The 116497-nt window shown below is 40.8% G+C and overlaps 2 protein-coding genes and 1 long non-coding RNA gene across 9 annotated transcripts; 1 reads left to right on the plus strand and 2 right to left on the minus strand.

Moving 5' to 3' along the window:
• Nucleotides 1-20434: 20434 nt before the first annotated feature.
• RNF146 (ring finger protein 146) lies at nucleotides 20435-31506 on the plus strand. 7 transcript variants are annotated; one of them, XM_066315354.1, is made up of 4 exons: nucleotides 20435-20588; nucleotides 26033-26189; nucleotides 29734-29872; nucleotides 29960-31506. In XM_066315354.1, exons 3-4 carry the CDS (start codon nucleotides 29735-29737, stop codon nucleotides 30791-30793), a joined length of 972 nt encoding a protein of 323 aa, XP_066171451.1. In that variant the 5' UTR covers nucleotides 20435-20588; nucleotides 26033-26189; nucleotide 29734; the 3' UTR covers nucleotides 30794-31506. The 7 variants fall into 7 exon arrangements, with proteins under 7 accessions (XP_066171451.1, XP_066171445.1, XP_066171450.1 ...); XM_066315348.1 differs by having other exon boundaries at nucleotides 29734-31506; XM_066315349.1 differs by lacking the exon at nucleotides 20435-20588 and adding an exon at nucleotides 20597-20795 and having other exon boundaries at nucleotides 29734-31506.
• A 4739-nt stretch (nucleotides 31507-36245) lies between these two features.
• On the minus strand, nucleotides 36246-76143 carry ECHDC1 (ethylmalonyl-CoA decarboxylase 1). The gene is made up of 6 exons (XM_066315355.1): nucleotides 76059-76143; nucleotides 68146-68367; nucleotides 63369-63511; nucleotides 58053-58105; nucleotides 56047-56127; nucleotides 36246-36724 (listed from the first exon to the last, which is right to left on the minus strand). The coding sequence occupies exons 2-6, from the start codon at nucleotides 68363-68365 to the stop codon at nucleotides 36319-36321; spliced, it is 903 nt and encodes a 300-aa protein (XP_066171452.1). The 5' UTR covers nucleotides 68366-68367; nucleotides 76059-76143; the 3' UTR covers nucleotides 36246-36318.
• Nucleotides 76144-107875: 31732 nt separating this feature from the next.
• Nucleotides 107876-109259, minus strand: LOC136358424 (uncharacterized). The gene is made up of 2 exons (XR_010743093.1): nucleotides 108084-109259; nucleotides 107876-108053 (listed from the first exon to the last, which is right to left on the minus strand). It is a non-coding gene; the product is annotated as an uncharacterized lncRNA (long non-coding RNA).
• Between the last annotated feature and the right edge of the window lie 7238 nt (nucleotides 109260-116497).

Here is a 116497-nt window from a genome sequence, read left to right on the forward strand (position 1 = left end):
AGAATTTACTGTTCAATTTACTTCTTCCAAGGATAGGTTTTTGGCCAGCTGAAGCTTCCCTACTTGGATTCAGCAAACTAGGTCAGCAGCTGGACCACATGAATAGTTGCACTCAGAGAAGATTTGTCTGCAACTCTTAAAACTAACCAGTAGGATTGTGTATTTTCCCTGCCTTGATTAAATATAGGAGCTAAATGGGAAGGGGGTTTGGTATGGAAGAATGGGCTTTGATAGAAGCACAAACAAAATCTATAAAAATGAACAAGAAGAATGGGTTTTGATAGAAGCACAAACAAAATCTATAAAAATGAACAAGAGTGTTCAGAGAGGAATTTAAAAAAAAAAAAAAAGGAAAAAGCAAAACTAGACACTATTCTCAGAATGTCCCTGATCTCAGTTATTCTTTACTACAACACTTGGAGGAGTCAAAGGAATGCCATTTATCTGGCAAAGATAAACAGAAGACTGGAAGAGCAGTATCAAGTAGTTCAAGAATTACAGACTGAGGAAAAAGAAAGAGGGAGAAAGGAAAAAAAGGTAATTTAGGATACAAATGTCATCTCTGTTATACACTGTGACAAAAACCTTTATTACAAATTCCCTGCTTATGCAAGAGGCAGTGACAAGTCTATCTTACCAAGAGCAGAACTTGGAATGCTGTTACCTTTCAGCAAGGAATAAAAATGTAAACAGATTTAGCCCATTGCAGTAATGATTTATAGCATTAGTACCTGAAAAAACATGCTACTTCTTTCCTGGAAATGAACAAGGAAGTTGCTGTCATATTGCTTCCTCCCACACAGAAAAATGTTCAATAATTTGCCAGTAGCCATGGTGAAGCACTAAGAAGTATATCCAAGTCACTTGGTAAATTAAAATTTTCTCAAGTCTTGGTACAGAATGTAGACCACCCTGCTGGTAGGTGAACTACCCAATTGGGACTCCCAAGAAACTGAAGGAGAATATGGGCCTTTGTAGGCCAAGTGTATTGCAATAACCATTTGCCCATGCAGTAATAAATGCATAAAATCAGGGGTCAATGATCTTACATGCTAGTGAGAGCTAGTGAGAACTCACAGGACCCTACCGGAGAAGATCTGATTAAGTAGTAGGAGTAGCTGTGACTCAATCTGTCCAAAACTTCTTCCCTGACAATTGCTTCCCATTTTAAAAATACCTCCACCAAATCTTAAGTCTATTTTAAGTGATTCCCAGAGAATTATGAACAGCTTTTCTTAAAGTGGGACCTAAATTGAATGGACATTAATTATAAGCCAAATACATAGTGTGATAATTAATAAAAAATATATCTGAACAAAAATTACTAAATATCAGTTAAGACCAGTAGACAAACACAAATCGAGTGCTATTTCTGACACTTAAGCTGCTCAAGGAATTGTCATCAGCAACACGGAGACAGAAAAAAGCAAACTGTTATGTTCCAGGCTCCAGATCTGTCTGACCAAGCTGTAGCTTGTTCTCTCACCTGAAGATCTGAATAAAGGAATCCAGTGTTAAAGTGCTGGACTGTTGAACCATTCATTGAATTTGTCCCAACAACTTTATTCTGAGCCACCATAGCAGAGTTGTCAGACTGAGCAATGCACTGAATAAATGACAGGTTTTTCTGTAGCAAAGTGGAAGAACTCATCAACAGAATGGGACCCTCATCATCGCCATCATCCCCCACAATGAAGGTCTTGTGTCTCCACCAACAGCCTCTGGGTACTCGTGGTTGATGTGCTGACGGGAAAGTAGCACATGAATATTGTTATTAATTCAGAAGAATTCCTCTATAGCCCTCATGAGTCACTATAATTATCTTTTGTTTCTGTGGTTTCAGGCTCTGAAACATTTTGAAGGCTGAACTTTCTGATGCAGCATGAATTTACCATGACACTTAATTGCTATGCATTGTTATTTGCAGAGACAGCACTGGCTTTAGTTGGCATGGTTCACATGAAGTTGCACAAATTCAAGCAAAAACCTCTGCACAGAATGACATAACAGCTGATCATGGGAGCCACTCTTCAAAGTGACATTCTGCAAGCATCAGCTACAGCTTCAGTCTTTCCTAAGTCCATCAGCAAGGGCTTGGTCACATTTTCAGGCTCAGATCTGCTACTTCACTGTTGTTATTTAGCACAAAGCTTACTCATTAAAGACTTTGCACTCTTACAAGCAATCACACTCTGTAGTTACACATCCGCAAATAATTTTCTTATGTGGCCTCCTGTTAATGGGGGGTTGGATTTTTCCCCAGTATTTTGCAATAATTTGGCACAACTTAAAGAGAAGTTAAATCAGCATGTTTGTTCACCATTTTAATGATGCATCTTCCCCTTACATCTTCCTCTCCTAACTTTGCTGTGATACTCTTAGTGGTTTTAGTCCTGTCCTTTCAGATCTGGAATGCTATTTGCATTTAAGAAGCAAGAGTACCTATTGATTGGTTTGACACATAAATTTCTGTGTTTTCATGTGCAAATTCTTGTTGATAGTGTTTTATGCAGTATTTCAGAGTGCTAACAATGTCCATATAAATAAAGTGAAACCAAATACTAGCAAACTCACCTGTAATCAAGGAATCTCAGCCTGGGGAAAGGAGGGTAGGGTAAGCAGTCTCTCTTGGATAAAATTGGCAGCATAACTTCTTCTGTAGTCACTGCTATGGAAGCAGAACAAATTCTGCAGGTACCACAAAAATACGAGGCAATATAGCAAGGACAGGAGAGAATAAAGTTGTCATCCTTTAAAAGGATGATGTGAACAAAATTAAACTAGTAACAGCAACGACATTTTCTTGTATAAAGGGAATAAAGCACAAGGATAAATGATCCCAGAATGAAACCAACGGGATTCAATAATTTAGTTCTTGATGTGCATATAGAAGGAAGCCAGAGATGAGACAAATTAATGCAGAGAAGGGAACAGAGTGCTGGCTGGCTGCAGATAAGCAAGAAGCTGAAAAACATGCTGTCACTATTATTTAATCTATGCATGAAGTAATCTCTACTCATTTATAGTCTACTCACGTACACCTGTGTCTAAACAGGTTATTAAAGTTCTACAGATGCTCACACAGCTGTTGTCCAGAGGGTGCCAGAACAGTAACTAATTCCTTGCTCTAGTAAAACTCCGGTGTTTTCCCAGAGCATGATATTAAGGAACTGCTTTTGTGATTTTGAGATAATTTTTGTGACTGAAAAATAGGAGGGCAGATCCCTTCCTACTTTAGGCTATAGCACAAAATACCTGGTTTTACAAATTATTCAATCCTTACTATATCATCCATGCACTGTTTAAATACATAGAAGTTTATAAAAGAAGGTCTACGGAAAAGGAAAATGTGGATAATATTTCTTACGGAAATCAACATAATCTACTCAGGGCTGTGTTCCTTTTTCATAAGAAATGATGTATTGGTTTAGTCTGCTGTCAAAATTGAACAATGGTAGAAAGTGAAAAACACCTCACAGCAAAAGCACAATTCCAAATTGTAAAGGAGGTTATTTTTCACAGTGATGCTTTGTTCATAAAAGAAACCTCGAGTGAGTAAATTACAACAGAATCTGTCTTATAGCTACTCTAATAATTATGTTCTCTAGAAACAGGGTTTACAGTTTCAGACAACAGGAGGGAACTAAAAATGATTAAGCTATGTCCACAAGACACTGATGGATAACTGCGTATTCCTGCTAGTTATTGGAAAAGTAATATTCAAAACAATAAACTAATGGTCATCCTTTTATCAGCCCTTTCCCCTCACTGTTACTCCTAAACAAGCTGATAAAAAAGCATCTGGTTTTGCAAGTCAGAGACCAAATAATGAGAAAGAATGCGTCAGTCTGGTTTTAACTAGGTTTCTTGAACAATGGCTGAAGAGCACAATTCTGTCATGTTTGGTGAGGTCTCCCACGTCAGAGCTTATGTCCTGCTGTCACTCTGTTCACTAATAATTCCTGAGATATTACTGCTCTTCTAATGTGTTACTTCCACTGAAGAGTGACTTTCACCATTCACAGTGTGATGAGCTTCTGTTTTTTCCTGATGCTAGTTACTTCTTTCTAAAACACTTTTCTACCCCACCAGCCCCTGCCTTCTGTTCCATAAATGTAGGAAAACTAACCCAGTTTTTCTGAGAACAAGACTGCTTGGTTTGGATGTCTCATGTGTTTGTGTGTGTGACTGGAGTCAGGGATGGAAGCACTGGTAGAGACTGCATTTTGGATCAAACACCTCTAAAAGAGGGAGGATATTAGATGAACCAAAATTATACTTTAAAACACCTTGAAAGCCTGTGTGAGATCATTCACACATTTTAGTATCTTGTTGTCATCTTTGAGATGAATCCCAAGGTAGAGCTTGACCATGTGGGCTACAGCCTTGGCCCATTTCGACACCTTTGGAACATATTGAGCTATTTCTGTATTATTCTCCTCACGTGGATGCTTAGCTCCCTTCCTAATGGGACTTGTAATAAATGAACAGTCTTCTCGAATGTTAATTAAGTTGTTTAGTTATAGTTAGTATCCATTATAGTTAATGAATAGTGAGGGCTGAGCCACCTGCTACTCTGCATCCTGACAAATCCTCTTTGGAGTACCTTTTGGTGATAGCTTCCCAGATAATCTTGAACAAGAGCACATATTTTACTCCTTATGAATCCTTTTACCTTGCTGGCATTATCTGAGCTCCAGTAGTGCATCAAACAATGTAATTAGCATCCCTCATCTGTGGTTTCTTTTCACAGCCTGTTTCCTACAACCTTACATTTGCTGTGCCAAAGGCATTACTGAAATCTATTGCACTTGCTGCTTAGAGGAAAAGAAAAAGAAAGCCAAGTATTCTCATGGCAGTAGAAATCTTGCTTGATATCAAATTCTTGTTTTGGTTTGTTTTCCTTTTTTATACAAAAGAGAAATGTCAACACAAGAAAAATTCTTAAGCACATGCACCAAGAGACTTACATTTTCAAAATTAATCCCAGGGGAAAGAAAAGAATGATAATTAAAAGTAAGTACTTGAAAGTCAGCTGGGCACCTTAAGCTGAAATTCTGGTGCACCATTAGGGGGCCATCTCAATGTAAGATCTTAAGAATGAAGGTTTTAGAAAGACTTAGAAGTTTTATTCAGCTGAGACAGACTTGCTCAGGGATAAGTAAGAATTCTTTGCAATTTTCTCATGGGTCCTACAGCATCCTAGGAGCAATTTCATACATTAGGAAATGCAGGTCCACTGCACTTTAGTGTCTGTCAGTGGGTGGTTAAGAAGCACAATGTGCACATTGTACCTAGGCTGTAATTAAAGAGGTATCAGCTATTTTTCAATATAGAAAGCTTTGTCTTCTGACTACAAGAGTAAATAATCCATCACTCAGGAATGCTGGATAGTCATAATTTCAGGCCTATAAATCATACTTAGTGTGTTTTGTAACCAACTTTACTGAAATGTTACTTTATAAAAAAATCACAGTAGCAGCACCATACATTGTATTATTTATTGCTACAAGGGCATTGTATTATTTATTGCTACAAGGGGGAGCAGCAGAAACATCCTCCTGTTCAGCCATCTGCCCCTGTGGGAGAGCAATAACTGCCATGACTTGAAGAACAGTTGACAGTATCAAAAGGAATTTCGACGTTAATTTGAAAAGTGGACATTTCATGCTTGCTATAAGGCAACAGGCAATGCAAATTGCTCAGAGGATTACTTAAAGGATGCATTTGAGAGCACTGTGTATTGTTTTAAACAGCTTTTAAACTTTTTAAAACTTTTTTACCTAGATTTTTAATACAGTGACATAGATCTGTAGTAAAGGTGTCTTTGCACGTGATTTGTACAAGCAGTAACAGTGACTTACAATTCTGTACAAAGCTTTTTGCATAAACACATGTTCCCTTGCACAAGCTCTGCTGAAGGTGGTCTAAAGCTCCCACAGTCTCGTTCCTCAGCTGAGCACAAGAACAAATCTCTCAGAAGGCTATCGCCAAAGGTTGAGAAGGTTCCTGTGGGATTCTGTAAAGCAGCAAGATGAAAATCAAAGGAGAGAATGCAGAGCACCACATGAAGGCAAGAGTAGACAAATTCAGAAAGTAGGAAGAAAAGGCCCCTTAGGCAGCAGTGGTAATTTACAGCTGAATGTAAACAGTGTCATATCACAAAGAAAGCAAACATCATACTGGGACACACATGCAGAAATATAACCTGTAATATATATGAAACCACACTTCTTTTCTATTCAGTATTGCAAGAAAGAAACATCAGCTTAAGTACAACGTTCCCTTAAGATACCACAGTTGAAGAAAGAAGTGGTATAACTAGAAATAGTTCAGGCAAAAGCACTGAGAATGATCAAAGCCTAAAAAAAATAAGCCTCAGAAAAGCTTCCCACATTTCCCTACCTACCTGTGAAGCAGATAATAGCCATACTGCAGCAATGCCAAGGATGAGAGGGATATGGCCACAAATGGGAATCAGCTGAGGGAAACAGAAATCAGCAATTATTTATCTGTACAAATTTTTCCCTTTCTGGATTAACTAAACAATATAACTCACTGAGGGCATTTAGCAAAAGACAAGACAAAACACAAGGCTCCCATCACTAAAACTAACATATCTCTTGCATCCCATCTGTAGCCAGTATCTAATTTTACCCTTTTTCAGGATGTGCATGTTTGCATTCCTACCTCCCTCATTCATTATTTTAGAAAAGAATAACGCCTTTCCTACTCTTTTCTAAATAAAATTTACTCTTCTTGTTTCCCAGTGATTCAAAGAAACACTGGAGCATCCTAATTTGGAAGAAAAATGCAAAACATAAATGCAATCATCTTTCTTAGAGGAACAAAACTTATGCTATCATGCTGGAAAACTGGTAGTGAGCTGTCCTAGTGAATTTCCACCTTGCTAGCCAGTTTCACCCTAATTTGGGGAGAAAAAAAAATTAAGTGTGTGCAAAGCAGACGTTCAACGGACAGATCCTGAGCTGCCAGTCGACAGACTTCCCAATATTGAAACAGTCCTCCCACTCCAAGTGTATCCTGAAAATGAGGATCCCATACAGGTATCCTCAGAATGCAGAGCAAAGAGCTACCTAATATAGTCAGAATTAAAAAGTGAATTCTTGGACTGAATCTCCAGTTGTGTGCATCAATGTCTATGTCTACGCAAGTGATTTATTATGCATATGCTGTGACCTGCAAGTAAAACAAACACATGCAATGGGACAGGGAGAGTCATATACTCCAAACACCAGGATCCAGCACAGTGACATTTCACTGGACTAGTAGACAGCAGGGGCTCACAGATGAGTGTCCCAATTTGGAGCAGACATCTGAGCAGAGCAGCATTCCTACTGTGTGACTGTTCCAATTCAGACCATGCACACTAAGGCAACTAGGATCACATGGCCAGGAAGCAAAAGAACATCTACTAAAAGAAAACCTGTTTTGAGATCTCTGACACTGGCCTCAGTGGCTGAGCAGTTACACCTGCTCACCAGCACAACTCAGGTGTTCAAGGGCAGAAAGTGATGTGGCTGCTGAGCTGATCTGAGCACAAGGAAGGTTTGAGGAAAGCAGTGGTTAAAGAAGTCTCTCCAAAGGCACTACAGGAGGCAGAAAAACAGAAGTGTAGAGAAGGAATGAAGATCCATGAACCACTGATGGGATAGAAAATTTTGCCATAATATTAAGTCAGTAAAACATATTTTACCTGGAACTTTTTCATTTCTACCTCTGGATCATGTTTTTTTTTCTTAAAGTTTTCATTACAAAAAGAAAAAACCTAATCATCTGGCCTTTGTTTTGACCCTACACATGCAGGGTATTCCAGACTGCACAGTTGGTTTCAGTCTTAAACCTGAAGAGAGGATGTGAGTGGGTGAGTCACATTAAAATTGTTCTCTTTCTTCTCTGACTCACTGCAGTTTTGTATTTTAAAATTTGAAGTCACTTTTGCACTGTCAGCCAGTTTAAGTAACATAGCAAATTCTTTAGCTGCAATCTTCTCACTCATTTTCTACAGAAGCTCAGGCAATACTGAAGATCTACCCATAGACTTTTTACTGACTTTTACTATTTGTCACTGTGTCCAGTGACAAATGTCTTCAATTTAAATTCAATTACACATTAACAACACATAGGAAACGTAAGGCTTATGAAGATCTTGGCCTTAACATTAGACAGCGATAAGGATGCGAACAAATACTTATATACACATACGTCAGTATATTCTCAGCTGTAATTTAGAGAGCTTGTTTTGTGGTAGAAATCTTGAAAAGCCATCTTTGTCTTTTTTTACTCTATTTTTCACAATTCCATTAAGACAGAATGATCAAGACCAATACTCCCAGCAATACCCAAAGGAAAGTGAAATGCAGCCCTGAAAAAGGGAGTGAGTTCAGCCAATTATTATTAGCTAAGAAAAAAAAAATTCTGTGACCACCGTTTACCAGTGAAAGTCCTCCTATATAATTTTCTGGTTTCCAGTAACTAACAGAGCCTAAGTTGCTTCCCAAGGTGTTTGAGGTACATCCTTATGAGACTTTGCCTTTCTTGGCAATGTCCTGCATAGCAGGTAGGTAATGAGAGAAGCATTTCAATGACTCAGACCATGGTGTGATGCCTCCATAACCAACAGAGAGCCAGGCATGAAGCAATCTTCATATGGGAAAAATCTGAACCACTGATTCAGGGGTTGCTAATTGGGGATCTGAGACTCAGAGGGGCCTAACACTATCATTTTCTTCATTCTTGTGTTGTGGACTCATAATAATAGGTTAATTATGGTTTTAATTTTGGAAATAGAGATCATTGTTCTTCAACACACACGCCAGACATATAATGATTTCTTTGTTACAAGTCTGGCAGAACACAATGCTTCTTGTTTGTAACAGCAACTGGACAATTTATTTGCATGCAGGAGGTAGTTTGTTCCACTGGATACCCTTTTGCCTTTACTTTTCCATTGTTCAGAAATAACACAGTATACTACAATTACAATTGTACTACAATAAGCCTTCAATTATTGGATAAACAAATTTAATCAAACAAGAGCATGGCTCATACATAGCTGCAATTACCTGTAAAGTTATGGATACTGGCAGACAACACTACTGTCTTTCACTGCCTTATGGGAAATGACATATCTTAATTTAAATATGCTCAACTCTCAGTGAGACTCCCATTGTTAAAGAATATTATGGTAATTATTCTATTGTGGCATTACTCCACCTTACTACTCACAGATGGATAGTGGAACGATGAAAACTTTGGTGTCCCTTGAATACGTTGTCTCTTTGCTGCCACCACACAGTGGGAATTTCTATGTATATCTAATATTTTAAAAAGAACACAATTGCAAGCTCTTGGGATCCAATTCTTCATCATCTGTCATCAGAACATAAAAGCCTTTGCAGCTTTGACCAGTGCAACAGCCTCTCTTTTGCTCACAGCTGCCCTTAAAAAACCTTTGACTTCTACCAACACATGGATGCTTGTGTACAGGCAAAAGTGACCCCCAGCAAGAAAGAGCAGCTTCTGGTGCTGGAGTCAGTGACCTACTGGAGCACAACTCATTGGCCAAACCAGCCTCTCTGCATGACCTCTCTGTTTCAGGGCTGAGGCAAAGGACAAGGTTCAAAATGAGATCACCATGCCCAATTTTCACTGTTTCAGTGGAGGTGTCCGCAAAGATTAGGTGTCTTAAATTCTGTTTTTGTCAACATTAAATTGGTGAATACAGCAGTGGAGGCTGGAGGGTAATGCAGCTGTCCAAAGGTAGGTACCCAGGGCCATTTTACATTCCTTGCCACGTCCTGACTTCCAAACAGAATGTCACAAAGGGCACGTCTCCTGTAAAGCTTCTGTCATATCCGAAGAGATGCATGGCTGTCACCTGCCTTCTAAGTCACTTAGGGGAAAACTGAGTTGATCCAGTGGCTCTTCTGACTGTACTGCCCAGGAGCTCAGTGCAGCTTCCTGAACATCTCATGGATTGCCATCTGAGATGCTCGGGGACAGCCTACCTGGAGTTCAGATACCACTGCAGACATGGGTATCCCAAAGGCTCTGCGTTAGATGTACCAGCCCCCAGTGGGCATCTCAGAAACCCTACAGGCCCAAGACACATGTACATGTACCTGTAGCCTACCTACACTTCCACAAATTTAAATGGGTGGTACATCTATAGACACTTAGAGAGGCTGAAGTGTATTTAATACTCATATAGAATCTCCCAGGGTGACCTAGATTTGACCCGCTCCTTTTGGTTTAAAAGTTTACACAAAGACAGTTACAGGCACTCGACTAAGAGCATCAGCTCTTAAGCTGTCATAACTGCACTGTTTGTCTACTCTAAACAAAGTCAACAGTTTTAAATGAGTTTAAAATATGAGTCCTCCCTTCTTTGCCCTTTTCAGTCTACCATCACCCTAGGCTCCTCTCCAATATGGGCTTTCATTTTTTCCTGAGAGATCTTGACTGCTACTGCATTTTTGCCGAGTGATCAGTCAAAGAATGTTCCTTTATAGGTTCTTGTTCTGTGTAAAGCTGTAGATTTTCTCCCAGTCTTATTTTAGTTACAAGAGCTTTCTATGCCATTGTTGGAGATAATGAAAAAACAATGCCATAGAATCTGGGCTCCTTAAGCAGGTCTTCAGCTAACCAAAAAAAGAACAATGATAGATACTATGCACCTCACTGAACAATGAAGCCTGATAATATCAGAGACTAGAACTATAGAATCAGTAATCATACCACTGCTAACCTTTTCAGCAGAAATATCCAGCTTCAGCACGTACCCAGCAATCCCTTACTGTCCACCACATCTGTCCAGATTACCCTGAGTCCTGAATATTCCTCTGCAAATCTTGCGAAGCCTTCTGCTTCTCCTGCAGAGTTCTGTAATTTATCCCTCCTGTTGTTATTTTACAGCACACTAGAAACTGAGGTGGGAGTAATGAGGTGTAGTAAGCTAGATGGTGCAAATAATTGCTCCATCAACATAATTAGTTGATATCACGTCAAGCTAAACCAAAACTACCAGCACTAATTCACCTGAACCTACAAGGAATATCTACTTTGCTGGGTGTAAGCATCACAGAAATTTGTCACACAACACAAAGCACAATGTACCATCAACTGTGTATGTGAGAATGTATACAACTGCAAACATTCATTAAAAGCACATAGATACCTTTCACACCATGGAAACTCAAATGGAAGTATAGATTCATTCATCATCTCCACTCAAACCAAGCATTATGCCTCCTGTAAAATGTACGGCTTCATCTTTGAAACCTATAGCTTTGCAGAGTCTTTAATATGAATCAGAATTAAGTTCATTCATTCAATCATTCATTCATACATATCTCATCACCTTTTCTAGCCTTACTGCCCCCTCTTTAAGCCATTACATTCTACTTCAATTTTGTTTCACTATCTGTGTTGGAATCTTGGATGAAATCATACAAATGAGTCTGTGGATGGTGTAAACCAGTGTCACTTCACTGGAACTGAAGGAGTTAGTTATATCCTTTTACGACAGCAGTGAATTTAATCCAGGATCAGTGGAATAACACAGTTCCTGCATTGCGGTCAAAATGAGTAATGGGGGCAGCCTTGAGGCCCCAGGTAAATAGATGCCATAAATTCAGCCCCCATATAAATCCAGGAATTTATACAATTGGAAGATACACCCTACTCATCTTGCTGATCACATACTTTTATACTTTAAAAGCTGCACATTACTCATTGCTGATGTGGATAGCTGAAAGTTTGCTAACTCCACAGAATGCCACTGAGCTCTGCTGGCTGTGACTGAGTCCCTGTGATATTATGCAACATGCACCTAAAGGCTGTGGTGCTCAGTTGTGCCACAAAACGGAGAAATGCAAAAATGAGATTTTTCAGAGCTCTTTTCAAAGTTACTGGAAATAGCATAGCCATTTCCTTTACCTGAAATTTAAAAAGCCTAACATCAATTCCCTGGAGAGAGAAGAAAGAAGTGATCATCATACAACTGAATGACTTAACTGAAATCAGTGAAAATAATCTAGAGCTACTCAGCACAACAAATAACAAGAACTGAACCTGAAGTGGCATCCTACCCCAAACCAGGAAGAGTGGTGAGTTGAGACTCCTCATCTTTTTCTAATATGAACCCCTCATGGGCTTCTAAGAGGACTGGAAGCCAAGAAGCAAGAACATCTTACTCCATTGCTTTTTTCCCCAGCTTTCAATGCTCTGCATAATTAGAACACTTCTAGAAAGGCAGCTCATATGAAAACTTCAAATGAAATAACAAAATGCCTGATCTATTTACCTCAGCCCTTTAACAGAATACATACTCTTGAAAATTAATGATGCATTAATACATCAGAAGCTTTTCAACCCTAAACCACAGACCTATAAAACAGGCCTAAACCACAAACAAACTTCAAGCTAACATTACAGCTGTACCACGAGACCTAATTCACACAACAAGAAGCCCTGGAATAGCATTTTTAAATTCCAGTGAGATCCGTAATAATGCACCGGTGCACACAAAGGCTCAGGTGAGTCATCCCCAGGGTATTAATTTCATCTTGAGATCCTACCAACCAAAAAGAAGAAAAAATGCATCAAAGAAAAGCCAAGCAGATAAAAACCATACATAATAGATACAATAATTTATTGCATGCAAAACAAATTATATGTAATTGCAGTTTTAAAAAAACTGCTTTACCCAGGGAGTCACCTACTGACACTTGGGAACCTGGAGAGGATTTTGAGGTCAGCAGTATACTACCACTTTGTAGTTTCTGTCTTCAAAGGACTGTATCTAATGAATCCTGATAAGATCCCCGTGAAATAGGTCAGTATTATAGTTCATTTCACAGGTAGTTAGAATGACCACTGATCTGGCAAATTTGGGATCCCAAAGGTACTGTGATCCTTTTGTGAACTTTCCTTTCCTGCCTTCCATTTTCCTTTTCCTGCTGTCTTCATTTGGGTTCAGAGAGAGAATATAATATTGCTGCAGTTAATTTTTGTCATCCTATGAAATCCACAGAACTGATATGAACTCAATCAGAACAACTAGGGCTATTAGAGCTAACTGAATGAGCAGGAAGTGGCTGAAGTTAAGGGATTAAGCATACAGAAGGAAAGGGCTTTGCACTCTAGGCTGCAGAAAAGGCACCCCTTCTCTTTTGAGATTGCAAGTCATTTATCTTCTCTTGGAGCACCTCTTCCTGATAAATTGTGCTATCAGGGCAGCCTGCTTATGCAATTTCTAAACCAGTCTGGCAGCAAATTAAACCAGGATGTAAATTTGTCACTCTCAGCCCCTCAGAGAAGATCTACAGAGGGGTTAATTGCACTGTCATGTTTTCAAACCATTCCCCTCTATAGGAGAAGGCATAAAACTCTCCAAGTGTGTCCTGGGCCAACCCAAGCAGGTTGCAGGTAGCAGGCAGTTAAACACACACTGATATTCACTTGGGCAGTCTATCCTGAGGGATCTAATGAAACTACTTCCAAAATGTAAGGTGTGTAAGGACTGGCCTGGAGGCCACGTAGGTTATTTGATTTATTAAATTTTGACTATTATTTATCTTGCAAGCTATGCTGAGTGTCCCTTTATCAGCTTATGGACACTATCTCCCCTTACTGAGTTTGTTAATTAAACTCCAAGATATAACAGGCAGTACAGCATTACTGATTAATGCATGCATCAAATCCTCAATGAACTCCTGTCATCTCAGAGTTTCATGCCACTAAGAAATTTCTGTGCAATGCTGTCATACTGTCTCAGAACACTTTATTAGATAGATGCAAGAGCAAGTCTTGCATCTATCTTTCTTCTATCTGCAACATCACCTTTGCATTATCTGTCTCACTCTGTATGGCTCCTAGAGGTGACAGTTGTCAAAATTGCTATCAGAATAATTATTTAAGCATTGATTGAAATTACTTTCCTTCCAAGATTTTACCATAAAAATTCATTCCTCTTTTTGCTCTTTATGGAGAAAAGTCTGGTGAAGCCATAGAAAGAGACTCTCTACCCATTTGCTGCCCTGGTGCAGTGCTGGGGGATCACACACCACACAATATGGCTTTGTCCCTCACTCCCTTCTGTCCTGAGGAACCTGCCACACACTGTAGAGAAGACCAAGGGGAGCAAAGGCCCAGGGTCAGGTTGCAAAGAACGGAACCCTGTACTGTGAGTTCTTCTCCACAGCATTTCCTGCTCTGGTGACACCATGGGAAGCAGTTATGAAAGCTTCAGAGGATACTGACCATCATAATGGGTCTTTCACCCAAAAAGCCACAGAGTCTAAGCAGCCAAGAGACCAAGGGAATGCAAAAAGCACAAGCCACCAAATACAAAGTAGCTGGACATCTTTTGTTCTGAAAACTGGACTTTTTTTTTCTAAAAAGCACTAAGAAATTTTTGGGTTCTATGGAACAGGAGAAATAAGATTTAACTGTGGAATTGTGTCTATAAATTTTGCTTATGACACTCTTTTCACACAAGTAAAGTCCAGAGGACAGAGTCATCCAGGAAAGTTTTAATTTTGAACTGATAATTTTCAAACTACAGTATCATGGATGACTACAGCAGCTACATGGAAATAGCTCCATTCAAGCTACTGGAATGGAACAGCATAAAATGTTCCTGGTTCTTTTATAAAATTATAGCAAACATTTTATACTAGCCTATTTTAAAATATATATAATTATTATAGGATATACTACTGATTCTGATAAGGTAGCATTCAAAAATATTACCTGAGAAAATAAAAATATGCCCTCTAGTGTAAAAGTAGGTCCTTGCATGGAAATTATATTGTTATAACTAAAATTACAAACCTAAACTTCCATTGGTTCTTTCTTCACAAGGACTTTTACACCTACTGAGCACTCACCAGCAGGTAGCTCAGAAGATCTGCTCCTCTGACTGAAAACTTTGCTAACTTTCCAATAAAGTGTGGATGTTCTCCAGCATCTTGTTAAAGAATTTCCCTTTTCTAAAATGTAACTCTGAGTTTGTGGCCTAAGTACTGTGCAGTTTCTCAGAAAATATGAGCACAGAATCACTCAGTTAAGTTTTGCCATGGCCTGAGAAAGAACCAGGCGTTTGGTACAACAAGGAGCAGTTTTAAGTGTCAGGAACAGATTTGCAGGCATTCCCTCTGTAAGCAAGGAGTCTGGTCAGTGCAACATCTGGATCAGGAGAGACAGCAGTACCTATAGCCTATAATTTTTTTTTTTAAAGAGCTCAGCTTCCCCACAGTTACCATATACCATCTAGTGATACAAAAGGAAATTGCAATTGCTCATTCACTATTTTTTAAAATGAAAGATGAAGATGACAACAACATATTTTTAATGGTTTGCTTTGCTTTCACTAAAATAAATTACAGTATGAGTGCACTACGTCCTCCTTGTAATTAACTGTTTTTCCATATCTCAAGAATCTTGTGACACCAGCTAGTTTCCAAGATTTCATTTCTGAAGATGTATGACTACGCAAGAATTTCAGCTTCAATAAAGTTAAAATAAAACCTGCCTTATAGCTACAGATGGACATTTTTTGTGCAGTTTTAAGATTCTTTTAAGTCCTACAGATGAAAAACTTGGGGCCAAATTTAAAAGAAACCCAAAACCTAAACTTGTAAATTTTGGAAATATCATTATTTTGAAGATCGCAAAATACATTTTTTTTTCCTGAGTTTAGTTGCTCCTATGGTTGATGGGGAAGATGTCAAAGAGAAAGAGATTCAAGTGATGATGAGACTATGGCAAAAGATTTGCTTTTGGGAAAAGAAGGCTTTAATCCTGCAAACTCTCTGCCTGGAGAACTAAAATATTTAAACACACTGTATTGTAATGCAATAACTGTTTTGTGGTGTGATTTTTCTGCTTGTCTGCATCACCATATGGATGACTTCAATTCCACAGCAACATATACTGTGATATGATTTTGACAGCTGGGATAATGGAAAAAGTCAATGTTTACTTACTGGCAGAAGAAAATGTTACCTTGCCTGCCAACTGGGGCAATAAAATAAATTTGTTTTGTATGCTGTGTGGAATTTTTTAATGCCACTAAATGAAAACAAAAGAATCAGGACCTCTCCTTGGGAGTTCACAGACAGAATGGGTACAGATTCAGCAAAAGTAACAGATTGAGAGAACTGAGAAAAAGAACTTGCCCTGAGCTCCTCTTCTCCCACTCCTCCTCCTCAGCATCATTCAGCTTCCTGTTTTTAAAGCAAAATGGGATTGTTCTCATGAGTAACCAGCACAATCCTTCCAAAGCTGTTAAATAACAGCATTTTTGGCAGAATTACTAAATATCTAGATTATGTAAGCAAAATACAGCTATTCCATGAGGTACAGTAGTTGCATTTCCATACACCAATTTGGCCTTTAACTGACACTTTGTTCTGAATCTACAAATAGCAACTGGAAATCAGTTTAGCTACAGTGCAGCAGGACTGTAAATGCAGATTGCTGAAACAGGCATAAACCATAGCAGTTTCTAGAGAGTCAAAATGAAAAAACACTTGCAAACCCAAAGAGGCTTTGGACTTGCATCAATCAACTTACATTTCATACATCACTGGCACAACTGCAATTGCATTTCAGGAGAGTTCAAGTGAACGTCATTTTGTCTCACTGACACCATCTTAAAACACTTGTAGCACAAGGGATAAGCTTATGTCTTGGACTGTGAAAAACTATAACTGTCATTTGTAAAAAGAAATAATCCTGGAAAATTTGTGTATCTTAGTTTTTCATGACTTTACAGAGTTTATTACTTCAATGAAAATGGCACTGTAACATGGGGATTTCGTGCTCTAGGACGGCTTAGAGGAAAAGGAATGCAGGGAGTGATAAGCAGCAGGGGGTTCATAAAGGAATGTGCCACTCAAGCAAAATCAAGATTTGTCCTTAGTACATTTACACATTGTAACTCGATTCTCAGCCCCTCTCTGGCTCCCTGCAAGGAAGAGACAAGTGGAGTGCACTGCCAACTTTACACCTCCTCCGTCTTTACAGAGGGTTTGCTGAAGGTGCAGGAGTGTGGAACTCGCATGATATCACACATCATCCACTCTATTGCCAATAGCGTTGACTTGCAGCAGTTTTGAGGTTCTCCACAACAATTTCCCAAACTGCCTTGATATAAACTAACTCAAAACCACAGCAAAAGAAACTGCTTTTCTTCCCTCTCATCTCAGCTGCACCAAGTGCAGCACGGATTGAGCCCTTGAGGAATAAGACATTGGCACATCTGCAAAGGTATCATATAGATTGCAAGGAGGAGGAAAAAAGCACTTTATAAATAGAAACACTCATATATGCATTAATAGTTCTCCACCATCACAACGTCAGCAAAATATTAATGGTGGGACTGCAGACACTTAGCAGAGGAAGTGGTGTTTTTTAAGAAAAGTCTGGTGAATCTACTTTTCAAACCACTGCATTAATTAATAATTTAGTGGCCAGCAAAAGATGTAAATTTCACAATGATGATACTGTAGACAACAATAAAAATACACAAGGAGAAACATAGCAGAACACAACAGAAATGTAAAGAAAGTAGATGTAGAAAAGATACAATAGAGGTAGCTTCAATTTTAACAGACAGGTACAAAGTAATAGGCATGAAGAAAGCCATCAGTGGAATGGATAGGTTGTGTCCATGCCAAAAACAGAAACACAAAACACTGTTATTCAAATAGTACCTGTTCTGAATGAAATAGGAGCAGTAAGGATTGATAACCATGTAGGGAACATTTTAGAACTGATCCCTTTATTGCAGTCTATTCAACTAGATACCCATTCATGCTCCTTATTCCCTTAGTCTAGTAAGGTGCAATGCATTTAATTCTTTGGTTACTGTCTTTGGCATGTCTGATATGTCTTTGATTGCCATGCTTGCTCCACAACTCATGGAGTGTAAAATAAAATCTTTCAGTCACAAGCACATTTTCTCAGTCTGCAGTGAAACTCACAAGCCTACCCATCCACAGCCACAGATTTCTTTTTCACTAAGTACAGTCTTCCCAAGGTGTTGCCTTTCTTACAAAGCTGCACACAGCCAGAGTAGCTTTGCCTGAACTCTTTAGACCCCTTAAGAGCACAAGCTTGCTTTCCTTTTTTAGGTCAGATTGTAACAGAAATCGACAGGAATTTGGCCTCAATAGCTTCCACAGGATCAAGGTCTGGTTCAGTAAAGGATTAATGCTATTGTTGCTGAGCACATACTGCCAGTGAGAGACCTTTCGTTTTCCCTAACCTCTATTCTTTGACTCAGCCTCACACAGAATATCTAAATAGAACACTGGTTACCACGTAAATGCTTATCCTTGGATGCAAATATGTCACATTTATTAAAACCAGTGCTAATTTTGGGTATACTTTTCCAGATTTTTAGAAAATAGTAAGTGATTTAACCAAATGCATTTCTTTTGGTATTACTGATTACACTTAGAATTATTTTTAGAGTTCTCATCTCTTATGTTTTCTGATGCTTGTGATTTCCATGGGTTTAAAAACCAAGAAAAAACCAGTCAAACAGTAGCTTTAGCTCTAACAAGCCCTTGGTTTGACAGTTTGCACTTGAAACATTTAGGTTTTCATTCAGGTACAATGAGTACCTGGTCACACAGCCCCTCTCTCACATCTAAATACCATTCCAGCCTAAATGATGTGAGGATTATTGTTTCCCATCCTGGTTTATTAAAATATTAATACAGCAGGCTTCTCAACTGACAACAGCAGGTGTCACAGCTCTCCTCCCTGCACCACATCTACAGGAGCAGCTCAGCTCTGGGATAGTCTGACCCCTTGTAGTTACATCTGGGTCTTGCCCAGCTCCATCTCCACCTATGGGTGACCACCAAAGCAGCCAAACCTCCGCAGCCACCCAAGCATGGCCAGGCAACCCACAGCAGCATGAGGCATATGCCTTACTGTGAAGCCACCTAAATTTTCAGGCAAAAAATGAGCTGCAGTTTCCCTGAGCTGCAGAATATGCTCCTGGAAAGACCAGCAATTGTTTGTGCCTTCTGCTGCATCCACTGTCTGGCTCATCTGGGACAACAAGGGCAACTGCAACCTGCCTTCACATTAACCAAGCATGACAGAGCTGCACAAGCTCATCTCCCCAGCACTGCCACCAGGCACTCGAACAATGAATCCCAAGGAAGGGACTTTTTCTGGTCAGAAAGCTCCAGGGAATACACAGCTGAGGCTCCCATCACTTCCAGACCTTTAACCTCTGGTGTATCTGGTTTGTGTGGCAAGGTTTCGATAGTGGCGGAGGCTTGGGGAGGGGCTCCCAGAAGGCTCCCATGTACCTGATAGAGCCAATGCCAGAGAGCTCCAAGATGGATCCACTGCTGTCCAAGGCTCGGCCTGTCAGTGTCAGGAGTAGTGCCTGTGGGAGAATAGATTTAAGAGAGGGGAAAAAAAATCTGTGCAACAACTTCAGTTGAAGAGTGGAATGAAAGTAGTGAGAGTATCAACCCTGCAGACCCCCAGACCAATGAAGGAGGAGGAGGAGGAGGTGCTCCAGGCACCGGAGCAGAGATTCCCCTGCAGCCTCTGGTGCAGACCATGGTGAGGTGCCCCTGCAGCCCAGGGAGGTCCATGGGGGAGCAGAGATCCACCCACAGCCCATGCAGGACCCCATGCCAGGGCAGGTGGGTGCCCACAGGAGGCTGTGACCCCTTGGGAAGCCTGTGCTGGAACAGGCTCCTGGCAGGATCTGTGCACCCATGGAGAGAGGAGCCCGCAGCAGAGCAGGTTTGCTGGCAGGACTTGTGGCCCTGAGGGGGCACCCGCTGGGGCAGGCTGTTCCTGAAGGGCTGCGCCCCAAAAATCAGCCTGGAAAGAAGGGAAGGCAAGGATGGCGGTTTTAGATTTGGGTTTGTCACGATCCTGCTCCGATTTGACTGGTACTAAATTAATTTCTGCAGGTCAGGATTCCTTTGCCCATGACGGCAATTGGTGAGTGATCTTGTCCTGTGCTGATCTCGATCCAAGGGCCTCTCCTTATATTTCCCCACCCCTGCCCAGCTGGGAGGGCAGTGCCAGGGCGGCTTTAGAGAGCACCTGGAGTTCAGCCAGCGTCAGCCCGCCACAAGGCGGCACGACCTGGGCAGGGGGTCCGGGAAGGGGACGCCCAGCTGTGAAGCGGGGCCTTCCCGAGGGCCTGGCAGGTTTCCCTGAGGGCACCCGCGGGGGCCGCTGCCGCCGGGCACGTCCCCTGCCCCTCAGAGCGGGCGCCGCCCGAGCCGCGCGGGGCCGCCACAGCACCGCCATGACACCACCGCGGGGCCGGGGCGGGGCCTCCCCGCGGCACCGCGCGCCCGGCCCCGCCCCCGCGGCGTCCTGGCCCCGCCCCCGGCCCCGCCCCCGGCGCGGTGCCGTCACAGTGGCGCGTTCGGCCGCCCCGGCCCGCGCGTGACGTCGGCGCGTCCCGCGGTCCCGGCGGCGGGGCCGGAGGGAGGGGCAGGGGGCGGCGGGCGGAGCGGAGCGGAGCTGAGCCGAGCTGAGCCGAGCGGCGCGGGCCGGCCCGGCGGGTGAGTCCCCGCGCCGCCGCGGGCGAGCCCCAGCTGGAGCGGTCGGAGGGAGGCGGTGGCAGCGACGGCTTCGGCCACCAAAGGCCGCTCCGACAGCGCCCCCTGCGCGGCCGCCCGGGGCCGGGCCGGCGCTGCCTCCCCTCGCCCCCTCCGCCGCCGGCGGGGTGCGGACCGAGCTGGAGCGGGCGCCGCGGCCTCCCCGCGCGGGTGAGTGCCCCGAACTAAAGGCCGGCCGGGCTGAGCCGAGCCGGGGGCAGCCGCCCGGCGGACAGAGCCCTGCCCGGTATTGTTTTGGCGGCGGGGAGGGTGGGGGGTGTCGCCCGCCGCCCCGCCCGCGGGGTCACGTGCCGGAGCCGCGGCGGCGCAGCCCTGCCGGGAGCCCTTCCCCAGGCCCCGCACGGAGAGGCCGGGAGGGAGAGCCGGGACCGCCGGCAGAGCCGCCCGGTCCCTCCTGCCGGGCCAGGCCCCCTTCCGCGGAGCCGTGTCCCTGCAGGAGGCGGCGCCCCGACGCCGGTGCGGAGCGAGGTGCGCGCAGAGTACCGGACCGGGCCCGGACTTAGGCTGGACTCGATGGTCCCGGAGGTGTTTTCCAACCGAATTGATTCTGTGGTTCTGTGAGTCGGGGGTTTCGTTGTGCTGGGCAGTAAAATAGGTCAGGAGCATTAGCCGTGGCGGCGTCACGCGTGGCGGAATGCCGTGGCCGAGGCGGCGCGGCGCTGTAAATCCCAGGGCGATGTGCAGCGCTTTAACGTGTGGCTGCGCCCGTGCCGATGGCAGCGCCGTGCCCGGGCGGCCGCGGGCACCCGGACAGAGGTGACTGAGTGTTCCTAATGGAAGCGCTTTTGTTTCTTTGTGCTTGACGGCCTGGGATCAAGTGTTTGCCTTGCATCCCTTCGAAACGTTGAAAGGAGACGTGAAATGTGAAAAGGGGTCCCGCTTCTAGCGCGGTACATGCTGCCGCCACTGAAAAATTGTAGAATATTAACTAAATGCGAGGGGTTTTGTTCGAACAAGACGATCGGAATGGTGAAATAGTTAAACTGAAACTGGGGGGGTTCATCTTAGTACAGCTTTTCAGTGATATATGCCTGAGAAACGCTGTAGATTTTGTTACTGATGTGTAATGTGCAGTTATATGTTAACAATCACAAAGAGGAATATGTAGCAAAGCTTTATAACCTTTTCCTTCTGTCAGGTTTATAATACTAAAAATCCAGTCCTTGCTTTGTTAGCTGCTGCCTCTGGACGTGGGCTACTTAAAAATAGATTCTGAAGCATCTCTGAAAATATGGTACCAAAATCTACAGTGTGTAATAGTATTGAAGACATGGTGAAATCTGCATCTTCCTTTGGTAATTTTGAATACATCTTAAATATTGAATGTTTTTGCATAGTGTTGTGTGGTTAACACTGTAGTTTCTTTCCAAGTCTATTGAAGTGCCAGTTGTTTAAATTGCCGTAATACAAAATATGTAGTGAGTGAAAGAAAAAGTTTATTCTTGTTTCCTTCAAAATATATTGCATCAATTTAGATGTAATTGAATTGTCATTTATTTAAAGAGCTGGAACTGCAGTATTTCTATAGTCTATTGAATAGTGAGCCTCTGGAAAAGTCCTCATATTGAAATTGATTTTTTTCTTCTCTTCTGTGCATGTTAATCAAATATATATATATATATATATATATACACAAAGAGATGTCCCTGTACTTATTTGAGGTTCTGAAGCGACTTAAGATGAACCAGTTTCTGCTTCGTTTTTTGCACACTTTCACTCTTGAGTGAGAAATGAACATTTTTCTTTGTTAAATAGATTGAAATAGGATATGTGCTCAAAATTCAAGACTAGTGCTCCACTTGTAGCATAGAGAACAGCCTCATTTTCAATACATGTAGCATTTTAATACTGAAATGGCTGACTGTTCTGCACTTGACTCTTCTTCTATGATTCAGTTCCAAGTGTACATATAAACGTTGTGGTTTATATATGCAATAGCCAGTGATAAGGAATGACAGACAACTTGAAGCCTCATCACAATCAGCAATTCCTGAGAATATTCTTAAGTTTAAGAAACAGGTACAAAAAAGTAAGCAAGCACAGGAAATAGTGAGGTTATTTATCAGTTGTGCTATTCAGTGCCAGGGACACTTTTAAACATATCTGATAAGACTCAGTACCTTGAGCTGGTCGTGTATTGACAGTAGCAGCCCAGTCAGACAGGAGAGTGATTTTTCCTGTTAAATAAAACGGCCACCTTCTTTCTTCCCACATTGTCTAGCTCATGGTTACTTGTGGGGAAGGGCAGAATTCAGGGTATCTTTTTCCCCTCCTACCCCCCGAGTTACAAATTAGGGAGCTTGATTTAAAAAAAAACAACCAAACAACCCAAGTATTTAACAACAGAAGAGCATTTACTCTTGTGAATTAATCCTGTAACTCTGCTGAGTTTTCAAGGGGGGAAATGATGAATTTGTGATAGCTATTTTAAAATAATCTGTATGGAGTTGCAGTATTCCTAGATTTCTGTCATTTGAAGTAGGACTCATATAATAGTCTTTGGCTGGTGTTTGTTGAATTCACCAGTGTTGCACTTGTGTGTTTTTCAAAAGCTATGATTTTATTTGCAGATTTTATTTGTAGGCAACTCTTCATCAGTACATAGGAGCTGGCTTCCTAAATATGTATGCTTCTGGTTTGGGTGGGTTGTTTGTTTGTTTGTTGTAATTGTTGCTGTTTTTCTGGTTTTTTTTTCCCCAAAGGAAGAAGGGTGGGAAAATTGCACTGGGCCTGATAATTTACTGGGTCTCATAATTTAACGAGCACACTTGACTGAACTGACAAGAAATGGTTTTGTTCCGTCTTGGCCTACTAAAAGCTTAATATTTTTCTTAAAGGAGAACCTGAAGTCATTTTGGGGGATAGGTCTGGTAGGAAGTGCACCACTTCCAGGTTTTAAAGCACAGAAGAGATGAACATGACTTCTCCCAAAAAGCATCCTGAGAGACTTTCAAGGGGACAAAAAGAACAGTTCCATGCTGGCTGAGCTTCAGTTTGAATGAGGATGGTCCTGGTCAATGACACTGTCCTTCTGTCTGTTGCATCTTGAAAGTTTCAGAATCAGTATGTGATAGGATGCAGGGGTGTAGGAAGGGGTACCTACAGGTTGCTGCAGATAGCATAACTCCTCATACTACAGGAAAAAGAAAATAAATTGCTGAGTATAGAGCACAGACCTTACCCAGGTGACTTCAAAGGAGGAGTCATCATCCAAGCCTGTGTTTGTCAGTCCATTCAGTAGAATTTTCAAGACTGGCTTATTAAATAAGCAGCAGTGCCATAAAACGTAGAGGTTATATGATGTCAGTGTGTGAACTAGTTCTTTTCAAGAGCTTTGCAGCAGTTGTACAGTTACCTTATCACAATCCTGTAATTATGCCTTCCTTACATTCTTCTTGATATAATTACATACCTTGAATATGTGTATGCACTTTTATTTCCTAAGAAATCTCCCAGAATTGACCCAGCCTTTTTCTGCCGTCTTCACATAGCATTTGGTTTTATGATGTGCTACTTCTAGTAGTGGATTATGAGAGGGAGTAGATAAAAGGCTTCCAGTGATACCTATTGAAGTAACAGAAAGCCAGCTCCCAAGATGACGGACTGAATACCACACCCAGAGCATCTAGCTTGTTGCGGCTGTCTCTTTGATCATAGAAAACATAGTATCTTGTCTCAGTGGATTAGTAGAGCCACAGTTCTTAACGCAGTTGCTGCTCTTGGTTCAGATTGATGTGTGAAGTAAGGAAAGCTGCTAGAACTATGAGGGGAGAAAAGGTGTGGATAGGCTTGTTAATTTTTGCATTTTTCCTTTGGAGCTCATTCTAAAAATAGCTGTACAGAATGTTACATGGAGCTCAGCTATAAAGAAAACAACATATTTGGGTAATGCTTCATGCACTGAAGTTATCTGAACACTGATATTATTAATGATAAATGTTCAATCGTTTGATGAAGGACTATAGCACAGAACACTATAAGGTTCCATGTTCTTTCAGGGACTTACCACTCTTTACTTTACTCGACTCTTACATGTCTGATCTGCACTATATTTATGATGAAATTATTCTTTCCTTGAACACATTGAAAACTAAGAGGTGACATTCTCAGGTCTGCCTCAGATCATTCCTATATATAATGTTTTGCAGCAACTGGAAAGTGTAGTTCAAGATGTTTGAGAATCATCCAGAAAGCTACAGACAAGAAGGAAGAGGCAATTCTGTGGCTACTCAGTCTTTTTACGGAGGATTCACTGGAAGTGGTTCTCTTCAGGTCAAGACCTTCCTGTTTAGGTTGTGACAGTGCAAGAGTGATGGTTTCCCTTCCCTTTCTGAGTTTGCAGATTCCTACTTCCCTGCTGTAGAAACTTTTAGGTATTTGTTAGGCACTTAGTGGTTATTACATATTTGTGAAATGACTTGGCTCAGATTCTGGTTGGTGGCATTTACCAAATACATTGCAACTGACATTATCTGTTAGCCTGAAGAGGGGTATATTACCTCTGAGGTGTGGAGGCTGAGTTGCGTCCTTGTCCTCTTTTTTAGAGATCATATACACTGTTTCCATTGTTGAACTTTGGAGCCCCTCAGGACATTTTAAAGAAATAGAAGAAGGTCCAAATTAATTTTTGCTGTTGTTTGTTCACCTCGGTAAATATCAAATGTAGGTCATACAGTTTGTTTATAAGCTGGTGTGAGGACATACAAATGTAGATTTATAAAGAAGAAAATGCTGAATGGTTCTGAGGTTCATTAAATGCATGCAATGATCTCTGTAAAAGAGGATGAGGGTTCAAGGCTCTGAGCCTTGAAATATGAAGAGGCAAATTTTTGCTTGGAATATGGAGGAAACCTGGGGGAAGTCACTTGTTCATGTGCACTGCTTTTTCCTCAAGCATCTGATCGTAGTCTGTCAGGACAAGACACATGGCTAGATGGTCCTTTGGAATGGTATGATATCGATAGTTTTATAAAAAGCTTTAGGAAGCCATTGTGACTTACTAAATTTAATAAATATTAGGGATCATTTATTAGAGGTTAAATTTGCATAATCATAACATGCTCCCAAATTTGGTCTTGTTTCTCCTTTTGTGAGGTAACTGTATGGAAATCATCAATTAACTTTCTATAGTCAAAAATACTTGCCTTATATAATGCTTAAAAAACCATGATTTGTTTAAGCCAGACATCAAAATAAAAACTTTGGATCAAAATTGATGGTTACAAAAAATGAAGCAGAAGTCCAGTGATAGTTTTATTGAAAGTAACATGCATCTAGTAAATAAAATCATAGTAATTTCCTTTCTGTAACAGAACCATGGCATTGTACTTTGCTTGCTTGTGCCTCTGGATGACATTGTAATAGTGGTATTGTTTGCTTTCTGTTAGTTTGCAGAGAAGCTGAAACGCTGTAGTGTACCACTGAGCAGGACAAGTCAGGAATGAGCCAGCCTTGGGAAGGAGGACCTGCCGTCCTAGCTGGAGACAACTGAAGAGAGGACATTTCAGTCTTGTGGCATGCTTCAGTAGAAATTACTCAGAAAAAGTAAGCTTTGTTTTGTTGATGAACTTAAACAAATTGGCTCCTTGACGGATTGCTTAGTTGCAGTTAGAATTTAACATGAAATTTGAAGTGGTTTTGTGTGAATTTACATTTTCTTCAGTTAAGAGTCCAAGAAGGCCTGAGGTCTTTCATGTAGTTGTTACACATCACTCTTCCATACTTCATGTATTGATGAAGGCCCCATAGCTTAGAAATTAACTGTATTATTTAATATTAAAAGTAAAAACCACAGTAAGTGGGGTCTTGCAAGATTTTGGACTAATTCCGTCTCAGTTGTTTTTGGGCTGTATTTATGTTAAAATGCAGAGCTCAAGTTCTTAGTGTTCCCTTATTTATACCTGAATTGAGGATCTACATACTTAAAATCAACTCAAGAAATAATTCTAAAAATAATTTTAGTTAATTTTTAGTCAAGTAGTCAGTAGTCAAGAGTACAATTTTCCATGATGCCAGGAATGCCTTAAAAGAAACCCAATCCTCTGAAAAATAGAGCTTTCCTATTTGATAACAGTTCTGATATAAAGCCTGTTTTGATTGAACCTTGTTATAAAATATTACTTTTAATTTCAGGAAAAATACTGTGTGGTCAGTTTTGTTAAATCCTTAATACCATGAAGTTGCAGTGAAAGTGCTTCCACAGCCATAATGTAGCAGAAGAGCAGTGCAAGATGTTCGTCCTAAGTTCTGTAGGATTACCTCTTCAATAAAAACCTGTGTACATCTTCCTACCAGATTATAAACAAACTCCTAGATTTGTTATTAAAAAGATAAATTAAAAACAAAAGATAAATTGCAATCGTGATTAAAAGCAAAAAAGTGAGACCACATCAGTGTAGTTGATATAAATCTTCAAGTGCATAATTGTCCTGCATTCTGAGCACATGCAACTGCAGTTGTGCTTATCGTTATCAGAGTTTTGGTAGCAATTTCAGAGATAAGGGTTTGCTCCTCCAGCTCTCTTCATTTTATACGTAACATTTTCCTTAGAGTCATTAAAAATCAAATAGGAATTTCAAGAAAAAGCATTTTCTCCTTTTTATATCCTTCATTATTATCTTGATCTAGTAAGGAATCAAAGATCCCTCAAATTAATGGATGACCTACTGAGCACAGTTCAAAAGTTAGCATTTTTTGCTTTCAGTGAACAGGTGAGAACTTTTAATTCTTCTTTTAGTTTACCTCAGGGTAAACTCTTTAGTTAAGCTCACGTTAGCACAATTTGGTTTGTCAAAGTGCTTTGCCTTTTTAATCCCTGCATTGCATTTTAATCGCCTTCAAAATCTTAATTATGACAGGTGACTTCTATAGAAGTTACTTAAGTACAGGTTGTTTTAATCTTTTCTTTGACTCTGAAAAGGATAAGTTTATAAAGGATATTCAGGGAGAAGCATCCTTTTGTAAAACAGTAACATGGAAGTAAAAATCTCTGCTGCTGTGCTTTTTTGCACTGTACTGTCTCATTGTGGAGGCACTTGAAAATTAAGATCCTTTACCTCAGCCATGGTTAGCCCAGATTGATTAATAAATAGATTTCTCTTTCAGCTCTTTTGTTGTGAAGTTATGGTTGGATTGTGTTTGTGGGTATTCTGAAATCTCAATAGACTTTCTTCTCGCCTTTTTCTAATAAGTTTCTTGGTGTAAACCCCTATGTTTGCTCTAAAAATCTGTTGCAAAATACAGGCTGAGAAGTGTGAGGCTTGAAAAAGCAACTTGTTCACAACATTGTTAGAATGGATCTCACAGATGTGTGCTGTGCAGTAAAATCACAGTTGCCAGCTGGTAGGTAATGCTGTGTCTATCTATATCTGGCATGCTGATTTAAGAACTGTTATGCAGATTGGTCATTAATCTCAGAAAAAGAAATTCAGATATGAAACAGAAACATAGGTGGATACAATTTTGTGCTACTTTTGGAAAAAGTATTTGAGCTGTAGAGCTTTTAAAAGAATTATTTGATTAAAAAAGGATTAAAGAGGCATTGGTCTTTCAAGAGGAAATTTTAGTGATAGAAGGGAACAGACAGCATAGAGAAAAATATTCTAAGTAAACAGCACATGATATATTGTAAAGATAAATACAGATGATGGAGCATAATTTCTTTTTTAATCCCAGCATATATTTATGAGATTTTTAAAACAGTGGAAGCTTTTACAGTAATAATAGGCATTTTCTCTTGAGGTAACACATTTTGTTAGAAATGTGTATAACATTAGAACTGTCCAGGGAGTCTGTGGTATTTCCATTCTTGCAGGTTTCAAAAAGACTCAGATAGACAAAGCCACCCGCATCTGGTCTAATCCAATATTGGTGTTGGTGCCATGTGGAGCAGGAGACTGGACTAAGTGACCTCTAAAGGCCCCTTTTGGCCCACATGCTTGTGGTAGTTTTACATGAACTATTCCTAGCTGCCAATACAACAAAGACTACTTTCAGTGAAAGGCTGTTTTGTTGGATATCGGTCTTGAAGTTTCTTGGGGATTTTAAACTAAAAAAGGCACCTTTTTAGGCTCCATTCTCCTCCCTCATTTGGTATCTGGTATTTGGTTTTGATTGTTAATAAGTAAAAGGAAAATTACCATGAAACAGACTGTGAAAGATTGCTATGGTAAAAGTGTAGTTGAGAAAGCATTTGCATATTTAGGCTAGAATTTTTCAACTACTTAAACCCTACACGATGCCACAGTGATGCAGTTTTGCATTCCCCATTCTCTTTACAGTTACAAAATCATCTTTAATAACAGAAACATGTTATGGCCAGAGAAAGTAAAGGCAATGACTTCACAAGCCAGTCAAGTCAGAGTTGTGTGTCTTCTGCAATACACAGCTGCTTCTGCTGCTGTGCAATGATTCCTTTCGAGAGGCACTCGCATATATCAGGGAGTTCACTTGATGCTTAAGAAAAAGAAATCCAAGGTATCTTTTCAAAAGGTCACCTCAGTTTTCAAATCTGGTTCTTTCTGCAGCCCTGTGGTTGTTCTGAGCTCAGTTTGAGGGTGGTGTACCATGGTGCATAGAAACTAAGAAATAGTGGGGGAATTCTTCAGCTGAGTGCTGCTGTCAGCATGTTTTCTATTGTGTAAACCTAGTCTGAGATACTGTTCAGGCAGTCCCTTAATTAAACAGATGATAGATAACCTATCTGAAGAACGATTAAGTTCAGTTTGCATCTACATCACTCCTTGAGGAAAGAACTATAATTTCTTTCCAGTTTCCTGAGAAGGCACCAAAGTAACTGTTGGCTGAAGGTTCACTAATCAACTGTACTTCAGGGAATGAACAGAAGAAATTCCAAAATTTGTTTTCTAACTTGGTATGTTAACATGCTGAAAATTAAACAGATAAAAGGTTGGTGATCAGCAAAAGAAATGTTCAGAGTACTCAATGTAGTCTGTCACCTCAGGAAACAGTAACTTACCTTGATTTGAAGTAAACATCTCATTGTGTGGATGTTGAGGTGAAATGTGATGTGAAGTGCTAGTTTAAGCTGACATAATAAACTGATTTAAATTTCTTTGATCCTCTGCAGGATGGCTGGCTGTGGTGAAATAGATCATTCGATCAACATGCTTCCCACAAATAGGAAGACAAATGAGTCATGTACCAATGCAGCACCTTCCCTGCAAGTCCCAGAATGTGCTATCTGTCTGCAAACGTGTGTCCATCCAGTAAGTCTGCCCTGTAAGCATGTGTTCTGCTATCTGTGTGTTAAGGGAGCTTCTTGGCTTGGGAAACGATGTGCACTCTGCCGGCAGGAGATTCCTGAGGATTTTCTTGACAAGCCAACCTTACTGTCACCTGAAGAACTCAAAGCAGCAAGCAGAGGCAATGGAGAATATGCTTGGTACTATGAAGGTAGAAATGGCTGGTGGCAGTATGATGAACGTACCAGCAGAGAGCTGGAAGATGCCTTTTCCAAGGGTAAAAAGAGCACTGAAATGCTAATTGCTGGTTTTTTATACGTAGCAGACCTTGAAAATATGGTTCAGTATAGAAGAAATGAGCATGGACGTCGCAGAAAAATAAAACGGGACATAATAGATATACCAAAGAAGGGAGTGGCCGGGCTGAGGCTGGACTGTGACACCAACACTGTCAACCTGGCACGAGAAAGCTCCGCGGACGGTGCGGACAGTACACTGACTCCAGGGGCTGCAGCTGTGCAGCCTCTCACAGCCATTTCCGTGCGGCCCCTACCAGCACTAGATGGTCAGCTTGTGAGCCCTTCAACACCATCACCTGATGCAAGCAATTCTCTAGAGAACTCTTTTGCCCACTTGCAAATAAATGGAGACAGTATGGCAGAAAGGAGTCACAGGGGAGAGGGAGAAGAAGACCACGAGTCATCATCTTCTGGTCGGGTGCCAGCCCCCGACACCTCTATTGAGGAGACAGAATCGGATGCCAGCAGCGACAGTGAGGATGTTTCTTCCCACCTTCAGCAACACTCGCCCTCTGGTCAGCAGAGACACTTAAATGCCAGTGCAATCCAGGCAGGAGCAGATAGACCAGGGGCAGGGGGTGGGGTGGCAAACACAAGTGTAAGATCTAGAAGGCCAGATGGACAGTGCACAGTCACTGAAGTTTAAATCTAGAGCCATGCGAAAAAAAAATACTCAGCTGTAATTTTCTGTAAATTTTCTGTCCACATTGGCATTGCACTCAAGCCTAGCAGCGTGTTTGGTGGGCGGGTGGGGTGAAGGGGAGAAAACAGATTTGGCCTGTTTTAACTTAAGTCTCTTAACATGTCTCAGCTGGAAGACTCTTTAACTCTAGGAAACTGGGTTGTCCTGTTAATGGTTTGAAAACTGTTTAGCAATGCCCAGTTTTCTTGAAAATGTCTTGTGTTTATTTTGTAGTATTTTCCCCTTGAAGATACTCTATCCCTTTTTGGCCAATGTATATCTACTGTACAACTTGAATTGTCTTCATTATCTGACTGTTGCATTAAGTGTCTTACTACTTTCTGCATGGATTGATGTACGAAAAAACACTAAAGCTATGTGGAATCAGGCAAGGTGTTGGGTGTGAGCAGGATGCTTAATTTAATGTGAGAAAATAGATGTGAGTTTGGAGTTAAAATGTGTTTTTACTAGACAAGAGCAATCATTTACCTTCTTTCAATGGAAATGTAAAAATGCTTTTAACTTGTGTTGCAAATCCTTACCTTTACACTCTCCATGGCTTTTTACTGGCTTTGCCATCTAGTCCTTGTAGTTTTGTTTTTTGAGATCTTTCTTGATCTGTCTTGTTTTTGTTACAGAATTTATAATTTAATAAAACTACATTTTATCAGTAACAATCTCAGATATGTTTCCAGTTTAATTGAACTTCACTGAAGGAATTTCAAAGAAAATTATCATAAAACACCTTCCCATGTTTAACAAAATGGAGGACTAGTTCTGAGTGGCACCCTGACATTCTTGCATCCCTGTCTGGCTGTCTCTCAAACACAATGCTGTTGTAGTATTGTCTTCTACTGAAAAATCATGAGTTGCAAGCTTAATACTCAACACAGACATCTGAAGACCTGATTAACTCACTTCACTGTTGATGGCAGGCAGAAGTGTCACATCCAGCCTTATTTTAACAGCAGAAATGTTGAAATAAAAGAGAGTAAGTTATCAAAGTTGACCCTATAACAAAGGACATGGATATTAAGGATAATGCTGTTCATCTGTTCATAGCAAAACTGGTGGCAGTACAGAAAGGGCAGTTACATGCTTGTATTAGCAGTATAGCTAATATAGCTGTGTTTCTACAGACTTCTAAATGCTAGAAGCCAGATCTTGAGAAACACAGCTTGTCTTTTCTCTCACTGGCAGTTCTTTTTTTTTACATTTTTCAGACTGAGAAACAGCTAATTCAACTCCAGTTCTTAGTTGAACAGAAAGGGACAGTAGCTGATACATAGGTATTACTGATCTTAAGACAAAGGTTGCTTTAAGCAAACAACCGTTTTGAAGGGAATTAAAAGGGCTGACTTTTAAAAATGGTAAACTATAGTGTTCTTAGTGTAATGATGGATGACATGTCTGATCTTAGACAAAGCTGCCCCCCACTCCTCTGCCTACAGGTGAGATCAGAAAAGTGCAGATGAGACTAGATGGAAGAAGGAAGACTTCCTTCATTCTCAGCTAGGAACAGATGCTTTTGATCACAGATTTTCACTAGGGAAATAAGCCAATTAGATGGACTTCAGGAAGGAAACTGGATGGAATGCCTTTTTTTCTCTTAGTTGGTAGCTGTCTTATTTCTCTGATTTGAGTTAGTATACAATGGCTCTAACCAAAGTATGCCTTTGTGCTGCAAAAGCCTTCACTAAGAACACTTCAGCTATGTGCATACACTTCATGTATGGGTTGAAAAAAGCAAGAAACAAAAAGGAACATGACTCACCATATACTTAATTTTAGGATTTTGAGCCCAGTCTACAAATAATTCTATCAGTGATTATCCTTGGGATTTTTGACCCAAGTAGAGAGTACAGCCCCTCACCCATGATGCTGCTTTTGGATCCTGCTAGCTGACTGCAGGTGTGAAACACCAAAATCAGTTAAAGTAAGACTGGTGAGAGCTTAATAGCCTGCCATCATAGTAAATACACTCCCCAGATCAAGTTAGGGAAATGTAGTAACTGACAATTCTCATTTTATATTTAAACCGTTACTTTCTGTAGGAAATGTGTTCTCTGCCCATTTTAGCAAAGCCACAGCTACGCTGCATTATGTGGTTGACTGTAATTCCATGCACTAAGTGATTTTCAAGTTGTACAGCATAGCCAGAGAAATGCACAGTAGAGGTGAAGGGAAAAATGAAAAGTTAAATTTAAATACTGTAAAATCTACAGCATCTCCTCATTTCCAGAACACATAACCACAGATACAGGAATCCTATTTCATGGCCAAAAAAAATATAAATCAGATAGGGAACCAAACATTCTGCAAGAACACCATGCAGATTGACCATCTGGTAAATATATTTCTATTAGCAGCAAATAAGATAGAAGTATCTGTATTGCTAAAAGTGATCTCCAAAATCCAACCTTTACAAGCTTGGTACAGAATTCCCACTCCCATTAAACCCTTGTGTTTTCTCAGTACACAAAGGAAAAACAAGACAGACATTTCACAATGTAATAGGAAACTTAGTTTGCTGAGGAGGAAGCTGGCAAACTAGCCCCTAGCAAGTACAAAAGCTGGCATGCTATTTAATTAGGAGAGTGGGACTATCAATTTTGATGTTCCTAATTGATTTTGCACATTTAGTGCTTGTTTTGTTTTTAAGCCATTTCAGAAGGGGAAAAAAAACCCGGAGCTGAAGTTTGACATCTTTAATAGTTGTAAAGAAAATACAAACATTTATCAAGTGCTGGTTAAAGGTATTTGTCACTTAAAGATTATAAGAAAGTATTCTGTGCAATAAAGCATTTAGCTTTCAAGTGGGTAAAATGGGATTCCATTTCATCTCGGTCTGGAACTCTTATCCTAGCACTCAGGGTAATTTAGCTGGGCTGGTTTTTGTATGAAGGATTCTACTTGTTTTTAGAAGAAAAGAAACCAGAGAAAATGGTATTAGACTACTCAAAAAACCTTGATCAAAACCTGTAATGATCTTCAGAATGTCCTATAACCTATACTTAGTATATTTATGATACCGACAAAATGGGTTTCCATAACCCTCTCTGAAGGTGTCCTGAATGTGTCTTGGTGTGTGCTAGTTAATTATTTGTCCTGTTCTCTTAAAAGCAAACACTGGCCTTTGATACAAATCAGAGAGGGTGGCTGGGAAAATACATTTCATGAAATGAGAATTAAGCTCATTGTCTATAAATCAAAATGTAAAGAGATTCCCCACAGATGTACTTACCATTCACTAACTGCCAGCACAGATCAGGTTCAAAATGTGAAAGAAACCAGATTCTGCCTTCATCTTACAAATTCTTCCCTCTCAAATTTCTATAACCCAGTACACAGAATATACTTAGGAGCCTAAATACACTAAATAAAAAAATATTCAAGGGTCTTACTCAGGTTCTAAGTAATTTTCACAGCAATTTTAAAAATAATAACAGTAATGGCACATTCATTCTTGCTAAAAGCAAAGACATAACCAGTTGCCCTTTAAAGCATAATTTTTTTGACTCACAACATTATGTGCTGTTGCTTCAAAAAGCTGGATGAGTATGGACTGGAATGTGCCTTGAAGGTTCAGTGATGCTGCAGTCTGGAAGCCCTCATGAGTCTTGAGAAACTTCATGAAAAGCAGAACAGCTTCACTACCAAACAGTCAAGTGCTGCCTGATTATACTAAAGCATTCACACTTGTGAAGTAATGGAGTAATGGGTTTTTAAGTTAGTAAGTTCTTAAGGGCATGGGAAAGAATCCAGAATAACAACTGGGCTACTGGATAAAAAGGAGCTGGAGGGAGAAAGGCACAAACCAAAACACTGCTCTGTTCCCCATGTTCTCACTCCTGTCTCTTCTCTAACCTGAAAAGAAAAACTGAACTTTATTTTTGGGGAACAGAGATTTGAAATCTTCTTCCATTACTGCTTCAGATATTAAGGCAAAGGTGCAGGATCAACAGGGTGGAGTTAAGTTCCTTCTCTGAGATGCCAACTCAAAATGCATCCCTTTCTTCAGCATTTCCCTTGGTTGCTTCAGGCCATATTCATTGCTGTGAAAACCATACAGTAAAACATCCCCAGCAGATGACAGAATCTGCTCGGAACCTGCAAAATCTTAACAGGCAATCCAAGCCAAATTCCCAACAGTGATTTGTCCCCAAGACCTCAAACATATGTAGTTACCTCGCTGTCTAAAACTCAGGGCTCTTGCAACACTGTAGAAATTGTAACATGAATCTCCATCCAAGATACTGCCTTCTTTTCTTAAGGGAGCTTGTTCCATGATCTCGAGCTAGTTATGCCTGGTCAGAGCAAGAATGCACGTCAGTGGCACACAGCCCAGAGCTTCCTTCTTTACATGCCCCCACAGAGTACTTACATCCTTGGCTCACATCTCAGTCCCTGCTGGAATTAGAGACAAGTGCATCCTAACCAACAGTACAGGAAACTCTCAGTCACAGATATGCCTGTATGGTTTTCCTCTTACAGATGTTTATTTTTAAAGCAGGCACTCTGTGTCAGTTTCTAATTTCTAAAGGGAAAACTTTCCCTGCTGAGTTATCCAATTACTTGCATAGTCACTAGCATGAAGTGACGACTGAGTTCCAAACCTTCTAGTCAGCCCAAATATATCCTACCAGTGAAAACGCATTGAAGAAAGATGTAGACATATCCACTCAAACCTTACCAGAATGCTGAAGTACTCACATCACTCAGTCACCTAAGGACAAGCCATTTCGGGGCATCATGGCCTTCCAAGATTTCAGCTAGATTCTGTATAAGGAACCAGGCCAGCAGCTTTGCACAGGTACAGGATATGGGAATGTGCAGATGCCATGTGTGGGCAGTTGATTTCTTGAGCAGTGAGAAGACACCAAAATACATTTAAAAACCTGAATCAGTGATAGTGAATGAGTGCTAGAAACTTCTCACTAACTCAAAGCTTCTCCTGTAAAAGCACCATTAAAATTGAAGGATACTTTCTCAGCAATTACATAAAGAACTAACTAGAATGAAAAAAAGCTATCCTCCCACTCGTAATCATCTTTTCTAAGCTGTTTAAAGATACTGGTCTCATGTTGGGGAACTCATATTTTCCAGCTTTAGATGCACCTGTTCCGCAAATGAATAAACCTTGTAACTTTCAAGTTATTAATTTCCATAGTAGTTAAAAAAACCCAAACAAAACACCAAATAACATAATCTTCAGCCTCATTCCAAATGAATTATAGTTCCATTTTCAGCACAGTATTTACCTTTACATACTAATTTCACTAATCTCGATTCAGTGGGTGATTAGGCCAGCAGAGAATCTGCCCGGGATTTCTCTGTGGATGTACACCAAATACGCCTGCCTGACCTAAATGGCAGGAATGTTAATGCCATTTTAAATGGACAAGTCCTCAAACGATTCCGTTTAATGGCTGCTTTACTGAAACCTTTGTTTGCAAAAAAGGGCAAGCCCATTTCTTATGCACAAACCATCATCTATGTTTTGGTCTTCTAACCAATGCCTGCAAATTGGCAGGCCCGCCCCATACAGTTCCAAAAATATCCTTCTCCGTCCTTAGGGCAGCTTCCAGCGGGAGCTCTCTTCCTGCCGTCACCACCTTTTTCACGGCCCGAATGACCGCGGCCGGACCGTCCGTGTACTGACTGAGCCAGGCCCGGGCCTCTCCCAGCGCCGCGCTCCCGTCCGCGGAGGGCAGCGTGTCCTCGGCCAGCCGCAGGCTCCGGGCTCGCTCGGGGCACACCCGGACAGCCCCGCCCAGCAGCTGCAGCGCGGCCCCGCTGCCCACGATGCGCACCAGCCGGGCCGCTCCTCCCCAGCCTGGCACCAGCCCCATGTGCTTGTGGACAAACCGAATTTCACTTCCAGGCGTCATCAACCTGTCAATGAAAAACACACTGAGATCAATCCATAACTGACTTTGGTTTTCAGCTCGATGAAAACTTTCAGCTTTTCTATTTTCTCCTCCCCTCTGCTTCCAAAGGCTGATACAACTTGACAGAGCGCTCAGTACAGCCAGAGATGGAGTATCTTAATTTTTACATCACACGGGTTCACTGCAGCTTTTGGCCCTTCTCAAAATTAGATACATGTGATGATACAAGTAAAGATTCTTATACTGATTCCTCTAGTCAGTTCTAAAAAGTGTAGAAAACAGAACTGCAGACAAATGACATGTTACGTTTATTCACAGTGCAGCACTGCCCTGCTAATTCAAGCCTAAACCAAGAGGGTATTGGGTAAAACCCGAGCAAACTAATGTACAAAATATTTCTCAAGCAGATGGATGCGGTCTTAGTACTGATCTGAACTGGGGATATTCTGTCAGCACCATGGTGATTACAGCACGGGTGGGGCTTTTTTGTTCCGTATTTTAGAGATTCATGTGAGTTTGATTTCTAATTCCTCACTACAGGGAGGGAAATCAGCATGGATGCTCAACTTACGCCTCACAATGCACAGTAGAATTGGTTTCTATTTATGCTTCCAATGTGTAATAGAATTGCTCCCCTCTACAAGATAAGTAACATTCCTCTTTCCTCATCTTTCTTTTCTATGCTTCTTTTCTACAGCTTCTCACCTCCTTTACCTAAGAACTCATCTTAGGGGCTCATTAAGCTATCTCCCTGGAGGAGCTCTGCTGCAGCAGATTGTTCTGTCTTCACACAGTGGTCACACTGACACGCTTTAGGTTAGTGGGAAAAAATCTCTAGAAATAGAAACACATAGCAAAGATGTACAGAAACAGACCAGACCAGTACTTGCTCTTTCTCAAAGTGATATTCAGCAGTCTGGTTGCTACTACAGTCTTGCTACTGATTGTAAGGCAAAGAATGGGAATTACACTTGTGAAGTAGATTAGCTTCTACTTCAAGCACTAATTGGCTTTTTGAAGGCAAATCTTATAATACTGAGGTCTATACACAAGGTCTGTTTCCTAGCCATGCAGTTTTCCATAGTGAAAATACCGAGGTGAGCAGCTTTGAAAGGGGAAATAAAAGGAAAATCTTTAAAAATGCAACTACTTCTAGGAACTCACTGTTCTCACATCTGATTAGTTATTGTTAATTGTAAGTTTGCTTGGTTGCCTTATTCTCAACCAGAGCACCATCAGCATTCATGCCACACTGTACAGCATCAGAATTGAAGAGCTTACGCTTTATCCCAGATCCAGCACAATGCACAAAAGCAACAGCTGACGGGCCAGATTGCATGAAAGCCTTTTTGTAGAGATAGCAGGGGAAGGTTGTGTGACAAAAGGAAGAAAGCAGAGTATTGCAGGGGAGGAAAGGCTTTAAGCTAACATTATCAAGTGCTTCCCAGACCCAGCAAATACCAGGGAACTCAGGTCTCTTCTCTCAAAAGAATGATTCTCCAATATTCTAGAACTCCTTTACCGGCTCAGCTTACTCTGCAATTTGCTCACACCCAGTGTCTCACTGGAAAAGCAATAATGAAAACATTAAAGGTTTAATTCTAGCTGTGCTGAGCGAGGCACTAGGAAAAAAAAGGGTCATAGGCAGCTGGGCATCCGATCCTAGACAATCTGCAGGCAGTCTCACAGTACAGCCACCACAGGTCAAGGGGCCCATGTTGCACTTGTATATTGGATCTGAGATTGTTTCAGACAATATTTAGCATGTGGCAAGGGCTCTGTTTCCCTGTAGTCTTCACTTCCCTCAGAGAAAATGGAACCAAAGACAATGAAAGCAAAGTAAACCACTGACAGCTTAACTCATAGAGACTGCGAGGCTGCAGCTTCCAGAACTTCACTGGGATTCACCTCTTCCCACAATGCTCCTTTGAAGAAGCTCCACAGAAAATACTGAGATAAGTGGTAGTCAGGTTTAACTGTAGTATTGGGCTGCCTTCAGGCTTAAGAAAGGTATCTTTGGTTTTTCAGACTTTTCAACTATGAATCCTCTCCTGAAGTCACACCATTTCTTACAGAAACCACACATCATATTCTGTTAGATTTATCACTCACTTGCAGTCCCTATGCCCCAGGAAGCAATGGAGACCTGAGCTCATGTCTGAAGAGGCAGAAGCAGCTGCCAAGCCAGCCTGGGATCAGCCTCTGAACACCACCAGCTGCAGCCTCGCATACATATCTCCCTTTTTATTGTACAAAAGAATTGAGTCTACCTTCTGAAAAATGACAGATGTGATCTCCCATTAAAAGAATTTATGTAAGAAAAGTACATCAAGCATTACTTAACATAAAGAGGCAGACAGGAAAAAGCTGGAAAGACCAAAGTATTATTGCTGAGCTGTTTATACCTTATTCATCTAGTACTGGCCTTGCCTGAGACAGAGTGGTAGATGAATACAAAATTAACCCTGACTTCAACAGTATGCCAGTTCTTGTCTTTCATGGGTAAGGAATTAAAATCTGGGTCCCCTGTATCACAGGGGAAGGTCATATTGCTAGACTCCTACACATATGCCTTCCCTGCCCTAATAAAGAAAATCTGTTGCATGACAGTACTGAAGAAATACTTATTCAATGTAATTAATGTGCAAAGTGACAGAAGACCTTACAGTAAGCAGGGGAACATCCTTCAGAAATGTGAAGGGTAGCAAAATCCTCACAATTTAGATAGGAAATAAGAGGTTAATGTAATATAAGCCCCCAAGTATAGCTGAAGCCTTCTTTGAGAACCTTTTATTTCTATGTTACGAACACTACAACCCCCCCATGAAGAAAGCACAGTCACCATGGGCCACATCCAATTTTGCGTTAGTCATCTAAAGGAAACGAGCTACAGCAAATGTTACTGCTGTACATTGTAAAATGTTCTCAGCTGCACTAAATGTTACAAATCCTCCCCCTTTGATCCGAGGATTCTTCTATTCCGTGACATCTCACTGCACCCACAAACAACTGACTGTCACATTGCATCTCATCACATCACTGGCAATGCACGTGAGAAGAAACTTCATTTGTTATTAACATTGCAGCCTAACAAATCCCACCCTTATAAAGGTACACTTGCTCCCCAAAGGCAGCACTTGCTGTGAGCTAACAGCTATGTTTTACTTTGCTAAAGTATTTCCCAGCTACCTGAAGCCAGAGCATACATAATAAAAGCTGAGAATGCAAACAAAAATATACTTTCTCAGTTTTTCATATCAGCTTATTATGAATACTAATGTTACAGAGCTGTTCCAATGGGCATATTCAGTTCCTTGGTGGAACTAAGATTACACTAAGATTTGTGCAGGCCTTTACCTCATAATTTCCTGGACTTCAAGGTTTGAGTTATATTCAGCATTTTGACAAGGCAAAGGTACTAATCAAATTTACTAGGGAGGGAGAGATACCACCCTCTATTTTATGCTTTTTAAAAGCTCCTACAATTATGGCTTTGAAAGCCATTTTAGGAAATACAAAACATTATATGTGCTGTCAGCAACCTGAATTTCGTTCCTGTTCCCTATTTGACTACCAGTGTCACATAAGGACACAGCTTCTGATTTCCAATCCTCCCCTTTTAGCTGGCGTGAGACCAGCACACCACGGAGGGAGGCAGCTGGCACCACGCAGTGCTGCAGCACCTGGTTCCCAGCTATGGCTGTACCCAGACACGGCAGCCAGAACTGCAGGAGATGATTTTATCTCCCCCACACAAACTTTGGCATCCTGCTCACAAACCGCCAATATTAATATAAATAAAAAACAGAGCTTACGTCTTTGGGTCACAGTAAGTTCCCTCACCAGATCCACTACCTTCTATAAATTTCAGTAATGCCTATCTGTGAGATGATTGAACCAATACAAAGTGGAAACTTCTCCAAAGAGTCAAAGGCCTTGAGGTACAATTAAAAGACATCCGTGATTTTAGCATGCTGTAGAGCAAGAGTTACAGAAATAATAATAAATCTTCAAGCAGAATTACATATTTTGCAAAACATAGATGCAGGACACTCAGACAGACAAAAAGCAATGTCTATGGTCAGCCACACACCTACTTTGGCACAGGGAGATGGGAAGTGGGGGTTATGGTCAGTTCATCACATGTTGTTTTTGCCTCTGCTCAGGGAGAAGAGTCCTTCCTCTGCTCCAGCATGGGGCCTCTCACACTGAGTTCTCTGCAAACTTCTCCAGTGTGATTCACTCTTCCACAGGGTGCCATCCTTCAAAAACAGCCTGTTCCAGTGTGGGTCCACAAGTCCTACCAGGAAACCTGCTCCAGCATGGGCTCCTATCTGAACAGGTGTACAGGTCCCTGCAGGACCCTACTCCAGCATGGGCCTCCCATAGGTTCGCAGCCCTCTCTTGGGCATTCACCTGCTCTGCTGTGGGTCATCTCCAGGGACTGTAGGTGAATCTTTGCATCTCCATGGTTATCCATGTGCTGCAGGGGCACAGCTGCCTCACCATGAATCTCAGTTGCGGCACCAGAAGATCCTCCTGCCCATCTCTTCCTCCTCCACTGACCTTGGTGACTGCAGGGCTGTTGCTCTGACATGTTCTCGCCCTGCTCTTCTCTGGCCACAATTACAACCGTGCAGTAACTTTTCTCTCCTTCTCAGATATGTTATCACAGAGGCATTACTACATTCCTGATTAGCTCAGCCTTGGCCAGCAGCATGTCCATCTTGGAGCCAGCTGGCATTTGCTCTACCCAACATGGGGGAAGCTTCTGGCAGCTTCCCACAGAAGTTGTACCTACTGCTACCCCTCTAGGCCCCCTGCTACCAAAACCTGGCCTACAAACACCACCCAAACCACACGTGTAACTATGGCAGGCACAAGAAAAGAAAGCTATTAAAGAAAAAAAAAAAATAAAAGAAGCTACCAGGAGAATGGTAACAGAAGGAAGGTTATGAAGAGTCAAACACTTGTTTTAACCAGCAAAGAACAGAAGAACAAAGTTGATGTACAATGCTGCCATACATTTTGCCCAACATACATTCCTTTCTAATACACTCATCAATATTGCATCAGGTTAATTAACTCTTTTTAAATTAAGTAACAGCAGCATTATGCTAACACTCTTTTATGGCCAAAAGAGCTTTTTAAAATACACACTGCTGGGGAGTGCAAGTTCAAGAGTTTCTTGAGAGGTCAGGTATGACATTATCTGCAGATGGTGTTTATTATGCAAATTGAACTTCCTTTGCCAGGTGGACATGAAAATTTAATGACCTTGCTGGCAAGTGGACAAAAGCTCATGTGTAACTGGTTTAAGATTTTATAACTTTTCTTGGTGAGTGCTATCAGGACAATTCACAACAGCAGCAGCTCTCACATGCATACTGAACCTTAAATGAGCAAGAAAGCCAGTCCATGGTCCACTTCTTCCCTATTTTCCAGAGGCAGCTTCTCAACACTAAAAATACAATCCCTGTCTCACCACTTCACAAGCAAATTGCACCTCATAATCTCACTCCATTGTCCTCAGCATCCCAAGAGACATACACAGCAGATCCCAGTACAGATGGTGAGTTCCTGAAGTAAGTAATGGGACTCAGGCAGCAGAGTTACACAGGTACTATCTGTAATCTGATCTCAATTCTCTTGGTGAGGCACATAAAAACCAGCATAAAGTGCTGCTCTTACACACAGAGTGCTGCTGAACATATTGCAGTGATGGTATGTTTCTAGGTAAATAACTGATACATTAAAACAAATCAAGAGAGAGTTGTGATTGTTGAATTTGTAGCATCAGAGCAAGAATTAAACTACCTGTTCATTTATATCTACAGCAAAAGCCTTGATTTTGGATTAAACAGAAGTCCTTTATTTCAGGTTGGTTCAGTGCACCACATAAATCAAATCTTTTCTAGGCTGCATTCTAAGCTTCTTAAATAGGGGGGAAAAAAGCAGCTTTAAACTGAATGGCTGAAATGCAATAAATGTTCAGATAAGGCAGAAGTGGAGAGATGGATGTGAAAGCAATTCTATAAGAGAGAAATATCACCTTTGCTGCAAATGCACCCAGATAACTCTCAGCTTCAGTTCCTTGGCTCAGGCAGGGACACTAAGGGATCACTCCAGAGGCAAGTGGCAGCTCTGAAAGCTGGACCATAACGAACAATTATTGGGGGCTGCAAATGCTGCCAACCTGAAGTTTGGGCGAAGATAATCTCTTAAGCACTCAAGCACTGTGGAACTTCACACTACTTTGAACAGTTATGCAGCACATACCAAAGGGTTTGGAATCCTCCAAGCTCACTGCCTTCTCTCCATTTGCTTTAGCATGCCATGTGGATTTGCAAGGTTTAACTTGTACTTGCACTCGATCCACCTTCAGCATCTGTATTCCAAATCTCAGAGTCAGAAAGATATACCAGATATCACACTCTTTCCCCTTTAATGTCTTATACGTGTTCTCCCTACCATGGAAAGACAGATATTAAAGCATGTGCCAGAAACTACAGAATTTCCTTAGCAATAAGAGACAAATTCTTCACGTATTATATATGAATGCTCCTTGGTAATTGCTGCAAAACTAATCCCTACCTTCTCTAGAATGTTTAACAACAAAACTAATTCCTGGGTACAACCTTGAAAACACAACCTGAATATGAACTACTGCCTTGATATTTTCACAAAGCCACAGAAAGCCTGAAATGAATAAAGGTAAGGCTGCAGTCTGTGCCTGCAGAGACCTGACCTGGAAACCTAAACACCAATAAGTTAATTACATAACAACATTGTGTTCTGGTAGTGACAACTTGTCTTGCGTAAGCCTTTTTCAATATTCCAATGCACAAGCCTTCCACAGTTACTACAGAAATTCATCTTAAAACAACAAATGTATGAACCAGTCATTTTTGCAGTAAAAATGAATTTTGAAGAAGCAAGGTACTGTGGGAAGAATATTCTGCAAAAGAAATATGCAGTACTATACTAAAATAATTTAGCCAGTCAGCGAAGTTGCTGATTAGCAGCTTCCAGTCCTTACTTCACTTTTCATGACAGATGTTTTTAGAATTAGACCCTTAAGAATAAGACAGTCTCCTCCAAGAAGCAAGCTGAGACTAATTAATCCCTCTCTGCCTATCCAGTGCAGTGTCTCGGCAGTCTCTTTCTCACTACACCATAAAATAACTACCTAGATACTCTGCAAGTGGATTATCTACACAAAATGGCTACAGATTTTTCTGAAAGTCATCTTAATACACCCTCTATCACCAAAAAATCCCACCTTAGTTCTCTAAAAATGTTAACAAGTGGATTCACCCTGAGAAGAGTTAGTCATAATTTCACTTCTCTTTCAATCTCGCTTGATTAATTGAATAGGCTTTAAAGAACCAAAATGACACAGATTAAACATTTAATAAATAACTCCTTGCTAATTCTATTTATCAGATTTTTCTACTGGAGCAATGTAGTGAATACTGGCAAGCCATAACTGTTACATGCTTTCCTAACACAGCTTGCTAGTATTTATTCCCTCTGCATCTCCCCCATATCTTCTTTCTCATTGAGAGCTTCTCTTGTTTCTGCTCTATGCAGAGAAATAATAAGGTAATTAGATATTGCAGCAGTTGCTACTTCAGACCCATGACACCACGAAGTGAGTCTTCCAAAGTGAAAATGCTATAAAACCGATGAAAATAAGGATTTGTGCTACATGCTTGTGGTGATGGTTGATGAAGACCACTATGGCATCATAAAAGCAAATCCCCCCAAATGCTTGCTCTTTTTGAAAATCCTTTAGTCACAGATATGCACTTGACAGATGCTGCCAAATGGTAACTACTAAAGAACATAAAAATGAAGACAAAATAGTTTAAAGATAGTCTGGGAGAACTGCATGCCTTGTGCTTATCTTAGTTACAGTTGCTAAAAGATGCTCTGAAATTTCAAGTTTCAAAAGGCTAAAAGAAGACTGTGCACATTAATAATCTTTCTGTTTATCAGCTTTAATCTATAACCTTTTCTACAAGAAAGCAATGGAAAGAAGTAGGTCCAACTACTATTTTAACAAGCCCATCAGAAAAGTCAACTTTCTCAAATCCTTTCAGCGATTTAAAAACACTCCACCAATTAAAATTACAAAACTTTCTTTATTTGAGGTTTGAATAAATTAAAATGATGCCCAAGAAGCAAAACAAACAAAAAAATCCTACCAAGCCTCCCAAGCACAGAGTGTTCTAGGCACAGTCTAAATCACAGTGTCAAAGGAGTAGGCTTGATGCCATCCTAAGAAATTTCACTAACACAAAAGCTAGCTTTTCTCATAGCTCTTCTCATATTGTTTTACAGAGACTATATGGACTTTTATTTATAGTTACTGAATTATTTTGTAACATTCTTGGTGCATCAATTTTCCCCCCACTCACCACAAAAGCTAAGAATCAAACTTTACACAAAGTAGCCCAGAAAAATCTCTCATGTCTCCCTAGCACATACTGCCTTTACCCCCGACCTCTGCTGTCCTGCAGTCAGATTTTCCAATGCATTTTATGGAACTCTAACGATCAGAGTAAAAATCAGATCAAATAGATAGACTTCTAATTACAGAAATATTTTCTTAAATAAGAGTTAACATTCTTCTGAGCTGTCTGGGAAACCTGAGTGCACTTCCCAGAGCAGAGCAAAGGGACCTAAACAATGAGAATTGCATTCTTTAAAGGAACCTTTAAAACAGCAATTTATAACATGACTCTATCATGCTTTCTCACATCACCCAGAATCAAATGAAATGCAGAAGAACAAATGACAAAGTCATACTTTTCTAGAAGCTCAAAACATTTGGTTGATGCTAAAATTCTGAAAAGTGGAGTCCCGAATGTAAAAAATGGAGTATGTAGCAAGCAACAACGTTAGAGGAAGAGTTGAAACACTGAGACACCAGTGCAGAAATTGCTAAATGCACATGAGCCATTTTAGAAGGAATGTGGTCTCTAGGAATAAACAGGAACTTAAAAGTGTGGATAACCACCACCTATTGCCCAAATATTGGGATATTCAATGTAAGAGGAGCCTCCAAAATCAACAAAGTCAGCTCAAAGAGGCTGCAAGATTAGTAATTCTAAAGGAAACCATTCCAGGGAAGAAGCACAAAAATAACACTGTTACTAGAAAAAGATCACTTGGATAACCAGAATTAAATTATAATAGGCAGACACAGAGAACTGCATGTCCCCCAAAAAAGAGCATCTTATCAGTAGCAAAGTGTGCACTGAGAAAAATCAAGAAAAGGTCTATCAGCAGCACGAAGGAGCTCAGTAAGACAGAAGAGAAGACCCTCTGGGAGAGTGCCCTGGCAAAACCCAGATTAAAACTAGTCTAGACATGATTGTGTAAGAACAACCGGAGATGTGAAATAGGGTCTATTTCTTAAACACTTCCCTGATCTAAGGAGAGGGGCTAAAAAAGGGCCAGAAAGATTGTTAGTTTGAGAGAGGGATAATAACAGGAAAGAAACTCGGGGAAAGATTGCTACTAATACTCTGCAAGGGGAGTAGCACAGTCTCAATCAAGACAAGGTAGGCAAGGCACTCCTAAAGTCTCCTGCAGGTGATGTCTGCTGTCACACTGGCTGCCTTCCACACACAGACTTCGAAACTCATTCTGGACCAGAATCTCCCAGAAGTCAGGTACAGATGGAGGCTCACACAGCAGACCTTGATTAGGGGCTTTAAATCTAATTTTTTACATCAGGCTCGACACTTTCCCACCCATGGCTTTGCAGAAGCCAGAGAGAAAAAAGCATGCTATAAAAAGCTACATTTCTTCTAAAAGGGATAAATGAAGCTGGGTATTGGAAATTGCAAAAAGACATTTTCTGCAGCAGGAATGAAAAATTGAATCAGACGGCAGATCACAAGACAAGAAATAAGGGCCCAAAAAAGCATGACTGATTAAAACTCCACGAGCAGTATTAAAAGAAGTAAGATGAGCCTTTTTATTTTGTTTTCCCATTCCCAGCCATTTTTCAATAGAATGACAGGAAAAAAATTATTTCACCAAACCACAAAGTGAATCTGTCTCATTTTCCGGGATGATACTTCGTTAGGCTCTCACACAATGCCCACAGGTCCCATCCCCACCACGGTGCTGGGGATGGGCAGCACCATGCAGGAGGGCTCAGTGGAGATGGGGATAGGGCTGGCCAGAGGGCTGTCCTGGGTTGTAGTATAGGATGTGCACAAAGTATTCGATCACCATCTTCATGAACTGATGAATCCAACTGTTGGAGCAGTGCCAGGCCCCCTCCCTCTGGGGTGCCTTCTGTTAATGGCCCACCAATGCCTTGCTGCATGACTTATAGATAGCTCCAGGAGGGAGTTATCTCTCTTTAATGGGCCACTGCATGACTCATCATCCCATTGTGAGATGCTCCACCCAGGGGGAGGAGCCAAACATTCTCACCTGGATATAAGCTGGGATTTGGGACAGTACAAGCAGCTCTTATTCACTAGATTCCCAGAGGACCAGAGTTACTAGACCTTTCTACAAGATCACTGCTTCAGGAAGACCACCTCACCTGGACTGCTTTCATCACCCTGATCAGGTTGTATTCTGACTCTGTCAGTGGTCTTTTTATATTATTGCATTTATTTTACCTTTTTTCCCTTTTCTTCTCATTAAATAGTATTTCTGACTTGGAGTCTCTCACTCGTTTTGCTTCCAAACCACTACAATGGTAAATGCAGCCCTATCCTGGCTCATGCAGCCAGGCTGTGTGTGCGGTACACACATATCAGGTGGCCCCTTCTCATTCTGTGATGGGACATAAAAACTGTGTGAGCCACACATCACTCCCTCATACCATCTTGTGTCCAAGTGAGCTGAGTAGTTTCAGAAAACAGCAGAAAGAGTAAATTAAAAGGTCTTCCCTAAATAGGAGAGACAAACTTTTTACAATTACATAGTTAGCAATAAAGACTGCCCTGCCCACAGGTGCTGCCTTGGACATGTTTAACATCCTCTGTGCGCACACAGGCAAAAAGTAGCACAAAGGCTTATTAAACACACACAGGCTTCATATCACAATTTAAGAACACATAGAAACAAGAGAATAAAGTAGATAGTTACACTGGGGAGCTCTAATTCCCCTGAAGTGTGCAGTATGAATCACTCAGAGCCATAAAGTTGGACTGATGTCCCATCATTCAAGATGTAGTGCCTGGATCCTCCTTACTCCCTGCAGATGTACAACAGCAATCCAACCCATTAGCTACCACCCTATTTCTCCTCCTCTGCTCATGACCAATATCTTACTAAAATTCTCTTCTTCTAAAGCCCAGTTATGACCATATTTTAATTACCCTGGTGTCAGTGGGTCCCAGGCACCTCAGTTACCATACAATTATTTTCAGAACAGTTTTCATCTTGTCATAGTACTTGGGTCTTACCCATGAAGCAGGCTATTCTTTACAGGCTGCCAAAGCCTCTGCACAAGTGAGTGAACGCCAAAATAATGCACACAGAAGAATTACTCATGTTGGAAATCTGAAATGTTACATGAGTCTTTCCTTACCAAAAATGAAATTAGTTATTTGAATTCTGTTCAAGTAAACATTTTCAACAACAGATATGCCTTTTAGACTAAAGCAAAAATTTCTGTCAGAAAAGATCCAGTGAATATTTTTACCAGATTCTTTGATGAAAAAGACCACCTGGAAGCAAAGGCATTTCATAATAAATTTTTAGTCAAATTTAAAAGGCATTAATCCTCTAGAAATAAAAATAATATTTTTTAAAAAAAGTACAGTGGAGCTTGTTTTCAAAGAGGAAATACTGTATTTTTAAAATTATGTGCACATTTTCACGCAGCAAATGCAAACCATGTTTGTAACTTCCCACATCTTTATTTTCATCACATATGTTTATCAAAACCACAGAAAACAGAACAAAATTCTCCCAGTCCAAATTAAAGAGTCTCTTAAGGCAGGAATATTTTAATCACGTTTTTTGCTCATCTCTACTGCTGACACACAAAGGAGAGGAGGGGCTTCCCAAAAGTGTCTGAGCTTGGCATCTAAAATGTCAAAAACACAAGGACCACCTCAGTTGCCTGAATTCAGCTGACTGGAAAGCAAGGCATTTCTTGACATCAGCCCTGAGAGATGAAAGATTCAAGCTGTACTAATACTTTATGATGGATTTGATGTATCAGGTTTCTGCAACTCACAGCACTAAAGAACTTAAAATACAACGGAACATCACACTAACAGCCCTTCACAAGACACAGGGTAACAAGACACGCTTTGAAATTCAGCTGTCTCTGCATGCAGCGCTACCAATGCTGCATTTGCACTTCCTACACAATTTCTGACTAAAGCAAAGACAGATCATATACTTAGTTGAAATCACTGGTGATTCAACTATAATGGAATGTTGCCATTTTGTCAGGATACCATGTTAATTTCAAACAAAAAATACTGACTGTTGTGGGTTGGGTTTTTTTTTTTTTTTAATTATCACGGTGACTGTGACCTAAGTTATCCAGATATGATACACATCTTCAGAGATTTTTTTGGGAGGGAGGAGAAAGCACAATGATATAACTCAAAAAGGCCTAAATGAAATAGATAATTTAACATTTAAATTCTACATTGAAGCAGTAACCTGCTGATTCTTCTCTTTACTTTTTAATATAGAGTATTAGTTACACTGATGGGATCTCAAACCAACTTTGGATCACTGATGTCATGTTCAGACTACCTGGGCAAGATGCAGGTACATTTTCAGCAAACTGTAACAGATCTCCAATCGATACACCTAAGAGTGTGACCAATTATTGCCAAAAGTATCATTTCCCCATTTTCCCCTGCTTTTTATTTACAATCATTGTCTCTTTCACACATATGCAAATCCATTTTAATTTAAATTACTAGGGTTTCCTTAGTCTATATATTTGCTTTTTGTTTATGAATATGAATCATCAGCACACAAAATAGGAGTGGAAGATAACACCTAGTAACAGACCGTGGATACAGCAGAAGTCCTTATACATACAAGTGTTTTCTGTGCACACACTCTGTTTAAACACAATAGGAATCTATTTACCATTAGAATTTACTACTTGATTTATTCTTACTGAGACTGCTAAGTCACAGCACAGAAATTAATTTCTTACTGACTACAGAATCCAGAAGTACGAAGCTGAAGCCACCAAGGTTAACAATTTCAAGTTTATAGACTTGTTTTTCACACAATTTTGCATAAATCTGAAAGGAAGAGGAACACAGAGGTCCAGCCTGCAGGACTCCCAATCTTCACTAAGGCTTTGAGTTGCTTTGGCTCAGAGACAAAATTAAACCCAGGGGCTGAAGAGGAAGACTGGAAGTTGGATTTTGAAGGCAATGCTTACAGTGAAAGTAGGTTGAGATCCAAACAACGCCTGCTTACACCCAGTGAAATTGAGTCATTTCGGGAACATCTGGTAATTTCAATGATGGGGACCTGAAGTAACCCTGACGTGGATGATTATCGTTCAGAGAAATACAATGTTAACTATATTGCTACTAGGAGTGATAAAGAGGGGGAGAGTTCTTTTCCTAGTCCTTCAATAGCACATGACTGGGCTCAAAAATGAAAAAGCTAACAGGGACTCAGGAAGATGTTCTCTGGAAGGTGATCCAGTGCAAAGTTAGGCAGCTGAAAGCCGTGCCTTCAAGGGAAACTGAGAGTATTTAAGGTATGTAACATCTCCCTAGAGCAAAAAAGATTTTATTCTCACCCCCTACAGTTCTTTGTCATCTCCTAGAGGCTTAGCTTCTCCTTCACACTGGCTCCAGCCAATATTGTACTCCCTCACATGTCACTCTAGTTAACTGTAAAAACAGGAAAGCCCCGGCTTTCTGTTACTTTTCAGTGAGATAATTGACTCATACAGGTATCTTCACTGGTGCTTGCCAAACCAGTGGTAAGAAGTGAGCTGGGAATATGCAACAGGGACATGAAGCTGTTTAGACAGTCTATCCTCATGAAGCCACAGCTAGGTATAACCTCGCCTCAAAACCAGCAGAGTGGAATATATAAGTGCTTCTCACACTTCACATTATCTAATCTGTGGAGCTATCCGATTTTATATACATACATATATATAAAATAATAGTGAAGATCAGAAACGATGCATCAAACTCAACCACCTCAAATACCAGTTTAAACTGGGAATTGGCCACTATGGACAATTTTTCTCAAATCCTCTTTGAAACCTAAATACTTCCCTATGATGAATTAACAGCTCAGTGTATCAGCAAATTATCAGAATGGGTCTAGACCTGTATTCTCTAAAATCTGCCTTATCGAAGTTTTCTATTATCTGGACTATCTCTGTTTATTATTATCATGCAGCACATTTTATCAGCTGCAGACAGGATTGTTCAACAGAAAAGGTGTAAGATTGCATGGTACAAGTGGTCTAAAACATAGATGAACTGATAACAAAAAATTCACTTACCCAGGATAAGATGGTTTGGCTTCCCAAAGGCAAAAAAAAAAAAAAAAAAAACCAAACAAACAACAAAACCTAGAATCAAGTAAATCCCTGCAAAAAGACAACTTCACAAAGAAAGCATCAACTCAAATTCATGCTTTGTTGATATTATTTAGATTTCTACTAAAATCAAACTATTTAAATTTCTACTAAAATCAAACAGTGGTAAATTTGAATTGTATACTACATCTAAAAATCCTCTCCCTGAAAAGACTGTAAAAACATAAAATTCAATCCTAAATGAAAACCAGCAAAAGATCCCCAATACCAGCCCATAAATACAAGGCAAATAACACAAGCTCTCGAGCCCATTTCTAGCAGTGCTTACTTAACCAGATGTCAAATGTACCATGCCAAAATAAGACCTTTTTATAGAAATGTTTACCCTGTCCTGGAGGTAAGCTTCTCATTTTCTATGCAAATTAGTTATCATGTACAGTCCTTTCTTCTAGATCTTTCTGGAAATGGGTTGGAGGCTTCAAGGGTCCCCCACTACAGTGCATGACTGCTTCTCAACCTCATTCCTGCACTTACCCTGTATTGTGTTGTGCTTACTTCCAGGCACCAGAACAAGGACATCTGTCCCAGAAAAGTGCTGCTCTACCTCCATATGGCCCCCTTCTCCACCCACATCCTGTTCTTTCTCACAGTGTGTTATTACCAACAATCTGTGTTTGGCTCCATGGCTATCCAGCTATCAATAATTGAAATATACCCATTTTAGTCCCTTATCTTTTAGGCTTCTAAAGAGAACCCAGTCTCAGATTTAGCTACTGATTCTTCTCTGATGATGTGGAGCAATCTTACGGTTACATGAACGAAAAGTGCTTTGTGAGCCTGCAATACCCTGCAAAAACTCATGAATATGTGAACCCCATCCTGCAACATTCTTATCAAGCTCTGTCCAATGAAAAATGCTACTATGTACTGAGGCACCCATATTTCAAACAGCTGCATCTTGTGCACCCAAATGTTCCTCTTGATGAAATTAAAAACCCAAATCCCTATACAGAGTGAAAAATTTCCTAAGAAGCTCATGTGATGTGCTCTGATGCTCTGAAATCTATTTTTGAAAAAGTTCACTGTAGAATACTAAAGCCTTTATGGCTTCCTCCACTTCTCCTTTTTGAAAGGTGAAACAATTGAAAAGTTGGTCAAAGTGGAGCTACATACATGCAGAGATTAGATTGTCTCCTGCTCTTTTGATTTCCTATAAGTTACATTTAATGCACTAAATACAACTTGTAAAAGTAAATAAACATAAATTATCTGAGGAACACACACACTAAATAACATTTCATTTCATTGTATCTCTTACTAAGTGTTTCATGGAACATGTTTAACACCTGAAAATGTAACACTAAGCATGCCTACATATTTCACAAAAATATAGATAACACACTGCTAAAATGAAAGAAGACCAATTTGATAAATGCAGTGTTATTAGCATAAGCTAGTATTTAGCTCAGTGCTTAAAACAGTAATGGAACTAGCCCTTAGCAATTTAACTGTGCAACATCGGCTACAGGTGAAGGAATTGTAGTTCATTCATTTACTTTCTAAAGAAGAAAAGGAAATTACTTCTGTCTCTACCTACAAGCCCATTCTGAAATCAATGGTATGAGAATTGAGGAGTTTTCCATCTCTGCACTCTCATCCTCTACCTCAAGACACCATCATTTAAATTTGATTGACATGGCAGGGACACACCTCTGCTTGGACGGCAGCAGCATTAGAGAGGAAAAAGGAGATGGGGAAAAGAGACTGTCTCAGAAGCACTCAGATACAATGGAAGCCCATTTGCCAGGCGATGAAGGACCAAATTTTCAAAGTTGTAGATGTGTGTAAAAGACCTATGCAGATATAGCCTCAGCGAAATTTCTCAAAGGCATCAACATGAAGTAGAAGATAAGACAGCTCAGAATTCAAAGTTAGCTATTCTGGCTATTGGTTGGTAGTGCACTGCAGTGACTGCACTCAGAGATTACTGTGATCTGCTAATTGCACAAATGGATTCATTACCAACTGTCTCTTCCCTATACGTTATCTTATTGCCCAGCAATCCACTACCATTCCCATTTTCCTGTCCAAAGTCCTCAAACAATCCTGCCAAATCTCCTCCTCTTACCTTCACACACTGTGTAAGCATAAGACACACTTCAAGTTTCTGCATAAAGGAACCCAAAGCAGGTACTTCAATTATTTGTAAAATTCCATCGTTAAATCCAACATCACATTCACTTCTGCACCTCACTGAAATGGCTGCAGTGTCATGCAGCACTGTAAAATACACTAACATTTGGCAGCAGAAACCACGACCACCTTCACGGGCTCAACTCTGGCACACTGAAAAAAGTCAGTAATTCTTGAAAATATTACTAAAATGCTCAGCTGTCTGAGCAAGTTTCATACTTGCACCCTTCTACATTACTCAGTTTTGCAGTAATAATTGAGATAAATAATTATAGTGTCAGAAGCTTTATCTTTCTGATTTTCGTATCAGAAAAAGTCTGAAAGGAAATGAATTACCTTGCCCTTGTCTGGACTGGTCTGATTTTTTTTCCGCTAGCAACATGTTTATCATCTTTATAAGGATGCTGCTCTTCTGGAGAGTCACACTGCAACAACACCTAAAACAGCTAAGACTGAAGAAGATGTTTTGAGAAGACCTCTTGCTCCAGATTAAGGGTGGACTGACCTAAGATGCTTTCACTTTTCCTCACTGTCTTTATGTCAGCTATAAATGTGCCGAAGTTCACACAAGCCACTTCCCCCCAGTCCAATTTAAAATGAGCCATCTTAAACCAAAGTGAGACAATTAGCCGCAAGAACCACTACAGGCAGAATGTATCAGTAATATCTCAAACCGCCTCAGCTATTTTAAAATTGGATTTGTTCACATCACTACTTTAATAGACATGTGTAACATGCTGCCAGACCACATTTCAGAGGACATACCTAGGTTCAAGTGAGTTGCTCAAACTGTATCAGTACAGTTAATGTAGTACAAAGTGGAAAAGATAAAAATAAGAAAATATTTCAGGTGAAAATAGTTTGGTAGTTTACACAGAAACTGTGAAAAACAGAGCTGCATTTGCAAATCTAGACATAAAAGCAGCCACAACGAACTCATTTTGTTTTTAAAAAATAAAATGTCCAAACAGTTTATTCAAGGAAGAAAACGAATCTCTGATTTCTGTCTCAAATTCATCTTTTGTCATCTAGTGACAGAGGATAGAATAACTATTCCACTAATATCTACTTATAGTCCTAAAAAAACCCCAGAATTTTGTCCACCAGTATTAGAATTCTCAAATTCAAGAGCAATAACAGCAAAGAGTATGTTTCTCTGTCTTGTTGCTGTTATTAATTAAGTCCCATTTGCTGCTCCTGAATTGCTGTTATTTAGTTCCACTGAATGGGTGTGTAGAAAGTAATGGAAGATGGATCAACAGCTGTAGTTATTATGAAAATTATGGCAGTGCATGAGAGGAATTGCAGCTGCTCAATTCATGCAAATAAGAGCTACTTGACAATGCCTATAATTACACAGCATGTCAAAACAGCATAGCTGGAGTGTAAGTAGAGACTACATATTTTAGAAAGCCAAAAGATTTCCATTTCATTATATTCCCATTCCCTAAACGCCTATTTAGAGATAACAAGAAACACTTTCTGTCGACAGGCTCACAGATAGAGAAAGGTCTGCTAAGTCTCCCAGGTGCATTCTCCTGCCAGCACTGCAGCTGTCAAACACAGAGCCACTCTGCTGTTTCCCAGGCATTTATAACACAGCCTGGACTCACATCACAGCTGGGGCATCAGCTCACTGTGTGCTGAGCAGATATAAAGAAAGATCCAGCTACATCTACTTCCAAAGTAAAGGAAGATTGCTTCCAAGTGGCTCAGACAATGCAGATACTGTCTCCTCTATCCAAAGCCTCTTCCTGATACCTGGAACAGCTATATTCTAGTTTACTTTACTTTTGAGTGTATATTCCTTCAGCCTATTTGAGGCAATACCTTTTCCACTTCAGGCACTAAGGCCCTCTTCAAGAGCACACTTCCTTTTCTTAGATGAAAACTTCACTAAAAGCTTGTCATTTTCAGAGATGCTGCCCACTGTGCTTATTCTGTTACATCTGTAGGCTGTTTGCACATTAGCAATGATTTATATAAAATGACATTTTATTCTTTAGTGTCTTCCCATTCCTGTTCTGCCTGTTTAATTAAAGTATTTTTTTTCCTTTTTTTTTTTTTTCCCCAGTTGTTTCATGCTAGCAAATCCCTGCATCTGCATGGAAAAGAAAACCAGGGATAAAACCTCATTTGTTTTCCTCTGCACCTCAAACTCTTGTCTCAACAGTTGTGCAGCACAAAATTATGTTACAAGTAATAAACTCAGAACAAGAAATACAAGAGTAATGAGGAGATTTATTTATTTATTTATTTTTACTTATGACATTCACATAAAGAGACACAGGGAGATACACAACTTTGCAGCCCTCCTTACCTCTCTCTCAGGGGTGACTTGGACCCCTTGGTGTGTAACACAGTCAGCTGCTAAAGCTGCTTACTGCTCTTGTTTTACACAGTGATCCAAACCACATAACCTGGCAGAAACCACAACTTCTCTTTTCCTGTGAAGTCTGATGACAAAATCTTGCTGCAAATGACTTGGAACCCGGAACATGACTCCTGGTAGAACTGGTACCTCAACCTTCTCACATTTCAGTTGGACAATCATTAAATCACTGACCCAACATAACAGCTACACAAGTTGTTAGCCTTACCTGAAATCACACGCTGTGGTAAGTTCGGCTCCTCCTCCAAAAGCTTTTCCTTGAACTAGTGCAACACTGATCAAAGGCAACCTACACAAGAGAGTATTGTAAGCAAAATTCATGCTTTTAGCCTTTCAGAAATTACAAAACAATTACAAACCAAACCATTTAGAAATGGTTTGGTTGAGAAAAATATACTGTTCCAATTTATTCAAATAACTACACCTTTGTGGACAATCAGCACAATACCAATTCCACTTATGTCAATTGATACAGAATCCCAAAATGAAGCACCAAGACAGATATTTTAAATGGAATCAAAATAAATATCATGCACTGAAAAACATGTTACGAACAATACCTGCTATAGAATATACCTAAAAAGACTACCTGCAAGGACTGACAGGACAGCAACACAAGATTCTACTCTAAGCCAGTACACCACAGAAAGCAGCAGAAAGAGACACAAAGAACTGAAGGGCTGGGTTATCTAAAATTAATGAGATTTACCATGACAGCTTCAGCACCTTCTTCAAACAGTGTGCTAGTATCCCAGTCATCAACAAAACTTTTTTTTTTGCAGACAAAACCTTTTGAGGAAAGCACCAATCTGTTACCTTTGTTGGTGTTGTATTTAATCATGTTCAAGGTATTTAATCATGTTCAAGGTAATTCAAAGGACAGAGGGAAGGAAGAGCATGTTTCCCCACTGCTGATGTGAAATGAATACTAATCAACAGTGACTTAGGATAAGGCAAGTTCCCGAAGAAATGTAGACAGCTGCTTAGTCACAGAACTTGCACACTCATACAGCTGTTTCATCTTTTACTACGAAGAGACATTTAGCTTTCTGAGCAGTTTACAAGCCACATTCAGAAGTCAGCATCCTAATCATAACCACATGTCTGGTTTTAGTTCTCCTTTGACAGAAGCACCAACACTTTCTTACAGCCCTAGTTCACTTACAAGCTGCAGCACAGTCCATACAATACATTGCACGAGATAACCCACTGGAAGAGGGTAATATCATTTTTCCTGTGGTTTATGAGAAACCAGAAGGTGTGGGTCCAAGACACTACATCCACAGTCTAATCCATTTGAGACACCTCCTTCAGGATCACAGTCAGCCTCAGCTCTGAGGGAGACTAATCCCATCTACAACAGATGTCCCCAGACAGCAGTTCAGGGCTCCCCTTGAACCACAGCTTGAAGATACACTAAGTCTACACACCTGAAGCGGGGGCTTAATCTTCACACATCTTCCTTCCTCTCAGCTTTGCCCCATCACTTTTGATTATATGGAGACCAGCTTATGCAAATGGCTTCCAATCCTGAGGATTCCTTACAGTACTACTAACATAGGTCTCCAATCTCCTGGGTAATTTTACAGAAAAATGTTAATTCATAATATTTTCTCATATAGATTATTTAAAAACAAAGAATATTTGAAAAAAAGTGTACTCATCTACAAAGAGCTCTGAGCAGAAAAACAGACTCTACCACAAATGGATTTAATAGAAACGCGACTTCTTAAGAGAAGATAATTCTAAAGGAAAGGTATGAAGAAAGAAGCACCAGATGGTAGAACTGATTACACTCCTCTTGTGAAGTGGGAACATTAAATAAATATATCAAATAAATGCTACCTATGTAAGCTGCATAACCTGTTGATGCTTGTTATTTAAGAGCTACTGACTTCCACTGAGTTAGAGAGGTTGAATTTCACAAAATTTGAAGGCCTAGATTTCCTTAACTCTGGGTATCTCCTAGCTCAACACATATAAGCCTAGGGTTTTTTTCCTGTTCCAATCTCTGGAAAGTCTAATAATTGCAAAATAATAAGGTCTAATTTAAATCCATAAATACCTACCTGATTAACATGTGTGAATACAAGGTCTGGGATTCAAAATTACATATATAAAAGTGTATATTTAACTTGAAACATCTCAAAGATTAGCCAAAATACATTCTGATATTTATAATTACTTCATAAACAGGTAAATAAAATATATTACCTCATAAGTCTGGTTAAGGTGTTTTGCATAAACATGCACATATTCATCCCATCCTACAATGAACAGGAAATTAAAAATGTTAAGTGATCTTAATGTGAAGGAATTAAACACATACATGGAGTAGACAGGAGTAAGCATTCTTTACATTTACTTCATCTGGGTTTTGTCTCTGCTTCATGTTGCTCAAATTCTAGTCCAACCCCATTATACACAAATAGAAAACCTAGTACAAATCAGGTTTAAAAAAAAATCAGAACTCATTTGACTTAAATAAATTTCAGTTATAATTAAGCCACTGTTAAAGTAATTGCAATACTGAATTTCTATGTTGTGAAATTTTAGTGTTTCCTCTTAATTTCCTCTTCTCACTTCAAGTTGAACACCCATAAATCTGAGTTTTTAAATTCTGTACAAAGCCATAGTGTGCTACATCCTTTTTACTGTTCTAAATCCATAAAGTTTTAGCCAAGATACAATTTACCAATTTAGTCTTTTATTGTTTGGGCCAAGAGCATTTGAGCTAAAAAAGACCCCAAAAACACCAGACCACAAAACATCAAACAAATAAAAAAACAAACCAGAAAGAAGATTCTTCTCACTTATCATCCTTTATGTTTTACATATTCTTGCAATCAACAGTGAAAAATAAACAATTGTTTCCTTCTAATCCAATACAAGAATGTCCTGGGTTGTAGTTTAGGATGTATTCTATCACCATCTTCAGTTAATGGCCCATCAATGCCTTGTGCATAACTCAGAGATAAAGAGAGAGATAACTCCCAGAGGGAGTTATCTCTCTCTTTAATGGGCCATTAAGGCTCTCTTCCATGACTCATCATCCCATTGTGAGATGCTCCGCCCAAGGGGAAGAGCCAAGTATTCTCACCTGGATATAAGCTGGGATTTGGGACAGTAGAAGCAGCCTTCACCCACTGGATTCCCAGAGGACTGGAGCTACCAGACCTTTCTGTGAGATCACTGCTTCAGGAAGACCACCTCATCTGGACTGCTTCCATCACCCTGATCAGGTTGTATTCTGACTCTGTCAGTGGTTTTCTTTTTTTGTATTTATTTTATTTTATTTTATTTTCTTCTCATTAAATTGTATTTCTGACTTAGAGCCTCTCACTTGGTTTGTTTTCAAACCACAACAAAGAACTAAAAGGTTCCAAAAAAAAAAAAAAAAATACTCTCAAAGGAAATATATCTTCCTACAACGTGTCGCTAAAATGTGCAACACTTGGCAGCAGAGCATTACACCCTCCACATGAATTCAAGAACAACTACATAAACTCTCAACAGGAACAGCAACAAAAGGTTCTTACATAGAAGGCAACACCCCTAGCTCTAGAAGTCCTAGTCACAAGTTGCTGGGGGCTAAGAAAATATTTTGAGACAAAATCATTATCTACCTATCTTGTTATTATCCTCTTCCTCAGACATCAAGAATTAATCAGGGACTTGACAAATAACTGGGCTAAATGATCGAGAATCACCATGTTCATATACATACTGAATTGAACCACACATATTATTTATCCCAGATTAAAGAAAAGAATTATGTTTGGACACCTGAGAAATAAAAAAACAGTAGGTAAAAATTTCTGCACATCTTTCAAACAATAAAGAATAAAAATACAAACAAACCAAACATCTCTTTACCAGACTTTACTAACTTCTAAAATACAGTTTTACAGCAGTTGGCAAGTTAGAGAATCTGCCTGAATTAAAAGCCTCTGACTCATACCTCAGGGAAAGAGAAGATATGCATTAAGCCTCTAGTACATCTTTGGAATAGGACCTTGAAATAACAGTAGGCCAATTTCAGGTGATTTATTGTCCATTTAATCATGTATTCTCAAGAGCTGCTCTGCCCAAAGACAACCAGCTTTATGATGTTTAGGCACAGTTCTCTGGCAGATGTAAGTGCTGTGACAACTGCTACAGAAGAACCAGTGTATTTAGTTTTACTACACTAAAGGGCTGCTTGAAAATTTTAGCATGTTGATTATATAAAGAGGCTTTTAGTTATCACTGTAGCCATCTCCTACTCTGCCTAAGAACAGTAGCAATATTTCCATTCCAAATTAAAGAATATTCAAACCCTTCATGGTAGCTGCCTTACTAGCTAAGTTCAAAGCCCACAGAAACACACTGGTACCAGTTCTCAGACACAGACTTGCACAATTCCCATATTACAACTGTCAGGATGAAGCTGCACAAAAGCTCCTCAGAGAACTTGATTTTTTACTTCATCATAGCAGAATCCTTGCATTCAAACTGGCCTTGTCAATTCATGATAAAATCCAAAATGGTAATTAAAGATTCATTCCAGAACAGATAAACTTGAAAAACAAATTTATGCCTGAGCAGACAAAAAGAAAAGTTTTCATTCTCTCAGATGGTAGAGAGCTTACTGTGTTGCCCAGGAAAAAAATGCCTGCACAGAAAACACTCCAAAAAAAAAAAAAAAAAAGCAATTGCTTCTTGTGTCCTGGCAAATAAACCCTCCAAACCTTTCTGACAAGAAAAATAAGGCTACTATCCAGATAAAATACTCTGACTGAGAAGTGTTCACTAGAATCTAGTTAGAATAATTATTATCTGCAGCTCTAATACTGTCCTTAAAGTAAGAAAATGTCTAACTAGCAGAAAGGGAGATTAAATGCAGTAAAATGCACTACATATGGAAGAAAAGGATTAATAGCTTGGAGTGGGCCTAGGAGAGGCAGGGAAGAAGAAAGTCACCTTCATAAAGTAGAAAACTGTAACGCTGGCTCTTATTGCTGCAAGAGCTTCAAACCCATTTTCACTACAGACAGAACAGTATTTCCAGATTATCTCCAACTGCTCCAAAGTCCTCCCTCCACAGCTTATGCTTGAGAACCTCTGTCCTAGGGCTTCTAGACAGGGACCAAGGAAAGCAAATTCTCCTTTGTGCTTCCTCCTCTGAGCTGTTATTTCAAGAGCTATTCTTGCTTTTCAGATAGGCAACTTTTCAAAGCTCACTCCAAAATGAGCTTCTCGCTCGGGGAACAGCTTACAAAGCCTTACAAAGACAGAAGGAAAGTATTTTTTAATTTAAATTCCACTATTCATTTACCTTCTGTGATTTGGTTATGTAATGCTAGCACTCAGAAAAGAAAAATAGGCAGGGCACCTAGGTTTGCTTCAGAGTTAGGAACAACTGAACATGGGAGAAGGTGAACAGAGGAAAACAATGAAGTGGAAGAGGAGGACAAAGAGCCACTAGGGGGCACGAAAATTCTTCAGCATCCTTGGCCATTACTCTGCCTATTCCGCACCACGGGGAAAAGCAAATTGCACTGAAAATTATGAAAAATATGGTCCTTCCACAACCAACTGGTTGGATAAAATAAAAGTGTGTTCTGCAATTACTAAAAGCTATAGGTTAAAGCAACCTTAAATAAACATGTATGTATATACACACATTATGACAGATCAGTTGTTTGAAGATGGTGCTAATAACAACAAGGTTGTGGGCTTAATATGTTCATTTAAAAGTTGATCTCGACCATCCCTGTAGGTCCCTTTCAACTCAGAATATTCTGTGATACTGTGAACGACATAACAGTTCAGGCATGAGTTTATTCACTTTTGGGTTTTTTTTTTGCCCTGGAGATGCCTGTGGACATAAAATTTAACCTGAAACCAGGCAAAACACTCTCATCTGAATGAAGTTAGAGAGAAGAGTTCTGTAAGACTGAAGAACAGCAAATGCCATTCCATATTCTAGTAGAGATTTACTTAATAAAGACTATTAAAACCCACCTAACAGATGGTTTAGGAGCTATTACAAAGAAATTCTCAGTAAAAGATAAAGACTTTGAACTCTCCAAAGGAAATAGAAAAGCAACTAAGTTTAACTATTCTTGGAGCATTTATGGTAACTCTTAGGCATTAATTTCAATACTAGCATGAGATCTAGATTCTGCGCAGAGAATTCTCCACAAAGTTATAAATAACACATATATATTTCGTTCAGCCCAGTATATCTGTTATTGAGCCTAATCCTTGCCAGAGCCTTCTCTGCCACTGCAGTGGCTCCAAGTAATTTGTATAAGCATATAGAGTCAATACGAATGCAGAACTCTGAAGGAAAGCCTAGACTGCAAATAAGAAAATAACTGACCCTGCCTGGCTTCAGCTCCTTTTCTATTGGTATAATGCTCAAGGAAGTTGAGAATTGCAGATCAAAATTTTTAAAAAATCAATTTAGAAAAATATCACATATATTTTTTAAATTACCAGTGCTTATAAAATATCCAGATGAAAACTTCCCCCAAATCCATTTATATCTATAAAGCATGACATTTCCATATTAAGCAAAGCCTCGTGGCATTCCAGAAAGGAAACAAAGTGTCCTATACCCTTTGAAAATTGGACGGTCCTATATATTTTATCAGGCCAGAAAAAAAAAAAAAAAAGCTTAGACTTTGTGGGGTTTATGATAGGGGTTTAGTTTCATCAACAGAAAAAAAATCATCACTAAAGATAAATATCAGATTAACTAGTTTTTGTGTTCATGTTCATACTGGAAGGACCAATGTTTCATTTATGTGGTTAAATCCTGAAACTTTCAGCGGCCACAAAAAACACCAGGATTGGAACTTACCATAACTGTAAACCAGTAAGAGCAGCACAGGAAGACCCTCTTCCCTGGCATCTGCCAAAGCCCTATTTCATACACTGACAAGTCCACATATTAATACACAGAAAGAACTGTAGCACATGTGAAAGTTGTCCAAATGCGTGGCATAAGCAAAAAGTTGCCATCAAACCCCAACCTCCTCAACTTCATAGTTACACACAAGACTCACAAGAATCAAGGACAGCACAAGATTTGCATCTGTTCCTCCATTTCGTGCAGGTCCAAACACAGTTTTGGTAAAATAGAAACCTCTTTGTAATAGCAGCCACGCTGCCTAAATTTCTTTATTTTTAACTTTTGAATATGAGAAATTACTACTTTTATCTGTTTCTAAAGGTCAAGCTACAGAAGCACAGTTTATCTGACACGTAAATTCACCATATACTGCTGCAAAAAACTGAAATGACATTTTAAAAAGAAAAGGCTAAAAAGAACATATAGCATAGGAATTTAGAGTTATGAAACATTTACAATATCACTTAAATCATGGCTTAAAGGGGCTGACAGCATTTTTTTGACCATTACATCTCCATTTTGTGACTTGCATGTAAAATTGCAGCAGAAGCGTAGAGCAACACCTCTGTCTCAAAAGAATCTCAAAAAACTAATTTTTCTCCAAAACCTTAATGTGTATTAATACTTGCCTGGGAGTTGGATATTTCTTTGACAGCATTCAAATCAGATCCTGAGCAAAAAGTGTTTCCTGCACCATGGATTATAAGACCTTTGCCATCCTTCCAGTTTTCCAGTTCAGTTACCCTCTCCTGGAGTTCTACCATCATAGTACCTACAAGAGGGGAGAAACAAAAATTTTAACAGGAAATTATTATCACCATCATATTTTTTGTTTTCTTTTCCACCAGCAAAACCAAGTTAGAGTAAATATCTGATGGGCTTCAATTCACAAGGGAAAGTATAATTTTAAATCCTGCACACAATGACTGACATACATTTGTTCTCCAAGGATGCACTTCCTAAAATTCTGAAGGATATTCTGTATGAAGGATATTTGTGTCATACTCAAGCCCCAAAACAAACAAACAAAAACAAACAAAGAAAAACCCTCTACCTGATTTATTTCTGCTTGAAATTGCATGCATTCAGGACAGATGAATTTATATTTATCCATCCAGATAGATACATATCCAACTCATCATTTTGAACTCACTCACATTCCTCCCTGCCCAAACAATTGGCAGAGAATAGAATAGAATCATGTCCAAGGTGGGCTCAAGGCACAATCAGTTAACAAAGGCTCCTTTCTAAAAAGACTCCCTTTATAAAGTATATCATCATAGAGTACTAGCTTTTTATTTCTTGTTTGAACACCCAATTCATCATAAAGTATCATCAACATCATATATGCCTAAGTACCCTTCCTGACATGGAACTCTACAAACTCCTGCTTCTAGAGCTCATCCTCGACAGCAGCATCTGCCACAGCAATGGAGCGTATCTGCACTAATTTAAAGCTCTTCCTCCCTGAATGCCTATGACTGCCCAGTTATGTACTTTAGAGAAAACATTTACAGAAATTAATCACAGAAAGCAGGGTACATACAGGCTTGATGATACTCCCAGCTTTATCCTCTCTGACAAGAATTTATATGGACAGGCCTACATTCCCCAGATAGAAATGTGCTTTTGATTAATACTCTCAAGGACTCTCTGCTCTGCAAACAGTATTGCTTTTTTAACTCTACGCCTGCATGCACAGGACTCATCCTCTTCTGAAATTTCCCATTAGCAGCCAATCCATGAGACATTTATGCTTTCTTCCTGTTTGGTTTTTTTTCTTCTTACAGTTCGTTATGAAGTAAGCTTCCCAGTATCACATCAAGAGTGAACACTCAGTCAAGTGCTAACCCCTTAGGTTTGGTCTCAGCCACTGAAATAACACAGTTTGACAAGGTTTCTGGGGTGGTCAGTAATTAAGTGGACATTACGTATTATATACCTGAATAGCACTGGGTTGGGTTTTTTCTACCCACTGTCAAGTTCATAGCATGATCCTTTAAAAAATCCCAGCAGTTCTGCCAGTTGCTTTCCCTTCTGTATTTATAATTTGGTCATGGTTTTTGTATGTGGCATGTTACATCTGCTTTCACTAAATTTCACCCTGTTGATCTTGAACTTTTTGTAGCAGCTAATCAAGATCACTTTGAATGCTTCTCCTCTAGTCCAAAAAATATTCTTGCAAGCTCTCCTAATGTGGGGGTCACCTGACAATTTCAGCAGTTCATCTTCTGTTTCACCATCCAAGTCAGGAATGAAAATACTGAGCAGAACTAGGCCTGGATGCAGTATTTGTGGGTCTTCACTTGAAATGCTTTTCCAGCCTTATGGCACACTCAACAACTTTTCTGCAAATGCTGCCATTCAAATGCACAGGTGTGCATTAACCCTGTGGATTTCACTTATTGCATATCTGCCTTCTTTAGTCTTCTTAACAGAAAAGTATTTGGGCTGGCATCCAGCCTTTGCTAGAGTCAAACACAGCAGAACCACTGCTTGTGGTTCTTTTAACAGACAAAGAGGTATTGAAGAGTTTCCACAGAGTATTCCAAGCCAAGAATCCAGTTAACTGAAAAATGCAGGATCCACATGAGCCTGTTACATGCAATAGCAAGGGATAAGAGACACTGGTCAGAGCCTGTTCTGTCCTCCTGCAAGTGGCTCTTTTCCATTCCTGACAACACTGAACTATTATTTTATCAACAGATGCAATTCCTGATGTTGGATGTAATGAAGAGATCACAATACTAAAGCAAATCCTCATTCTGCCAGTCTTAGTCTTTCAGTATGTGATACCACTAAATTCATGTTCTTTACAGAATTAATAATAAATAATAATTTGTTTGTATCTTAACTATAATCTGAGAATAAATGTTTTCAAGTATGTCCTAGAAAATAAAAATTATCATTATTTTCTAATTCTTACAGGCTGGCTTTCTACTCTTTTAAACTACATTCAAGTTTAGTTCAGTGAGAGGTTGGGTTGCTGAAATTGATTCTACCAAGCTTAAACTGACATTATTAGCACTTGCTTCCAAAGAAACCATTTCAAACAGGTGGCTATCAGATTCCAATTAAGAAGAGAAAAAAAAGGCATAACAATCTCCATATCACCCATTAGCAATTTGCCAACAATTTTGTTCTGTTTTTGATTTTATGAGTTGCTCATGCTTGGAATAAACATAATTCTTTTGAGATAAAAAACTGCTGTGTAAAGTAAATGCCTGGAAAACAGATTTTCTCTCAAAAGTTTATTAACATTTTGCAGCTTTCTAGAGGGAGCCTGCATGGATATATAAATTCACATTTGCCACTATTCAGAAGCTCTGAGACATAGAATCAACAAAATTTGATGGAGAGGTAGCTGTATCTACAGGCTCTGGCTGATGAAGTCAACCAGGTTCTGCTGAGGTAATTCAGGGGTAGCATACCAAATCCTGCCCCTTGAAGAGCATGGTCTTATACACAATTGAAGGCAAAGGATTCAGTTCCTGGTAGTTTCTCAGCAATAGCGTTTTACAGACAATAATGTTAAAAATGAAAATGAAGATGCCATACCATTCACTGCAGCAGTGAAGGGTCCAGCCTGATTTTGCTTCTACTCTCCCTTCCATGAAAACAAAAGTCTCTAGCAGAGGTGTACAGGACAAAGAAGCAGCATCTCTTGAACTGACAGTAACATTTTCCAGAGCCATTTTTTGTGGCTATTGCCTAGCAAAATGGAGTACAGCTCTCTCCAGGGCTCTACACGCTGCTGTAAAACAGAACTGCCTGATCCCACGGCTCATTTGTTATATGCTAATGAGGATCCACAACAAAAAAGCCATTCATTCCTCAGTGGTTTTTGTAGCTCCTCTTTGCTACTACAGCATCTAATTGACATACACCAATAAGTTATTTTCATAGCAGTCCTGTAAGGAGAGAAGAGATTATTTTACAGGCAACTAACTGAGCCAGAGAGAAAATGCTTATTCTGGGTGCTTGGCTCCAGATGTGTGATATGATTTCAGCACATTAACATTACAGAGAACGTTGTATAGGCAAATAACAGCTATCAGTTGCCTAAATGGCAGCTGCACCTGCTCAGCACTGCCAATTACTTCTCAGCCCCTCCTGCCAAGCACATAGAAAACAGTGAACATATTTGCAAAATTCTGTGAAAGTCTGGTTTTAGCAATTTGACTTTTATTACTCCTGATCTTCACAGAGAAAAAAAACCCAGTCTGCTCTCTCCTTTTGCTGTTACAGCTCAATTCTCATGCGCCTATCAACTTACACAACAAATAAGCTAAAAGCACACAGTCTACATTGCACAGTTCTGTACATTGCACAGTTCTTAGTCAAAAAATAGAAACCAATCTGTAGAAGAATGAGAAACAACTATGTAATTATGATTGTATAACAGCACATATGTTGACAGGGAGGCATGCAGAAGGACAATCCCTATGCTAACATCTTTTAGCTACAACTTCTTAAGTTAGGTAATGATTTTATGATTTATGATTTAAGTTAGGTAATGCGTTTTATAAGCTAAACAAAAGAGAATGCAGAAACATCTAGCTGCATTACCACCAGTTCTGCTGCTCTCCTAAGCTCCTCTCAGCTAACAATGACTAGTGGACAGAGTAGATTGACATTCTGCATGTAAAGAGCATACTTTGCTAGTGTGTTGCAAAATGTTTGCTCACAGCAAAAGAACAGCAAGAACTGGGCAGAAGACAGAACAGCAACAAAGAAATTAGCATGATGACACAAATGTATTAATTTCAAAAGATTAACAGATAAAAACATTCTTGCAGTAAAGGCTTATGCATAGCTCCACCTCAGGCAGATTCACACCCTGAAGCTGTGCCACTCATATCTGAAGAGAGTGGCATAAACTGGAATAATCTAGATAATTAAGAAGAGACAGCAAATATACTCAACTTGGAAAACAAAAACCTCTCATCATACAAGATTAATAAAACAGGGCACTTGGTTTTGACAGCTAAGTATTCTCCAGTGTAAAAGCATATTAAATAGATCACTGACCTGCAACAGCTGAGAATACCCAGCTCATCTGATCTTTAATTAACCAGTTACTGATATTTAAGGCATAAGGCAAATGCAGAAGAAATGGAGGCCAGTTTGGGTGAGTGGAAAAGGCCAAACTACAGAAGATTCAGGTACAGAGAAGATTGCAGGTAAAGAACCAAAAAGTAAACTCAGTCTTTCTACATCACCTACAAAAGAGAGGTGGCATCTTCTCATGCCCACAAAAATGCCTTCCATATTTCCAGAGCAGTGATACAAAACGAGAGGAGATGTGAGAAAGAGTGTTTAACTTTCTTTAGGCAAAATATCAAAATGGGTAAGGAACAAGAGAAAAACCAAAATCAACCAGCAATCCCATCAAGTAATTAATACCTGTAAAGGCATTCATTAGCTTTGGGTTATTCAACGTAAGTATTCCAATGCCATTGTCTTCTTTGGAAAGGTTGATGGATCCACCAGAAAACTGTTGAAGTTTCTTCTTTATCAATTCCTCCTCATAGCCATGAGCACCATTATACAGTGACAACCCTCTCTGTTGTAGTATCCTTTTCTTTGTAGTCTGAAGTAAGTTCTTCCACAGAGCAAGGGCCATTTCTGGAAATACATGGAGTGAGAGGAAAAAAAAAAAAATCAGGAAATTTCCTTTGAAATCCACTGCAGTCCTCTGAGAAAGAAGGAAGTAGGACAATAGGTGATACAATCATAACAGTTGACACAAATTACTGCAAACTGTATTTGCAAAATTCTTGGTTTGAATCTACCCCCACAAAGTAAACAGGAGTTCTATGGAGTGATTTTAGTAGTTAACACAGATATTAGCACCTTTTAAAAGATTTCCCTGTAAAGTTTACCGGAAGAGTATTTGTGTGCAGAACATAAAAGAGGCTCAAGAACTATAGCAAGACTTTTATGTATTCCACTAGACCAATTTACTTTGTATTAATCTTCCAAACCTTCCCTCACCCTTCCCTCTAAAATACTAAGACCCTCAAACACCACATCTATAATAGAGGGAAAATCCTATCAAATCCCACAGCTTTCAAGATCTGGATGTCCTGCTTTTCTGTAAGCAACTATTAGAGCAAGACCTTCCCAAGAGAAATACTTCAGGAACTTAAAAATTAAGAACTGAAGATCATTCTTACATCAAAGTCTGTTCCCCATCACCTAATTCCATTAACACAGTTGTCACACCCCACCTTAAAACTAATTAGCCTGCCTAGCCCCTGACTGTTCTGTGCTTTTCCCAGTCATCCCAGCAGCACTTTGAGCTGACCTCATTTGGGCACAGAATCTGTGCAGTGTTCCAAAGGATGAGAAGTGCACAACATTATTATGCATTGAGCACCTTCCTTGCCTTTTATACAGGTAGAAATACTTGTAAACTATTTATGTGTACCAGCATACCCATGGCTTATTCCTCTGATATTTCTACTCTACAGTGTATGACTGTAGATCAGGAAATAACAAGACAGTAATTATCATATATTACACTTGATCTGCATCTCTGCCTTAATTTATTTCCTTTAGAAATGGAGAAAGTGGTTTACAAGTGACCTGAAAGAAACTGAGTAAAGCCTGAACTGGAAACAGCTCATCTGAAAATAAAGTCATCTTAGAAACCAATCAGAATGGGAAACAAAACAACTCCCACAGGACATGAAGAAAAGACAAAAACAAAAAGGAAAAAAAAAAAGGCTTGTTATTTTGCAATTTGATAGAGTAGTCCTACCTTTGACTCAACCTACTTTTTAATGGGCCTGGCCATTCAGAAGACATGGTATATGCTCATTTTTTTGACAACTGGGAAAAGACCTTCTTTGTTTCTGAGTCATACCTGGCAGCAACAGGATACATTCAAAATTGGCAAGCAGCGGTTGCAAAGTTTTTCTAAGGTGAAGCAGATTCACTGAGACAGAATTTGGTGACAGCTATATTGTTTGCTCTGTTCAGGGTATCTCACAGTTTACAGACTCAATATTTTTGAAAACCTTAATTATTTACACATGATCAAGTAAATGCACATTAAAAAACACACACAATTAGCTCCTAATGAAACAAGTGAACAGCCCTGTCAGGTGAATACTTATCTTGTCAGTGGCTGTACCATCCTACACTAAACTTGAAAATGCTTCTGTTGGTGCAGGTATAGTCCTCTTTCAAAGGGGAGCTGGCAAAGCAACCACACTATGGAATGCAAAGGAACGTGCAGCAATTATCAGGCAACTGTGAACTGAGCCATCTATGCCAGTAGATTCATACCTGTCCTGCCAAATTGCACCCACCAATACAACAGGATCCCACAAGCTCAACACAAAGAAACTAGTAAGGCCTACACAAATCTATGCATTATAAAATCATCTACACAAGAAATTGTAAAGTGATGATTTTTTTAATGCCTGTTGATAAACAAGGCTTTAATCTGTCATGATGAACTTTTCCAAAGTGTAAACTAGTAAAACTAATTACAAAATTTAATCAAGTTTAAAATCCAATTGTATAGAAGATTCATTACTTCATAAAAAACATTCCCTGACTGCTGCTAAATCCAAACACTTTCCATCTATGCACATTCTAATAGTCTGCAACACTTCAGCTTCCACCTTGTATAGCTTTTAAAATTTTATTTAAAGGGTGAAAATGGGTTTCTAAAGCTCATTTCTCCTAATTGGTTCTTTTTATATTCAGGCTCTCAAGAGAGACAGCCTTCCCTCTTCTCTAAAACCTCAGTAGTCATTCCTCAGCATTAATGCAATCATATTAATGCAATAAAACTTTCCATCCAGCTACTTCGTTTTGCTCAGCAGAGAACAAACATTAAATACACGGACAGTGCAGCCTTTCCTCGTAAAGTGTACCTTGAACAATCAGTTCCTAATTTTTAATGATTACAAAGTGCCCTCAGCTCTCACACAAAAACAGACTAGCTGGAAATCTCTAGGAAGCCCCAGTGACTGGCTTGAAAGCAAAGAGAAGCGGGGAAAAAAAGGCTGTTCTGCTAACTTAACCACTTGATGACAAACTTCTTTCATGACTTTTATACACCGTTGAATTTCTCAGGACAAGAAATATACTGAGCAAAACAGACTTAAGATATGGAAATTTTATTCCAATGAAAAAAGAGCCTGTCATTTTCAACTGCGTGGTTATATGCATTAACAGCTCTTTAATATTATCACTATGGTAATAAAGAACAGAAGCAAGTGCAGAAAACAAATTGGACACCACTGCCTGCTGATCATGACTCATGATTAATTACTCATGCAAGGTATAATCTTTGAATTATTTTCTTTACAACCATCTCCTACTGCACCAGTCAGTGCCCAATACTATTTTTTAATAAAAATAAGATTGTTTTAACAGTTCAGTCTGACTGAGCTAACCACTCAGGAAAAGCATAATAAGAAGAGCTAGAGCTCTCTCAGTCTAAAGGGATTTTTGCTGATATCTGACAAACAACATCCAAAATTTCAATCAGTACAGAGCACTCACAATCCACTGCATGACTGAGATTGATTATTTCTGTATTTTGCATGAGCAAGTGAAAGAAAGATGTTGCAGTAACACTTACGATGTTGTAGGAATAGCCAAGAGATACTTGTTAACACCAAAATTTTCAGCTTTTCAGTTTAACATAATCACATTTATACATACTTAGAGAAATCAAGTCTGAAACTAATTTTAAGAAGGCAACATGTTATACCCATTAGCATCTGTAGCAAAGGTAGTTTATGCACAGTACCTACAAAGAAAAAAAAAACCAAAACCAAACAAAACCCTGAGAGTAAAGGTAAAAGTGGTCAATTAGCAACTTTCATATGTTTTAAGTGCTATAGCTTTATATATCACTGGTGACAACTAAGAGAGAAGTCAACAGTACAGACATCAATAGTTGTTCACTCCACAGTTATTGTACCTCTTCCATAAAGCAACAGTTTAAATCCCATTTGGCACTCAAGTGATTTTGTAACACCCTTGCCTGTGGGGTAGCAGACTGTGGGTTCATATGAACACATGGAATGCCAGCATTTCAGTAGGAAGGACTGACACACATTACACAAGAGCAGCACATGTATCTACAAGAGCAGTACCTGTATCTATGTGCAGGCATTCACAGTCTATGTATTTTTGTGCATGCAGATGTATCAGAGGCCTTCTGACAGTCTCTGGCAACTGCCTAGGTAAAATCCAGACCTCACAATGTTAATAAAACATAGTAATAATAGGGACACCAACATCAATACTCCCTACCTGAGTGGATTCTTTGAGAAATTAGCTAGTCTTGAACAGGGTATTTGCCCTTGGCATATACCATTCCTCTGTTGCAACCCAAATTTGTGTTGTAACACATGATGCATCGAACAGCATCCTCCAGCAATGCTGCAAGTTGTAATTGTCACTGAACATAAAGGTATCTGGCCAAAGTTGCTGTAAGTAGCAACTTTCTAGAAGAAAGGGCAGAAGAACTAAGACAAACCAGAGAACTAAAGCTTAGGAGCTTTATGATGAAACAAAAAACACTGCACTACACAGCAAGTTAAATTAGCAAGGTAAAATACAAGGAAAACTCCAGCTCAAAAACGGTGCCTGAGTTATTGACACAAGTCAGGGAAAAAGAAAATGGGGAAAAAAGATGCAGGGATGTGTTTTCAATATATAAGAGAAATAAGCTGGCCCTTTAATCTGGGGCAGGATGTGACAGGTGTGATGTGCAGATATAGATACTGGAAAAAAAACTCCATCAACTAAATTTCTGGGTTTGGATGAAGGTATATGAAATTAAGCACAACAGAAACAAAAAGATTCAACAAAATCCACAAAATACATCTCAGGGAGGAAAAAAATATTCAAATGGCATTAAAAAAACCAATTAGAAAGGCACTTTTGTGACACTGCCAAAGGCATCAAGGGTACCTGCTCAAGAAGAACAAGAGAAGCTGACTTGATGAAGACCTTTGACAGCTGCAATTTCAGTGATGAGCACAGAAGGGCAAAGACAGGGAAGAAGGGTTAGAAGATGAAAACTGAGGATGATGATGACTACAACTCAGCTCTGTGTGGGTGGCTTACTGTAGAAGGCATTCACCTGCACTAGGAAGCAGTGACAGTGGCAGATGCCTCTCCAGGTTCCTGCACTGAACAATCAAGTGGTGGCTCAGTATTGAGGGTTGGCATAACTGACCCTATAGCATGAAAGCAGGTGAAAAGGCAGAGTGATGGAGAAACAAAGGTTGAAAATGAGTGAAAATAACAACAGACTGTAACCCTGGACAGTCAGGGCGGGTGAGTAATTATGGGGAATAAAAACAAAAATGAATTCTGATGTTCAACAGAAAGAAGAGATTCAAAGACAAAAGGAGGCCAGCTTGGTCTCACAGTGAAGAGGAATCACTAGACCCTGCCTTCAGACACAAGAAAGGTGTAGTAGGGAAGATGTATACAGAATTCCTCTGTTGCCAGTTGCTTGTCACCACCCCTGACCTGAAGGTTACAGAGCCTTCCACCTACCTCATCCACTTATCCATCTCTCCCCTTTCCTTCCACAATGCGTGGGTTAGGATAATTTTAACACCTTGTCCAACACGTTCTCCCACTCTAATAATTACCAGATGAAGCAAGCTGAGGGCAATCACTTCTCCAGCTTTCTCACTGCTGAAAGCAAGCAGTGAGCACATTATAAGCATGCTAAAGGATCAGCAGTAGAAAACCTACTGACTAAACAGGATATGCAAACATAGAAACTAAACAAAGTTGGGGAGCTGAAGACATTCTGCCTCCCCAGCTAGGGAGCTGATCCCTCATGCCTTTCTGAAAATGTCATGGCTTTCAAACTTGCCCTGTTCAAATTTTTAGTACATTGTCTCTGGTACCTGCACTGTAAACAAGTTAGGTGGGATCAAAAGTACCTCCAGTTCAGCAAGTTACTTTAAAAGCCTTAAGACTCCTCTAAAAACGGGCTTTAAAAGTAGCTGGTATTTTAAAGGACATTTTTTTAGCCTCTGTATTACTGTTCAGAGAACAAATTATTTGGGCCTCCTACTTTCTAGATGTCAGCATTAGAAACAAAGTTTATTTATCCAGAAGCTGAGAGAACAAGAAGTGAGAACTCATCCAAATTAACTAACTGAAATGGCATCAAATAATGTACATGGGAAATAGAAATTAACTGGGGGAAAGAAAAACCTTTTAACACTGTAAGTAAAATAAACCCTTGTCTGCAGTTTCAGTTTTAAGCTTGCTGATTATTTACACCTCATTTCTGCCTTTATCTCTCTCTTTTTTTTTTTCCCCTTGTTATTTCCATTCTTTCTGAGCAGCCCAATTCTGGGGATAGCAAGCAATGGCTTTCCAAACTATTTGTTCTTTGTTTAGTTTTGTATTTTTTTAATGATCTCTGTAGGCTAGAGTTTAGATGTAAATTGTCTTTCTACCCCTAAACAATTACATTCTCTTTTAATCACATTTTAATTATTTTGAAGAATAGTAAACAAATCACAAAGAAACATACTGAAGTCCACAGAAAAATAATGGCATTTAAGGATGCAAAAACAGCTGACAAAGGAAGCCTTTCCATAGACACAGATGACACTATCCAAAAACACTTGATTTTGGACCCATGGTGAGTAAAAGATTTTGAGTTTCACAGCAGAGGGCAAGAATCTGTTATCTGCAAAAAGCACTTGGGCCCTTTATTTTTTAATGCTTTGATCTGAAGTGGTTCTCTTCACACCTGTTATCAAAGGAGCTTTTCTAATAGTGACAGAAAACTCTTTTAAGTTCACTGTCCATTATATGTGTTTTAGAGATCTTTAAGCAGAGCAGATGCACAACTTCACAGGAAGGGAAACAATCACAACCATTCGCCTTTCAGTCACCAAATCCTGAACCAAAAAGGCATTAATTCAATTTTAGCTGTAACCGCAAATATTGATTCTTTCCCAATAGTTGCCTTCAAAAGCGTAACTTTTGTAGAAGTCAAGTATTCTGAGTTCCACTTAATTCACTGTTCTTTACTATTCTCTCCTTACCATCACCACCACCCATAAATGCTCCTACCTACAGCAACACCAAAAGCCATATACTGAAGTCTTAACTGGCCAGGCAGCCACGATTCTCCTGTGCCCCTGTAACAGCACTGAGAACTAACTTCCAATAACAGCACACCAGGACTGCCTGTCACCCGCTCCCTTGGCTGCGCACACTGAGTTTCGGGAAGCAGTGGCAATCTCCCTGCACGGGATCACCCTGGGAAGAACGTGAAGAACTCAAATGGACCGAGGGGTGGAAGCTACTTCCCCAGCAGACATCTCTTGCTGACAACCTGCGATGCCAAAATCCCGACCAGTGCGCGCTGTCGCACGCTGACCTAGGGAAGCTTTTCCGACACTTATTTTACTAAGGGAAAGAAAAAAAAAAAAAAAAAAAAAAAAAAAGGCGGTGACCGGCCGTTCCCCCAGCGAGACTCGAGGTGTCAGGGCCCGGCAGAAGGTCCGCCGGCCTCTCCAGCACCGATGAACACACGCCGCCTGCGCCGGGGCGCCCCGAGGCCTCGCCTGCCCCTCCCCCGGACTCTGCCGGGGCCCCGAGCCGCCTCGGCAGCCGCGTTCCCCCGCAGAGGCCCCGTTTCCCGCCAAGGGCCGCGGGCAGCGGGGCAGCGGAGCCCCGCGGCCGGGCACTGACCTGGGCCCGGGCCGGCGGAGCAGCGGGGCGGGCGGTGCTGCGGGGAAAGGGCCCCGCCGGGAACCGCGGCCGCGGCCTCCGGGCCCCTGCCGCGCCTCGGGCACGGCGGTGCCGGGACAGCCCCGCGCCGAGCCAAGGGCTTTGAATAAAACCTGTCCGGCCCCCGGGAGTTTGGGGCTGATTTGGGGCCGGCAGGAAAGGTCTTCGTACCACCTCCATGGAGAGATGACCCCAAGCACAGCGGACTCAGCCAGAATTTAAGCAAATTTGAAGCAGACGATTTTTGTCAGCTCCGTGGTTGCTAAATACTAGATACGCAGGTCGTCATTGTTGTTGTTTTCTGCACCGGTCTCCTCCATCTCTAAAAAACAAGCCCCATGTTTCTATCCAAGTCAGGGTAGTTAAAGATCCTCGTTTTTCCTCTGTCTCGGGACAAGGTCTCGCCTCAGGAGGCTCAGGTTAGGACAGGAATAGCTCCAGCCTGGGGCGGCGGGGCCGCACTTGCTGTGCCCGGTGCTGCGCAGCGGGCAGGAGAGATGTTAGCTCCTGTCCAGCCGCCACAAGGAGGGACTTGGGCTCCCCATTTTCACCTCCATCTACTCTACCTGTCAGCCGAGGAGGGAGCTCTTTCCAGCTGTCCCGTTCCTGGCCGCTGTGCCTCCCCGGCTCCGGGTGCCGCTCGCCTGTGCCCCGCTCTTGCAGCTGGGCCGAAGCGCTGAGCGAGCCGCGACCTGCCCCGGCATCAAACTGTGATTGTGTAAACTTGGGGCTGGCATAAAACTGTCACACACAGCCCTGCCTCGGTTTCGCCAGCAGCCAGACCAAGGGAAAGAAATGGTTTCAATGAAGATCACTTAGTACTTTGCATGTTGAAAGCAATATGCAAATATGAGCCAGACTTTCTTTCTGTCTCCGTGTTGAGACACATACATATGATGTGATGCCAGCATCAATTAATGAGTCAATTTTAAGTATTTGTAGCATGATTGAAAAAATATATCTGGAAATAACATCTTCTCCACCTTTATTAAAGCTGTTTTTCAACCCAGCTGTCAATACAAATGTTCGAAAGTTGGCCTGGTTTATTAAAAATTATGATTGAATATGTAGGGGATTTCAATGAATCATTTCTGTGGAAAAACAAAAGTTTTTCACGCTGAACAGATACTTTCAACTTTGTATTGTTCAGAGAATCGAGAATATGAAATAGTCTAGTCCCAGGCAGTGCTATCTTTACGCAATAGAAGGATACATTTCATTTTTACAACACTCTCTGCAACGAGGAGGCTTGCCTCTTATTTTTCCTCTTGGGTTCACAAAGAATTTGTCCAGTAGTATTCAGCCTTCAGTTATGTCTGGAAAACCTCAGGATCTCTGTGAGTGAAGCAGCTCTCACCACCCTCTGCTCCAAGGGCTTGTCCTCTTTGGGAGCGCAGAGATGCCCAGGCACGTCCCAGCTCGGTCAGAAGCCGAGGAGGGAGACGGCTCCTGGGAGCTCGCGGTTTTCCGCGTAAGATATTGCCACCTAGCAGCGCTTGGTGGAAGCAGCACAAACCCGACCGGCAGATCCATAAACCAGTTTGCCTCATTTTTGGTTTTATTGCCTTGCGTCATATAGGACATTATAAAAAGGCTAGGATACACTCAGAGTGAAGAATGAGGGCTATAGGAAAGCAAACAGGTGAATGGGATCATCTTTGAAAACAGACATTAAAGACCAGACAGGCTGTTACTTTGAGCAGGATGGTGACTAGTCCCCTGCATGTTTGACTTACAATAAGAGAGAAAAAGAAAGTACAATCCTGCAAAGTCACTTATTCTTATTCTTGCAAATAATTCCACTGTTTTCAGTAACGTTTTCTCCTTGCATTGCTGAATCAGTACTGGCCTAGGAGAGTCAGGTCACCACCTGAATTATGTAGAATGTGCCCATTCCCTGTGGCTGGCCCAGAAGCTGCTGATTATGTACTGGCTAAAAGAGCAATGCTTCACTCTTGGTTTCAAGGCTGCCAGACTGAAATATTGAATTCCAATAGATACAAAGCTCCCGGGTGCTATTTTTACAAACCCCTTTCAGAGCAATGGAACAAATAGATGACAGATCTAGGCTTAGATCTCAGAAATTATTGGATACTAACCAACACATAACCCCACAGTTAGTTCATAAAGGGTCCCTTGCCTGTAATTTTTAGGAGGCTAATATCATCAGCTCCGTGTGGAAAATATCATCAGCTCCGTGTGGAAGTGTGGTAGGCTAAAGGATGGTGTAACAAAGACTAGACCCACAAAAAAATGTGGACACATGCATTCTATTCCTGAATTTCTGAAATATTTCAAAAATTTAGATTTCTGGATCCAAAATCATGATATTCAGTTTCTCCTTACAGCCTCACGCTAGAGGCTCCCAAATCCTGTTGGTGCCTGACAGCTGTGATTCATGGGAAGAGACAATTTATATCAGATTAGCTAACAAGACTACCACCCCAGCTGTCTCTCCTGTCCTCACTGCAGATACCTGAAATACCCCAGAGCTGCTGCAGCTTTCTAAATGCAGCCCCACATGTAACCAAGTTACATTTGGTTTGATTTTGTTGGGCAGGGGCTGGCTGGGGACAGGGCAGCCACCTTGAGTACGTCAGAAGTACAACTGTATCAGTACTTGTATGTCAGCCAATCCTCCACTTCATGCACCGAAGTTGCCTGTGTGTTATCTCTCACACAATATTCGGTCACTGGGTGTGTCTGCAAAGGGCTCAGCTCTTCCCAGGTACCCATCCTATCACAATGATAGCTCCATGCCCATCCTATGTGTTGATTTTATGTTCCCTGTCCATGTTGTTTAAGGACCTCCTCTTGCATAGCTGACTCTGAGCTCCAGCAAGGCATGGCTGGAAGATGAGGTAAAGAAACATCTGCCTCAGTAGCCCAGCATGGAAAGTGTCACTCATGTCCTCTTCTGCTAAAGCAAACCAGCTCAGTTTTTTCTGGGGAAGGTGCTCAGATCAGGAGGCTGTGGTGTATTCTTGGGAAGCTGAAGGGAAGGAGCCCTGGCCCCCTTGCCAAAAGCTGTTTCTCTTGATGTAACATAATGAAATATTCATCAGGCCAGAGAGCAGGAGAGAGGTTCAGCATGGCCACAGATTGGTGCTTCCTCATACTCTCAGTGACCCAGCAAATACTGGGTATTTAAACATTAATAGTTACTTAAATTCGTGCATGACTCTATGGACTCGAAGGTCTTTTCCAACCTAAACCATTCCATGTTTCTGTACCATATAAAGCAACTTGAATTGGACTTGGCCTCAGTCCAGCCAAAAGGGCATCAGGTCCCTGCCACACGCTCTCACCTTTCACTTCACCAACACTGTCATTTGATTAGACACTGCTTTCTGATAGAAAATATATACAGTACAAAAACATGCTTGTGTGTGGTGTGCTGTCCTACACAAGATAAGATCTGACTTCACAAGACAAAATACCAGCCCACTTCCTCTTCGAGGTGGTCGCACGCTTCTTCCTTTTCCTTCCTGGGAGGGAGTACCAAGGGTGAGCCAGCTGAGCTCACCAAACTGTCAGGAAACTGTTTTAGCGCAGCAACTAGTTTCTCCTTTGATTCTAGGGCTAAGGAACAGCACCAGCTTTGCTTGTTGCTGGTGGAGCCTGCGGGACACAAAGCAGGGAAGAGAAGATGAAGGAAACTAGAGGAGGAAGACCATCCTGTTTTAGCAGCACTGAGTTATCAAATGGGCTGACTTGTATTATTAGTTCTGACTCTCCCAAGGGCACTTAGGGCTTTGCCAATTTGGGGACAGAAAGTGGGTTAGAAATACATGGCCCAGAGCAAAGCTGAGATGTGCATGGTTTGGTCCTCCTCCAAAGAGGGGGCAAGCAGCCACTAGGATGGGCTAATTGGAAAACTGGAAAACTCCACTCTAAATCTCTTTGAAGATCTGGCTTTCTCTCCTTCATTTCCTTAGGTCTCTGTTGCTACTCCCTTCTGTAAAACTTTCAGGAGGGAAAAAAAGCGTCTTTTTGTCCAAGAGCATTTGAATCACATTGAAGTAGGCCAGGTGATAATTGCACACCACATTGTAGTGCTGCTTAAATGTCAGATGTTAATTAAAACCTTTCCTGAATATGGGCCATTAATTAGGGCAAAAGCATCCATTCTTTATGGATACTGATTAGCCAGTGAGTAAAAGCATTATTTCAACACTGGTATTGAAACTGTTAATTTTTATTTGTCTGAGGTGTGTTTGTTATTGAAAGAAAAACAACTGAAAAAAATTATAACTCCTTGAACTTATTGTTCTTTCTTTTAAAGACATTTTTAAATAAATATTTTGGCACAAGAATATTCATGCACACACAGATTGCAATGGGAACATTTCAGTATTAGGTCCAGATGTCTCTAGCAGTTGTATAACCTTGGTAGGAATGCTTAAATGCTGTAGATATTAAATACAGCTCTGACCTGCAAAAACAGCCTGTTGTGGCACTTCACTTGTGTCTTTCAGTTCTTAAGAAAATGGCACTATCTGCATGAATAATGGTACACCAAAATGTTTGCTAAGTCAGGGCCAAAAAGTAAGGCATGTGTTTCCTTTGAAACTTTTCTGAACAACTGTGAATTATTGTGGAGAATCATAATATTGATAAAGGATATAAGTGTTCAAGCTTTACAGCTTAGCCATCTTGCTTTTTGTCTCTTTGGCCTCGATTCAGCAAAGCAATTAAGCCCCTAAATAGCACCATTGATTTCAATGACACGTAAGCAGTTGGTTGAATCAGGTCCACTCTGCCTGCCAAACTGCATTCCTTCTTGCCTCCAAGTGCATTAGAGCTGTTGGAAGAGCAGTTCCAGTTATTATCAGTAGCTGTAACATGAAATCGTGTTCTACATTGGCACTTCTGTACCTAGATACCTCTGCAGGCGACCCATGTATGAGAAACTCTGCAGAGATCTGGCTGAAGATTTCAGCCTTTTAGCATTGCTGCATTTCCACCAAGCACATGGCTGAGCACACTGCTGCAGACGCCATCCATTGCAACATCTTCATCCTCACAGCAGCGTCATCTCTGCAGCTATAGCAGAGACAAATCCTTGATTGAGGACTGACCTCTTCAAGTCTGGCCATTGGAAAGCATCCCCTGCATCTGCCATGCCAGGGAAGCAACTGTTGTGCATGGAGAGCGTGAGAGAGTGGGGCACAACTCCTGCGGCCATTTCGGGCACTTGGGCATGGTTGGGTGACACACTGCTCCCACATTCCCAGCTCCAGTTCCTATGGTTGCTCTTCACAGAAATACTAAATTGATGTTTGTTTTGTTTAATATATTGTTCCAATGCCCCTTTTCACATGAGGAGATAGTGGTTCCAGGTAAAATGGAAAATGCCGTGATGTGATGTGAAGATTGTTGCTAAATGAGAAGAACTGGAATATTTTTAGATACCCCCTTAAGGTAGCATTATTTCCTGTTCTCATCTGTCATTTTGTTTCTATTTAGTCTTTCCTGGTCATCACTATTTTTCACTTAGGATCTTTTTCTAGTTCACACTTTATAGAGAAGGAAGAAATTGTGAGAATTAAGTGATGGCAGGAGATGCAGAGAATTCCTCTTTAAAAGCAGATAGAGTTTTATTTTTCTCAAGTACATGTTGCATAAATATATCACTTCCACAGCTGAAATATTTCAAAAGATGGATAATGAGGTTGTCAGCTGGGCAGGGGGAGAGCTGCCTGCTGAATCCTATGGCTTTGGGTTCACCCAGAGCTACTGGACTTTATATGGGAAAGTTGACCAGCTTAGAGCTCTATCTTGTAGTAGCCAACATTAAATAGAAGCACAAAGCACGTGAAAATATTGTAATGGTAAAAAGGGGTTATTAAAAAAATAAACTTCTGAGTGTCACCTGAGATTTCATGGTATTAAATCTGGATATTTTAGTAATATTAAAGAACAGTTGATAACTATGATCATGTCTCTGAAGTAGTTAATTAGGCTAAATTAATTTTTTAACTATTGTAAAAAAACCTGGATTTGTATATATTTCTTTGTTTTCACAGAAAAAAAAAATTAATGTCTACTATTCTTAAAACCTTTAAACATTAACCAGGCCCTGCACTTTTCCTCATTGAAAGCATAATCCTCTACAGATCTAAAGTTCTAACCCATTGCTCTTTTATACAGTTTCAAAATGTACTGCTTTTGTGGTTAATTCAAAGCTAAAAGCAAATACAGAGAGATCTGGAAGTGAAATAAACCGCTAGAGATTTTTGTTGTGCGTTGATGTTTCTTGTCCTGGCACATTTTGCCCTGTCAACACAAGGTAACATGACAAACAGCATACAAACCCATCAGTTAAGTGTTTGGGATTTTTTAAATAAATAAATATAGCCTGAAGTAACGCCTCACATAAATAATAACATTGGCATATTGACATCTTTGAGTCACCCTATTGTTCATGCTGTTTTCTTTAGCAGTGCAGTTAAATCTTATTTTATTCAGTTTGATCTAGACAGATGTATGTTGCCAGCTGGCCTGAAGAAACAGGGGTGCAGAATCTCTGGACTATCCAAGGTAACCAGAGGACGGCAGTCTGGAGTCAGCATAAGTGTAAATTTCTGCTGTGTCCCTGAGGCAAGGCTGCTCTTGCTTGCATTGGCTGTGCATAATGTGATTGTACAGTCAGACAGCTTTATTTCAGGACTGCTGCAGAGTACATCTGAAAATATGGCCAGCCTATCCTGACAAGAAATAGCATAAAGAAATGAACTCTTTGTCAATTTTATCATCTCTCTTGCCACCTTTCGGATACACGTGAAAATAAAATAGCATTTGAATTATTAACAAAAAGCCTGAATCATTACAGAATTCCTTTCTGCTTTCTAGTGCTTCAAGAACATGTACTTCCCAGCAATACACAAGCAAACAAAGGGTACAAGCTTTTAACTGCTGAATCAAGTGAATTAATCACAGTTAATAATTTATCTAATTCAGACAAATTTATTTTTCTATTCTTATAAATCTGGTGATGAAGTACCATGTCATCATTTCCAGAGGCGCTTAGGATTTCTGTTGGTCTTCTCTTTATACTTGTTAGGATCAATCAGCTCGAAGGGCAGCTGGCAAGTTGTGTGTGTGCAATGTGCTTGTGTGTGTATTAAAGGGGAGTCTCCTGCCTTTCCCTTTACCTTCCCCTTTCCTCATTTACTTCCCCTTTCCTCATTTGCTTCCCCTTTTCTCCTTTGCAGAATGAGGGATGGATGACTAGGCAGACATTCTTTATAGTGTGTTTTCTAACACTAGGTATTGGTAATGTTGTTTGTTTAATGTGATCAGACATTCGTGGCCATGTGGTGTGCTGTGCAGTATTCCAGTTGCTGTTTCTCATCCAAGTAGGAAGAGATGGGTAGGAAGCATAATCTTATATTAGAAAACAAACAAACAAACAAAACCCAAAACAAAAAGAAAAACCACTGCAAACAAAAATAGCAGAAATTGATCTTCCTACAGACTCAACACAAAGGTGCTACATAGTGTAGTGGCCTCATCTGAAGCCCTGTGGTTAAAAGGTAGTTAAAATCCTGCCGGGGGCTCTGGCACCCAACCTGTCTCCAACTGTTTGGGAGTCTCAAAATAGCTACTGTGCTCCAAGTGTCATTGAGGTAGGATTAGGCAACCAGAGAAAAAGCAAACCAGGAAATTTGTCTGGATACAGTGCATGAGACAGGCTCTGTCTGTCACCTGCTGGGTCACAGCAAGGTCAGAGTGCCCCTTAAGTAGCATTCGCTACTGACATGTATTAGCACTCACATGTATTTATGCCACTCCACAGCACTTTGGTCTCTTCCTGTGTTGCTCTTTGGTGCATCTCAGCTGATTGTCAAACAGCTACAACAACAAATATAACAACAAATTCTTTGCCAAGTAGAAGAGAGGCTGAAATATCATCTTTGAGAGGAAGATGGGAAGAAAAATCCATAAAAATGCAGTGGTAGCTGGCTGATCCCATCTTTCGGTGGGCTCCAGTGCAGCTGACTGGTGGATCCCTGCAGTAGCACCTAGCTCCATCTACTGCCCTGACTCAGAACCAGGACTGACTGCAGCCACTGCTTCTCACAAAGGTTTCTCAGAAGGCTTTTTCCATGCTTTAACTAAAAATCAGTCCTGTTGTAACTTGTAAAGCCTTTGTCAATACAAGATAATGTGAATAAGCTCTTCCACACTAGAAGATAGAATAGCCTGGGAACATTTATTTCAACAGTCCTTTTTTCAGGACTCTTATCAAACATGAAAAATAAAAAGTAGGAAACACTAGAAGTGATTCTCCAATTTTTTTTTTCTGTATTAGCTGCCATGTCAGCTCATTCCTCTTCCTATCGTGCCCTTCCAACACATGGGAATTTTCAGGTCCCTGATATATTACTGTGCCTCATATTGCTTTTGAAGTGGAATCAATACTAGTTCTAACTGCACAAAAATTCCATTAATTTACTAATCATAATGTATATTTAGGGCTGTATGGTGGGAAAGGATGATGGACTACAGCGAGACCAACATTCATTACTCCCTTCAAGCTCAGGAGACTCACTACTGGGACTGACTGGATATTTTTTCCCGTGAGCAAGAAAAGCAAGGAGATGGAATTTCCTATGGATTTGTGCCTGCCTGATGGCTCATCTAACTCCTTTGCAACAGCACAACATTCCCCATTGGCCACCCCAAGGCAGAGGCAGCAAACTCCAACATACATGCTGGCTGGCTTCTGGTGCAGTGGGTGACCAATGCTGGAAAGAGGAAGTAATAGTTATCTTGCTTAAAATTCCCTGGAAGGGGAATTCATCTGAGTCCACTCATTTGATTTATCTGGAACTTGCAGGAACCCGAACACTTTTCAGACCTGGAGACCCCATCAGACTTGGCTGACATAAAACCAAGAGTTCAGAAAATGTAAGGGAAGTGACTGATGTGCAGCAAATTTTCAGGATAAAAACCATAGTAAAGAATGAGATGTTCACACATACATGTCCCTTCTTTTTCTGGATTCTTCAGATCCGAAGAATTTGACTCGCATTTTTAAGAGTGCTAAAGGAGTAAATTGCACTTGAAAAATTAAAAATGGATAATCTCACACAATTATTTGACTTATGTTTGGAAATTTAAACTGACAAAATTTCTTGTCTATAAAAATTTCCTCCTTTCCCTGTTCTCCAGTGTATCAAAGTCTTTTTTTGACATTTTATTTGAGCTGTCCTGTGCTCTGAGATCCCTCCCCAGGTGCACTCAGTCTGATACATGGAGACTCGGAGCTCACAGCAGTTCACATCAGGGAAAGCCCCCACTTTTTCCTACACAGGGAGCATTTGTGGTAAATATAGCTGTCCTCTGACACCACACTTACACACTTAAGACCTGCACTGCATCAAAGGCCTGCACACATCCTTGTCACCCTGCAAGCTGGATGAGCTCAGAGAAGAAATTTATTGCTGGAACAGGTTCATCTGCCCAAGATATTCAGGGCTCCTTGGCACGCTTTCCAGGATATTATAGCTTACATGATATGGGTAGTTTAAGGACTTTAGCTGCCTTTTCTGGTTCTCCCAGAAACACAATGACAAGGTTGTAGCCTACAACCTAGGAACAGTGTCATTTTCATCCCCGTGTAGTAATAATATTTATTTCTTTCATGGGGGCTGCTCCTCTCTTCTTGCCTTATTAAGTCAAAGCAGGAAGAAACAACGAGCAAGGCATTAATAACAATGGCAAGTTTATACAGTGATAGCAGAAGGGAAGTATCAGGAGAGAAAGAAAAAAGAAGATGAGGGGAAGAGGACAGATGAGATGTTGTGCACAGATTGCTTCCTTGGTCTCACCAAGACTAGAGAAAATCAAATATATTTGCAAAGATAGTATTGTTTGGTCAACACTTTTGGCACAAAACAAAAGTATTCCTTGCTGTGGCCATGCTTTTTGTGGTCTCAGCTACAGGACCTGTGCTGATAGGTAGACACTGTCTATGTCACATATCAGTGCCCAAGTGTCATCCTGTCTGTGACAACAGTATGACAGAGGTCATAATCCATTTACTGAGGTTTGGGCGAGAAAACCAAGATAATTTCTCTAGCATGTAACATTTCATAGTGAACCACCTGGGAAGGAAGGAAGGAAGGAAGGAAGGAAGGAAGGAAGGAAGGAAGGAAGGAAGGAAGGAAGGAAGGAAGGAAGGAAGGAAGGAAGGAAGGAAGGAAGGAAGGAAGAAAGAAAGAGCGAGCTGTGTGTGCCAACAAATTATATTGGCGCCTTTGGACATTACCATGCTCTTTGAAATACTGGCGTATTTTGATAACCTTGAGGTACCTATGCTACACACCCTTGCCTCAGCATAAAACAAGAATGCCAGGTTTAGCAGCAGGACCTTAGCCTGAGACTCTTCTTGAGTTAAGGGTGGGTGCCGAGAGTAGACACAGAATTACTGTTCAGGCACATCCTTTAGTATTGCATTCAGGTGCTACACTGATTTTCCAGAGGAAAATGCAATGAGGGGCTGTTCTTAGTCCCAGGAACTTGAAAGTCATAGAAACAATGTGATTCACAGGAACATGTACTTTGTGATTCAGCCTACATTTGTCCCAGAGCAGAGGTAAAAATGCCCTTTCTTTCCCAGCAAGAGCTACTGCAGCCATGGCAGACTGAGTATGATCTTCCAGCATGACTACCAACATCTCATGAGGGCCAGAAACAGAGGCTGCAAGTTCTGGTACTCCTGCTGTTATCTGGGACTACCCTGACCTGGGTCTGGGACAATCATGGGTTTTGCTTTCAAAGAAATAATGGAGGAGCTTCTAGTCATCTCAGCATTTCTTTCAGATTAAACAATATCATTTATCATTATTAGTAGTTATATGTACTCCCAAAGTAACGGAATGATACTTTACCAAAACAAAGCAGAAACACGGTATTTCTACAATAATAAGCCAGTTCAAATTCCCTGTTGGAATTGGTCAGACAAATGAGGAAGGCTAATTTTTTTGCAGCAGGATGGAGGAACATAGGACATCATAACAGGCACTGTGTTGATGTTTGTGGTACAGCTTCAGGGAAGACAACATACCAATCAATATGCATTTTAGTTTGGCCTGATATTCCCAGGACAGACTTAATTTCAAGAAATAAATAGCATGAGGGCTTGTACCTGAAGCTTGCCTCAGAGTGGAGACTTTTGGAGTTGCAGCTTCTTGATAGGGGGAGACCTCAGCTCCACATTTACTGCTGCCTTGACCTCTCTGTGAGGGATGGCGACCCTTTCTGCAGCAGAGATACCAGAGCAGTTGCACTGACAGGCAGGTCCCTAGGGACAGGTGGTGCTGAGCAGGTGAGGCAGGCAGCCCATGCCAGCAGCAGTTGCTTGCACCAGGAGAGTCACACAGAAGCCAGACTGAGGCTTGTGCATCACCTATGCCTTGGCTCAGTTCTGTCATCCTCATAACTGCGCCAGGAGGAGGTACCAGATTCCTTCATGCCAGCAGAGAAAGTCATAATGTGAACTAATATGAACCAGTTAATATCATATGAGAAATCCTTTGTGTTTTCAGGTGAGAAAATAATCACCATTTTTTAAGCATAGGGGTGGAGTGGGGAATTAAACATGGGAATAAATGCCGAGAGAACCAGTGGAGTTTTTATCTCTTCATGTACATTTGATTCAAACATCTTCCAATCAAGTTCTCAAATAGCTACACTCAGTGTGGGGGTAAGTGGGTGAAATGCAAACTTTGTTTTGTCAGATGGCCAGATGAGGTAGTTCCCTCTGTTCTGGGCTCAGAGTTTATAAATCAGTGTCCAGCACCAAGTGCATTCTTGAGTAGGCTGTGTTACAGAAGGATAAGAACCAAGCATTTTAAAGCATATCACTGTGAGCAAGGAATGTGTGATGCTATGTCCTAAACTTCAGTTAATGGTGTCCCAAACTGCAAACTGTGACTGCCCTACAAAGCCTATGTACAGCTGTAGCTGCCAGAACAGGACCTGCCAGCTGTATCTCTGTAATCCAATAATCCAGTATCACCCCTGCAGCTGGCCTGCCTCCACTCACACCATCACAGACAGGCAACATCACCATAATTATGAAAAGGCGTGGACACAGTCATCAGATAGAAGCAGATATGTCTCCATCTTACATTCCAACACATGTTCCATGAAATGTATTTTCAGATGCCTTGCAGGAGACTATTTCCCAGTCCAGTTGTGGGAAGGAATCAGCTGCCTGCTGGCCATGAACTGCTTTTCCAAGGTATTATATAGACAAGGTGACCAATTTTGATTAATAGCACAGGGAAATTGGTACTGTGTAACCCTGACAAAGTTGACTTTATGAGGGATTTGCAAAATGACCATGGTTTGAGCAGCTGCTTCCACCACCCTGAACTGCATTACCTCAGTCCAGCCTTGGCTTTTCCCTTAGTAATCCGCATCCTCATTATGCCTAAGTGGTTTGACCACAGAAGGTGATCAAAAATGCCAATTTTCTAACATTTTCGTGTAGAACCAATCTATGTGTCATTTTAAGCTGAGATTTTCCAAGCTGCAATGTTGGACCAGTTCCTCTGTGTACTCAGCTGTATTCTGTTAATGACCTCAGACTTGCACTAACACACAGCAGCTACAAAGTGCATTTCAGGCTTATGGACACTGTGTATCTCTGATGCTGCAAAACAGCAGACCGAGGGATCTGACCAACATAGTACTCAACTGCATGGGAACCTATGTGGCAATAAATAGGATAGTGTAAGAAGGCTTGGTTATGGACAGGGATTTTTGGGGGAATTGAGGAAAAAATATCCTGCAGTGGTCAAAACAGATGTTATTTTGAAATTGCTCATCATGAAATTCAGTTATCACTCTGCAGATCTATGCCAGGGAATGCTCTACTCTCCTCCATACAGTTACCAGATAAATTAAATAGGAGGTTGTTGTTTTTTTAAGGCTCAGAATGAAAAATAAAAGTGCTGGCTTACTGCAGCATGAATTTGTAGGGACCGTCCAGGCCAGGCTTGTGAAACAGACTGAAAAGTGTGGGGTAGTTTTTTTTCTTCTTCTTCTTCTTTTTATTTTTTTTCCATGTCGAAAGTAGAGTTAGGCTCTGATTCTCTGATGAGGAAACATTGTAGTGGAAATGTGTGCCCCTTACCTTGTCTGCAGTATGAAGTGAAAGAAAAATGTGCAGATGCTATTCAGCTCTGCATTAGTCAAAGGTGTCACAAAGTCTTTAATGTCAGGAGCATTTTTCTGCTGTTAAATTTCTTGATGCCCCACGTATAACACCTGGTAGTTACTCCAACAGCTACACACTTGATACAGTGAAGTCTCCAAGAGAGGTTTACAGCAGCTCGCAAGACTCAAAGATGTGCTGGGGCTGAAGAATCAGAGCTTCAAACAGGAATTTCTGTGACATGAACCAAGAGCATTCCCCTGCCTTCTTTCCAGGAAGTCTGGTGTTTTTTGGTTTTTTTTCATTACATTCCTAAAAGATGCCCAAATCTTGTGCAACAGCAAGATATTGTGGCAGGGATCTGGCATTAAACAATGAGTATAAATGTGGAGAAGCAGAGCTATTTGCTATACAGATTTATTGCTCCAAGTCCCTACAGGAAAAGCAGTGGTGAGCAAAGCCCTTCCCTAAGTTATATTTTGATAACTTCATAAAATGAATGACATAGTATTATATCCTGAAATTCACTTGTAGTTTCTCTCAAACTTGCTCTCTGCTCTGCAATGGCACATTGAGAGCTGAGAGAATATTCTGCCATTGCTGCTCCAAGTCACAGGAGTGAATGATCTCCTGTGGGGAACCAAATCTTCATTGCTTTGACAGCACATCAAATGCCAGAAGTCCTCGGCAGGTTCTGTTTGAATGAATGTTGAGGGACGAGGATAAGAAGAGCAGATTATTTATCAGGCACTGCTGAAGAGTGGCTCTTCTCTGCAGGGGCATAGGGACGTGCTACCTTGGCTGACTCCAGCAATGTTGAGGTAGCATGGAGTTAAATGGTGTCACTGGCAGAGCATGAGGCCCTTGGGAGCAGAATAGCCTCTCAGCAGAGCCAGACACTGCTGCCAGGCCGTGCACTGCAGTGCAGCTGGTGTAGCTGGGCACCACCATACCTGGAGGTGCAGCACTGTTGTGCCCTGAACTCATCTAAAAAGTGACACGAGTCATCTTCAAATTCTGCCTCAGACCTCTGCTGTCCTCCTCTCTCTCCCTGCCTGTAGCTACAAATGTAACACAGGGGCTTGTGCCTGTCAGCTTTGCAAAATATTTACTATAAGCATCTCAAATTGTGATTCTTGCTAGAAATGCCACAAGGGGGAAGAATTGGGTTATTTACGGGGCAGCATTTATTTAAAACATTTGGTTTGTTCAGCAGAGTTCAGACAGATTGCTCTTCAAACCCTTTGTTAGGAGGGGGAAAAGAAAGAGGAGAAGGGATAGTGTGAAACTAAATCCCTAAACCCCATGGAAAACTCAGTCAAAAAACTCTAGTTTTGTGTCTAGGTGGGGCACACTAAAGTTTTGCATTGTGTTTATTTAAAAAAAATTCAGCCCATGCCAAATCAATCCCTTTCAAAAGGGCTCTTAAGCAAACTATTTTTCATTAAGCTTTCCATTAATCTGTTCAGCAATAAGTTTAACAGACTGCCCAGCTCTACCCCTGACAGTCTGTCCTCTGGCTTTAATAATAAACCGCTGAAACCAGCCCCAGTAAGGTTGTGCCATGGCAGCACAGCTAATCAAAGTGTGCCTGCAGGTTCACTGGGTTTAATTCTTGTTTAATTTTTTTTTCCTTATCCCTCTAATGGCATCTAAGCACCTAGGTGGAAAATGGAAATCCCAGTCATCCATGTCAGGTTCATTTCAAGGCAGCAGCGTTTGCTTTGCCAGTGGAGCTCTGCCTTATGCTAACACTGTGCTCCAGAGAACATCCATGTCACGATGTGCTGGGTTTTTACAGAAAGGAAGCAGAGGCCAAAACAACCTGCTTCAGATTAGCACATCGACTTTGCAACCACAAAGCCATAAGTGCTAGTAATGTATGTGTGGGTATGTGAGCACTGTTGTGCTTGTGGGTTGACAGAATGAAGACATATTTCCATGACAGTGTCATTTGGATGCTCTTGGGTATCTGAGCAGTACAGGAAGACAGTATAATGAAATACAGAGTGCAAATTCCTTTAAAATAACCGTGGATGTGCCCAAATTTTTGCCTGAAAGATTTGAAAAAAAAAGAGAAGTACTGAACCAGCATTCCTAGGAAATGAATAAACTGTTGCAGCCCAGTCAGGAAGGCAAACATAACATTTTCTCTCCTCAGGAAGTAACGAAAACTGACTTCATACTGCAAAACATAACGAGGGGTGTTTGTCATAAGTTAAAAATCTATTAACTCCAGCTGTTCCCCTAGTCCTGGAAGCTTCATTTTTAAATGAAGAAATCTTTTTTCTTGCAGGAACATTCCAGAAAACAGACTTCACTTTCAGTGACAGTTGTGGAAAGTCAAACTGGATGGAGCATAATTTTCCAAGCTAGTAGACAGGCTTTCTGATGAGCCCATAAAATAAATAGCTAAATGAGAATTTAGCCTAATTTTTGCAATTAGAAAATTAGCAAATGAGACTTCCCTCTTCTTTTGAACAGAAGTTCAGCATCTATTTCAGAAGCTGTCTTCTAGTTTGCCAAGCAGCACTTTCTCTCATCAATGCATCATGTTGAAATATGCAGGATACAAACCAACCACTGGCATGAACCATACTAGCCTTAGGGTGTCTGGGGAGTAAAATATTTATTTATCTAACCAAGGATGTATCTCATTAACCAGAACAGATTGAATATTACAGGATTTGGCTTCTCCGTCTTCCAGTCTGGATCTGCTTCCTCTTTATCTCTCAAGAAAGTCTTCTGGTTAAGTGTCTTTCCTCCATGCAGGCATTAAAGATGCTTTGAGTCCCCTTTGAAGAGGAAGAGTTGCCTTATTGGTAGAAGGCATGTTGGGGTTCTGGATCTCCAGTTCTGCGGTTTATTCCGTGTGGACATTGCAATAAGCCTGTGTGATCATGAAATTAAATACATACAATAGAAATTAAATACAAACTGTGGATGCAAGCAATCCATCTGACAGGATTCTATTTACTGTTGGAAAAATGTCCCACATAGAGCCTGTTTGGGTGGAAATTAAATGATGTCATCGTTTCTGGAGTTCTTCATTCCTATTTCTATCTATGTCTCCTAAGAAAAAAAGTATCAAAATTCCAGTGAGATTTTTAAGATGGAGTTGGAGCCAGCCAGACATCAGAAAAAATCATGTCACTCCTGAGAGCAAGCACAGCAAGAAGCAGTGTGAGGGGGAATGGCTTCTGTGCCCAGGTCTATTAATTAACTCACATGGGTGAGTTTCGCAAAGGAACACAGTAGTAGAAACTCACCTGTACTGCAGCAAATAAAAATCAAATTCACAGAGCAGATTGGTTGCTAGCAGTTATTCCAACATTGTGAGTAAATAATTATGTCAACAGGAAAGAAGACAAGGGAAGTTACAGTTAAATATAATTTTCCCATTCCTTAAGAAATGTAAACCCAGAATAATTTCTTAAGGACTATTCCTGATATTTCCTGAGATTGCCCTCTGTCTAGCACTTATTCAAAGAATCCACAACTGCAAATTTGATCCATGACTTCTCAGCAATGCAAGTCTCATAACAAATTAAAATGCAATGTTTCTGAAGTTTTGTTATCTTCTGATGGCAGTGCAACCAAAGGATTGCATGTTTTCAGCTACAGTGCTGAATTTAGATACCACATTATCTGTATTAAAAGGTTAAGTGCATTGATTTGCAAGGTAAAGCTGTTAGAAATGGAAGAAGGTTTTCCCCCCTTGTTTTCCTTAGGCTGCACCTTTCTTGTAAAGCTAATCCTTGTCACAAGCTGCAGTAATAAGCAGCACTGGCCCACAAATACATTTTTCTGATGTTATTGATGTGGATTTAGAGATCCTGCTTTGGAATATGTACTATAACTGAATTCACTTTAGGAAACTAATTAAGATTACTATTTTTAAACGACAACCAGTGCTCTGTCAACAAAGCACAATAATTTTGCAATTAAAATATGCACAAAATGTTCCAGAAAATAACAAAATAAATTATTTTTTATTAAAAAGGTTCAAGTAGGATTTTAAAACATCCAAATATGCATTACAGCCTGGATATTGACAGCTTTCCTCCAGGAGTCATTAAAAAAAAAAAAAAAGTAACAAAAAATCCCTTGCCTTCTGTCAGTATCTGTAAGTCATGGCATACTTAAGAAAATCCCAAATCTGGAAGTATTTAAACAGAACACAGAAGAATATTCAGATAAGAATAGGCCATCTAACCAGATGTCACTTTCAATGTTGTATGTGTGGGTGGTGTCAAGACCATGTGGTGTCAAGTCATGAAAAATATTTAATACAAGACAGCCCTGATTTCACCCACTGAAAAGTTTAGTTAATAGAAGTAGCTTGCACATACAGAATCTTAGAATCATGGATTCATTGGGTCAGAAATGGCCTTTAATTTTTTCAAGTACTGCCCAGTCCAGCACAAAACCATGTCCCTAAGTGTCACACAGAATGATGGAATAACTTGGGTTAGAAGACTGGGTTAAAGATCATTTAATTCCAATCCCCCTGCTATGGGCAGGGGTGCCACGCACTAGACAAAGTTGCTCCAAGCCACATCCAACCTGGCACTGAACATTCCAAAGATGGGGCATCCATCACTTCTCTGGGAAACCTGTACCAGGGCCTCACCACCCTCAAAGTAAAGAATTTCTTCCTGATACCCAATCTATCTCTAATGCCAGTTTGAAGCCATCCCCCGTTGTCCTATCACTAGGGGACAGATCTTGCAGATAGTCTCTCCATCACTCTTGTAGGCCCCCTTTAGGTGCTGGAAGGCTGCTATAAGGTCTCCCCAGAGCCTTCTCTTCTCCAGGCTGAATAACCCAAACTGCTCCAGCCCTCTGTTTATCTTTGTGGCCTTCTTCTGGGCTTGTTCCAATGTTACATATAGGCAAAGCCTTACAATAGAAAGGCCTTGTAAAACACGGTTCAGGCCTTACTATTGTGACTAAGTTAACCTGTTAAGTTCCCGTGAGAAAGAGTCATAAGAATGAGAATCAGTTTGCTTAACAATCTATTCTTGTAAGTAGGCAGTTTGGACCTGTATAAATAAGAAGTCTATCCTGTGAGAATCTGTGAAGAAAAAATGTAAACTATCTAGAAGAAAAGTTTGATAGACATGTGCAGTAACCATTGCCAACCAATGGACTGAGTTTCAATGGATTGCTGGCCAATTAGATTCATACATGGTGCCTTCTGATATTCCTATAAATATGAGTTATGTGAATAAAGATTCAGCTATTCTGCAGGAAGAAACAAGTGGCTGTCTCTATTGTGACATTCCAACAGGTCCACCTCCTTCTTGTGTTGAGGGCCCCAGAACTGCAGGCACTACTACAGGTGAACCCTCACAAGAGTAGAGCAGAGGGAGAGAATCACCTCCTGTGAGCTGCTGGACATGCTGCTTTTGATGAGACAAGATGAGAGAAATACAGAAGATCATGCTAAGATTGATAACCATGATGATCTTGACCTCTTGGTAATATGGAACTATTCACTGAAAATAGTTTCAACATAAACCTGCAAAGTTCCTCATTAAGGAAGAAGAGGCATAATGCCTCAAGGTAGGCACTATGCTAGAGAACAAACAAACAAACAAGCAAGCAAGCAAACAAAATGACCTGAAGAGTTCCATCATGACAAAAAGTTGTCATGGTTTCATGGTGACACTTTATGAGAAAATACGTAAGGTTTGAATTATCTCTAATTGTGTATACAATATAGTGTAGATATAATGCTACAATAACAGTGTCTGGAAAATGATGCCAAAGTAATTAATGTGAGAAATCACCTGAGTACCTATAACCTGCCTTCCTGTATGTGCACGTGTGTGTGTATGTGCATATCCTAACATAAACCCAACAATCCAGAACACACTGAATGGTAAGACAGATTCTCCATCTCTGAGGTCTTTAGTTTATTCCAAGAGCCTGATGTAAACACATTACTTTTGCATCATAAATGAATTGTTGCACTCAATACAGGCATAGTGGATGAGGTGTAATGGCCTGTTGTTTTACAGGAAGCCAGATTTGAAGATCTAATAATCCCTTCAAATCACTGAAGCAATAAATTAGCCTCTAAGCAGGAGTATGATCAACCATTACTCAAAAAGCTAATGCCAAGCTAAATATTCAGTCAGCATAAATAGATGCCCCAAAATTATGCTCTGGAAACACCATGTAGGAAATTGTGGTCACATGTTTAGAGACCCTCTGTTCCTCTATGCCCAGTGAGAGATTAACTCATGGAGCTACCATTAACTTTTTGTCTTTTTTCCTGTGGCTGATGAGAGGGCTTAGATAGGTAGTATGTACTGAGTCAGGACTGCCTGCTGCATGGCAGAAGGCTGCAGAAGCTTTTTACAAGAGTTAGTTTTTTATAGATTTTATTTGCACATATTAATTCAATTAAAAAAAATGACATGTGAAAATCAAAAATGCAATTTGTCAAATCTAAACAGGTTTTCCATTTAAATGGCCAAGGAGCAGCGATGTGGAGAAAGGCAAAAGATAAAAATCAAAGGAGATAGGCTATAAACCACATTGTCCTCTGTGTGTTACTAAACAATCCTGTCAGGGTTCTTCCTGCCTATTACCTTAATGTCTTGCAGAAGCAACAGTAATCCTTAAGAATATAAATCTTTAATATATCTACTGAAGGGCTGACAGAGGTGATGGACCCCAAAAGGCCAAAATGTAAGCACTAGGAAATCACAGGTGCAGAAGACGACTAGAATCTTTTTTCATGTAGGCAATATGATTGCAACTGCAGCAGCTGACATCCTCTAAAAATCCAGGCCATTGTGCACTCTGGTATCTGCCTGTGTCTTCAAATATTGCCTCAGCACTGCTTTAGGTTTGGCAGTGCTAGAGGGGTCTGGTTTGATGGGAGTACCCAGAGTATGATATCACCATTTTAAAGAAGACTTTCACAGAGTAGGAAGTTAATGAAAGCCCAGGGGTGAAGCTGGATTTCACAGGCAGATAGTAAAACCCAGCAGCCAGGAGATGGAGCAAGTTCAGAGCTAGTTTCTGCCTGCTCCTATTTTCCTGATTGCAGGCAGTAATAGAAATGCTAGTGAGGAAACTGATCCAGACATTCAAAGCAGAAAAGAGCAATTTGGACTGTGATGCAGCACAGGTACATAGTAAAGCTGTCAAACTCCACTGAACTATTCCCCCTTCACTGGGTCCCACTTATTTTTGTATTATATTTTGAGGAAACACGCAAGTTCACTATCATTTTGCAAACTTTTTATGTCAGAAAGCCTCTCTCCTTTAAGGTCATTTTATTCAGTCAATGTAAAGGTCAGCTGCCAGTTGTAAGTATTATTATGTACATGGAGCTGTCAAGGAGTGAGGGGGAAATGATTCAGGCAGCTCAGTTCTGTCTTAGCTCTCAGGAAAGGTCAGCTGAGCCCTTTCAAAAAGGGCTGTCAAAGCCAAAGCATCTTTCAAAATCCATTCTGCAGAAACAGTGCAAGAAAGCACATGCTTCAAAGCCAGCCAGCCTAGGGCTTAAGTGACTGGTTTCTTTTTCTAATGTCAAAAATCTCCATCAGCGACTACTAGTGGTGCAAGAACCCAAGGCAGTCAGAGAATGGACAGAACTTACTCCAGTAATTGCATCCAGCAAACAAAGCATTTTGTTTGCTTTGGGGATTGCATTTTTTAGCCTTCTGTTTGACCTAACTTACATGTGAGCAAATTTCTTCCTCTGATGAATATCCCCCCGTATCCCTGTTTCACATCCTCCCTGAGCTGCCAGGACATGGAGCAACTCTCACCTCATGGCCTGGATGGGAACAGAGGAAGGTCAGGATATACAGCATACAGCTCTAAGAGTGAGGGGTAGATTTCGTCCTGGCAAGCTTGGCAAAGGAATATGGCATGTATGACTGAGAACACTAAGATTCAAGGCAGATTATGGCACTTAGGTGTGGAGAGACTGACCAGAAATTTTATAAGTGCAAAAAGGAGATCTCTTCACAGGGGTTTGGCTTAAATCCCAAAATACTTAGGTGCCTAATTCCTGAGGATATCAATAGCAATCAAATAGTTAAATGTTCTGCCAATTACACAAGAGAAGCAGAAAGAAATTATATTTGCTCTCATATAGGAATTGTTCATGCAGTTCTGTGAAAATCTCCCCAAAGGGGATAAGATTAAAGGAGGAAAGACAAATTCCAGATGAATGCCATGAAAAACTTCTAGGTATCCAGAAGTACTCTCTCAAGAACATCCCAGCCCAGAAATGCTCTGTTTCAAGCATGCTGAGTCCCAGACTAATAGGTCCATCTTCCATTTTTTTCCTTCACCTAATTAAAACAACAAATCAAGAAACTATCACATCTCCCTGAAGACATCTAAAAGAAACAAAAGACCAGCTTACTATTGTTGCTACATGTAGCTATATACAATACTTCAAGAAAACACAAATGAGTAGGGCCTTATGAACTCTGTCCACATCAATCTTTACTCTTCTGGCTCCTCCTTGGCCAGATCCACATTATTAAAGAAATGGGCTCTGTCCCCAGCAGGATATGAGTGAAACCATATAGGAAGAGTGAGTCTCTTCCTCCTGCTCCCAGTTCTCTCATCTGAGGGGAATGCTGAGCCAGACAGCATGGTTGCAGAACCTTGTCCCTTTCAGCATAGCTGCTATGTCTATTTTTAATTTATTGGTGTGCTCAGCTGTTCTTTTTCTCCTTAGCCCATGCCACGCTGGGATCTCAGTTTCTCAGTCCTGCCTACAAAATTCAGACAAAAAACACTGAGATAGAGATGTGCTAATTGAGAAGTTTCATATGAATTTAAGGCAAGTGTTGTTGTGGGACAAAGTCTTAAGGAACGAAGGAGGTGTACTTGGAGACTGAAGAGTTTGTTTTCACTGCTGTTTCTGATTCTGCCACAGAAGATCCTCAGGAGTAGAAGCATGTGAAGAAAGATGAAAGACCACTGCCAGAACACATTTTGGATGAGGTTATCATATCTTGGAAAGTTAATGTCTTGTTTACCCATGAAGATGTTTACCCTTTGACACAGATTTTGTCTTTGCTAACCTATATTGAAAGCTTGGAAGACTTGACAGATATTGTGCTTATGAGGGAGACAGAAATGCTCCTTCTTTGGTTCCTCAACCCTTTGCCCTCAGCTGTGCCACCTCTGGCCATCCCAGCAAGCTGGACATCTTCCTGCAGGAAGACGAAACTGATTGCCATAGCTCCTTATCTTCCATCTGGGAAGGGAACATCTGCAAGGGCTTGAGAGAGCTGCCTAGAATTTGCCATGGTTTCCTGCAAGGTGTTGGACAACTCCACCACCCACTTATGCCAGTTTTCACCTCCTCACCCATAAAATGGGACGAGAAGCGTTTACCCACTTCATACCCTGCCTTTTTTAAAGCCATCCTTGTGTAAGATTGATCCAAATATCAAGCCTTATCCTTTCCCCTTATTTTGGATACTTATCCCCCAAAAATTTTATCTGGAATTTAGTAATCCTCTGCTTTACTTATTCTCTGGGAACATAGAGCATCCTTATCTCCTCTGTCCTTCTCCTTTTTTTTTCATTCCCTCATTCTCCCTTTCAATGATCTTGGGCATTTACTCTCCAGTGACAGCACGTCTTCTCTCAAAACTGTGGTTTCATGATAATTAGTACCAGACCTGAACACTTCCTGTCCAAAAAGGACAAATGAGATCAAACTGTCACATTCCTGTCAAATTAGCCGAAGCCCATAGGAATGGTTTCTTGCAGCCTGAAGCTTTCACATGAGCTTCATATGAGGCAGAACAGGCAGTACCTGATATGGTCTGAAGTTAAAAGCTGATAAAACTGAACCTGTCCATGTCCTTTGAATGAAAGCAAGATGAAGATTTTCAACTGTCATAGTGGTTTCAGAGAGCTGGAGAGATCTTTTGATCTAGAGGTAGAACCCCAAACTTCCCTAGTCTGAAAACTTTTTTGCAGATTATCCATGTAAACACACCAGCTCCTTTCTTCTCTCTGCCTCTTTCCACTGATGGGCTGCACCCTTTTCCACATAATAAAATTTCAGCTGCTGCTCTCTCTATAATTACAAACTAAATAAAAAGTATCAGGATGTTGAATACAATGGCACTGGTCAAAGCAAGCACTGTGCTGGTTTGTGGAAGTAAGTGAGTGCATAAAAGTCTTTTGTAGGAGCATCCAAGGATGGCAGGGAGAAGGAACTCTGCAGACATGAGATATTCTAGAAACATGTGAGTTTACTGCAAGGGTTGTGGGTAAAGAGAGCCTGCTTTTAGCCACCAGCCTCGGCTGAAGGGAAGCTCCCAAAGAGAGAGGGAGAGAGAGAGGGGGTATGAGGTAAGGGAGGAAAATAAGCTAAGAGGGGTAAGAGGTAAAAGGAGTGCCGGGGTCAGGGTGGTAGGAGAGAGGAGGAGGAGGAGGAGGAGGAGGAGGAGGAGGAGGAGGAGGAGGAGGAGAAGGAGGAGGAGGAGGAGGAGGAGAAGAAGAAGAAGAAGAAGAAGAAGAAGAAGAAGAAGAAGAAGAAGAAGAAGAAGAAGAGAAGAAGAAGAAGAAGAAGAAGAAGAAGAAGAAAGAGTAGGGGGAAGAGGAGAGGTAAGAGAGCGAGGTCCTTGTTACAATACATTATATCTGCTTTTGTGATGAATATTCTAATTTACAGTGACCAACCAATACAAGACACAAAATCCTACAGAATCTACATGCAGCCTATAAGAACTACTACATTACGATATTGTGCTATATTTTAAACTCTAAAAACTACTCTTTAGACTTCTGTTTTGCTACATTGACCTTTGGATCCCTTAGCCAGCAGAAAGATATTGTTTAATCAAAAGGGATTCTCCATCAGCTAGCTAGGCTATTGTTTTCAGGTTATATAGTAACTAAGACTTGGTATCCTACAACTCAAAGTAAGCTTTCATTTCTATTTTGATTATAGGTTTCATATTTTCAGAATCTTTTGCTAAACAATCATATTTATAAGGTTTTCCTGATTCCTCTTCCCCAACAGTCTTTGCCAGCCCTGGGGCATTGCTTTTGTAACTTAAAGGAAATCCAAAATTGTGCTACCCTAGAGCTTTGATTTATTGTAAAGATGGACTTCTGGGAAAAAAAAAATAGGGGAAAGAGTTGTTACCAAAAGAAAATTTTCATATAGATTAGTTCTGTGGGCATTTCAGTAAGCTTATTTAAGAAGGGAAATTAATCCATTCAAGGTGCCTGCTCAGCCCTTTCTCACAAATAAAATAAAGCATCCAATCATTTTGACAGTAGGAAACCATGTGTGTTGCAAGCTGGTCTGGCTGAGACCGAGTTAATTTTTAGCTATTCCTATGTCTTTCAGATGTTCTGAAACACTTACCACAGTGAAAATACTGCAGACTACCCTTTTATGATAATCCAAGAGAACAAGCTGCCACTTTCCCTGGTCCTGTGTGCTCTCCCCACACTTCCCTGACCTCGAAAGTTGCTTTGCAATTTTTTTTTTTTCAAAGAATCCAAAAGCCAGCAAAAATGTGGGTTGCCTTGGTAGAGACTCTGCAGTGTGTGGGGGTGTGGGTGTGCTTGCACAGAGAATATCCTGAGCAGGCAGTTTTTATATCTTTTTGGCTCTGCTTGTGCTTTGACAGCATTGATGGTGTAAATGCAGTAAATAAGTCTGAACAAAGGTCTTGTCTAAAATTTGTGCAGGACTTTTCTACAGCAGGGACCCTTCTGACCATCATTTTCTGCAGAGAGCAAACCAATATGGACAGGACTGCCATGGAGTGGCGCCTTTGGTGCAAAGACCAGGTAGACATGAAAGCAACAGTTATGGAGATAAAGGAAAAATCAATTCTCCATGACAGTAACAGGTAAGACAAGAAGGAAGAGTTTCAAAAGAAGTTCAATATCATATGTCCTGTTTAGCCTTTGGAGAACAATGTCCCAATATCAGGGATAACAAGGCATGGGAAGGGAGCTCTCTGAGGCAGCTCAAGTCTGACTGATCTTGCCTCAATATTTGAGAGTCTTCCTGAAGCTGCTCCCATCTCTATTTCCTATCATTTTATGAGCTATTACAGAATGCAGATAGCTTTTCCTGGTATTAAACTAGCCTGAACAGTGAAGCTATCCTCTGTTTCAGGCCTTGTGCCATACAATTAGAATTTTTATTTTATTCAGCCTCAGAGCATCTGGGAATTTCCCAGGCTGTTCCATGTGCAAATTGTTTTTGTGTCATTCACTTACGCCTGTACTTCCCAAGGAATCGCTGGCTTGGCAGGTAGTCACATATTAACCAAGAAGCAAAAGTCCACAGAAAGTATAGCTAAGGCCTATGTTAATTTTGTATGGCCATATAGCTCATACAAGCTATTAAGCTAATAAGAGAAACTATGACAGCTCTATAGCACACTCTGGCAAAGCCACAAGCAGGTAAGCTCACAGGCTGCCTTCAGAAGAGAAGCTGAGCTAGCCCAGTGCTTTCCAAGTTACTTTGTGTTGTGACGTGTCCAGATCAGGTATTTCCCACAATAGAAGGGGACCTTTTTTCTCACTTTCCTTAGCTTGCTTTTCCTTCTGTGAACCCCTCAAGAAAGATGCACACAGTTGACCCTAGATGCTGCCATGGGAGACACCTAGTTCAGATTATATTTATGACCTAATTGGAGATACCAGAATGCAGAAGGATAAGAAATGGACTAGTAGTTTCCATGGCAATTCCCTAGTCTATTAAAAATAATCAATATAACTATAGTAACGAATTACAACTTGTTAGCACAGAGCAGGGAAGCAGGGAGCGGGTTCATGCTGTCCACACTATATCAACACGGTGTTCTTGAGATACTGAAATGGAAACAGCAAAACAGAAAACTGCATTTGACCTGATTTTTAATGTTTAATGTTTCTGCATCCAGAAACATTTCTGACATGAGCAGAAATTGCTTGTTATCAGCATCTCTGAAAAACAAGTTGCTAACAAGCATGTGCATGAACAGAGTATGAGTACATGGGTTGTGGCAAAGACACAGCCTGGTTGTCCACAGGGTTTACAGTCTGTTTCAGTCACTACATCTCCATTTCTAATGAGATGCCAGAGCTAAGACTGTTTTCCAAGAACACTTACATCAGTAAGGAAATACCTATAAAACCACATTAATATCTCAGGAAGTTTGTTTTATGACACTATAACCTTGACAGTTATGAAGTAAACAAAGCTGTTTCCACATCTGTAAGCAGAGATTTTCAAGAGCTAAATTTGCTGAGAATTTTTACTCTTAGTATTCGTACTATTCTTGTTCCATAGAGCTCATTAGATCCATACTCTGTTTTAATGTTGTTAAGTCATTTTCATTACATCTTCACGGAACAAATGCCATTTCTTCCTGCTAGATATCCAAAATAACTTGCTGCTTGGGTCATCTGATCTTTACAGAATTTTACTTTCCCGCTGTCTTTAAAGGAGTCACTGCTGTGGGCAAATGCCTCCCCATGCAGCACCACAGGCAGGTTTTTACCACCCCTCTAGTATGTTTGCAGGGCTACCACAACTTCACTGGATACTGGCACATATGCCTCTTTGAACATGACATCAAAGCATGGCTTTCCAATGCCACATGCAGTAAACAAGATATTTAAAATGCTGGGAGAGAGTACTTAGTTGCTATATTTGCTAATGTTTTTAAAGCTTTCAACACATTTTTGAACAGAGAAATTCCTTAGGAGGAGAGCTCCAGTGCGCGGTGTCAGCCTGTGCTATGTGCTGAACTCATTCAGTAGCAGCCTCTGCTCTGGGGTGTTAAAACACAGCAGCTTTTGTTAGGGATGTGCATCCCTATGGGCAGCAGCAGAAAGGCACTGGCACAGCTGGCAGTGGCTTTCCATGCAGATGGCAGTACCAGACAGGGAAGGGTTTGTCCAGCCTGTGATCAGCCACACTCACTGCCTGTCCTTGGTACACACTGCAGGGCAAATGTCCTCCCAGTGATGGGGTGGGGGCACGGAGGGGGTGGGTTGCAGGTTATGGGGTGGGAGCACACATGGCACGGAGTGATGCCAGTGGCAGAGCCCCTGCAGTCCATCAGGCTGCCTTGCCTCTGCACTGCAGCCATGGCTGTGTCCTCCTGCCACCCACCTTCTCCCCTCTGGGCTTCAGCTGAGAGCCTCCAGGAAGAGCAGCTGCGGGAATGAGCCGAAAACCGCACCGAAAGTGTCACGTGCATCTCTTTTTTAATGTGCAGCTTTCCCTTCCCTGTGTGAGGAATGGGACAAGCTGTGAACTGAAAAGCTGAAATTCAAACAGTCCGCTTAAGGAGCATATGAGAGATTAAAAGCAGCTTCAAGTCACCAGTTAAGCTCATGCCAGCAACACACCTGATGGAAATCTTCCCCCTGGTGTCAGCCTTGCTCTCACGGCGCTGCTTGCATGCAATAAAGTCTCTGCTCCGTGAATTTGGCAGTATCGGGGGACGCAGAGTTGGCTCCTTTACGGGCTGAATTCCCTTGCCTTAGTTCAGCTTGTGGGGCAGGAGAAGCCAAGCCAGTGGGAAGTGGCTGGAAACCAGTCCTTTCCAGCTGGCCCGTGCCTGGCAGGGACCTCTGGTCACCCAGGCAGGGTGGGGAGACATTGTTCCCATCTCAGGAGGGCGTCTCCTCCTCTCCTCAGCTCCCACTCTGGGAGTGCAGCCCATCCAGCAGCACTGCAATAGCAGGGTGGCTAAATCCACGGGAGAAACTGCACCTTGGCTCCCTACCTGCTACCCAGTGATGTACAGCACAGGCATGCGTGTACAGCATCCAAGCACTACTCCATCTATCAGCAGGCAGTACTGAAAACACAGCTTGGTTAATTCCTTATCACACTCACTACACTTACAGTCCCCAGTGACAGTTAATAAACAAAAAATACTAGAGTGATCCTTTAAAAATAGTTCTGCTCTAAGAGCATGTGGTTGTAATTACTGCCTTTATGGACAAGCCTATTCTTTTTCCTCCCATCTCTGTGTAATAGGAAATTTGCCAGTTTTCAAGCATTCTGCTTCATTACTATTGGAAGGAAGTTTCCAAAATTCAGCGTTTTTTTAACACAGGTTCCTGATTTTATCCTGAGTCACCCTCAAAAGCTGGGCTGGAACAGATCTGCATGAACTGAAATTTCTAAATGTCCTGGGCAGTTCCTTGCTTCACTTTCCTTCTTTATCTATCTCTATTACACTAATGGGCTGCATGTTTTCTTTCCCTGATTTTTCTTATGCAAAGTCCAGCATCTCTTCACCTTCTTCCCATTACCTTTTCTCTTTTGCCCATTACTCTCCTGTCAGTCCTCATGCTGTCTCCACTGCTGCTCTGCTCCCCAGGTACTTCTGTCACCCTGGACAATTCCTTTCCTTTCTCAGCAACCCCTTCTGGGTCCTTGAAATCATCCTCTCTCTTTATTTCCCCTCTTCTGTTATCCTTCCCATATCACCATCTTTTGCCCTTCCTTTCCCCTTCCTTATCGTCTTTACTGTGTCCCCCAGATCTCCATTCCTCTGCTCAGCTGCCCCCCAGCATCACTCTTTCATCTTCCTGGGGCCTTTCCTTGTGAAGGTGCCCCTCTCACCCCCCCACTGCCTCCACACACCACTTTCAGCCCTCTCATGTGTCCTCTTTGGTTGCTTCCAGAGCTGGGGTCCCCATCCAGCAGTGCTCCCCCTGCCTTAGATCATGCTTTGGGGCTGGCACCAACGTGGCGTAGGATGTGAGATCTGAGTGCCTTCCTGGGGGGCTGCTGCTGTGCTGGAGTGTTGGCACTCACTTTCCATCCTGACACAGGGAATAATTATCAGAGCCAACAGACACAAGGCAGCACAGGCTCCGGATCTACTGGGAGACATTTGTTTGTAATGGAAGTAATCCTGGTGGATTAAGGGAAGCTGCCTCTTCCAAAAAACACACAACATTTCAATATTAGATGGGGAGAAGTGGCCAAAGTAACATGACCCACGAAATACCTTTGAACTTTTAAGGTTTTGGCACAGTGGCAGTGGGCACAGTGTTGCATTCAGCCACCAAAGGAGTCCCTCTTGCATGGCTAAAACCACTCCTGCTACTGCTGCTGGGGGTAACCACAGAGTCCTGCCTCCTACCAGAGCATTTTGGAGTGCAATGCAAATTATTAATGAATTATTTGAACACTGAGGACAGATGTATGTTTTCATTATTCTGTCACACACAAGGATTCAAATCAGGCATAGTATGTATTTCCAGTACCACTTTTTACAAGATAGTCTAGCAGGTTGGCATGAGGCTTGATAATCTAGGAGAGAAGCATGCTGGGCAGCCACAGAAGAACACAGAAAATTAAAATGCATTTTTTGTAGCAGTGTTTTTGGTTTAGAGATTTGGGGATTACATTATTATTATTATTATTATTATTATTATTATTATTATTATTATTAGCATGAAGACTGACAAAATACTAAATGCTGTCTGTATTTAGTATATTTCTATGTTCTGGAACTCAACCATTTTTAGGAGAAATTTGATCTGATACAATGCAAAGTTTGCATCTGTCACCTTTGGTGAAACCACATTGTCACATTGCTGTCACATGCATAGACACAGGTGCACGCACTGTCAGAGTGCTTTGCTGAGACAATGCAGTCAGTGCATCTCATGAAGTTAATTCCTAGTATTTGCAGGACCAGAGATGATCATTAATTCCTACATTTATGTCTTTCTAGAAAAGAGTAGGAAAAATTGAATGTAAATGGAAAATATTGGAAGAGTAAATGTTCATGTGTCTAAATTTCCAATATTATTTTCTTTATTGACATAATTTATTATCAAAAACTATTGGCTCAAGCTGGTTTGAATTTCTGGGAAGTTCTCTGGCCTCTGACTGACCATTACTGGCAATCTCAAGTTTTTGCATGTACTGACATTCCAAGTGTGAACACAGGTTTGCTGCAGTTCAAAACAGAACAGCTTCAAGAAACTGTCAAGAAGTTCGTGAGAGACATGACTGCAAAACAGTGATGTGGTGGGCACTTCTGACTCAATGGAAGCAGACACCAGCTGCCATTAACAAAACCTCATGAAAACAAGAGGAGCGACCAGTGAAGGCTGCACAGTGTGTTGTGATGCTGAGGTCTGCTGGGTCACAAGTTTTGGATGAGCATATGAGCTAAAGACAAATGTATGTTGACAGTGAAAACCAAAGAAGAAGGATGATGGGTCTTCTTGGGAGGCACAGAAACTGGGCAAAGAGCTTGCTGGTGTGGCAGGCTACAAGACAAATGCTTATTTCTATTTCAGTCTAAAAGAACAGTCCAGAAAAGCAGTCTCCTTGGAACAAACCCTTGAATGCTGGTTTAAGTCTGACCCTTATGAACCAGTCTGGGATTTCATATGCGCAGATCTAATTTCACACTGTCACCAAAAGGGGCAAGACTGGCCCTGCTGCACATGTCCAAAGCCTCCCTTGCACTGTCACCAGCAGAAGTAGAGACCCGTGGCAAACTGACTCAGGGAGTGTCTCAGGCTGAGCATGAGTCATTATTTTTCCTTTGGATTGGTTTTCAGCTGCACCTTTCCCCCTTGCTAAGCGGGGACAGAAGCGTCAGCCCTAGGAATGTGTGGCTGGGAGTAAAGTCCCCTTTGGCAGCAGCACAAGCTGCAGCCTGAGTCAGCAGCACCATCTGATACTAGTGGCATCGCCGGGCAGTGTGAATCCGAGGAGGCACCTTGGGACATGTGTGCCTGGGCTGAGCATGTGCCTGTGTTTGTGTGACTATGCCCATGTGTAGGTCCTTTCCTACAGACATGGCAGGGCTGTCCTTGCAAGCATGGAAACTGGCACATGTGTGACTCTTGTCCTGACTTGGCAAAGTTTCCCCAACTTGCTGCCATTAGAGCATTTTTTTCCTTTCAGTGGTCCAGGCCTGGAGACCACCCTGAGCTTTCATGGGATACGTTTGGCAGCAACAATGTTGTGCATGCCAGCTGGATTATATTTTATACATCAGCAGTCGTGCCTGGAGCAGCGCCTGATCTTTTGGCTTCCTTTTGTGGTGATCTCCTCTTTCGTTCAACGCCTGTGTGCTCTGATGTTCATCAGCCTGTTGTGTGCCAGGGAAGCAGCAGCACGACAGAAATCCCCCAAGGATTTTTGTTTTCCCTTTCCACCTGAATTCAGGCACAAGGAGGTTCTTGATGAGTACTTTATGAACCATTCAGCACTTGTTGGACAATGTCCTCCATGTCAAGCAGGGGGCCAACACTGGTACAGAACCACATGTTCTCCTAAGGCCCACAGGAATTTGATATGAGGTAATCCATCATGCTCTACCTATTCCTTCACCCCCTCCTGCAGTTTATCCGGAACAATATGCATTCTTTCCTCTAGATATATAATTTGCTTACTTACAGTCTGGAGACACCTGAGACACCTTAACAACTAGAAGCTCACGGGAGACCACTGCCACTAAAAGTGTGGGAGGAAAGTTTTGCAGGGAAGAGGCAGGAGCACTGCTGCACTGCTCCATGGTTTGTTCACAGGCAGCACTGCAGGGAACTGAGGCAAACACATCACTGAGAAATACATCCCTTTGGCACATTTTACCTAAAGCAGAAAGTGTGAAACACCTTGAAGTAGACATAAATTCTGTTTCAACTTGACTGGTGTTTTTATTGCCCATTTTGCTCAAAATGACAGCCAGGCCTAAAATATCCAAGTTAATATATCACAGCAATAGAATTTCTTGTTATGTCATACCATGAAGGACAAATGAAAGATCTAGTCTGCCAAAAAACATTTAGTATCTTCAGAAGACTCTCAAACAACCTTCACTGGCTATTTATAACATGTGCACCTTGCTTTGTGGTGCTCTGAGGTCCAGGGTCTGCTCTAGCAGAAGGATGCACAATCTGGAGCAAGCTGTATTTATTCATAGCTAGTAAACAGCAGCATTTATTGTAGATCTTCCATTGCTGTTTGCTACTCACTTTTAAATACTATTCACTTTCTCTGCCAGATAACTACACAATTAGTACCAGCAATCACTGATAGCACTCACAATAAGTTACACTTCTAAAACAATTTCCAGGATGAATTGCTCCAACACACCATGGATGTGCTCAGCTGCAAGCAGTGGAAAAGAAGAAAGACTATATTGGAGTATAAGAATTCATAAGGATTGTCATGTTTCCAGTAACATGATGCTTCCCCCCCCCCCCAACTTTTTCAGTTGAATGTTCCATTTGCTATTACCTTTTCCATCTTTGGCTCCAGTTCGGGGAACTGGTCGGGCACATATTTAACTTCAAGCAGTTAATGATGTGCTTATATTCTTTGCCCTGTTGGGGCTCTGGTTTTTAACTACCTGCTTCCTGTCAGGAAGGAGAGCTTTGTATGACAGTATGACAGCAACCTCACCCTTGGGGATGTGGAAAGGTTGCTCCTAACCTTAGACCAAAGGGACTTGTTAAAGAGCACTACAATTGCTATTTTTCCTGGGAACATTTCACAGCACTGGTCTTTGCCTATATAAACCTCATTCTCAAGACGGCCACTTTCTGTGCCCCTGCAGAAAGCAGACTTTAAGTCAGAGGCCTTCTGTGATCTTTCACTATTACCATCCTGCAGCCACAGCTCTGAAGACAGCAGCCTCAAAGTTGAGCCCTCCATGGCGCTCAGAGCAAGGGATAGGTAGGAAGAATGTTTTGCTAGCACAGTAGTTTTTCTGTAGCTGTGCGTGCAGCTGCACTGTGTTAGCCTAAAGCTACTTTCCTGCTTACGTGCCTGCTGGCTTGCACCTCATTCAGTTGACTACAGTTTGAAGTGAACTGGGTCTGGCAGAGCACAAGCTTTGCTTTCCACTGCAAGACTCTTCAAGAAAGGTTCTCCTGGGACTGCAGATTCCTGGAGGGAGTGGAAGAAAAACTGCAGAGCTGGGCACAGAGCCACTTTTGCAGGGAGAAAATACTGACATAGTGCCATCTGCCCTGTAAAAGTTTTTGGCAGTGTAAACATACATACCACGTCTTCAACGTGTAGCACACCCCATAGAAAGAAAATTACCATCCCTTGCTAAATCACACCCCTTTTCCCTTGGATTTCACTCTACTTGCCTAAATTCTTACAGAAACTCTTAATATTGTATTGTCTGGCTGACTTTACCCCCCATCACTTTTGACAGGATCAAGTTAGGGGGCTAACTGAAATGGTTTTATGCTTTGTTCATGATTGTGCAATGAGGATGGAAAAGCCGTAACGACTGTTCCATGATGCAGGGCCTATAAATAGAGTGCATGGAAAAGGGTGCTCTCTAATGCATTATGTTCTAATCAATAACAACAAGCTGACTCCAATTATGTTTTATTGTCTCTGAGAAAAGTATTTACATGGCATAACAGCTGTGAGTCACAGCAGTGGTTTAGTTAGGAGTCAGATTCACTTAGAAATATTTGAGGCTGATGGCTATTGTTTTCTGCACTCAGACACTGCACAATTGACTGCTCTTGCTGCAGTTAATATTTAGTCCTTTCATTGAACTTGCACTACTTACCTGTAGATGTTCTTCACAAGAGTACTCTCTAAGACCATAGGAATAGAAAGGTTCATATCCTAGCCAGAGGCAAACCCCAACAAGCTTATGAATTCTCTGTATGGGGAAAGTGTAGAGATACCAAGTACGTAAGTTCCTTCAAGTAAATGAAAAAGAAAACAAGAGTTAAAGCGAAGAAAGAAAGATGACAGGTCAAAGTGACTTGTCCAAAGTTCCATAGCAGATGAGTGGCAGAGAGGGGAGAACAACCCAAATTCCCTAAGCTCTACATTGTTAGGTCTGGCTGTGGACCTTGGGTTTCATTTTTTGTTGTCTCCATGGTCTGAGCTGTTTTGCATTACTTAGTGGCTGTGGAAGACTAGGAACAGTTACATAAAGGACTACTAGAGATACACAGTCTTGTGGGTCACATGGCAATAAACGAGCAATTCAGTCTTGTGGCAGAGATCTCATGTCCATATCAGCTTGAGGAAAACCTTCACAATTCAATCAGCAGGCTTCAGATACTCAGAACATGAAGAAATATAATCCAAATACTGTGTACTTATGAGAACTGAACTTTAAGCCATTTTTCCTCTCCAGAAATGACAAACACTGAGAAAAGATGTTTTATTTCTGCTTCCTAACAGATATAACAACATAATCAATACTTTTTAAAACATCAAAACCCCTTCAATTATATACTGCAATATGGGAAGTACAGTGGTAATTATTATAATCTATTTTTCAAGTGGCATTTACATCCCTGGTCTCTCAGAGCACTTAATGCTTTCTGATAGCCTGACAATGAGGATGACTTCTTGAAAGGTGGAAAGCCAAGATGCATAACACCTTTGGTGTTCCAGGAAAGCATTCACATCAATGTGGAGGTTGTCTACAGCAATAATATGAAGTTTCTTTTGTCTCAAAAAAGGGGAAAATTTAAGAAACTTGCTTGTCTTTCCTTTTTTTTTTTTTTTTTTTTTTTTTTTCTACTGGCAGAGGAACATGATTAGACAGACTGAGGTTCAGTGAGGGTAATAGGTAGCAGTCAAGACCGAAATACAAGGTAGCCCCAGAGATAAACCATTCATTCATCTCTTGGACACAGCTATCCTTTGGTGAGAGGAAAGTGCTCTCAGTGAGTTATAGACTTCAGAAGCCAGGACCTGGAAATACCCATTAGTATGCTATTGTCAGACTGGATCCCAGTACAGCTTTGCCTTTGAGAAAGGTGTGGTTGGCTTACTCTTGTCTGTGCCTCTTGGCTGTTGAGATTTTGGACTTTGACAGTGTCCTGGGAAGTTGCTAATGTTTGCCAGAGAAACTGTGCATTATAAGGATGTACATTTTGCCAAAAGTTGTGTGTCTTTCCCTTTTGTAATGTTCTTTGTATAGCTTAAGTAGCCCAAGCAAGCACCAGGTACCAAGTCACAATCTTACTTGGACTGTCCAGCGGTTATTCTGACACAAAACGTGAATTCACGTTACCAAATCACTGCTTGCCCAATGTGTTGGGGATGTAACATTTTACATAGCATCAGTTGGTCACATTCTTGTCCTCCCTTTCTCACAAGGCTATCCAGTTTCACAGGCCAAACTGAGACCCATAGAGACAGAATGACCACTGCTGTGTAAATAGCATCACCAGGGTAAATCTGTAAACATGCAGTGTTAGGAGGTGGTCAGACCTGATACTTCCAATACCAGACCATAGTTAGTGCCTCTGCTATGATCTAGGCATGCAGAAATGACTCATTGCTGACCTTGAACTTGGTAAGCCTACGAGCTCACAGGAAACAAGATTTATCTCACTTTGCAGTAAAAAGTTTCTTAATATTTGCGCAGTCACATGAAATGCCTCTTGGTGTGATAAATTGCACTGGAACATTTGAAGATTCAGTTATTAAACTTGTTTTGATTATAATAATTCCATGCATACAAATTATGATCATGGTGTTTGTGTCTGACTCAATGCAGACCAAATCTTCCCTGATGCCTCCAAAAAGTACTCAAATACATTTGTGTTTCTTACATTAACATGCATGTCTCTTAGTATTTTTATGTTTTTAAATGATTACCCAGCAAATGATCCCTCTCCTACTTTATTTCATCTACCCTATTTTACAGGGCATCTTTTTTGCATCCCTACCTTGGCAGAATACGAAATACATTCTGGTAATCAAAGACAACAGTTCCTGAAACAAATTTATCCACTTAAACAGTTCTCAAATAAATCCAGGGATCAGGAGCACTAAACAGGATATAGGTCTAAGTAATAGGATTCTGTGTGGTGCATTTGCATTCTTTAATTATCATCTTCTTTAAAGAGAGAGAAGGTCATATTTTGCTAAACAGGAAAGCTGGCAACATTAATGAAACTCTATCATACTGATTTCCTAACAATTCAGAGACTGCTCCTGAGCAGATGTGCAAGTCCAGCCAATGAAGTTCTTATAAGCAGGACTTTTACGTATATATGTTTGAAGAGCTGCTTTCAGCCATTTTTTTTCCTGATATTGTTGTGGTCTTTGTTTGACCCTAAGGAACTGCTAGTGTTTCCACTAGCCATTGGCAAAACTCCCACAGACTTCAATGCGAGTTAAATTTGTCTGCAGAAAGAGACGTGTCATTTAGCCAGTGGTTTGGTCTCACATTAACATGTGCTGCCCACTGCTATGCAAAACAAAATAACAAGTTTCTAAAAAGAAAGTTTATTCTTTGGCATGTGTGTTTTCTAACCACATAAGTAACAAATAAACATGGTAATTTCACTGCCTGCAAGTGAATGTCTGGAGCGTCTTGAAACTGATATTTCAGAGGGACCACCTGAAACTGCAGGGCTCACTGAGACCCAGTGCTAATTCCATGACTAAGCTGTGTTGAAGTGACTCAAAACCAGCTGCAAAGTGACATTTAGTGGCTTACAGTCTCTCAGGTCAGCCAGTGCCCCAATTCCTTTTTGTTGTGTGGATGTGCCCCAGGACATCTGTAATCCATGTTAGGAATTAACTTGGTGTTGGCATAGGGTACCACAAAAAACCCCTCTGCCCAGTCGGCCGCAGTGGAGAAAAGAGCTGATTTATGTCAGAACACAGAAGGAAGGTGATGGAGACCAATATGAAATATGCTCTATGTCATTTCACAATTGAGGGAAAGTTTCTTATGCAAAACACATTTTTAATCCAATTTTGAGAGAACAGAATGGTATTGGAGACAATTCCAAAGCATAGCTAGAGGCAAAGCAAAATTTTCCGTAATGGGTGCTTGAAAAGTTTGGGATATAAAATGTTTGGGAATAAAAAAAATTAATAAAAAGAAACAAGACTAAAAGCATAAAAGCATATAAAATGATGCAGACAGAAGTTAAGCAGGAAGACAATGAAGGAAGCTTTTGTGAAAGGAAGTTTTTAACCTGCTTCTTTTTCTTTTTCTTTTTTTTTTTTTTTTCCCAAAAGAGAAGCAGGTTAAAAATGTATATGTTCACCATATGCATAGCTAATCTATTTTTCCATTAAAGCAGACTCCCCGTAATGCAGAAAGGCAAGTTAAGGGTATTTACAGCTTAAAGCAGTGCCCAGAGTTGTACAGGACAAGTAGGCAGGGCTCAAATCCCAGTCTTGGTGGGAATGCAGCTGTAATGGGGGATATGAGGTGCAGGTTCAATTTCCTTCTCTACCATATAATCCCAGTTTGGCCAGGGAGGGATGACAGACAATAGCTGGGCAGATGCTGAGACTTGGTTTGGAGACCAGAATCCCACACAAATTCTCTGAATTACATAGTTCAATGCCATTAAAACATCAGTGTCTCTGTGCCTCTGCTCTCCAGCTAAAAAGTGGTAACAATGTCACTGCACCCCAAAAAAATGTGAGACAACCCATCAATGTGCACAGCCACATACTCCTGTGACTGAGAAGCGGAGAAAGATTATCTCCAGAATGAATTAACTCATGTTTCCACTTCTAGGGGTTATTGTTGTTATTTACTTATGTTGTTTTCCTTTGGTTTTTTCCTCTCCCTCCCACAAAGGACATGAAGCTGCTGACTGCTGCCAAGGTCTAGCTGGGCTTGTACTGCAGCTGCAGCCCTAATCCTGGAGGAGTTCAGTCAGATGGCAGAGGGTCAGCAGGGCAGAAGCAGTGCTTGATCACTCTTGCCTGCAGCTCAGCATTTTTCTCTTCTATTCCCTATTCTTTAAACTTCATTGATTGAACCCATTCCTTTTCTCCAACACGGGCCTTCACTGACAAAGCATCAGACAGGGGAGTAAAAGTGAAATCAGAGTGAATCTAAGAATGAACTATTGTCAACAATGTGTCATTCTTTTACCTCCATACACTGCTACAGTGCTGAAACTACAAGTCTCAGTGTGCAATAGAACAACTTTATCAAAATGAAATATTGGTTGCCTAGCAATTAAAAACATTGGCAACAAAATACCTATGCTTATGGTTGTAGAAGCAAACATTATCTGATTTGTTATTTCTGCACACTCTACACTAAAAAAAACCCCATTTGTTATAACCAGTAGAGCAAAATTCAGAAGTCAGGAGTTTCAGAGCACAAAAACCTCGCTACGAGATTCACAGCAGAGGACACACAAAAGGGATGCAGCACTTTTTGATTGTATCCTGCAGTATATACCGATATATAAACCACACAGCAAATATCAGAAGATGCAGTTTGGCACTATGTCCAGCCATGCTCGAATAATCAGGTCAGTCTTATTTATTGCTGTTCCAATTTCTCCCAAATACTAGCTTCCTTGTTTTATTCTGATTCACACAGGCCCCACAACCATCTGTGATTTGGCAGCCTCTACTGAGTCAGAAAATGTCAGCAGGAAAGGGGAGGGGTGATTAAAGAGAAGAGACAGAAACTTTTCCAGCTCTCTGCTTGCCTGCCTTTTTAGCATTCTCTGTGTGAGCTCTGCTGGCAACACCTACAATTCCTTTCTTTCATTAGAACATCTGATTGTGCAAACAGGGGTTGCCCAGCACTTGATTAAAGATGTGTTCTTAACCAAGAACAGTGCAATTAAATGTGAGAGTCATATGGATCCAAGACCTTAATCAATCAGGGGCAGAGAAGAAAGTATTGCAGATTTGGAACCTGATGCATGGAATCTGTTAAATCATACTGACAGTCACAGTCCCGACCAGCTTGGAATTCAATATGCCTTACATGGTAAATTCAGTAACGTTTTAATAACTATCCACTAGCTTGATAATAAGCTCTTTTCATGACAGTGCAAGTGCAGTTCTTTTCATACACTGTCACAGCCGACCTTTGGGACACTCTCCTTTTTCCTAGCACTACAACTAACATTCAGGAAATCTTGCCAAAGTGTAATGGGTGGTATTTGTTAATCAAAGAAAAGAATTCTCTTTTTGTCTGTTAAGGTCCTTCTTTCATGGCTTGTCTCTCACAAATTTAGTGACAGGAAATGCTAGCTAAAATATTGATCTTAAACACACAGGGCATGAATCAAGATAGAAAGGACTTCTAATGATCTCAGTGGATTTTGGATTTGTTACTATTCCTTCTGGGCTGAAAAGAAGTTCCTGTTGTCTCTCTGCTATGTCTGCAGAGTGACTAACAACCTAAAAAGAACAGTCAGCCAAAGAAAGCATTATTACAGCCATTGTTTTGCACAAGAGGAAGACAAGCTGAGGCCCACAGAATCATGCAAGTGCCTCACTCACTCCAGCAGAAACAGGCGAGCCCTAGGTCATTATTTGAGAATCTCACCCAGTGGTTTGAGCAAGATCAGCTAAGACAGGTCCTGGTAGATCAAAAAAACCTGACAACAGGTCCTCAGAGTCACAGTCCCATAATCCATCTTGATACTATTTCTGTTCTCTGGATTAAGCCAGAAAATTTACTGTACCATGTAGTCGTTAGACCAGACATATACCTATGAGGAAGTGCCTCAGGAGAGCATACATCTATCTTGAAAAAAGACTCCTAAGATTGTAAATAAAGTTTTATAGAACTATTTGCCCAATTGCAAGTTTGAAATGCAAAATAAGCTTGAGAGAGTTATCAAATTACTTGGGATAATGACCAAATTCTTTCCTTGCTAATCCATGAAAGCAAATAGAGACTCCCAACCAGTAAATTACTCCCTGTGAACTGAGTCTAGGCAGAACAGAAGGTACCTCCTCCGTCTCCAATGAGATCTACAGTTAATACAATGTAGTCCTGATGTTTTGTGTTGGGGAGAGAAGAGAAAGAAGCCTAAGAGTCTGAGGTCCCACATAGAGAAGCAGGATGCCAAGCTCAGGCAGCAGGTCTCATCTTCTCAGCACCTGAGCTAAAGACCTGCCACTGGCCCTTGGTTATCCTGGTACAGCTCACTGGGGACTGGTTTCTGACCTCACCTGGCTGTTCTGCCTTTGACTGTAATAAACCAACCTGTTGCACAGCACACCCAGAAACACCTTGTATTTCAGGCCAGGCTGGTGCATTATCAGATTTTACCAACTTTGCTGGGCAGTGGTGGCAGAAATTCTTCTGCACCACAACAAAGGCATGTAAGTAGCAGAGTAATATCTTTGGACTGGAGCAGTGTTGTGAGCTCCAGTGAGCCATCACAACAAGCACAATTGTTCTGGCTCAGTAGCAGAGGTCACCTCTCACCAGTTGACTCCTTTGCCACTGCAGAAGGCATCCAGCTTCCCAGGATGAGCTTTTGGAATGAACCACAGAAGTTCTTCACCCAGTTCAATGCAAATTCAGCTGGGTTTTCTCTTCCTTAGCATTAGGTGTGTTGACATCAGTCAGAGTGTTTGGCCTGTAAGGTGGGTGCAGGTTTCAGCTTTTCCCTCTTGAAAAGGAAGTAAAAAAGAGCACAGCACAACTTACATTGCTACAGCTGTGTCTGCTCCAATCTTCTGCTTAAATTCCTTCCTCCCATTTACCCCCAGAAAGTCAAGAGTTCCCTGCTATTTCTTTTTCTGCTTCATTTTCCTGCACTACAAAACTGAGATTGTTAATGCTTGCTCTACAGGACTGCAGAAAACACTAAAACAGTGAAAAGCTCTAACATTTCATATCTAGCATGGTCTCACACTGTAAGCTGCTTGTGAAGAGAAGAGTGATCTTCCCAACCTCCAAATTTATTACTTAACTGGATCACAATCTTTTGTTCTACTTCCAAACAAAGTGTAGTGATCAGAAGTACTTCTTGTGTGATAGCATTAAAGAATTTTGCAGATCAAAGCTTGTCAGAAGTGATGGAGATGGTGAATGCTCCCTCCTCTAGATCCATCTTAAAAATAAAAGCTGTGTGTGTAAT

This window comes from Sylvia atricapilla, chromosome 3, assembly GCF_009819655.1.
Source record: "Sylvia atricapilla isolate bSylAtr1 chromosome 3, bSylAtr1.pri, whole genome shotgun sequence".
Classification (NCBI taxonomy): domain Eukaryota; kingdom Metazoa; phylum Chordata; class Aves; order Passeriformes; family Sylviidae; genus Sylvia; species Sylvia atricapilla.

Bases quoted from the DNA above. Each gene is read 5' to 3' on its own strand.
- ECHDC1 (XM_066315355.1), bottom strand. From the start codon at position 68,365: ATGGCCCTTGCTCTGTGGAAGAACTTACTTCAGACTACAAAGAAAAGG. The intron at 63,512-68,145 runs GTATTAATTACT...CCCCTCTTGTAG, and splicing joins GCTAATGAATGCCTTTACAG to GTACTATGATGGTAGAACTC. The intron at 58,106-63,368 runs GCAAGTATTAAT...TGTTCATTGTAG, and splicing joins AAGAAATATCCAACTCCCAG to GATGGGATGAATATGTGCAT.
- RNF146 (XM_066315348.1), top strand. From the start codon at position 29,735: ATGGCTGGCTGTGGTGAAATAGATCATTCGATCAACATGCTTCCCACA.